The 144,179-nt window shown below is 38.1% G+C and overlaps 5 protein-coding genes and 1 long non-coding RNA gene across 12 annotated transcripts; 2 read left to right on the top strand and 4 right to left on the bottom strand.

The window, feature by feature from the left end:
- Positions 1 to 9,988: 9,988 nt before the first annotated feature.
- Positions 9,989 to 15,916, bottom strand: Or49 (olfactory receptor-like). Of its 3 annotated transcripts, none has more exons than XM_062676695.1 (8): positions 15,584 to 15,916; positions 14,728 to 15,061; positions 14,379 to 14,474; positions 13,253 to 13,445; positions 12,838 to 12,940; positions 11,693 to 11,794; positions 11,125 to 11,277; positions 9,989 to 10,762 (listed from the first exon to the last, which is right to left on the bottom strand). In XM_062676695.1, the coding sequence occupies exons 2-8, from the start codon at positions 15,029 to 15,031 to the stop codon at positions 10,703 to 10,705; spliced, it is 1,011 nt and encodes a 336-aa protein (XP_062532679.1). In that variant the 5' UTR covers positions 15,032 to 15,061; positions 15,584 to 15,916; the 3' UTR covers positions 9,989 to 10,702.
- A 25,845-nt stretch (positions 15,917 to 41,761) lies between these two features.
- LOC105842620 (lysozyme-like) lies at positions 41,762 to 56,952 on the bottom strand. Its single transcript, XM_012696687.3, has 5 exons — positions 56,696 to 56,952; positions 50,698 to 50,786; positions 49,903 to 49,963; positions 48,069 to 48,195; positions 41,762 to 41,978 (listed from the first exon to the last, which is right to left on the bottom strand). Exons 1-5 carry the CDS (start codon positions 56,835 to 56,837, stop codon positions 41,840 to 41,842), a joined length of 558 nt encoding a protein of 185 aa, XP_012552141.1. The 5' UTR covers positions 56,838 to 56,952; the 3' UTR covers positions 41,762 to 41,839.
- Positions 56,953 to 59,727: 2,775 nt separating this feature from the next.
- LOC101737175 (leucine-rich repeat-containing protein 15) lies at positions 59,728 to 140,002 on the bottom strand. The gene is made up of 12 exons (XM_012696686.4): positions 139,607 to 140,002; positions 84,104 to 84,257; positions 79,731 to 79,947; positions 77,769 to 77,887; positions 76,544 to 76,687; positions 75,926 to 76,073; positions 74,711 to 74,839; positions 70,799 to 70,990; positions 66,367 to 66,728; positions 65,051 to 65,253; positions 63,089 to 63,241; positions 59,728 to 62,816 (listed from the first exon to the last, which is right to left on the bottom strand). Exons 2-12 carry the CDS (start codon positions 84,254 to 84,256, stop codon positions 62,276 to 62,278), a joined length of 2,361 nt encoding a protein of 786 aa, XP_012552140.1. The 5' UTR covers position 84,257; positions 139,607 to 140,002; the 3' UTR covers positions 59,728 to 62,275.
- Positions 62,233 to 64,481, top strand: LOC110386481 (uncharacterized). 2 transcript variants are annotated; one of them, XR_005246416.2, is made up of 3 exons: positions 62,233 to 62,375; positions 62,905 to 63,010; positions 64,364 to 64,481. It is a non-coding gene; the product is annotated as an uncharacterized LOC110386481 (long non-coding RNA). The 2 variants fall into 2 exon arrangements; XR_002431658.3 differs by lacking the exon at positions 64,364 to 64,481 and having other exon boundaries at positions 62,905 to 63,535.
- On the top strand, positions 87,128 to 115,853 carry Llp1 (lysozyme-like protein 1). Of its 4 annotated transcripts, XM_062676690.1 has the most exons (6): positions 87,128 to 87,207; positions 88,085 to 88,148; positions 98,235 to 98,379; positions 103,578 to 103,666; positions 115,229 to 115,292; positions 115,621 to 115,853. In XM_062676690.1, the coding sequence occupies exons 2-6, from the start codon at positions 88,110 to 88,112 to the stop codon at positions 115,752 to 115,754; spliced, it is 471 nt and encodes a 156-aa protein (XP_062532674.1). In that variant the 5' UTR covers positions 87,128 to 87,207; positions 88,085 to 88,109; the 3' UTR covers positions 115,755 to 115,853.
- A 1,110-nt stretch (positions 140,003 to 141,112) lies between the features above and the next one.
- LOC134201580 (uncharacterized) lies at positions 141,113 to 141,684 on the bottom strand. The gene is made up of 2 exons (XM_062676717.1): positions 141,370 to 141,684; positions 141,113 to 141,324 (listed from the first exon to the last, which is right to left on the bottom strand). Exons 1-2 carry the CDS (start codon positions 141,647 to 141,649, stop codon positions 141,302 to 141,304), a joined length of 303 nt encoding a protein of 100 aa, XP_062532701.1. The 5' UTR covers positions 141,650 to 141,684; the 3' UTR covers positions 141,113 to 141,301.
- Between the last annotated feature and the right edge of the window lie 2,495 nt (positions 141,685 to 144,179).

The following is a 144,179-nucleotide window of genomic DNA, read 5'->3' as shown; positions in this document are numbered from 1 at the left end:
CTATACTAATATTATAAAGAGGAAAGATTAGTTTGTTTGTTTGTTTCGAATAGGCTCCGAAACTACAGGACCGATTTGAAAAATTATTTTTCCATTAGAAGCCGACATTGTCCCTGATGAACATAGGCTACTTTTTTTTAATTTTTTTTTTTTGTTTCATGTTTGTTTTAATGTTTCCGTAGCGAAGCGAGGGCGGGTCGCTATTATTGATATTATTAAGATCGCATGAACTATTATTATCGATGGTGTCATTATCTGTTCGACATATTGTGATGCACTAACTACAGATGTATCTATGCCATAATAAGTATTCAAATTAATGGAAAATTTAATTAGGAAGTAAGGTAATGATAAAAATATTTAGCAAATTAGTTTTCAAATTTTTATTAGTATTTTTTTATTTATTTATTGCTTAGATGGGTGGACGAGCTCACAGCCCACCTGATGTTAAGTGGTTACTGGAGCCCATAGATATCTACAACGTAGATGCCACCACCTACCTTGAGATGTGAGTTCTAAGATCCTATACCGACCTTTACCGTACTAAGTATTCCAATTAATGGAAAATTTAATAAGTAAGGTAATGATAAAAATATTTATACTCCAATTTAACAAATTATTATAGTTTTTCAAATTTATATTAGTATTTAATTAGCTGAGATTGTCAAGATACACAGACCGCCTAAATTTGGTCGGAGTTCATAGACACCTCAACTTCAATACTGATAGACAGCATCTTAAGATAAAACATTGAATTTTAAATATACCAGTTACATATACTTGATTTCGCTTCCGGGGTCGATCCCACTGCTTATATATAGAATACAAAAATACTCGACGATTAATAATTGTAATAGTAATAGCATGTGATTGCAGTTGCAATTGTAATTGCGTGCAATTAATCTAGGATTTAATAGGATCATGGGATACGCCTGCCTGCTGCTTTTGACATCTTACGATTTACTGGTGGTAGGACCACTTGTGAGTCCACACGGGTAGGTACCACCACCCTGCCTATTTAAGTTGTGAAGCAGTAATGCGTTTCGGTTTGAAGGGTGGGGCAGCCGTTGTAACTATACTGATACCTTAGAACTTATAACTCAAGGTGGGTGGCGCATTTACGTTGTAGTCGTCTATTGGCTCCAGTAACCACTTAACACCGGGTGGGCTGTGAGCTCATTCACCCATCTACGCAATAAATAAATTATAGTAAAATGTATTTAATTAATTTTAGTGTTGTCATTTGTACACTTTCTCCAACGATATCTTTACAATGTATATATATATATATATATATATATATATATATATATATATATATTTTTTTTTTTTTTTAATAAATAAATATTTACTAACAATCACGCCACGTTAACTGGTCCCGTGCTAAGTTCGTAAAGAACTTGTGTTACAGGTACCAGATAACGGAAATAAATGTAAGATTTCTATTATACACATACATATATTTAATATACATCCATAACCCTGGAAAAGACATTTATATTTATCATACAATTATCCTCCCTTGGCAGGATTCGATCGCGCGACCCCCTTGTGTAGTGACCATGTCACCACTTACCACTACACCAGACAGACGGCCGTTAATATTAAATGTATCGTATGCCCTAAATTGTGTGCAATACATAAACGATTATTTAATGTATCTGTTTCCTCAACTTAGCTATGTACAAATTCCAAACGACAGGCATTATTAACACAGTCATACAAAACAAGACTGGCTCAACTCAGACCGCAGTTTTGACAAGTTTTGCCTACATTTTCTTCACAATTCATACGAGAAAGTCGCGAAGGGGAAGGCTTTAGGAAAATATTTGACACGGCGACATTAAATTACTTGCGAACGTTTTGTGTTCTGAGATGTAATTTTCTTTGTTGATTATCTTTGGTACTTATTTGTCATTATTACAATAGTCCGGCGTAATCTGGTTCGATGGTGGGACAACAGTGACATCGTCTTTTCGGATTAAAAGTATACAATTTCCAAAAATCTTTGAAATTGAGTTAATATGCGGAATCGTTTGGTATCACCAGTATTTTTCTCATAAATACTGTCAAAGAGAGTTTAGGTTTAGTTTTTTTTTTAGTTTAGCTATGTTTTGACCACTATTAACAAAATTAATACATAATTTTATCTTACTTTAAAAGACAGATAATGTAACTGATAAAAAAAAGGTTGCAAAGATGATTAATATTAAAAATATCACATGTTAAACCTTTAAAACACTCTCCTGTAAAATTAGTAAGTTTTGAGATTATACAGTTTTAATGCGAGAAGACGACATGTTCTCAAAAAATTGCCAGAAATAAACTATTTTAGTTGGAGCACAACGCACTTGACCCTATTGGATTTCTTTTGGCAAATTATTACACAAAAGTACGGGCACCATTTTATTAGCAGAGCGGAAGTGAAGTGAAGTGACATAGGTACATTAGTAATAACACATTATAGACTAACTAAACTAAATTATAGACTAACATATATAACCATAGAGTAGTGCACAGATTCTAAAATATACTCAACAGACCCAAGATCCCAAATTGTTTCTCTGCTCATATGTGCGAGTAAAATTAATTTTATCGCAAGCGTTTGTTGGGATCAAAGTAATAAAGTTGTAATCTACTTTTGGTGTATTGAAAGAAAGCTGGGCTCCGAATTAAGCTGTGACTTGTATAGTGTAGTAAATTATAATTGTTATATTTTTTATACAAAATAAATTAAAATAATTTTCTAAATTAACACGTTCACTCATCATGCTAATAGTAATATTATTTTATTTATACGCTTTTATTAGCTTCAGACGTATGTATGTTTGTAACGGAATCTTTGAACATGATTTTGACCCCCTTCAAAACGCGGAATTAACTCGAAATTTGGTATACTTATTAAGGACCGATGACTGTTCAATATGAAAAAAAAATTAAAAAATATATACATATATTGAAAAAATTGAAATTCAACTAAAAAATTAAAAATAGATAATAGTTTAAAAAAACTAACAAAATACGTTTTTATAGAAAATTCAACTAAAAAATAGAAAATAAATTTGAATTAAAAATAGTCTAATAAACCCTATTTTTATGTAAATAAGCGTGGGGCGCATGCATTTTTAAACTATTATATATCTCACTCATCAAGTTGCCGTCGCACAGCCAACACCGTTATGATTCTCGATGAGACTCGGGTGATTATCTATATATCTATATATATAAAAATGAATTGCTGTTCGTTAGTCTCGCTAAAACTCGAGAACGGCTGGACCGATTTGGCTAATATGAAAATAGTCAGAATTAAATAAAAATAACAATTTTGTTTTTCCTTTGATGTATCCCCCGTCGGACGGATATCTTTGTTTGTTTTAAGTTTATTTTATACAAAAGCTTAGGTCTTTTATTTATCGATTGAGGCACTACCAAGTCTGCCGGGTCAGCTAGTTTGATATAAAAATAACAATATTATCATCATCAAGCCCACAGACGTCCGCTCCTAAAATAGACCTCCCTTGAGGTTCATAGGTCATCGCTCCACATCGCGGTCTACCCACGCTGCATTTTCCACTTATATATTGTAATTTCATATGTCTTTATGTAGAACAATAATGACGGATCCAAACTTGAAAACAATACAAGTTGCAGTTTGCGGGTTCTCAAGTAGAAGCTTAAGCCGACGTACTCCTCGCTTGGGGGATTTATAGCAAATTCTCCGCTTCATAACAATGTAGAGTACTAAGAGACCATCTATTGTATAACTTAAATAAGTTCTGAGCAGTTTTGCACACAGGAGATCTGTCAACAAATACTGGTACGCTAGATTCAAATCAAATTATGGATGAGGAGAGCTTAAGTTCGAGCTCAGTTGGAAAAGGCCTTTTTTATTGCGTAGATGGGCGGACGAGCTCACAGCCCACCTGGTGTTAAGTGGTTACTGAAGCCATCTACAACGTAAATGCGCCACCCACCTTGAGATATAAGTTGTAAGGTCTCAAATATAGTTACAAACTCTGCTCAACACTTGAAACCGAAACGCATTACTGCTTCACGGCAGAAATAGGCAGGGTGGTATCTACCCGTGCGGCCTCACAAGAAGTCCTACCACCAGGCCTATGTCCATTGGACGACTATGGGCCGATTATGATATCATTATTATATGTTTATCCAAATAGAATGATTGGCATTCGTGTAATGCTTTTGGTTGGATAGCTCACGAACTTTTTCTAGTAGGGGCAAGATCAAAATCTAATCGGAACAATTATAAAAGGCTTGTCGAATGAGAGTGAATTATTAATTAATTGTGACATCATGATCCTCTGCCGATGCTTGAACTACAGTGTGTCTTTAAACTTCAGCGACCAATTGACGTAATCAAAATATGGTAATTGAACGGTGATCACTGAACTGGTTCATGGTAGCCATGGTTTTGGTTTTCTAAACCCATGAACATTATGTGAATTATCATGAAAATACAAGAAAATTAATAAAATGTGATAGCTATTTTTATCATTCTGGTATTTCTTCAAAACTAAACTTTAATGCAAATCTTCATTAAAATAAAACGCAAATCATAGAATCAAAAGTAATGTGAAAAGAAGAAACTGGTGGTAAGACCTCTTGTGAGTCCGCACGGGTAGGTACCACCACCCTGTCTGTTTCTGCCGTGAAGCAGCAATGTAGACACAATGTGTAGAAATAGACACAGTCCACTGAGTTTCTCGCCGGATCTTCTCAGTGGATCGCGATTCCGATCCGTTGGTAGATTCTGCGAAGCACTGCTCTTGCTAAGGCTAGTGTTAGCAAATTCTCTCAGGTTGAGCCCGTGAGCACACCTACTCGTCCGGGCGAAGCTGGAATAGCTAGCAAATAGGTAGGGAAAAAGTATGGTAGTAGAGAAGTCTGTGGCGGGTAGCCATCATACAACGCAAGATATTTGACAGATGCCTGAATCTCGCTTACGACATTTTCAAGGTAAGCTTGCATATATACAAGTTCCGAACAACAACATTTGGACCGTCGGTCTACCGAGCAATATCACCCGCTCGGTCTAAGATCTTCCCTTTGTCGTATATCTACAAGTCAAAGAAGTTTTGACGCCATGCAGGCATCGGTCGTAAAAGTCATGCCTATGCAGCTTGATAATGTGGGGTGTGAGCAAGATGAAGAAGAAGGTCAATATGTGAATGCTGCCTTGAGACACGAGTCTATCTATCTAATCGATCTAAGACTCAGTTGTTTTTTTTATTGCCCTTGTAGGCAGACGAGCATACGGCCCACCGAATGGTGAATAGTTACCATCGCCCATGGACTCCAGCAATCCTAGGGGCAAAGCCAAGCCGCGATCTACAAATAATTGTATTCTGCAACGGTTCTTCCATCGAAACGGAAAGCTCGACTGATTCTCGGCAGAAATAGACCTAATAGACCTAATACTATCTTACTGGTGGTAGGACCTCTTGTGAGTCCACACGGGTAGGTACCACCGCCCCGCCTATTTCTGCCGTGAAGCAGTAATGCGTTTCGGTTTGAAGGGTGGGGCAGCCGTTGTGACTATACTGAGACCTTAGAACTATATATCAAAGTGTGTGGCGCATTTACGTTGTAGATGTCTATGGGCTCCAGTAACCACTTAACACCAGGTGGGCTGTGAGCTCGTCCACACATATAAGCAATAAAAATATATATAAAAAAAAAAAATATACCTATGTCTATATGTCGTACCATCAATGAATACAATGATTTGCAAAGTTATTATTCCTACATGAAATTCGATAAGAAATACGTATTAGATAAATAAGTATTTCCTCAGAATGGCACCTCAGCCGCGATTCGAACATTAGGCGCGTCTGGAAGTCAGGGCGTCTTCTATTAAAAGAAAACTAGATGATGACGCCATCTTGTTGTGTCTTTAACACGGTTAGTTGCCCTCAATTAAGAAAAATAGTAGTATTATTCGCCAATAGATGTCGGGAAGAGTTGATTATTGAAAACACGAATAAAACAACATTCTCTGAAAATAAATCGTAGCTAGATCGATTTATAGCCCCCGAAATCCTCTGTATACTAAATTTTATGAAAATCGTTGGAGCCGTTTCCGAGATTCAGGTCATATAAATATATATTAATATACAAGAATTGCTCGTTTAAAGGTATAAGATAAGATAAGATTAGCAAAAGTGTACGTTTGAACTACTTTACTAACTAAGCACAATTATTTTATTAAAATGATATTTTGGCCTACACAAATCTTTATTATTAATTAATTAATATTATAAAGAGGAAAGATTTGTTTGTTTGTTTGTATTGAATAGACTCCGAAACTATTGAACCGATTTGAAAAATTCTTTCACTTTTAGGATGCTACACTTTTTTCGAGTGACATAGGCTATAATCTTTTATGAAATAGGGTTCCTTACTAAAACTCTAATAACGTAATACCAAGGTGTAAAAAAATTACCTCAAATATTCTTTACATCGCCTGCCCTGCGAAAACTGTTGATGACTGTTTGAACTATTTTGTTAAAGACCCGAGCGGAGCCGGAGCGGGCCGTTAGTCTAATATAAATTGATTCTATCAACGTAAAAATATTACGTACGTAGAAAGTCAAGAATATTTTTCTCTATGGAGATATCACCCCGTATATACGAGTTCATTCCATTAACACAAATGGAAGCATCGACTAAGAAAATAATCCGAATAAAACAAATGATTTTTCCTTTTATTCTTATAGGGGAGATGTTTTCCTTCGTGTACACTATTTCCTCGAGTCGATTCTGGTTCTGTCTGAATAAATATCGAGGTTTATATATATATATTTTGATCGACGTAAACAATTCTGTCCACAATCTGCCTACAAAGAATATTGCGGTATTTTGGTCATGTTGCACGTAGGGATACCAGCAATTTGGAACGCCTTGTGGGGACCGGTAAAATAGAGGGAAAAAGGCCTAGGGGTAGAGGTCCCAAACGATGGTCGGACCAAATAGCGGAGGAACTGGGGATACCTATCAGCGACGCACTCCGTCGGGCTGCAGGGCGGGATCGATGGAGACAGTTGGTTGACGAAATCGGACGGAGTCACGATCCTCAGCAGTGAGGAACCGATCGAAGAGAAACAATAAGATCATTTTGGTTTGTGTTTTGTTTTAATTAGAGCAATGTATCGTGCGAGATTCCAAAAGGATACCGTTTTCTGTTTTATAGTTTGGAAATAAGACATCTCGTTAATGAGTTGATAAGTACGCGTTTGGAATGTTTTATTTTTATTTTTATTGTTTATATTGATGGACGAGCCCACGGCCCATTTGATGTTAAGTGGTTATCGGAGCCCATAGACATCCAAAACGTAAATGCCGCCACCCACCTTGAGATATAGGTTCTAAGGTCTGAAGTATAGTTACAACGGCTGACCCATCCTTCAAACCGAAACGCGTTACTGCTTCACGGCAGAAATAGGCAGGGCGGGGGTACCTACCCGCGCGGACTTACAAGAGGTCCTACCACCAGTAAATAAGTGGTTAAATGGTTACCGGAACCCATAGTTATCTAAAATGTAAATGCCGCCACCTACCTGAGATATGAGTGCTTAGATATCAGTTTTTACAGTTACAACGGCTGCCCCGCCCTTCAAACTGAAACGCATTACTGCTTCACGGCAGAAATAGGCGGGTTGCTGGTACCTACCCGCGCGGACTCACAAGTGGTCCACGCTTTTTTACAATAAAAACATTTTTTTTTACACTATTTTTAATTCAAATTTATTAAAATTATTTTCTATTTTTTAGTTGGATTTTCTGTAAAAGCGTATTTTGTAAATTTTTTTAACTATTATTTTTTACCGTAAACAAGCCGATCTTATTATTGACATTACAATCTAACAAGATATCATTGAAGGTAACTTTGCAAATAAACTTATAAAATACCAATATATAATATGCACGACATTACGAAAATATTCTCCGCTGCACAGCAGAGACGTAAAATCATCATTACCCAATGCGTTGAGGCTGAAAATAAAATCGAGCACGGCTCAGCGAAGACTGGCCTTGTAGTTACGAATTTATGGCAACTTGACTTGAATTTCCGCGAGCAAATGCTTTTCACGTTCTATTTAAATGTGACCCTTCCCTGGTCATACTTTAAAATTAATGTTACATTGTAACCACCGCTCTGTTCATTACTTAACTCACAGCCCTCTTGTAGCTTGCTGAAGGCGGCCAACCTCCTCAGAACATAATATCGTAATCTTAACTATTCTGTAAAACAGCTCACAGCTCTTGAAAAATCCAATACGGAACGCTTCACCCCAGAAAAAGATGGCACCCATCAATTAGGGCTCTAAATGCCCTTCCAGTAAAAATCTCTACGCATAGTTCTTCTCCATTATCTTTTACACATATAACCAGCACATATAACAACTAAAGAATATCCAAAAATTAGGGGGCTTGGAAGAGAAAATAAACAGAATAAATAATTTCATTATTTTTGTGGTCCCATAACTTTAGATTTAAAATGGAACTTGTGCCTCATTTGCAAAAAATCGTAAATCCTAGTATTTTTTATTGGACGCGGCTCCATTGATCATTCACCATAAAATGCTTCATTATATCGTCTACTTAAAGTCTAGAATGACATTTTTATTAAGTGCCATTCAAAAATGAACTCTATTTTCTGCCGCTAAGAACTACAATCAAAAATCATTATTGTTGCAGACGTGCAATATCGCGCTGAATCAATCTTGGATACTATTTACATTTTTCCGATTGAATTCACCACTCTATAGGATGGAGTAGATGAGGTTGTGGCTGCATTTGATATCTAGGATCGTATACTATAAAATAGTAGTGGAACGGTGCTGTCCTGTGAACGTCTGGAAATGTATGTAGAATAGGGATCGCCGCGCATACAATAAAAGTTACACTGTTCCAAAATATTCTGTTATTAAAAATTAATTAACACTTTTATTACGCCTTGATCATTTTTTAACCGTCGTCGCCATCTTACTTTTCTCTGTCATTCTCTTTTCTCTCTTTCTTTCCGTTTTCTCTCACTCACATCTTAACGCTCCGTTCCACACTATTTTCATACGTTCCGTTCTTACCAATCCTACATGTATGCAAAAGAAACATTTCAAAACCAAAACTAAGCCGTCTTTTTTTTCCTACCTATTCTAGTAACCTCGAGGGTTTATTCTAGATTCACCGAACTAGTAGGTGAGCTCACGGAGCTCAAACCGGGAGTGTTGCTAACACTGGCCCTAACAAGATAGGTCATCATGCGTCAATGCTACAATGTGAGCTTTCGCCGAAGTGTCAAAAAAAACTATAAAAAATGTGAGCCGTCACGGGACGCCTCGCAGATGTGAAACATCGACATTATTTTGTAAAAGTAATATGCAGAAAAGAACAGATTGTGATAGGAACTAAATATGTCATAATGATAAAATAAAATATTACGAAAAAATAATTTGGTTTCAAGTAAAACACAGGTTATATTGTGTACTGTAGTTAACAACACTGTATACACTACGGAGTATACACTATAGGTATCCGAGCTCAGTGTAGCGAGAGAGATGGCTTAACGCTGGATCGAGTGGGAGAGAATCGCACAGTCGATTGCGCATGGCGACGCGTCGCCACACCGTACACACTACTGCATATAGACTGTATATATAAACCATCATATAGCCAGAAATCGGTTTTACGTGCGGCTATAGATATTTCACATCAAAAATTTCAATAACAAAAACTGCATAGCAGTCGATACGATTCGTGATAACTAAAGAAAATACGAAAAATTCAACAATAGCATAGGTAATGCGAGCGTGTATATTACGAACATCGGCCACCAATCCCAGATGTCCCGCGTGCCCCCTAGACGTGGGAAAATTGTAGGAGGTTCGGCGCCCGGAATTAAATGAACCCCATCCGGTAGTGGCGACAAGAGTCCATGAAAATCACAACGTAAATGCCAAAAAATAACTTATGACATGTTAGTAAAATTTTAATTGAAATGCATGATACGTGCAGGCTCACAGTTTGCCCTATTAAAAGTAAATATTATCGCACTACAAAAATAGTGCTGGGTGTTTAGTGAGAGTTTCTTAACGTTCTCGATAGCGTAAAAGTTAAGCCAATTTTGTATGCATTTGAAACAGCGCCCCTAGCGGAAAACGTTTCCAGAGATCGCTTTTGCCACGTACCAACCGTCTATGGAATGAGCTCCCCTCCACGGTGTTTCCCGAGCGCTATCTTGTCAGCGCTATCAGCGCTGTCCTTCTTCAAACGAGGCTTATGGAGAGTATTAAGCGGTAGGCAACGGCTTGGCTCTGCCCCTGGCATTGCTGAAGTCCATGGACCAAGGTAACCACTCACCATCAGGTGGGCCGTATGCTCGTCTGCCTACAAAGGCAATAGAAAGAGAAAAAAAAACTTACGCAAACGATCCCATTCCATACAAATATGAGCTAACTTTTACGCTATCGAAAACGTTAAAAAACTCGCACTAAGCACACTGCTACCTACTCTCCGATGAGTAAATTTCGAATACAAATAATTAGTACTCAAAACGAAAACTTTTACTACAAAAATCCACTCTTCACGTGCATTATATTTGTGATAATTTTTTATATTTAAACTATATTAATTTTCCAACGTGATTCTTCTGTGTTCTTAACGGTTTCAGTGTCTTTGAGATTTATTGTTCTTCTAAAACGGACATTACCAAAGTGAAGAAAGACATCCCAGTTTTGATGAACTGCAACATATTAATTATTATTATTATTTCATTCAAAATAATTACACTCTCTTTAATGGCTTATGACCACATTTTTATACATTTGATAAGTTCCCTATATCTCGCCATGATCACGAGTATACTGAAAACTGCTGGTAGGAGAGTACAGTAGTTACAGTAGGCAGCGGCATGACTATATCATTGGCATTGCTGATGTCCATGAGCGACGGTAACCACTCACCATCAGGTGGATCGTATGCCTGTAGGGCAATAAAAAAGGATGTTAGGAGCAAAGAAATTTCTCTACCCTCTTCATAGTTCATTTTTGAGTGTTGAAAATGAAAAATCTTTCCTGCTTCCGACATAAACAACTACCATCTTACCCAAGTAAATGTTGGCAGTGATAGGGTAATAGTACCGAAGATGTAAATAGGCATTCTTTGACTGAGCGCCATTTTGAATATTCGCACATTCTGCTTGTGAGCGCGATTGAAAATATACCATTTCTCGGTGACGGCAAGCTCTAGGGATGCACACTGGAATAAAAAAACAATTTTGCGTATTATGATTTCTACAATGAATACGTAAATTTATAGCCAACCCTATATATTCCAGTAGTTATTGGAAAGATTCACTGGATAATGCGAATGTGCGTGCTGGACACCAACTGCAATTTGCTAATGGTATGTCTATATCGAAAATCTTCCCGGGTTGCTAACACTCCTTACTTTGTCTCTGACAGGGGACACATCAAAGGGAAAACAAATTTGTTTGTTTTTATATAATTCCGAGCATTTTCATATTTACTCACCTTTTAAACCTTTTCTGGACTTCCACGAATAATTCAAAACCAAAATTAGCCAAAATCGGTCCAGCCGTTCTGAGTTTTAGCGCGACTAACGAACAGCAATTCATTTTTATATTATAGAGGTAGATAGATTTAACACTCACTTCGTCATCGACTTGCTGTCCCAATAAACAAAACATTAACACGACGAAGATAAAACAGATTTCGTGCACATAATACTTTATCGTATCCGGACTCAGCTTATCCTGAAAGAAAGTGGCGCTTCCAGTTTTTATACTTGCAATTAAGAAGTTTTAACTCCGGTCTTGCACGGTTCGATCCTCGACGAGAACTAAATGTAATTAAATAAGTTAATGACCCCGACACTCTGGAGGTAGTAATTAAGTAAGTAGTAAGTTAGTAATTAGTAAAAGTCGATTGCAGAATTCAATAAATAACTAAAAATCCTGTCGAAGTATTTCAATTCAATTAAAATATGTCTTGTACCAATTTTATATGAGTATGTTAATACTGGTGGTAGGACCTCTTGTGAGTCCGCACAGGTAGGTATTGAGTATTTTAAAGTGTTTTAAGTGTTCTAAGTATTGAATACAGTTTTAGTTGTACTTTGGTGGAACATTTATTTATCCCGAACCCCAGCGCGTAACTACTATATTGTACAATGGCTTTTCCACACTTCGAACCAAATTTTTCTCCTCCGCCGGCAGAAACAGATAAGATGATGCCAGTTACTGGTGGTAGGACCTCTTGTAAGTCTGCGCGGGTAGTTATCACCACCCCGCCTATTTCTGCCGTGAAGCAGTAATGCGTTTCGGTTTGAAGGGTGGGGCAGCCGTTGTAACTATACTTGAGACCTTAGAACTTGTATCTCAAGGTGGGTGGCGCATTTACGTTGTGGATGTCTATGGGCTCCAGTAACCACTTAACACCAGGTGGGCTGTGAGCTCGTCCACCCATCTAAGCAATAAAAAAAAATAAAAATAAAAAAATTGATTTCATCAGAAAGTTCAATTAAAAATTAATTTGACAGCATTACATAACTTAACTTATACCGTTGCTAAGCTTGAAAGCGCTCTGGTTGAAGCTTAGATTTGTCGCTAACCAGTTATATTGAGTGATCGATTCTACATTTAAAAATGGGAAGCGGTTAGCGGGTATCTTTATTTAGTTTTTATTTTAGATGAATTTAATTCATAGACGTCAGATAATTTATAGAAGCCAATTAAATAATAATATTGCAAAAATAAGTACTAATTGATATAAAGAAAATGTTGCATCATATACGTACAGAAATAGCAATCTTCACCGAACACATGCAAACAAGGATAATGGCCACAAGAATCAACGCCAAATAGAAAGGGCGGCATATTACATTTAGGCGATTGCTGAATCTAAAACATAATTAAAAGTTTATTAAGTTATACTTAAGTTTTACTGGTGGTATGACCTCTTGTGAGTCCGCACGGGTAGGTACCACCGCCCCGCCTATTTCTGCCGTGAAGCAGCAATGCGTTTCGGTTAGAAGGGTGGGGCAGCCGTTGTAACTTACTTGATACCTAAGAACTTATGGTACAAGGTGGGTGGCGCATTTACGTTGTGGATGTCTATGGGCTCCAGTAACCACTTAACACCAGGTGGGCTGTGAGCCGGTCCACCCATCTAAGCAATAAAAAAAATTATATCCCTAAGCAATACTTATTTACCTTTTAATTTTTACGTAATGCTCAACACACTGAGACAGGACCGTAGTACAAGATTTTTGCCATTTTTCATCTTTCCGTTGGTTAACTTCTAGCACCAGCTCGTTTAAGTGTTGCAGAATGAAATTTAATATCCTCAATTGACGAATAATTTGACCGACCAGTAGTATTATCGTTGATTGAAGACCGGGGTAAGCTAAAAACGTATCTTAACTAGTCAAAGAATCGACTAATCGATTATCGATTTAAAAGAATCGAGTTTTTCCTCTTTATTGCGTAGAAAAGGGAGCTTCCATCGTGAAACATCACGCCAAAATCTGTATTGTATATTAAGACGGCTCTTCCATCCTTCATACATCACTGCTTCGCTGCAGAAATAGGCATAATGGGATTGATCGTATGAGCTCTTAAAATACACCCTATTAAAAGTGAGATTGTTGTATATACTATACTGTAGGTACTGATATATAGTAAAAACTGAGACTTTAGAACTCAAGTCTCAAGGTGAGTGGCGGCATTTACGTTGTAGATGTATATGGGCTCCCGTAACCACTTAACACCAGGTGGGCTGTGAGATCGTTCACCCATTTAAGCAATAATAATAAAAAGATTTAACAAATTTCGGTCTTCGTTTTTATTGGACGATGCTAACGGATGTACATTGTAAAATTTTGTGAACATATTATGTGATGTACGTATTTTCTTTAAAATGGTCATACCTGCGTATTTGAGCCATGTGTATTTGAGAATCGACCATAGTCGCATTGGATACGAGAACACCGGCCATCTTATCATTTAGACCACGACAACTTTAAAAGTTTGACAACGTTATCTATATTTCCTTCGGTCAAATGCTCTTCTTTAAGGAATATTAATAAAATGTGACAGTCTTTAAATATGAGATGCTTTATATTTTATCCTTACTTTGACATAATTCGTCCATTTACCTTTGAGTAGGGCTAATTTCTATCTATCCCAATGATGTCTAATATAATTCCTCCAACCTCGAATATTTGAAGACCCATCACAATCCATCATCATATGCAATTTAAGAAAATAATTCAGCCGATACTATTCGTGGCCTTAAAAACAAGATGATTTGAAGAGACACTCACGACATTAAACTTACCTACGCAACATAAGTAACCAGCATACGCGTGGAATATAAATGACAAGGTGTACACTTTTATATCCGCCAAACTCCAGGGAAACCACATGTCGAATGCTGAAAAAAAAATTACATACACCGATAGCTTCATCACAATACAAGGAATTACAAAACTTTTAGTTTTCGCCTTTCAAATATAAATTTGTTTTAAATTTCAAACCCAAATTTTTGAACCCACGACCCTCGGCGCAACAGTCAGAGCGCTGACCACTGCACCACTGAATCAGTCATACATCTAAATAAACATTAATAATAGTTGCTATTATTATTTTTAATAGAATTAAAAATGTACTCAAAGTGATCTACTTACCTAGCAGCCTCAAAGATTTGTCTTCACTAACAAGCATACTGTAAATTGGACTGCAGAGATACAATGTGGCACAAAGCCACACTCCCGTTACATATATCTTCAACAGTAAGCTAGTATAATTAAACAAATCTTTCTGCGACTCTACAACCAATTTCTTAAGCTGCATCATCTTCTTGCCATTATTCACTTTAAAAATGTAATCAACGATAGGTATATCCAATGCTGCATCTCTAAAAGCCATCTCGGTTAGAAAATCTCGGAATTGGATGCGAAAAACTAAGCATATTCCAAGTGTTATTGTCATAATGACACCGGTGGTCCAAATACAAGCGCCCTGAATGAAAAGAAGAAGGTCAGAGGAACTGCTAATTACGAAACCAGAGGTGAAGAGGAAACAAAGCAGCCCAATGATAAAGTTGAATATTTGGACGGTGAACCAGAATTTTGAGTTCCAATTGGTTTCTTTAAAGATTGATATTCCTGCAAAGGATAGAACTCGGTGAAAAGCAGAGAACGTGTCCGCCATGATGGAGTAAAAGTGATTCGATTTCGGTCGTATGAACGATTTTTTTATTTGGATATAAAAGTGGATACAGTCATCAACAAATGCCGGTTTTTATTTATTTTGGAATTTTAAATATATATTTTTTATTGCTCTTGTAGGCAAACGAGCATACGGCCCACCTGATGGTGAGTGGTTACCGTCGTCCATGGACTTCAGCAATACCAGGGGCAGAGCCGAGCCGCTGTCTACCGCAAAATAGGCCTTTAGATACCCTTAGAGCACATTTAGCATCAAACAATTACCATACTCTCGGCATGTAATTTTAGCAAAATTTTAAATAGCTTTTCTTACATTTTCAGTACATTTTAGATAAAAGCCTCTAAAGTTTCTGCAAACATTAAAAGTTTAAAGCTAGGCCTTCACCCAGAGTGGTATAATATAACTTCTTTACATATTCACTTAACTCTTCAATAGAAATCATCTCAGAAAGTTAATAAAACCAATCTTCATCTTCCATTTGACAAAAACACTCCAATTCCGGCCAACCAAACAAGAGTATATTTATCAACGCATTTTTTCTCTCACGATGACACAAATCAACTGTCAAATACATAAAATTACATTCCTGCACATGACTGTACCCGTCACAGTAATCATCTTCGCAAAGTTGTACTTAAAAAACGATAGAATACCCAGGGAAACAACAGGTGCTTCCACTATTAATATAATAATATGTATAGCATTCAAGTGACAAGTCTTTGATATTTTGACATCTGAGAAGAGAAATATTCTCTTTTGATACATACATACTTGAATACAATTCTGATTTGACATTTCTATTTTTTTTACGTATCCTATGATTTTCTTTCATTTCTTCGCTGGCTTCGCTGTAAGTACCTATATTCTTCAGAGTCTAATTATAGCATTATGCTGTTTTAGTAATTATTATGCTCATCATTCGTCTATTAGTTATTTTCTGTTTTTTGGACAATTGGGTGGAAGTTGGCTCTGGTAACAGATGAACGGTGAACCTTGAGCAAGTCCAGAACTGATCTAAGCAATGCAAAAGTCAGTTTAGGGGACGTGGTTTTTTGCCTCTGAATTGACTCGTGCGACTTTAGACTGTAATCACTTAACTTAAGGCTTAAGATTGAAGTCTCAATTGTGTTGTCTAATCTGTGTTCCCTGTGTGTTCACAAAACCTATGCGCTACCAATAAAAATGCTTAACAATAGGCAAATACAAAACTCAAATTTCATACAGCTCTCCTTGACGATTTAATTAAGTGACAATGCTTAAACCGCAGCTGAAGTTACTGGACTATTTTTGGACTTTTATTAAGTTGTCAAACATTCTAATTAAGTGACAATGCTTAAATCGCAGCTGAAGCTACTGGACTATTTTTGGACTTTTACTAAGTTGTCAAACATTCTAATTAAGTGACAATGCTTAAATCGCAGCTGAAGCTACTGGACTATTTTTGGACTTTTATTAAGTTGTCAAACCTTCTTGGAACAACAACTATTTATATTTTAAGAGAGCGTTTGGACGCAAAAACGTGACATTATTTCTGAGTATTAATTTCATTAATAGAACGGCCTTTCTGCGTAGTGTTTCACGGTCCGGAAAATTGAAGTATTCGAAGCGTTAGATATTGTGGAACATAAAAGAATTATTATAAAGATTAACCCAAAAAGTAGTTTCAATCATATCATATACACATGTTACGCTTTCTTAGAATGTTATTCAAAAATACACACATAAAGACCAAAATGATAAACGATTTCAACATAAAATACCACAAAATAAACATATAAATTCTTTGAACTGAAAAATACAGATACAAAATACAGACGCATTAAAATTTACTACAATCAACAACATTAAAATACCTTCAAGATACATTACACAATACACGATTTTAATGCTTAAAAGAAAACGAGAAAATGAAATTATTCAAGTAAAAATATAATTGGGCCCTTAAGGCGAATTTCGGATAATAATTACCAAGATATCTTACAACGTAGGCAAAAAGATCTTTTATCTTTTTGTTTCTTTAATGGACAAAGAAATCTTTATTGAGTCATAATTGGAATTCTCCTATGGGTTCCTTCCATTAAAACTGTGTAAATTAATTAAAAATATTTACTTGCGAACGGTAGGGCCGAATTTTCGAAGTACTGTTTTTTTTATACCTAAAAAAATTCTCTGACATTTTCGCAGCCAACCCGCACTTAGAATAGAATAGAATTCGCTTAAGCGTATAGTCTGGTTATCTATATATTAATACGTGAAGCTAAAACTTTGTATCCCTTTTTATGAAAATTGCGCGGACGGAGGAGTATCAAATTTTCCACACTTATAGAGAATATAGAGAAGAAGTGCACAATGCTAATTTTTTTTTTAAATGCTTAAGTGATATTTTAAATCAATAAAGAAAACATTACACACACTACATACCATGTACTTGACGCACACACGCATGCATACTATTTATTGTCAAACTTTTGTTCTTGACGTCTGTTGTCAAATTGAGAATAGATTAAATATTGTTTGTCTTTGTTAATATTTTTTATAGTGTAGTCTTGGCGAAATTTGTGATTATAGAAGTATAGAATACAATCATAATAGTGTACAAACTTACAATTCCAATTAATTATAGTCCTGTTTCGACTACTGCGGGACCACTAGTATAACTAAAACTTTGGTAAAATGGTTTTCCCGTCCACCAAAATAAAACGCGAGATTACTTTAGGGCCAAAACAATGGTCAGCATTAATTTTGTGACGCATACAAGTAACTATATTAATTTCAGTAGGTTTTAAATTAGAACAAAATTTAAGTCACCGTCCTCCGACTCTCTTTCCAACAAATTTATTTTAAAATGATCATCAAGAATAAGGCTAATTTCTGCTAAATTCCCGTTAAATTTAAAATCGATTTCTTTTATTCTTTTTTTTTATAACTTAGATGGATGAACGAGCCCATAGCCCATCTGGTTTTAAGTGGTTACTGGAGCCCATAGACATTTGAAGTCGTCGTGGCCTTAAGGATAAGACGTCCGGTGCATTCGTATCGAGCGATGCACCGGTGTTCGAATCCCGCAGGCGGGTACCAATTTTTCTAACGAAATACGTACTCAGCAAATGTTCACGATTGACTTCCACGGCGAAGGAATAACATCGTGCAATAAAAATGAAACCCGCAAAATTATAATTTGCGTAATTACTGGCGGTAGGACCTCTTGTGAGTCCGCACAGATAGGTACCACCGCCCCGCCTATTTCTGCCGTGAAGCAGTAATGCGTTTCGGTTTGAAGGGTGGGGCAACCGTTATACTGAGACCTTAGAACTATATCTCAAGGTGTGTGGCGCATTTACGTTGTAGATGTCTATGGGCTCCAGTAACCACTTAGCACCAGGTGGGCTGTGAGCTCGTCCACACATCTAAGCAATAAAAAAAAAACACTTTGAGATATACGTTATACCATATACTCGAAGCGAAACATCGAACGGATCACCTGAAGCGAAGCGGAACAAGCGAATTGAGAGTTTTAAAGTGTTTTCTAAGAATTTTCTAGAAGTGTTCTAAGTATTGAATACAGATTTTAAGTTGTACTTTGGTGAAATTTTATGTATCCCAAGCCACAGCGTAACACACAATAACATAATAGTTGAATAAATCAAGTCGGTACATGATCGTGGCGAAAGTGAAAAATAGTTGTTACACGAAAATGATTTATGATGTTTGGTGTTTGAGTGACGAATGTACCAGAGCAGGACTGTGCCAGATAAGCCGTATTCCATATTGAGTATCAATAATTTTTTTGTTAAGAGTAATTCGGTGTCGCGTGTACTCTATACGAGAGTATTCTTCTGTTTCCTCTCTGGAAAATGACACTTTTTTTTATTGCTTAGATGGGTGGACGAGTTCACGGCCCACCTGGTGTTAAGTGGTTACTGGAGCCCATAGACATCTACAACGTAAATGCGCCACCCACCTTGAGATATAAGTTCTATGGTCTCAGTATAGTTACAACGGCTACCCTACCCTTCAAATCGAAACGCATTACTGCTTCACGGCAGAAATAGGCAGGGTGGTGGAACCTACCCGTGCGGACTCACAAGAGGTCCTACCGCCAGTAATCACGCAAATTATAATTTTGCGGGTTTGATTTTTATTACACGATGTTATTCCTTCACCGTGGAAGTCAATCGTGAACATTTGTTGAGTACGTATTTCATTAGAAAAATTGGTACCCGCCTGGGATTCGAACACCGGTGCATCGCGCAACACGAATGCACCGGACGTCTTATCCTTTAGGCCACGACAACGATGAAATATTAAAAAAGCAAATTACAGAGATAGTAGATGCAATTTTGTCTGCGACCTGCGAAATCTTAGATATTACTATAATGAACAATGACACAGCTATTACAATTATGTGTATAAATTGATACCGGAATTTAAGTCTAGTAGGATCTTTAAAAAAAAAAAACTTCGCATTGCACTAAAAGATTACATTTCACCCTACAAATACGGCTCGTAGGCACCACGCATCACATTTGGCGCCGACCCAAAGAGGACATGCGAACAAGCTAGATTCGTAATACGAATTAACATCTAAAACATGGGGAAATGTCGAATGCTTACCATTTATTCCACGGTTTGATCATTCACTACGAAGCCCAATGAACATACAATTAGATATTTCTTTTAAAAGAAACTAACTGATCTTCGATAACCTAAAATGATTCCTTTCAAGGTTAACACAGCATTCCTGCGGATATGAGCTGATGTAGGTTGCAAAGTATTGAAAAAAAATTATAGCCTTTTTAGGCAGATGAGCTTACAGCCCATATCATCATAGTGAGTGATTACCACCAATCATGGACGTGAGCAATACTAGGGGCAGAGCAATACTAAGCCACTGCGTACCGACTTATCATCCTAATAGATAATGAAAATACAATATTCTTCAAAAATTTACATTTTAAATTTCACCTACCGAACGGGAAATAAAATATTATGCTCTTTTAAGCTTTTTTAAATTTTATTCCTGTAGTGACAATAGAAAGGTCAACTGCTGCACCGCATATATGAGTAAGGAAAGAGGACTTGTACGGACTCACAATTCCCAATCACCAATAAACAATGTGTTAAAAAAACTAGGCATAAGAATCTACTTCAGTTTGAAATAAATCAATAATATTTATTTTATTTCCTACTATATTGCCGTAATCCTTTTTTAGTGTCGTTTATGCATGCAAAGATTTTTCACACTGTCCCTTAGTAGATTAAAATTAAAACATTGTGATTTTTCGTGGTTTATCGATCGATAGATCTACAAACGAAATACACTCAATATTCTTAAATTTAATAGCTACAACTACAAATATATTATTCTTGCGAAACAATCTATTTTATCTATCTCGGAGCTGTTGGAAAAGCAATTGTATTTTGGCACTGGCGGAATAAATTTAATAAAACAAGCAATTCTAGCAAGATACTGTTTGAATCGCCCGTTCCTTGAGATCGTGTCGTAGTCTCAGACATAGATAGACGTAGCTTACACGTACTAACCATTGTATGTTTTGTAGCTTTTGGTTTTATGTCGAAACTAAAGAATATGAAAATCCTTGGACTGAAAACCGTTTTTATACCGGTTAGACATGGTTGTTGATGAAACCCTGATTCATAGTTTTTATTTTATTGCGCTAAATAGGTGAATGCACTCACTGAACATTGGGACATTGGAATAATATCGTGTAATAAAAATGAAACCCCCAAAATTATAATTTGCGTAACTACTGCTAGTAGGACCTCATGTGAGTCCGCGCGGGTGGGTACCACCACCCTGCCTATTTCTGCCGTGGAGCAGTAATGGGTTTCCGTTTGAAGGGTGGGGCAGCCATTGTAACTATACTTGAGACCTTAGAACTTGTATCTCAAGGTGGGTGGCGCATTTACGTTATGGATGTCTATGGTCTCCAGTAACCACTTAACACCAGGTGGGCTGTGAGCTCGTCCAACCACCGAAGCAATAAAAAAAAGGTGTTAAATATTTATCCGAACCTATAGGCTATAGACTAGGCATTCTAGTCACTAGAGACTAGATACTCCAAGTATTCGGTGATTTGTAGATCTAATAAACATTTTACATTTAGTAGAGGTGGAATTTTTATTTAGAATTTACATAGAAGTAGAATTAAACTGGATTTGAATTAAGGACTGGTCTTGGACAAAGGTTTCTTGATTAAAATTCGACAATCTAGATCTGGACTGTTTTAGTCTTAAAGTCTGTTTTAGTTTTAAATATCTTTGTCTAAGGTAATGTTTTGTGAGTAGTGGTGATATCTGTGCCTTTCGTGCAATTTCTTTTATATTAACAAAGGAATTCAGATACAACTTGTGCCGCTGAGACATCCCTTAGAAACGAAGTTAGTGACTTTAAAAAAGGTAACCTTTAAATTATTTTTTCGTCATGTTATTTTATTTTTTATATTCAAAGGAGAAAAAAGGAGGTCAGATAATGGAGGCATAGCGTTATCTCATTACGTTTTGATTTCTATAAGTCAATTTCTAGAGAGAGCCAAGGCTCAATATACTTTATTCAATGAAATTTAAAGATGTGTGGTTTCTGGACATCTAATCTATTCTATCTACCTATACCTAAAACAAAGTTATTTTTCGAGGCGTATTCACCTTTCCGGCACTCGAGTCCCAACCAATAGACTTAAATACTAAAAATAATTTCATTACGGAATCTGTGCGTGCATGTTCTTTCCTTGTAAATGTGTCAGACGCATAATGCATAACGCGAAAGAGCACAAAACAGGTTAAGTTTCTCAGATCGCTTTGAATTCAGGAACTTTAACTACTATCGTAGGCTTTTAAATATCTGCATCTGAATATTAAAACATAATTCTTATAATTATCTTGTACATGTCTACTGGAATTCCAATTATTCCATAAACTTCACTTTACAAGTAATTATAAGGAGGTAAGGAGGTAAACGGTAGGCAGCGGCTTGGCTCTGCCCATTGCTGAAGTCCATGGGCGACGGTAACCACTCACCATCAGGTGGGCCGTATGCTCGTCTGCCTACAAGGGCAATAAAAAAAAGCTCTACATTCGCCTTAGATAGATAAAATTTCAAACTAAGTCCACAAAAATCTGCAGCCTTGACAAAACAACTCAGATATATTGGAAACACGTCAATTTATTACTATACATACTTTTACATGATATTTCATAGTGAATATTCATGGTGAGATTCCGTACATAAAGTTAAGGTTTCCGACCACGCGTATCGGCCGTCATTAATATTCAACAAACGCGAAAATGATTTAAGCAACACTCTGCTATACGAAAAACCGCTTCTATGTTCCGGAATGAAATATTAATTTGTTTTTAGATACGACGTCAGAGTTACACGAGAGAAAAGGAAACTGGTATTGATAGAAGCAAATACGAAAAAATAACTGGCACGGATGTGTTGTTAATTAGTAATCGCCAATTTTTTGACAATTGAGACAATATATTAATATATCTAATATTAAATTAAAATTAAATACTAAATTAAAAATATTAAAGTAATATTAATAATATTAAATAATAAATATTAAAAATAATAATTTAATAACTAAAATATATTATTAAAAGGAGTCCCTTTAGGCAAGGTTCCGAAGATACTGGCAGCGTTCCCCCTTTGAATAGCTTCTTAGCTAAATTCTTTGTCCAAGGTAGCTGCCAGCTCTTCGGTCTTCTGTGGTGTCGACTAACCTTTTCGCTATTTCGTTAAAAAGCCTTATGCCGCTAGGACTCCACGGACCAAGGGTCTCGACACCAAATGGGATAAAAACATATTCCGAGCCTAGACCTGCCCTGTATTTGCATGCTTTGGCTTTTTCAGCCGCTTCACAAGCCGCACCATCTCTATTGTTGGTTCCATGTAGATAGGAAGGGGCCAGCGTGTCTGAACAAGTTGCATCCCATACCAGCACCCGGCCCATCTTCTATGGAATCAAACTCATACCATCCGGTCTCTTGCCGTCGTCTCTTGCAATACCAGTAATTCTAAAAAGGCAGTGAAACATGGAAAAAATAAATAAATAAATTGGGTAAAATAGAGCTTTGAAGTTTCTCCGTCTTAACCTTATCTCAAGAGTACCTTTTTTATTATTATTGCTTAGATGGGTGAATGAGCTCACAGCCCACCTGGTGTTAAGTGGTTACTGGAGCCCCTAGACATCTACGACGTAAATGCGCCACCCACCTTGAGATATAAGTTCTAAGGTCTCAGTATAGTTACAACGGCTGCTCCACCATTCAAACCGAAACGCATTACTGCCTCACGGCAGAGATAGTCAAGGCGGTGGTACCTACCCGTGCGGACTCACAAGAGGTCCTACGACCAGCAAAAGTGGTAATTCCACCAGTAATTCTGCCTTCAGTGGAATTAGACAAGGTCGGTCTCACACCCAAAATGGATTTATAATCACCAATTAAATCGATAATAAAACTTTCTTTTTCAATTTTACGCAAATACAAACAGCAAACTAAACGGATTTGGGAATATTCAGAATCTAAAAACTATTTTATCTTATATACATACTTAACTATATTAGAATTTTTTATCTGGCACATGCGATTCTCTTATCGCGAAAATTAAAATTTGAAAAAAACTGCCCGACTGCAAAACGTCTTTAATGTGCAAATTTATTAGTCTTCTGCGATCGAGAAAACTGTATTCCATTCATCGGAAATTGTACCGTGAAATTACATGAAGTGCGAATAAACGATAAACGGTTTGATTGCGAGTCGCAAACTCTCAAAATAAATAAAAACTACCATATACCATGAAACTTCCCAAACAAACGACTTTAACAATGATAAAAACCAGATCATTTCTCCAAAGACCTAATTGCACCAAACCCTATTCAATCTTCAATAGATTATCGTTTCAATAGAACCGTTCTAATTCTCCGCCAATGTTTGCAGACTTGGACAAACATTGACATAGGGTATTGAATGTCCTCGAGGACACGCTTTTAAAGTTCCCGTCTTTGAAACAATGTTATTATTTGTATTTGCGTTTTATCGATTATATGATTACTAAGAAGATTAAAAGCTGGTAACTGAGATCAGAATAACAGAGTACTTTAATAAATTTAGATCGTTTGGTGTAAGTAGAACTCACTGATGTCACACTCGTTTTAAGGTCAAATTCCAGTCCCATAATTCAAATCAGTCTGTTTGGTCTGAGTTTGAGTCTCTTGATCTGATTGCAATGAAGCAAAAGCAAGCTGGACGTTGGTGTCAAACTGCGGGGAGAAAAGTTAAGAGTAATATCATCATAACTCATCGTAGGATCTTTAGCTTCGCCTAGTGCCACCGCAAAGCATTTTGATTTGAAGGCTGATATTGCCGTTAGAGTACATTACCTCAAGATTCAAGGTCAGTGGCCGTATTTATGTTTTAATGTCTGGGTTTCAATAACCGCTGAGCAGCGGGTGTGCTGTTCCTGTATCTATCTAGTGCAATAAAGAAGTAAATTGAAAGGTAGGAGTTGCAGGAACATGGCGTTTGAAGTCGTCGCGGCCTAAGGGATAAGACGTCCGGTGCATTCGTATCGAGCGATGCATCGGTGTTCAAATCCCACCGGTGGGTACAAATTTTTCTAATGAAATACATACTTAACTATATTAGAAATTTTTGACGATTGACGATTGACTTCCACAGTGAAGGAATAATATCGTGTACCTAATAAAAATCAAACCCGCAATATTATAATTTGTGTAATTACTGGTGGTAGGACGTCTTGTGAGTCCGCGCGGGTAGGTACCACCACCCTTCCTATTTCTGCCGTGAAGCAGTAATGCGTTTCGGTTTAAAGGGCGGGGCAGCCGTTGTTTTTTTTTTTTTTTTTTCCTACCTATGCTGATAGCCTTGAGAGGCTATTTCAGCGTACCCTAGCTTGTGTAGGTGAGCTCGCGGGGCTCAAACCGGAGAATTGCTAACACCGCCCTAGCAAGAAGAGCAGTGCTTCGCAGAATCTACCACCGGATCGGAAGCGCGACCCACTGAGAAGATCCGGCGAGAAACTCAGTGGGCTGTGTCTGTGGGTTAATTCGCTCGTCGAGCCCTTCGTCGCAAGCGACGGGTTCGGCGAGGACGGTGACCGGTGCTTGTATTGCCTAAAAGCACCGTTAATGGATCAGGAGGATCCGTGATGACGTGCTTTGGGCGACGTCGACGGTTTACCAAACGGTCTACAGGATCGGGTATGTAGTTTCCGGCGGCCACGACAAGAGGGTTCTCATGTCGTGCCGCCTTCTCAAAGTGGCGCAGCGATGCCGACTGTAGATACTTACTGACGGGGTCGAGCTCCAGGTCATCGTGGAGGTCCACGTTCCTCTGGAACCATGGTGCTCCGACGGCTATCCTGCAGAATCGGGATTGTATAACCTGAAGGGGTTTCAAGTTGGTGCGGGCCGCGTGAGCGAACACTACGCTTGCATACGTCATGACGGGGCGTATGCAAGTTTTGTAGAGGGTTACCTTGTTACGGAGGGACAGTTTGCTTCGTCTACAAAGCATTGGGTAGAGTCGTCCTAGTATAAACGCGGCGCGATCGCGTACCGTTTTTACGTGGGGACGGAATGTCATCCCTCTGTCGAGGGTGACGCCTAGGTATTTGACCTTCGGGGCCCACGGTATGGGCTGGTCAAAGAGAGTGATGGGGCTAACGGCGGAGGTGTTTACGCGCCTATTGGGGAGTGGGGTGCTCGAAGTGGTATTCGGAGGGCGACCCCTTTTGAATAGCACCGCTGTGCTTTTCGTGGGGTTAATGTCTATTCGCCACTTCCGGAACCACTGTCCCATGGTGGTTACTGCGGTCTGGAGTCGCCGATGAAGCAACGACATCTTCCTACACGAGTAGTAGATAGCCGTGTCATCGGCGAAGAGCGCTAGATGGGTCTCCGGAGACCGGGGTATATCGTTGATATACAAACTAAATAGTAACGGGGAGAGTGCGGAGCCTTGCGGGACTCCGGCAGTCAGATGACGGGGACGAGAACGAGTTCCCTCTACTCGATATCGAAACGAACGGTTCGACAAGAAGTCTCGTATGATGAGCACGAGTCTGTCTGGCACTCCCATGTTGTACAGTTTGTAGATCAAACCGTTGTGCCAGACTTTGTCGAACGCCTTCGCTACATCGAAGAAGAGGGCGCCGGTCGGGATTTGTTTACGCCTATTTAGCCCTATTAAGATGTGCTCCGTGAGGCGGCGCACTTGTTGTACGCACGAGTGTTTGGCGCGGAATCCAAACTGCTCGTCTATTAGAATTTTATTCGCGGTAACGAAGTCCCAGCGGCGTTTCCGAAGGAGCCGTTCGTAAATTTTGCCTATCGCTGGGAGGAGACTAATCGGTCGGTTACTCAGCCGTTGTACTGTTACAAGTGAGACCTTAGAACTTATGTCTCAAGGTGGGTAGCGGCATTTACGTTGTAGATGTCTATGGGCTCCGATAACCACTCAACACCAGGTGGATTGTGACCTCGTCCACCCATCTAAGCAATAAAAAAGCAATAATAATAATAATAAAGGCACTTTTTAATTTAAAGATTTGTTATTTCTGGGCAAACAAGTAAAATCCGTTCTATACTATGATAGACGACCGACAAATAACGCAAATCTCACGAAAACACGTCTTTACATACTCCTGACAATGCATAACAATGCTCAAAGAAAAACTTTTGTGATTATAAGCAAGAAAAGAAAGTTTCCCTAGTAAAATTTTACCTGACAGGTTCAAAAAGAATTCTCGTCAATAAGAATTTAGTGACTACCAATAGGAGCCTTATTATACGGTAGAGAAATCGTACAAACGCATAAGATTAAAATGATATTGACATTGTCAATGATATTGACATTATGAATACAGTCGACGAAATTGAAACGGAATTGCTTGGCGATGGAAATAAATAAGATGGGACTCGAATTGATACGAGCTACTTCGCATCAACAGTAACATCTCAAAATAACATTATGTGATTAGAGGAGATTATTAAATCACTTCATTAAAATATAGTTTAAAAAAAAATCATTTGTAGATGATTTTTTGGAACGAAGTTCCTTACGGCAGGCTTGGAGGGGATAGGGATTTTGCTGCGCGACCGAACTGAAAAAAATGTGATAGTAAAACCGTAAAAAAAAATCCGTGGAAAAAAGTGCGTGGAATAAAACCGTTAAATGAGACGTGCGCAGGCGCGACAGTCGCATACAGAAGCGAGTAGTGTATAATACCTTTCTCTTTCTCCTTCTTTCTTTTCGTTCTCTAATCCCTTCTCTCTCTATTTAGTAATTATTTCTATTTCTATGTAATTTTATGTTGTCAACCAAAAATAAAGAGATATATTTTGTTATTTTAATTGATAATTTGAATTACTATTTTTTTTATTTTACGTAATTTATTCTAGTCGTATCCAGAAGCAAACACAACCATTATAAATGAAACGAGAAGCCCACATTCACTTAATTGTCTTTCTTATTTTATTGCTCACATGAGTGAACGAGCTCACAGCCCACCTGGTGTTAAGTGGATGCTGGAGCCCATAGACATCCACAACGTAAATGCGCCACCCACCTTGAGATATAAGTTCTAAGGTCTCAGTATAGTTACAACGGCTGCTCCACCCTTCAAACCGAAGCGCATTACTGCTTCACGGCAGAAATAGGCAGGGCGGTGGTACCTACCCGTGCGGACCCACAAGAGGTCCTACCACCAGTAATTACGCAAATTATAATTTTCCGAGTTTGATTTTTATTACACGATGTTATTCCTTCACCGTGGAAGTTATTCGTGAACATTTGTTAAGTATATATATTATTTCATTAGAAAAATTGGTACCCGCCTGCTGGATTCGAACACCGGTGCATCACTAGATACGAATGCACCGGACGTATTATCCTTTGGGCCACGACGACTTCAACCACCTTCCACATCCACCTTCGGCGATGGCTTAACCTATGGTACAAGGTGTTAGGGGGCCCTACCTTGGCATTTTCAATGACCCTGCTACATTTATACTTATTCCATTATGACCACTCGCTTTGGTCGATATAGTACTTATTGCACACGAGTGCTACATGGCCTAAAAATGCCTTTCTCCGCCTTTCTCGCCATGTTGAACTTCTTTAAGTCTGTTGATAATTTATCTGTTTAATATCTCTTGCAGGCGTTTCCTCGCGAACTTTATCCGTAAGGATTCGCTGAAGATGCTTGGATATTTTTTGCTTATATGTATCGATAATTTAATTTTATCCGTGAGGATTCGCTGAAGATGCCTGGATATTTTTTTATATTTTTTATATTATATTTACTTATATCTATAATTTGGAATATCAAAGACAAAATTAATGTTAGACGCGCCAGTTGCATTTATCTTCAAACGTTCAGCGGTTCTAGATGAAAAAATATATTAAAATACATCAATAGACGACAAATTCAACAGTAATCATCGTAATGGGTATAATTAAAGTTAACAAAGTTACTTAAGACGAGTTAACGGCGACCTTAAGGGACCCCCGTCGCCTCAACTTTCAATAAGTTCGTTCGTAATGAATTTCAAAAGTTTCGGAAATTCGTGCAAATTCTTCCAGCACGAAAATTATTCAACGATATTTTATGAATCGATGAAAGATTTTGTTTTATAATTCAGAGTTTTCAAATTGTCGCCTGATGACAACGACCGGCTTAGTAAGCTTACAAATCATGTTTGTGATGCATTTTCGAGATATATTTTTCGTTTTTACTTGTATTCTACTTCTTGGATGTCGTAAAGGTGAATAAGAGATTCACAGGTGAATTGGTAACAACTTTATATTAGTATTTTACCAGAATACCGCGATCCCCAAACGGCGTTTACTTAGTAAAGAATATTGGCTGCGGTCAAATGTTCTGCCTACTTCTACCGCCCCTTCTAAGGGTAGGGTAACTGTTGTGAAATTTAATTGGGACAGCGAGGCTATTTCTGGATTCCTAGTGTGGCAGTATTGGCGGTGTTGCTATATTACCATATTGCACACTTCAACTTATATTTCTAAACTAATAAAAAGCCTAATTGTTACTTGTACAACTTCTTATTACCTGATCCAAAAAAAAATTACCCATGTACATTAATACGGCTGGTTAACCTTGTTAAGTCTTTAGGTTCCAGTAATCACTTAACACCAGGTGAGCTGTGAGATCGTCCACCCATCTAAGACATAAAAAAAACCGTGGGTCAATAATTCTGCTGTCTAATCTAACCCTCGTGTCTGAAGGTTTATGGCGGCATTCACATTGGGATGTCCATTAATTTCACTAATAATTAACATGTAGTGGTCTAAAAGGTAGTCCACAAGCCCACACAAAAAAGTCCTCCGAAAATTAGAAGCCAATAGTAGTAGACCAAGTCAAAACGATACAAGTAATTTCGTGGGAAATTCTAAGTAAAACATAATAGTAATTCTAAGTAAAGCCCGAGACAGAACAGAAAACATAACTTTATTAAAGAATATGTATGTTATAGTTCCATAAAAGTTAAATGCTAGTATTTGCTTAAGTACAGGATATTTTCGAGACCAGTTCGTTCAGACCTCTGAAATCCGATGAACGCGACGAAAGCCAGAATTTCCAAACGGAAAATCGAAGGAGAAGGTTCATTTTAATTTGGACTCTTGATACTGAAGCGACGCCGTTCGACTCTTAGAATAAAAGCTGTCTACAATATGGAAACTTGTAGCACCTTGTAGCGGAAGATATAACAGTCAAAATTGCTTGGCTAAATCTCTGACCTTAGAATGTTGGGTGACAGAACGGCTAAAAATATATAGAATGGAGTTCATTCTAAATAATATTAAACTTTTCAATTAGTTGGCGGTTGCATTATTGTGGAGTTAATCATTATTGTGGAATTTTATCTTTTTTTGTGTTTCATCATCCCCTGACAATTTAGCCTACAGCCACATCAAGCAAAGGAAAGTTTTCATACTACCATATATTTTATTGGTGGCGTCTCTTAAGACTGCAGAAATAAGTATCACTATCCTGCCTTCTTCTTGAGACAAAGATATTCACGTTGTGTAATTTCTATGAACTCAGTTGGGCGGTGAGCTTGTTTACCGATCTGAGCATTAAAAATACATAATCTATTAATATAATATAGCTTTATTCTATAGCATTATAGTACTGGTTAGAATATTAGAGCGAATTTCCAAGTTAATCAGACATTTTTAAGTCGGCGAAGATGAGGTTCAAAATTGGCGTTACATATTAAGCTAATTCTTGTTTGTCGTATCACTCTTGTCAAAGTGGTCATAGTCGTCATTCAGTATCATTACTGTGGCCAGATGCTATGTGCCTCACGAGTTAGACAAGGACGAGGAATTAGTGACCGAGATGTGGCGGTATAACCCCTGACACCTGGCTGGGAAGCCTGCCAGAAGAGGCTTCAGTAGCCTGGAGATCTAAATGATCTCCAAAAGGACTGGTGCAGGTGGCAAGGGGAAACCACTGCAACTAATCTTCCTAAGAAAATCGTTATGAAAGTCTCTTCTTCCCCTGTCCCACTAGCTGGGGTCGGCACAGCTAGTTTTTGGAACGAAGTTCCTTATGGGACGATGCGGAGGGGTACCTTAACCGGGAAAAAACATCCGTAACGTAAGATTTTTATTTGTAATGCACACAGTGTACGACTTAACTTTGTATAACGTACAAAAAATAACATATTTTTTATCATTCATTGACCACGATGTCAGAGCGTTCGTTTGCGCAATACACTAACTCTTATGCAAACAACCGTGAATGAAGTGTACCACAATAAGTTCGCACGCTACCGAATGACCATGGGTTGTTGCGAAACCTCCAGTTTTATTTTCTTTATACCTCGAATAGAACTTAAAATTCATATTTTTATAATAAGGAACTTCGTTCCTATCCGGTGTCCCATGACACCACACATATTTTTCTCTTCCATTCTCTTCCATCAGCCGTTAGCTCAACACTGACTCCTCTTTCTCTCATATTGTTATTCACACACTCCATCCATGTCTTCTTCAGTCGACCTCTCCCCCCTCTATGAAAGTACCAAGCTTATAAAAGCGTTTTAAAAAATTAATGATGTTTTATTTATTTAATACATTTCTGCTCCACGCCATTCTGTCTGTGATTCCGTTAGTTCGACAGTCGGCGCCACACTTACGTTCGCTGCAACATCTGAAATATGAAAATTGAAACTTGTTATACGTGGCTCTTGGTTTTGTTCGATACGACGATATCGCTGGATATTCCGTATTTTAGCAAAATATATCTCGACATCCGAGTATCAATACATATCTATGTGAACTAGTGGCCCCGCAGTAGTCGAAATTCGACTATAATTGGAATTGTAAAATGATTGTATTTTATACTTCTATAATCACAAATTTCGCCAAGGCTACACTATAAAAAAATATTAATAAAGACAAACAATATTTAATCTATTCTCAATTTGACCACAGACGTCAAGAACAAAAGTTTGACAAAAATAGTATGCATGCGTGCGTACGTCAAATACATGGTATGTAGTGTAGTGTGTGTAATGTTTTCTTTATTGATTTAATGTATTACTATCTTTTATGCATTATTTAAAAAAATATTAGCATTGTGCACTTCTTCTATATACTCTCTATAAGTGTGGAAAATTTCATACTCCTCCGTCCGCGCAATTTTCGTAAAAAGGGTTACAAAGTTTTTTCTTCACGTATTAATTATATAGATTTTGCGAGCTTTTGCTGAATTGTTCTAATGGAATATTATTATCATTGCGACTATCTGAGGATAAGATTCCTCAAAATAACGAGTCTAAAAAAATAGTTTAGAAATCGAATCTACCTATGAAAGACGAGAAAACTATTATGAATACGTATTCTATGATATTCAGTAAAGCGATTAAGTTATCTTGGTTTTGCATTCATGTATATAACCACTAATTAGTTATCACCTAAATATCTTCAAAAATACAGGAAATAAGTGGTCTGGGTCGTTGTGGTTACGAAACATGCTACATCTTTTTTTTCTCACCTTTTCTGGTGATCTAGGGGATTATGCCAGCGTAGCCGGATGAGTAGGTGAGCTCATGGGGCTCTTACCTGACGAATTTACTAACACTAGCCAGAGCAGTGCTTCGTAGAATCTACCACCGGGTCGTAAATGCGACTGATTGAGAAGATCCGGCGAGAAACTCAGTGGGCTCATTTTTATTATGTGAGGGTTTTCATTATCAAAATCAGTGAAAATTCAAATACATTTAATTACAAACAGTGTAAACGCGACAGAATAATTTAAACCCCGCAAACATAGATGTCACCACTGGTTCGCTTCTGCCAAAACATATTATGTAATTTATCTCGCAGAATTAAAGTGATCGTATTGTAATTAGTCAGCGGGCATGCCCGCTTAATTACGTTTTAATTAACGAGTTCCGAGTTAAAATTGATTCGTTTCGGTTAATGTTACGCAATTTGGGGACCGCATGCAATGTGTTAGCGGACACAGGGCTGTAGCGTTTGACGAACGAATTGCAAATATTTGCAACTGCAACTGCGATGAGATGTGTTAAGCGTGATAGCGATAGAGACGCGCCATGTTGGTTTCTGTGGTACCAGTTTAGTAGACAAACTCGCCCGTCCCCGGATTTTAACTGACTGTCGAAGTCCGTAGACATCGTGGATTCCGCTCCCACCGAAAGACATGAGGTCGAAATTTCATATTTATTATACTAGATGATGAGTTAGTTAGTGGTTAGTTGTAGTATTATTATTCGCCAATAGATGTCGGGAAGAATCGTTGATTATTGAAAGCACGAATAAAACAACATTTTCTGAAAACAAATCGTAGCTAGATCGATTTATCGGCCCCGAAATCCCCTGTATACTAAGTTTTATGAAAATCGTTGGAGCCGTTTCCGAGATTCAGATTGTATATATATTAATATACAAGAATTGCTCGTTTAAAGGTATAAGAAAGATAGCATATAGATGTTATGGGATAGCTCACCCATCAAACCGAAATGCGTAAAGGAATAGACAGGATTGTCGTATCTACCCGTGCGGGCTTACAATACGCCCTATCGCTAATAATACCAATAGTATTAAGAGTACACTGCCGTTCATTGTCTTAGTAGACTTGTGCAACTCTCATCGGAAAAAACAGAAGATGTAACGTTGAATTTATACGAAAAAATCAATACCAGCGAATTAAATCAATGAAAATATATAGGAGCTTTTCGTTGGGACGCGAGGAGTGAAGTTTCGTTAGTTGTTTTATTTTGTTCATTTAGTTTAGCATCTGTGAAAGTTTCTTAGTAGAGTTCTTCGAAAATTTCACTGAAAAATTCTCAGTGAAATAATTATCATTTTCACTCACATTAAATTTCATTCCATAATAATACTTTTCATTTAATTTCATCTGAATTGATTAAAGTCCCAAATCAAGCAACTCCATCTTCTTCGCATTTTTCATATAACAGAATATAAGTAGTAATAAAACATGGCTTAAAGGCCTCTCGCTACCAAGCCATAAAATCTTTAAAAAAAAATAATGAAAATACAGAATTTTTAGAAAAGTAAATTTTTTGCGCTAAACAATGTTCAATCAATCACATTTCATAAGACCGTCATTTTTAATGCGCAGTATAAATTTACCTACATGCTTTCGCTCAATTTCAAACTTCGCAACCTCCATCACTATTACTGTTAACCTTTATCATTTTATAGCTCTATACTTTGATTTAATTTAATTGGGATCATGTGCTATCGAAATATTTCCGTTAGTAATTGTTTTTTTTTTTAATTGCTAAGAATTGTGGACGAGCTCACAGCCCACCTGGTGTTAATTGGTTACTGGAGCCCATAGACATCTACAACGTAAATGGGCCACACACCTTGAGATACAGTTCTAAGGTCTCAGTATAGTCACAACGGCTACCCCACCCTTCAAACCGAAACGCATTACTGCTTCACGACAGAAATAGGCGGGGCTGTGGTACCTACCCGTGCAAACTCACAAGAGGTTCTACCACCAGTAGATGTCGCCCAGTTGCCCAGTTGTTTCAAACAATAGCGGCTATATCTATACTAGATACATTAATTAACAACACTGATTTGACGGGGCTCTTACCACAATTTCACTATTATAGTTTTCCAGATAATTTGGCGTTGTTGAAAGTGCAATGATCGCGGCTAGACTAATCCAAAGCGAAAATCGTGGTAAGAACTCCGTTATAAATGAATGAATGATGAATGATTTATTTTATTTCAGACAACAACAACAAGTCCATATGTGTACATATTATCATTGAAACATACTTAAAATCAACAAAACCAATCAAATAAAAAAGATACATTTATTAAAAACTAGCTGACCAGGCAGACTTCGTAGTGCCTCAATCGATAAACAAAAGACCTAAACTTTTGTATAAAATAAACTTAAAACAAACAAAAAAAGGACGGGGGACACATCAAAGGAAAAACAAAATTGTTATTTTTATTTAATTCCGAGCATTTTCATATTTATCTACCTTTTAAACCATCCCTGGACTTCCACAAATTATTCAAGACCAAAATTAGCCAAATCGGTCCAGCCGTTCTCGAGTTTTAGCGAGACTAACGAACATCAATTCATTTTTATCTATTCCATTCAACTGATATTTACTTCGAACCAGTGTGACAGTTCCTATAATACGCGGGTAAATGTGTGACGTTAGGTCAGCAGCGGCTTATCTCTGACCCTGGCATTGCTGATGTCCATGGGCGACGGTAACCATACAGCATCAGATGATCCGTTTTCTCGTCTTCCTACATGAAATAAAAAAAAGATGTGTGGTGTCGTGGGACACCGGATAGGAACGAAGTTCCTTATTATGAAAATATTAATTTTAAATTCTATTCAAGGTATAAATAAAATAACTATTCGGGTATACATTTTTTATAATGATTTTTTTATTGATAAAAAAAAAACTACTTTACAAAGTTATCAACTTTATTCACAATGATAATAATAATAACCGTCATCACGTAGACTATACATTAGACACTGTATATCCATCATACTAAGACTATACATAAATAGTAAAAATCTTACGTTACGGACGTTTTTTTTCTCGATTACGGTACCCCTCCACATCGTCCCATAAGGAGCTTCGTTCCAAAAACTTCCGAATCGGTTTTAATTTGATTTAGAATTTTAATAGACAAACTTGCTCACCGTTCTTGTTGCTCGTATAACACCTAACATAATAACAGCTAATTGCCGATGTTAGCAAATTAACATTCGAACGGCGCGCGCCAACGGGCCTTTTTCATTGTCTTGTTTCTTATGCTAATTACTATGTTCTAATTGACGACAGCTAATTGTTAGGTATCGTTGCCTATCAACGATTCTGTGTTGTCATTTATATTTCCATACGATTTATTGCGCGCACTCGCCGATATTGCGAGTCTAAATATAGTTTTATTTATTGATTACTAAACTTTATATACCAAAGTACAGTAGCAGTTTTAATATACAAAACACACACAGTATAGAAACATTTTATTATATATATATTTTTCTCACGGCCCACGTGGTGTTCAGTGGTTACCGGATCCCATAGAGACCTACGACGTAAATGCCGCTACCCACCTCGAGACACGAATTCTTTGGTCTCAGTTTTTACAGTACAACGGCTGCCCCGCCTTTCAAACCGAAACGCGTTACTGCTTCACGGCAGAAATAGGCAGAGTGGTGTATAATAAGCCTATCTATCGGCCCACAGACATCCACTGCTGGACATAGGCCTCCCGCAAGCCTCGTCACAACGACCGATCCTGCGCTGATTGCTTCCAGAATATTCCCGTAAACCTCAATAGTTCGTGGGTCCACCTTGTAGGAGGCTTACTTACGCTACGACTTCCGGTACGCAGTGGCCAGTCGAGTTTTTTTACTGGTGGTAGGACCTCTTGTGAGTCCGCGCGGGTAGATACCACCACCCTGCCTATTTCTGCCGTGAAGCAGTGATGCGTTTCGGTTTGAAGGGTAGGGCAGCCGTTATAACTATACTTGAGACCTTAGAACTTATATCTCAAGGTGGGTGGCGCATTTACGTTGTAGATGTCTATGGGCTCCGGTAACCACTTAACACCAGGTGGGCTGTGAGCTCGTCCACACATCTAAGCAAAAAAAAAGAAGCTAATTAAAAATTTTAAAGTTTTCTAAGTACTAATACAGTTTTAATTTAACTCTTTAACTTTGGTGGTGCCAACTTAACCTAATAGGTGTATGGCTCTAATAAAGAAACAAAAAAAAACTTTGGTGGAACTTTTTATTTATCCCGAACCCCAGCGCGTAACAATACTAATCACAATCATAGTAGATGTTGTTACAAGTTGTTACATTCCCGAAATCAAGTTCTCAATGTACCTTCGATCGATCTGCGGCCTTGACCTGTGGCTGTGTACTCTTCTACCTTCCTAAGGTAATAAGGACATAAGATACACAGTAAATCTAGACAAATGGGCCGTTCCCGTCAAATGTCAGTTCATCGAATTAAAACATGGCTCACGGTGCTACTGAAGGGATACAAATCGAAATTTCAATTAAGTTAAAAAGAATTTAGTAGCTATAAGCTTACGAGCTTCGGTAACATCATAAAGTAGAAAAGTTTCACCGGATTATGATTGAAATTCATATTGTGAGCCCGCGCAGATAGATACTATCGTCCTCTCTATTTCTGCTTCGAGTCATTTTGTGTTCCGCCACAGCCATTAACGATATGGTTGATATTCTAACCTCTTGCCTCAGGAGGTGGTGGTGTACCAATCGAAAGCTCGGGAAACTGCGTAGAACCATCTAATCTCAAATACCGCTGTGTGTCAAAACGAAATTCTTTGACCAGTATGCTTTTAGTGATGGTATACGACAGCGATCAGATCCAATAAGCCCTGCATTAGACACCTTTAGCTCTAACACTAGGTGAGAGAGAGACGACGAGAGAAAAGAAAAGAAAAACCTAACCTTTGCATTAGACGCTTTCAGTTCGAACCCTAAGAGCAGGCTTAGGGAGCCCGGTAACCGTACTCGTCGAATTCGATAAAGAGTTCGACGTGCAACCTAACATCAGCCCGCTGAGTTTTTCGCCCGATCTTCTCAGCGGGTTGCGATTCCGATCCGGTAGTAGATTCATTCGCGAAGCCACCAGTAATCACTCAAAATTTAAAAAAAAAACGAGAGTAAAACGTGGTCGCTCAGAATGGCTCAGTCATCCAAACAGCACTATGCTCAAAATTTCGCTGCCAAATCTAACCAGGAATGAAGAGATTCGTTGGATAACCGATATAGCTTAAAGGATTGCGACGCTAAAGTGGTAGCAGGTATGGTATGTCACTCATAGATCAGATTGTTGTTGGAGCCAAAAAGTTCTTAGATGTCGACAGTGTACTCGATGACATCACGTGGGTAGTCTTCTAGCAAAAAAGACCTATCGAAGGTGAAAGGAATCTGCTGAATACAAGCAGCGTAGGTCTATGTACAGCACTGGATGTATGTAGTTTTATAGATAGATAAACACAAAGGGTTTTACTTTTTATTTATTTTTATTTAAGGAGATCATTCACCTAGTGATTATGCCACTCCATTGCGCTACAACAGAGAGTAACAAAACAATTATATAAAAAAATAAAGGAGACTGTTATCGTCTCTGAACGCTCACCAAAACTATTTTATAAAGTGACTTAGCCATTTCGGAATCCGGAAAGGCTAATGTGGGATTCGTGGGAATGTGGGAATTGTGGGGTCCGAAAAGACTGTCGAAGCTGGGCTAGGTCATGTTTATCATGCCAACGCGCGAAGGTTAGTCGACACGTGTCTGCACCATTGGGCACTTTCGACGCACCAACTGCACGCTTCAGGTATGTCCACATAGACCTAATAGGCCCACTCCCAGTATCACAGGGATACAGGTATTGTCTCACGGCTATAGACCGGTTCACTCGATGGCCGGAAGTCATGCCAATACCTGATATTACCGCAAAAACGGTGGCTAAGGCACTGATTTCAGGCTGGATATCCCGATTCGGTTGCCCGACAGATATTGTTACAGACCGCGGCCGTCAATTCGAGTCCGCGCTGTTTCAGTATCTGGCAAAAACCACTGGATTCCAGCATAAACGCACAACTGCCTACCATCCCGCTTGTAACGGTCTTGTGGAACGCTTCCACAGGCAGCTAAAAGCTTCCATCGTATGCCACGCTAACGACAATTGGTCAGAAGTCCTACCTTTTGTACTACTCGGTATCCGTAGCGCGTTCAAGGAGGACTTACAGACTTCGTCCGCTGAGTTGCTTTACGGCGAGCCGTTAAGACTTCCCGGCGAATTTTTCGAGCCGAGCACAGCCTGTACTACTGATCTATCAGATTTTACGGCTCGTCTACGCTCATTCACCGAGAAATTAAAACCGGTTCCCGCCTCTCGCCATAACAAAGAAAAGATTTTTATCTTTAAAGAGCTCAAGAACGCAGAGTATGTCTTCTTACGTGAAGATGCTTCGCGCCCTCCTCTTACGCCAGCATATACAGGCTCTCATAAAGTACTAGAACGACGTGACAAGACGTTCAAACTTTTAATTAAAGGTAACTCTGTCACCGTCTCCATAGACCGTTTAAAACCTGCGTATTACCTTACTGTTCATGAAGGCCTGTTAGATAATACATTTTCACCTGTCATATCTGAACCCGATGTTTCGGTAGCTCCACCACCTGACAGAACTGCACCTACAACTACACGATCCGGTCGACATGTCAGATTCCCGGATTTTTATCGCCCCTAACCAGGTCTCTGGGGGGGAGTGATGTGGGCTTATCCCACATTTCATGCACACACATTTACTCTTCACAATATAATACTTATATAATATATTTATTTAATATAATTATTAATACACACAGAGTATACATTCACACATATAACATATCTATTAATATATTATTACTACATTACATATAAAACAGACATACACACACGACAATTTATCGTGCCGCGTCAATCAGCTGGTCGCCCGTTCGTTCGCGCTGTGGACACGCGCGCTTAGACGGAATGTCGCGGGTAGATCGAAAAGCACTCCTGCGCAGCTGATCGCGGCTAGCCACGCCCCGAGTCGAAACTTACCTCGTACTGAACGCACGTCGCTATCGCTTATTGTATACTGTTTATTGTTTTCGAAGCTTTTGCCTCTATTGAGAAAAAAAACGCGCTTTCTTTGTGTTTATCGTAAATAGTATTGTCGTGTAAAGTGTCTTCTGTGTACTGTTTATAAACTGAATATCTGTCTGTGCTGGTAACCTTCAATTCTTCATAATTATAATAATATAGACTGTGTTGTATTTTCGTGTGGACTCAGTGTTAGTTGAATAAACATTTAATTAGTGTGCAAGGTGTTATATTTGATTTATTAACCGAACACCGTCGGCGCCTACTCAGGTACCTTTTCTCCATAACACACGTACCGCCGAAGACCCATACAAGCCACATCTATACGGGAGACCCACAATCCTATCTATACTAATACCTAATTTATACCTCCAACTTGTCGAAAATCTGTATATTTTGCAAAGAATTCTTGTCTCAAATCATCTTTCCGCGCACACTCCATCATAATGTGAAAAGCATCTTCCACTACATCAAGACTTTTACTTGAAAGTCAAAGATTACTTGCAATCCTTTTGAGATGCTTGTAAAAATATCCTATTATTATCTGTGTTCCAGATATAATCACTTTTGATTGAAGAATAGAAATAACTAAATCCCTAAAGAAACTGTGACACGTAAAATAGTTTGATTATTTAGAACAAATTTTGAGGAGCTTAATCTCAATAGAAAATTATTCTTGAAACACGACTAGAATTATTAACTAGAAAATAATATAATCAAATCTTAATTACATAATTTAATTTGATCCATCCCACATCCTCTTAATTAACAGAATACGGCACGTACTTATTGAATAATTTAAAACAAACATCCCAACCTCACTGGATTAGTCTGAATAAATAACGTCGTGCCATGAACTGCGGTATGCTTAGAAAAGTTTCCATAATAATCCTTGAGTATAATCTGTACGTTCTAGTTAAGGAAGGGTACCGGCTAATCTGTTGTAAATCACGGATTCCAGACCTTTCTAAATAAAATACGTTTTAACTATTTCATAAGCTAAATCAATTTACTTAAGCCAATAACAAACATATACAGTATTTAATGATGATTCAAACTTCGAAAACACATAAACTTTACGAACACAAAATCTATATAATAATACGTGAAGCAAAAACTTTGTATCCCTTTTTACGAAAATTGCGCGGACGGAGGAGTATGAAATTTTCCACACTTATAGAGAATATAGAGAAGAAGTGCACAATGCTAATATTTTTTTTAATAATACATAAAATATACATTAAATCAATAAAGAAAACATTACACACACTACATACCATGTATTTGACGCACACACGCATGCATAGGTACTATTTATTGTCAAACTTTTGTTCTTGACGTCTGTTGTCAAATTGAGAATACATTAAATATTGTTTGTCTTTGTTAATATTTTTATAGTGTAGTTTTGGCGAAACTTGTGATAATAAAAGTATAAAATAAAATCATAATAGTGTAGAAACTTACAATTCCAATTAATTATAGTCGAATTTCGACTACTGCGAGACTACTAGTATACCTAAAACCGAAATACTTCAATTCGTCTCTTGCAAGAACTTCAAAATTTCAAATCACAGGGGGTTAAAGTATGAAATTGCCGTTCTACGAATTGACATAGAACCTTCATGGTTTGAGATTTTTTGGAGAGAAAGAAAAAAAAAACGAATTTCAATTTTTCAATACAAATCGGCAATTTTTTTATTTATTGCGTTGATGAGTGGGCGAGCTCACAGCCCACCTGGTGTTAAGTGGCTACTGGAGCCCATTAACATCTACGACGTAAATGTGCCACCCACCTTGAGATATTAGCTCTAAGGTCTCAAGTATATTTACAACGGCTGTCCCACCCTTCAAACTGAAACGCATTACTGTTTCACGGCAGAAATAGGCAGGGTGGTGGTACCTACCCGCGCGGACTCACAAGAGGTCCTACCACCAGTAAAAAACTTCATACTTTAACTTTAATATATTTCAATAACTTTGTTTTGCTTTGGATGTATTCGTTATTTTGTGTATATAAAAAGCGGTCAGATAATAATGTGAATTAATTCTGAACAACATATCCAAACCGAATCTCGTGGTATCGATCCGACTTTAGAGGCATGTGTCCTCAGAAATTTGAATACTTTTTTTGTATCGAAGGAATGCTTTTTGCCCTAATGCCTTACTGCTTCACGTAAAGTAAACATGTATCTTCAATAAGGATACATACGTACATCAATTGAAATATTTGATGGCATAAATAAAACACATAAAAAAGAGAGTACATATATTAGCTTATTAGTACATATATTAACAATAAAAAAGTCCAAACGAAAAACGTAACAAGTCCCGCTATTGTAAATAGATCTTATTTCTAATAGAGCTTAAGTTCCTGCGTCCTCTGAATAGTTTGTAGCTGTTGTCCGATTTTAGGTAGCGCTTGTCACGCGGCGGACTGGCGCGGCTCGGTGGTAGCTGCCAGTCTGGACACCTGTAAAATAAATGTAGAATTGGATGCACATAATTTTTTTTTTGCTTAGTTTGGTGGAAGATCTCACAGCCCACCTGGTGTTAAGTGGTTACTGGAGCCCATTGACATCTACAACGTAAATGCGCCACCCACCTTGAGATATAAGTTCTAAGGTCTCAGTATACTCGTAGTTACAACGGCTGCCCCGCCCTTCAAACCGAAACGCATTACTGCTTCATGGCAGAAATAAAAAAATAGATAATAAAATATAATTTAAATGAAAATAAAATTTCATTAAAATAATGAAAAAAAAATATTCAAACTATCTTTATAATATTCTTTTTTTAGTAACCTGACGCAAATAGAAGGGTTGATGTGTATTATAATTTTTTAATTTGAATTTTTTTTAAATACCCGAGCGAAGCCGGAGCGTTCCGCTAGTTTAAAATAAACAAAGGAACTGTTGGTTATGATCAATATTTTAATAACGCTTAGAGCGCGTACTGTCAATAGATCGACTCTCTAATAATGCGTCTGAAGTGCGGAGCGTCGGAATACCGACTATTGCGCTTTTTTTTTGTTGACAAATAAACACAATTATAATATGACGACGCTTGCAGCTGAAAGTAAGTATTGTACTTTTTGACGAAGCATGTTGCTGATAACTTTGTCGTAAACTTTGTGGGTAAAATTGTGGTAGGCGGCGGCTTGGCTCTGCCCCTGGCATTGCTGAAGTCCATGGGCGACGGTAACCACTCACCATCAGGTGGGCCGTATGCTCGTCTGTCTACAAGGGCAATAAAAATAAAATAAAATAAAAACTTTATTTCTGTAATCTGACGAAGCATGTTGCGGATAATAACATGTACTTTTAGGTTAGGAATATTGTGTTCTTTTTTTTTATAATAAATAAATTATCTTTATAAAAAAAAAAATTTATAATAAATTAAAAAAAGAAAAATTATAATAAGTTTCATTTGATTAGATTGATATGTATCTTACAAATAACCGAAATTACGAAGATCCATCTATATTTGAGGAAAATAATTAAAATTCTGTGCGACTTAATTAATAAGGTACTTTTTTTTCAAAAATCCTTTAGCCATTTCTGCAAAATACTTGACAATAAGCTCAGCATTTAAAAGGATCAAATTATACTTTACGCAAATGCTATCAACCTAAAATTGACACCGTACAGTTATTTTAATAATATGTTTAGAATAAATGATCTTCAGATTCCATCTCGAACACGTAATAGAATAGGACGTGATCGATTTTGTAAATGAATTTCCTCGACAAATCCAAAATGGGAATCCCGAAGCAGCAAATTTAAAACTAAAAGACTCATTCCTAACGGGTACATTTTAATTAATAATTAAATAGACTGCTTCACTGGCGTCAAGTGTTAGCCTCATAAATATCAACGATATCCTCGAATCGAGATCTTCATGAAGTGTTAGCTTAAAGTGTGCACACAGAAATTAAAGCATTTTTGATGTGAAACATCTATAGCCGCACGTAAAACCGATTTCTGGCGTGGCGACGCATGCCGTGGCGACGCGTCGCCATGCGCAATCGACTGTGCGATTCTCTCCCACTCTATCCGGCGTTAAGCCATCTCTCTCGCTACACTAAGCTCGGATACCTATAGTGTATACTCCGTAGTGTATACAGCGTTGTTTACTACAGAACACATAACCTGTGTTTTACTTGAAAACAAATTATTTTTTCGTAATATTTTATTTTCTCATTATGACATATTTAGTTCCTATCACAATCTGTTATTTTCTGCATATTACTTTTACAAAATAATGTCGATGTTTCACATCTGCCAGGCGCACAGTGGGTCGATACTGTGAGTTTAGTGACTTAGGGACCAACTTTGTTTTTTTATAAATTTTTTTATGTAGATAGATAGAGCTCGTTAATCTCAATAATAATTGCTTTGGGCAAAAATTACAAAAACTTTATAGTTTGGTCAGAAAAATGTGTTTTGTGATTTTTTTGTATGGAGCGGGTCACATTAAATTAAATTCCTGCTAAGTACCGCGAGGTCCCGCTTTGAAACTTTATTTTCCTTATACCTTGTCTAGTCTACTATCATTTGATGCTATGAACATGTGCATAAAGTTGCAACTCTGCCAAATAAATGGATCGAAAAAAATTAATAAATACATAGAATAAAAACCTTTATATTTTTTTTCGTAAGTGCTTTTAAGTTAAATTTGATATGGATTAGTAAGTAAAAGCACGTAATGATACCCATAATTACATAATACCTAACAACAATACATTTAGTAGGTCTCTAATTAAGCAATCTCTCTAATTATTAAGATAGTTAACATTATTTAAGGATAATTAGTTAAGTAGCCATTACTGGGTAGTAGAAAATATAGTAAACATTTGTTTGTCTCTGGAAGTATAAAGTGACCATGTTTATTATATACTAACTAGTGTTCGTTTATTCGTACTACTACTAACATCTCGTGATTGTCGTTGTGATCTTGCTGTTTCCGTTATAATTGAAAATTTTGTTAACAATTTAGGATTATTTATGATTTTAAGAGAGCAACTACAGTCGCTGTCTCATAATAAAAAACTCTTTCAATTCCTACAAAATCAAATAAACGTGACCGAAGAGAAAAATGTTAAACTCCAAAAATTCAGTACGCAATTTTGTTCAAATATAAGTGCAATATGGAAACGAAGTAGTCGCATGTTAGCACAGTTTATAAGAAAAAAATGTGATTGGTTAGAATGTGCAATAAACTGGCCCGAAGGAATGATACCTGAAGCTATCAACACTGCACATGAAAGGCTCGAGATTTCTAATACTGAAGATGTTGAAAATGTACCACCCTCAAATGTACTACAGAAGCCTCGACATCTATTTTTGCACCTCGAAAACCTTTTGAAGAATTGGGATCCAGGCAAAAACGAAGACGCACTGAACAAATTTACCAATCGCTTTCGTTATCCCCGGATGAAATGAAAGCTACTACAATTACTAGTTTGAGAAACACTAGAAATGAAGATGTAGGAGAAATAATGAACCACTTGTCAAATCACCCCGAAGATCTAGAAAAAGTTAATGAGTATTTAATTACAAGTAAAGTGAAAAGTAGTACATATTCTCCCGATAAGGCAATATTAGTTTCACTTAAATTAAGTGGCAGTATATACACCTAAGAGAAGCAGCAAGTGAAAATGGGTCTGATTTATACCCTTCTTAATATAAAATTAAGCAAGAAAAGACCAAATGTTATCCAGGGAAAGACGAGGTAATTATTACTGAAGAAGGAGCTGCTATTAAAATGCAAGCATTACTAAACTTGGCGCTATATAGGCTTTTAGATGTGATTACTTCGGATTTGGACTCTGCAAGAGAGCTACTGCTTATAAGCAAATAGGCTTTGATAGAGCCCCAGGTCAAAGTAATTATAAACAAAAAACTGAAACAGAGTTTGATGATTCATCTATTTTCATGGTCAATCTAGTTCCTATAAGGCTTCAGAAATTTGATGGAACAATTGTTTGGGAAAACGACCTCATCAACTTTTTATTGCCGTCCAATAATGTTTAAATTTACAAAAGAAACGCAGTCAACAGTGACAATTATAAAAGTTAGCATAACAGAAGAAATAGAAAGACTTCAGCCATCAAAAATCAAACAAGTTGAAGTTAAGCATCAATTGCACATGATGATGATAGACGGCAAAATAACCTCATATTTTTCAGAAACATTTTCTGCTGTCTGTGATATTTGCAAAGCAAAACCGTCAGAGTTTTTTGGAGTGACTTGCTTATCAAAGAGAAAATAATGAAGAAATATTCCAGTATGGAATGCCATCTTTACATGCCTGGATAAGATGCATGGAGTGCTTACTTCATATCGGTAAATATAATTTTATTACTTCACAATTTTTTCATCGTATGTAGTTTCCTGTGAGATTATTTTTTATATGACACTTTTTTGTTTGCGTCTTATCGTTTGGACTTCAAGAAATGAGGTTGCAAGGGGGGATGACAAAGAAAAAATATCAATCAGAAAGAGCGCTATACAGCAAGCGTTTAAAAAGGAATGCGGTTTACTTATAGATGTTGTCAAGCAAGGAGTAGGAACAACCAATGATGGCAATACTGCCAGAAGATTTTTCAGGGATGCAGAAGAAACAGCCCGCATAACAGGAATATGTAAAGATTTAATAGAGAGGCTTCACGTGATTCTTCACTCTGTTGCATCTGGAGAGCGCGTTTCCAATTTTTCGGAATTTTTTAGATATACTGCAGAATTGTATGTTAATGTATATCCCTGGTATTATATATGCCTTCCAGTATCCATAAATTGTTGGCACATGGCAGTGATATATAATAATGAAGAACTTTGGTGCCATTCGTATAGGTAAACTCTCGGAAGAGGCAGCGGAAGCTCGCAATAAAGATTTTCGGAAATATACAGAGAGATGTTATTCAAGAATGAGAAGTAGAACGTCGACTAATGAGGATATTTTACACAATCTTCTTTCGTCTTCTGACCCAAAGATCGAAAGGTGAAACAAAATATATAATATTTAGAGAGATTGCATAATTAGAGACCTACTAAATGTATTGTTGTTAGGTATTATATAATTATGGGTATCATTACGTGCTTTTACTTACTAATCCATATCAAATTTAACTTAAAAGCACTTACGAAAAAAAATATAAAGGTTTTTATTCTATGTATTTATTAATTTTTTTCGATCCATTTATTTGGCAGAGTTGCAACTTTATGCACATGTTCATAGCATCAAATGATAGTAGACTAGACAAGGTATAAGGAAAATAAAGTTTCAAAGCGGGACCTCGCGGTACTTAGCAGGAATTTAATTTAATGTGACCCGCTCCATACAAAAAAATCACAAAACACATTTTTCTGACCAAACTATAAAGTTTTTGTAATTTTTGCCCAAAACAATTATTATTGAGATTAACGAGCTCTATCTATCTACATAAAAAAAAATATAAAAAAACAAAGTTGGTCCCTAAGTCACTAAAATCATAGAATCGACCCACTGTGAGGCGTCCCGTGACGGCTCACTTTATTTTTATTTTTTTTTATTGCTTAGATGGGTGGACGACCTCACAGCCCACCTGGTGTTAAGTGGTTACTGGAGCCCATAGACATCCACAACGTAAATGCGCCACCCACCTTGAGATATAAGTTCTAACGTCTCAAGTATAGTTACAACGGCTGCCCCACCCTTCTAACCAAAACGCATTACTGCTTCACGGCAGAAATAGGCCGGGTAGTGGTACCTACCCGTGTGGACTCACAAGAGGTCCTACCACCAGTAGCCATAGAATGATCTTGTCTGCTTTTGTATTGAACGTTATTATTAACACTCTTTCTAATTACCTTAAACTGATTTTTTTTATACGTAATTTTCACCAAATTAAAGACATTTGATTTATTTGAACATTTTTTCATCATTTTTTTTATTAATTATCTAGGTATGCTGCAAAGACGTTATGCGTTCTAATTTAAAGAATGTGTTGAGAGCCACATTAACGATAACCACAAGAACCGTGAACTAGTTCACTCATCAACGCAAAAAACTAAACTACACCATACTGGTATACAATAGGTTGGGGAAAAAGTCTGCGAATTATAGTATGAATGAACTTGTAATAAAATCTCTTTGGATATATTATTTGTATCTGGCTGGTTTTGGTATCATTAAATTTTAAAGAAGATAATTCCAAATTCAAATTAGGAAAATGTGTGATTTTTATTTATTTTTCGTTCTGTCAAGATCGAGTGAATCTAATGAAGAAATTCGATACATTTTAAAATTTTACTACAAAAAAGGTAAAAAGGCAACGGCTGCCCTACACTTCAAACCGAAACGCATTACTGCGTCACGGCAGAAATAGGTAGGGCGATGGTAACTACCCGTGCGGACTCAAGAGGTCCTACCACCAGTAATATATAATATATGATTTAAGATGTTTCAAATACTTTACAGTTTTCGCGACCACGGGCGAATTAAATTGTTATTACATTGATTAAACCTCAAAAATAGTTTTAAGTGCGACTAAAACCCGCGAAAATCAAAGGCAATACTTTACTTTTCAATGTCGGGCAGAGTTTGGCCTTTGCACCTGACCTCCCATTTAGGCCAATACTTGAAGCCTTCCTGTTCGAATATCTTGATTGCACACACCCCATCATCTTTTATGTCTTCGTCGAGTAACGCTGAAAATGATGAGCTAGTTAATTCAAATGGCGTCGTATTTATCTTTAAAGTAGTTAGTCTAACATCTCGGTCCTACAACACCTTAAAATGGAGAACGCTCAGCGCCTGTCTAACACCTGTCTGCAACGCATAATGCGCTACTTTGGCCACGTTGCCCGCAGAGGTGTAGACAGCTTGGAACGTCTGATGGTCACTGGAAAAGTAGAAGGAAAACGCCCTAGAGGCAGGAGCCCCAAACGTTGGTCCGACCAGATCTCCGAGCAAACCAGCGGACCACTTAGCGCTGCACTACACCAGGCAACTGACCGGAACCGATGGAGGCTGGCAGTCGACAAGCTGAAACGGAGTCACGATCCTCAGCAATGAGGGAGTGACGGAGAAGAAGAAGAAGAAGAACATATATTTGTTTGTGCTGCTCTTAAAATCACGGATTCGCGTATGAGAAAACTGACCAAATTTATTTGTATTTAGATTTAGTATTTTTTTTTCCCCTCTAACCACCTGTCATTTTTGTAAATACTTTGATATTGGCAAAATCAATGCCAAAGGTGTTGGAGCCAAATTCTTTATAAAAAAAAAATGGCGTCGTAAACAAATGGTAGGGGTTTTAAGAAGGAAGAATATTTGCGTGGACTAAGTAAAGCTTATTAAAAATTTTGCGCCACAAATGACACGGGCTCTTATCTAGTAGAGTGTTATGAAGTTACATGCGACATCGCTTTTATTAGCTTCGAAGAATTCACAGATTAAATGGGTCAATCCTTTCGCGGGATGATAAACAGCTGCTGTATTCCGAGATCGTAATTGTTTTTTATGTAACGTAGATAATAAGCAATATCCCACCTTTAGAATTGAAGTAAGTGGCTTAATCCAAAATTCTTGTTTTTTTTTATTGCTTAGATTGTTGGACGAGCTCACAACCCAGCTGGTGTTAAGTGGTTACTGGGGCCCATAGAGATCTCCAAAGTAAATGTCGCCACCCACCTTGAGATATGAGTTCTAAGGTCTCAGTATAGTTGCAACGGCTGCCTCACCCTTCAAACTGAAATGCACTACTGCTTCACGGCAGAGATAGGCGGGGTGGTGGTACCTACCCGCGCGGACTCTCAAGAGGTCCTACCACCTTTAGAATTGAAGTGGCCTAACTTAAAATGAAAATGAGTTTTATACTCTGAACGACTTATAAGCATGTATGTATTCTTTCAGTTTATGGCAGCCGTTGTAACCATACCTGAGACCTTAGAACTTATGTCTCAAGGTGGGTGGCACATTTACGTTGTAGATGTCTATAGGCTCCAGTAACCACTTAACACCAGGTGGGCTGTGAGCTCGTCCACCTATCTAAGAAAGCGATATATGTATACAGGCCGGAACACTTGCTTACTTCACGACACATAAATGTAAGATGGTTATGTGGGTGTGCAATGCACTGTACGAGATTTAGAGAATCAATGAAGATGCCGCTACTATGGACTGTGCAACTATGGCGCAACAAGAAACAGCACTGATTAATATGGGTTTTATTATTTCCTGTCTCATTTTAAGTATAAATATTATATAGGCAAGCTCTGAGTCTACCTAAAAGACGATAATAAGAAGGTTGTCGCCCACATTAAGATGCTCGTATGGGACTGGATCAAAATAAAAGGTGTTCACATTTTGAAACCGGTTTTAAGACAATTCTGCTATTTGGATACATCGCTTACCTTCGCAAGGAATGTCGCATTTACCACCCTTGCGACCTTCTTTGCACCATTCACTTCCTATCTGTAACGAAATTATTTATTTTAATTATCGCTGAGTAAGGCGCCAAATTCCGAAGAAAATTTGGGCAGCTGTAAGCAACTAATATTTTATTTATTGTTAAGATGGATTGACGAGCTCACAGCTCACCTGATGTTAAGTGATTACTGGAGCCCATAGACATCTACAACGTAAATGCGCCCCCCACCTTGAGATATAAGTTCTAAGGTCTCAGTATAGTTATAACGGCTACCCCACTCTTCAAACCGAAACGCATTACTGCTTCACGCCAGAAATAGGCAGGGTGGTGGTACCTACCCGCGCGGACTCACAAGAGGTCCTACCACCAGTAATATGGAAAGGTACTGAAGATTTCTACTAATAAACAACTGGTAACAGAGAATGTTTGACCTTGTTAGGCCTGTAGAGCATGACAGATGAGCGGGTTCGGTCTGTATTGTCTATCTTCCTCGTGACTTCTGTGGGATTTCAGAATATTCCGCCAAACTACACCACGACACGTCGATCTGTTCTCTGCGACGTGCACAACCTCACTTGTGGTGGTGTTTAGTGCGGTGCTGGTTTGGTCTGACCAACGCAAAGAGGACCTGTCTTTCGGTCTTTTCCCTTCCACCTTCCCAGTCAACAACAATTTTTCTATGCTGTCGCCACTCTAACGTGGTAAGAAATCGAAGACCCTTCTGAGTATTGTCTATAAGCTATGTCTTGCAAAAATGAAAATGGAACCATAGACTCACTTGAAACAACCCGTAGAACTTCCTCCGTGGCGATTTGACGACTAAAGCCGATGTGTTTCTATCGCTGCCCTGCTCGATTAAACACACCCCTATAATTTAAATAAAAGATATTATTATTAGTAGAGCAGTAGTACCAGAAATTGTTGGCGTTGATGGTAAATCTGATCGATAATTAATGTTTAGTGGTGTATACTACATGTAGTATTCAAATACTAATACACGACTAAACGCAGCTCCAGATGTCATTTCAGCTGAAGTTTTATTAACAGCCAATATTATTGTCAATTAGTTTTGTTTCCAGCCAGTATTAACTTCAATCAGTTTTGTATATAAGTGCGTGTTGCATTTTATTTATTTTTATTTATTTATTTAGACACGCCAACAGCAATACACACAAAACATTCAAGCTTAAAATTAGCAAGTATAAAATTAAGTACTGGTATGTAAGCCAGTTTCAGGCGTGTACAGCAATCTCTTATAACACACTATGACATGTTACATCAATTTTACAAACGACAAAAAATAGGTTAAATTTAATAAGGTTAAGGTTAAAAAAATAGGTTAAATTAAAAAAATTGGTTAGGTAGGCAGCGGCTTGGCTCTGCCCTTGGCATTGCTGAAGTCCATGGGCGCCGGTAACCACTCACCATCAGGTGGACCGTATGCTCGTCTGCGTAGAAAGGCAATAAAAAAAATAAAAAAAAATGTTAACAGTACGCCATAAAAAAAAAAAATTTAAAAAGAACATGAAAACAAGAGATAATTCATACGGTGTGCTTCGTGAATTCGATGAGACAACACAAGAAATAAAAAACTGCGCTATTGTTCTTCTTCCGTTCAAACTGCAAGTGACTGAAGTCTAATCTCAGCCACTTCAGTGCTAGTTGCTACTTATTTGCTACCAAGTTATTTACTAACTTATTTACTACTAAGTTGCTACTTATTTTATATTTACTAGCATATTTTTAGTATTTATTTGCATTTAATCGTATGTAAGTCTATCTTATATTGTATTTATTTTTCACATGTGTATATAACTATATATTTTTATGTGAGTTTATTTAAGATATAGCACCGTCCAGTTTGCTTATTCCTCTCCCTGCAAGGTTACCTGGAAGAGATCGCTTTCAGCGATAAGGCCGCCAATTTATGTCACCGACTTTGTTTTATATGCTTACTCTGTACATGTGGTGTTAAATAAAGAGTTATATTATTATTATTATTCAGTGGTCCCAATTAGTGTTTCTGCAAAAGAGTTGTACATTTTGGACTAGAAGGCGATAGAGTTTGGTTACTCTATAAACAATACAATAGTCAACCTAATGTCATTAAATACGAGATAGGCCACTAGCTACCTACCTATCGAAAGCAGTAAATTCGGTCACAAGAGTCCATTGCTAAACGGCGCCATCAACATTTTACGACTCCAAACCCAATTCCGAAGTAATAAAGTACTTAATTGAAAGAAAAACATTCCTACATTATCTATAATAGTTTCCCAAACAATCCGCTCGGTTTCATTTGCTTTTCCTATCTCGTCAATGCAAATAATGTTAATTAATTAATAAGATTAAAACTTAAAGAGGACATATCTGTAGATAACGTTAGTTCATTGATCAAATAATTCATAGACTATGCCCTGTGCTGGGAATCGAGATATTTATCCCAAATATTTCAGTCTCCAAAGTTTTAAATCTTACTAATTATTAGTATTACTAACGATAACAATAACATATTTCCGGATATACAAATATACTGTAATACTACAATCAATTAAGATTTTGGTGGTGCTAGTGTTTCTTGTTGAGCCGTGCCTATTTCTAATGCCTATCTCTGCCGTGAAGCAGTAATGCATTTTGGTGTGAAGGGTAGTGAGCAGCCGTTGTACTGTAACAACTAAGACTTAGGAACTTATGTCTCAAGATGGGTGTCAGCATTTACGTTATTGATGTCCATGGGCTCGGGTAACCAATAAACACCAGGAGGTTCGTGAGCTCGTCCACCAATTTAGGCAATAAAGGAATACTTTTACTGGTGGTAGGACCTCTTGTGAGTCCGCACGGGTAGGTACCACCACCCCGCTTATTTCTGCCGTGAAGCAGTAATGCGTTTCGGTTTGAAGGGTGGGGTAGCCGTTGTAACTATACTGAGACCTTAGAACTTATATCTCAAGGTGGGTGGCGCATTTACGTTGTAGATGTCTATGGGCTCCAGTAACCACTTAATACCAGGTGGGCTGTGAGCTCGTCCCCCATCTAAGCAATAAAAAAAAAAAAAAAAAAAAAAACTTAATATAATAGAAAATATCATTATACAGATGGCGTATGTGGATAGTATAATACAATTGAAGCAATCAGAATTTAAAATTACGGCGCAAGGTTGAGATCGTGGCTACCCGACCTTAATGAACAGAATTATTTTAAAATGTGCATGACCAATAACAATTAATAGTCGAGAAGCATTTTTTTTTGTTTATTTGGGAATTGTATTTCTCATTTGTAGGTATCTATCTACTACGAGCTTTACTATGTTAGAAAGCTCTGGTTTAAGATTCGAATACTGTCCTACATTAAATAGTTTATTCACGACATTAGATTCTAAAGACCAATTTACTTTATTGATCAAAACGATACCTCCAATGAAGACTACTCTAACTCAAAATTTTGAAATTTTCGTTTTTCACACAAATCGCTTCACTATTTTAAAAGTATTACAAATTCATTATTGATGGGCTTCGAAGCGAGAGTAAATCAGCTATTTACACAAGAAAAAACCATAAATATATCTGCAATAATAAAGGTTTTATCAACTTTTTTTCGTTTAAACTCTCCTCCTGTAAACCTACGAATTTGGAGTTAGAGTAGTGTTCATTGGAGGCATCGAAAAGTGAAAATTTTGTCTCCTCTTTTCCGGCACAAACATCAGAGCCATATTTTTGTAAACCCCCCTTCGATTGACTAATCTCCGAAATTTGTTTGTCACATCTTTTATCAAGCAAGATTGAGTTTTTAAAAGTTCTGATAACAAGGATATCATTGATAAAATACTAAAGACATTCCTAAAATACTAGATTAATAAATAAGAGGAATGACAACAACTATATTATATTATATATATTTTTACACAAACCTAGATGATGATGGAATAGTTTTAGTGAGCTGCACAATGTTGTTGTTACTGAACTAAGCAGATATATCTGGCAAAGCCTTAATTTTGATGTAAAACATCTATAGCCGCACGTAAAAACGATTTCCACGGCATGCGTCGCCACGCCAGAAATCGTTTTTGATGTGATCTATATTTAGTTGATCTATATGATGGTATATATACAGACTATATGCAGTAGTGTGTACGGTGTGGCGACGCGTCGCCATGCGCAATCGACTGTGCGATTCTCTCCCACTCGATCCGGCGTTAAGCCATCTCTCTCGCTAGACTGAGCTCGGATACCTATAGTGTATACTCCGTAGTGTATACAGTGTTGTTTACTACACTACACATAGCCTGTGTTTTACTTGAAAACAAATTATTTTTTCGTAATATTTTATTTTATCATTATGACATATTTAGTTCCTATCACAATCTGTTATTTTCTGCATATTACTTTTACAAAATAATGTCGATGTTTCACATCTGCCAGGCGTCCCGTGACAGCTCACATATTTTTTTATTTGAGCTTCGAAAATGAACTTTGATCAAACTCACAACTATTTTTATTTAAATCTATTAATTTCATTATATAATTGATTTCGAATTTCAGTCAATAACATAAGTTTCAAATCTAAAAATACGTATTATCTTGTTTGGAATTAATTTTCAACGCCCCCAATTAGTGTGTTCAATTGACGATAAATGCTATCAAATCGCAAATAATATATATGATTTTTGCGCCCATCGCCAAAACAAAAAACATCTATTAGTTTGGTTTAATATTAAAGTTCTGTTTTCTATCTGCTTTCTATCTGTTTTTAAGTCTTCAAGACAAGTTTCTGGAATCGACTATACATATTTTTTATTTCTTCGCGGTAACTAGACTTAAAACGTAAATATATGTATTTTCTTTTTCGTTCTCTTAAATTTAGAAGTATTTTTGAAGTCGTCGTGGCCTAAAGGATAAGACGTCTGGTGCGTTCGTATCTAGCGATGCACCGGTGTTCGAATCCCGCAGGCGGGTACAAATTTTACAAACATTGACTGATCGCCGCGATATGTTAGGCTTATGTTTTTTATATCAAGTTATGAGTGGTACTGTCGACTCCCACTCCATCCTCAATAAATTCTCTTTGAAGGTGCCATCCAGGTTACCTCGTTGCCCCGTTGCTCTTTTCAGCACCCGCTTTAGCAGAACCAATCTAGGCAAGCACTCACCTACTCCTCGTCTAACTAACCATTAGAGTTGCAGTTATCAATTGCTCTATACATGTCAATGTTATTTTATGTCTTACTGTAAACCCTGTCGGTAATCCTTAAATAAATAAATAAATAAATTAATTTTTCTATTAAAAAACGTACCAAATGTTCACGGTTGACTTCCACGCTGAAGGAATAACATCGTGTAATAAAAATCCTCAAAATTATAATTTGCGTAATTACTGGTGGTAGGACCTCTTGTGAGTCCGCACTACCACCCTGCCTATTTCTGCCGTGAAGCAGTAATGCGTTTTGGTTTAAAGGGTGAAGCAGCCGTTGTAACTATACTTGAGACTTTAGAACTTATATCTCAAGGTAGGTGGCAGCATAGCAGCATGCATATCCATGCAGAATAGTTACAACGGCTGCCCCACCCTTCAAACCGAAACGCATTGCTGCTTCACGACAGAAATATTATTATTCCTTCACCGTGGAAGTCAGTCGAGAACATTTTTGTTGAGTACGTATTTCATTAGAAAAATCGGTACCCGCCTGGGATTCGACCACTGGTGCATCGCTCAACACGAATGCACCGGACGTCTTAACCTCACGACGACTTCAATTATTCATATAATATCATGTGTTCAATTATTTGAGCCGATTTAATGTATGATATATCTGGCATCATGATGGAATAAGTTAAAAGGTGGTGTCAGAGGAATCTACAATGATCTACCAGGTTATTCAAGAGATACACGAGGTCGCGACTCCGGCTTCCTCTCTAAGCAGTTTTAGAAGTCGTCTTGGCCTAAAAGGACCAAGTGGGCTGTGAGCTCGCCCACCCATCTAGCAATAAAAAAAAACTTGGTGTTTAGTGGTTACTAGAGCCCATAGACATCTACAACGTAAATGCGCCACCCATCTTGAGACATAAGTTCTAAGGTCTCAGTATGTTAGTTGAATGATGTTCATTAGTAAGTACTTTAACTTAATTAAGCTCTTTTCGATCCACAAATCAGTTGATAATTCGTAGCTCTTGTATCTAAACGTCACACGAACGTGCGGCGTAAATCTATATATTAATACGTGAAGCAAAAACTTTGTATCCCTTTTTACGAAAATTGCGCGGACGGAGGAGTATGAAATTTTCCACACTTATAGAGAATATAGAGAAGAAGTGCACAATGCTAATATTTTTTTTAAATAATGCATAAAGGATACATTAAATCAATAAAGAAAACATTACACACACTACATACCATGTATTTGACACACACACGCATGCATACTATTTACATATTGTCAAACTTTCGTTCTTGACGTCTGTTGTCAAATTGAGAATAGATTAAATATTGTTTGTCTTTGTTAATATTTTTTATAGTGCAGTCTTAGCGAAATTTGTGATTATAGAAGTATAAAATACAATCATAATAGTGTACAAACTTACAATTCCGATTAATTATAGTTGAATTTCGACTACTGCGGGACCTCTAGTAAATAAAAAAAGACGATCACGACTATGTAACGCTATGACAAGGTAAAAACATTTCGTTTACATCAACGGGAAACCCACACATTCATTGTGAAGGACATGATACAAAAAACTAAGAATAATTAAAGTATGCAATAATAAAATAGAACAACTCACAATTACTGATGAACGTCCTTGGGAAGTTGTTTTTTAATAAGTCTCTCGTCAATTTACATCTAGTGTATACCTTGCATTGTGTGTTCGCGAGATATAACGATAATACTATTAATGTAAACAAAAATGCGCGTCCGCTCGCCATTGCTGCACGATTGTTACTGATATTGTCATCATTACGATTGCGCGATTACTATTCTGTCACGTAATTATGCGCTCGGTCACCTTTTGACATTACGTCTTATCGGGGAACTGAATTTTGAGTGTTAACGTGAGTTTTGCTTCTGTATCGTTCGTTTTTTTTTTTATTGCTTAGATGGGTGGACGAGCTCACAGCTTACCTGGTGTTAAGTGGATACTGGAGCCCACAGACGTAAATGCACCACCCACCTTGAGATATCAGTTCTAAGGTCTCAAGTATAGTTACAACGGCTGCCCCGCCCTTCAAACCGAAACGCATTATTGCTACACGGCAGAAATAGGCCGGGTGGTGGTGCCTACCCGCGCGCACTTAGAAGAGGTCCTACCACCAGTAATTGGAATTCGTCGTTGGAATCGTATTGGAACAAACGACTTATTCGGTTTCTACTTGAAACATTTCTTTGATTTTTTGAAGTTATACTTCTTTAAGCGCGTAATAAAAAATTGATGAGAGTGAAATTTTACGATGCGCGCGCACCGTGACACAAAATTAAAAGAATGAAGTTGCCTACTAAATCGCTCATTACAATACGACCGACGTAACTTGGCGAGTCTGAATATAGCCGCAGGTGAACTTTCCGAACCGTACCGAGAATTACCGAATTTATACGATGTCAAGAAAAGGGATGTCCAATATGCGTGTTTGAGGATGCTGTTTAATCGATTTTTTTCAAATTGATTAAAATTTAAATAAAATAAAGAAGAATTTAATTTAATAAAAATAAAGTATAACTTCTTACGCGCGTACATAGTACACGCACCCTTTTTTTAATTTGCCAACCAGGTGGACGGATATTATCAAGGAGGCCACAAACACCGGCGTCCCGGGCGCCATTAAGCAGGCCGAATGCAGGCAGCATTGGAGGAAGCTGGTGCAAAAACTGGACCAAGGTGGTCACGACCCTCAGTAATGAGGAAACGACAAAGAAGAAGAAGAAGAAGAAGAACGATATCTTAGTACATAGTATTTAATGTATTCGGCCTGTGGTTGTTAACAGTTCTTGTCCAAAGTTAAAATTTCTGAAATGATGCACGTAAAAGATATTTTTGTCAACGGATTCCACTTCACAATCTTTTTTTTTCCTACCTATGCTGATAGCCTAGAGAGGCTATTTCAGCTTCGCCCTAACATGAAGGTGAACTCACGGGGCTTAAACCGGAGTGTTGCTGACACTGGCCTTAGCAAGAGCAGTGCTTCGCAGAGTCTACCACCGGATCGAAAACGCGACCCACTGAGAAGATCCGGCGAGAAACTCAGTGGGCTGCGTCTGTGGGTTACGACGAGGACGATGACCGGTGCTTGTGGTACCTAAAAGCACCTAACAATCAATGATGATCGCTTTAATACTTAGCGAACCTGTCTATTGCCCACGAGTTCTATGTTCAATTCGTGGTCTTTTTTTTTTTATTGCTTAGATGGGTGGACGTGCTCACAGCCCACCTGATGTTAAGTGGTTACTGGAGCCCATAGACATCTACAACGTAAATGCGCCATCCACCTTGAGATATAAGTTCTAAGGTCTCAGTATAGTTCTCAGTATAGTCTCAGTTCACGACTGACTTCCACGGTGAAGGAATAACATCGTGTAATAAAAATCAAACCCGCAAAATTATAATTTGCGTAATTACTGGTGGTAGGACCTCTTATGAGTCCGCACGGGTAGGTACCACTACCCTACCTATCTCTGCCGTGAAGCAGTAATGCGTTTCGGTTTGAAGGGTGGGGCAGCCGTTGTAAATATACTTGAGACCTTAGAACTTATATCTCAAGACGGATGGCGCATTTACGTTGTAGATGTCTATGGTCTCCAGTAATCACTTAACACCAGGTGGGCTGTGAGCTCATCCACCCATCTAAGCAATAAAAAAATTAATAATAAATAAAATTGACATTTCGACCTCCATTCACGGTGTGATGTCTACTTTAATACCAGGTGGAACGGAGATCGTACGCCCATTAGCCCAAAACAATGACACCCATGTCACAAGAGATGGTTCTAAATTAGGGCTCGACGTATTAATATCCCAGTTCAAATAGTATAACTCTACATATTTACATATTGTGAACCCTATACGCGTTTGTTTGGGAACTTGCGTCTTTACTAATATCAAGGCTTACCACAAGTATCACTCTGCATATTTCTACCGCCAAATACCTTAACGAGAGCCTTCGTTGGTGGAGACATTCATATTGTGGTATATATTCTCGTATATATGTATATAATATGCTCGTGAGGCGCATAACATCTGCCCACAGCAATGATACTGAATGACGATCACGACCGCTTTTTCGAGAGTGATACGACAAAGGAAATTAGGCTCTATATGCAAAAGCACAGAGCTTATTGAACAGATGGCTGGTGGGGCCAAACAGTTAAATTTTACTGGTAGTGGTACTCTTGTGAGTCCGCACGGGTAGGTACCACCACCTCGCCTATTTCTGCCGTGAATCAGTAATGCGTTTCGGTTTGAAGGGCAGGGCAGACGTTGTAACTGTACCTGAGACCTTAGAACTTATATCTCAAGGTGGGTGGCGCATTTACGTTGTAGATGTCTATGGGCTCCAGTAACCACTTAACACCAGGTGGGTTGTGAGCTCGTCCACACACCTGGGCAATAAAAAAAAACAGTTCTCGATTGGTGACCACATCACACGAGGTGAAGCAATGACCTGCTGAAGGTCACAGGAATCCGATGGATGTGGGTAGCATAGGACAACCCATTATGGCAAGCCTAGGCGGAAGCCTATATCCAGCTCCTGATGTCCGGGGTCTGATCACGATACACTCCAGTGAATTTTTTGCGATTGAAAAAAAAAAGAACAAACACAATCATTAATTTGTTAATAACTTTAATAATAAACGAGTAAAGAACATAAATTAATTATTTACATGTGAAACTAACTAATTTTAGCCGAATCATACATTTTTAACAAACAATTTACACCGATTTCATTCGATAACGGTTCGAACGCAACTTATTACAAAGCGAATAAAGCTTAGTTACCGAAAAAGCTACATTAAGTTAATCTATGTATTAATACGTGAAGGGAAAACTTTGTATCCCTTTTGATGAAAATTGCGCGGACAGTGGGAGTATGAAATTTCCCACACTTATAGAGAATGTAGAGAAGGAATGCGGAATGTTAATATTTTTTCTTTAATGATGCCTAAAAAATACATTAAATCAATAAAAAAATTATTACACACACCACATACCATGTATTTGACGCACACACGCATGCATACTATTTATTTACTGTCATACTTTTGTTCTTGACGTCTGTGGTCAAATTGAGAATAGAATAAATATTGTTTGTCTTTATTATTATTTTTCTATAGTGTAGTCTTGGCGAAATTTGTGATTATAGAAGTCGAATTTCAACAACCAGGCGACTACTAGTAATAATAATAATGTTTATTTATTAAAATATGATACTAAAACAGAACACAACGTCTGTAGAAGCTGAGATGTGGCAGCGATGGTTTTTTTTAATGTACAGCAATTTAAGACCGGGCAAAGTGGAGTTTAGCCCTTTGACTCCCGTGTAGGTCACCGGTGTCCTACGCAACGCACTGAAGTAATTATATCGATTTCTGTCACTAACATAGACGCTATAAATAAAACGATACGACATTAATCTTGAAACAGTCACAACAAAAGCCAACTCGAAGTCATAAAAAACAATTATTATTTTACAAAGATAACAAATAAAACTCTGTTTATTAATAACAAGCCAAAAGCCACTAAATTAATGTACAATATTATTAATTTAATTAAATATAAACTATTTACATATTAACTTACTAATTTTATATACAAACACGCCAATTATGAGGTCAGTCAGTATAATAATGTCTTAAAATAGAACATCAGTTCCGACGTAACTCAAAGATATTCTTTTGCTCCGCGAATATCACTTCTATTTACATTAAATTAGTAATACAGTAAGCTAGTATTGGTAGACTATTTGTATTTTCTATAGATGCAACTTACGCCAACAGTTTACCAAAGCTGACAATGTTGAGAAAACATTTGATACCTATACAAATCTATATATTAATACGTGAAGCAAAAACTTTGTATCCCTTTTTACGAAAATTGCGCGGACGGAGGAGTATGCAATTTTCCACACTTATAGAGAGTGTAAAGAAAGAGTGCACAATGCTAATATTTTTTTTTAAATAATGCATAAAAGATACATTAAATCAATAAAGAAAACATTACACACACTATATACCATGTATTTGACGCACACACGCATGCACACTATTTATTTAATGTCAAACTTTTGTTCTTTACGTCTGTGGTCAAATTGAGAATAGATTAAAATTAAATATTATTTTTGTCTTTATAAATTTTTTTTATAGAGTAGCCTTGGCGAAATTTGTGTTTATAGAAGTATAAAATACAATCATAATAGTGTACAAACTTACAATTCCAATTAATTATAGTCGAATTTCGACTACTGCGGGACCACTAGTTAATTAAATTTCATCTGATTAAATTTCTCATACAAATTAATTACAAGGAGTAAGTACAATTAAGTAAAGCTTCGCTATTATGCATGTCATAATCAATATTGAACTAACCCGTAGTAAGGACTTCTAAATCTAAATTGAACAAGACTATTTTGTTCTTTACTAATGAAAACCGGTCACACTCCGTTGTGGCCTTGCTGAGTACATGAAAAACCCTGCAACATAAGTTGTAGGATAATGGCACTATGTTAATAAGCTTCGTGCGTGTTCAAGCAATAAATTAACAATATTTAATCGCAATCGTACGAACAATATACAAGCGTACAAAATATAAAAAAACAAACATTGATTCCTGTATCTTTATATATATAAAAGAAAGTCGTGTTAGTTACACTATTTATAACTCAAGAATGGCTGATTTGGCTGAAAATTGGTGAGGAGGTAGCTTAGAACCAGGAGAAGGACATAGGATATTTATCACATTCCCGTGGGACGTGTCATAAAACGTGGTGTAACAAAACGCAACTGATATGGAATAACAAAACGCAACTGACAGCTAAACGTAATATACTCTATGGTTAATTATAGTAGAATTTTGAAGTTGACGTGTTTAAAACAAACAGTGTGGCGGAACAAAGTTCGCCGGGTCCGCTAGTACTAGATAAATTATATTTACAAAATTTTATCTCACGAAAGGTTCGGTGTTAAATTCTCAAACAAATTCCCCTTTTCGATAACGTAAAACTTTCGTGATTACAATTAAGAGTAATGAACAGTTTCTTATAATAATTAACATTGTTACAACTTCTCGCACAAAGTCAGCAAATTTTTCTAATAAAAATATTCCTGCCACCCTCGTTAAATAAACCAAAGACTAACAAAAAAGACTAGTACAATAAGCTCATAATTTAGAAGTAGCTGTCAGCATCACGTAATTCGCTCTAGGACTGTCCGGTTCTTGCACCGGATCAGGCCTAAAGCATCTGTGACCTTCAAAATCGGTATGTTTCTTCAGCATTTTCCTCACGAAGCATATTAAAGCCACAACCACGATCATCAGGCATAAAGCGATCCCTATCAATGCTGTATTAAGGCCCCTAAAGCTCGCCTTGATTTGAGAACCGAATGGCTCTAACAGTTGAGGCACCACGCAGATTGGATGAGCATCTTCTCTCTTGAATTTGGATAAGGTGGCACACACTTCATAAGGTCCTCTTATTAGGCCTTCCATGGTGACCTCCAGGTTGGACTGACAACGGGTGTCCTTTTGGGCCACCAAAGAACCCTCAGAGAGAACTGCTAAAACCACAAAACAGTTAAACGGGTATTTCATGTCGGTATGCTGCGATCTGAGATTCTGTAAGCGCTGTGGTAAACCCATTATCGAGATGAGTACTGTCAGTACACCGTCACTGGTCACGTTGGATCGTACTTCGGAGACCCTGAGGAATTATCAAATGTTTAGGCTCATTATGAAGAAGAAGTTTAAAAAACATGAATTGATCCAAATACATTTTCCATAATTTTCAGAGAGACCCTTTTTCCTTGTTAGAGGCTGAACGCAAACCAATATACTTTGGAACTATCAATTTCGTCTTTTGGAAGAAACAATAGGTAGCATTACCGCGAAAAATATGTTAGTTTATTTTGAAGACACAAAGGTGATAAATTAAATAAACAGTTCAGCTCTAAGCTCTTCACCCGGGTCACTCACCTGTAACTTTCGATTCCCGGTGAAGCGGTAACAACGACTGGCACAGCCGTAGCAAACGGTGCGCGTTTCCTCACAACCTGAGGCGGACCACAGCCTAACACCAGAGACAGAGGAACATCCATGTCGTCCATTTCTTCTAACGCCAGACAGAAGCTGTCAGAAAAAAAAACACAGTTAACTTATTATAAACTTCAAGAAATCAGCTTGTTATTTAATAATTAATAATTTAATAATTTAATTCAAAATATTGTTACCGGGAATCTGTTATCTTTACTTTGTTTATTGCTATTGTTGTGCCCAGAGAAGCGTATCAGAAAAAAAAACAGTTTAAATGGTATATATAATAACAATGTTGATAATACTATTAATAACTCACACGTGGATTCTCTTCTACTTAATCTATACACATAAATAAAATTGGAGTGTCTGTTTGTAATATTGAAATAACCGCTTTTTACTACATGCATATGAATATGTATACGGTACATCGGTACATCGGTACGGTACACACGGTTTATCTGTCTGTCTGTTTGTTCCAGCTAATCTCTGGAACGGCTGGACTGATTTTGACGGGACTTTGACTGATAGATAGCTGATGATATAAGAAGTAAATTAGGCTACTTTTTTTAGACTAGCTTCGCCGACGGCGTCACCCGCGGTACGACATTAACCGCGGATAACATCGCGAGACTCAGCTAGTCAAAAATAAATACAAACCCTCTTGTAAATGATGATGATGAAGTATATTGTGTTCGATTTTCGTGAATCATAGACACAATTTAGTCTAAGGCATGGTCGTCCGTGACCATGAAAACTGTGTAGTATTCAAAACGTCGAAAAGAATATAATGACACAGTAAAAAAAAACAAGATTAAACCGTAAAAGTTGTCTTCACCTAATTATTATTATGTACTTATTATTCACAAGTACGACCAACGGTATGACCTCGATCTCGACCTACTGTTGACATCGGCTCGCATTTCGGAGAATCATCGCCTTTATTGTTTCCGACTTTTCAAATATTTTACAGTTTTCATGGTCACAGTCGACCAAGTTGTCTATTCTGTTTTTTTATTGCTTAGATGGGTGGACGAGCTCGCGGCCCACCTGATATTAAGTGGTTACCGGAGCCCATAGACATCTGCAACGTAAATGCCGCCACCCACCTTAAGACATAATTTGTACAGTCTCATTTTTAACAGTACGTCAACATTTGAATATTGTAAAAACTACAGTCATATTTAAAAAAAAAAAAATATTTTTCTTTTCACACAGAATGCTGTCTTCTTGTCCAAACGTCCTAACTCCGTCAGGGACTGAACTTTGAAGACTTAAAACAGGCAATGGCGATCAATACTGCAATGTACATACCTCCAACCCAAATGCCCTTATAAAAGCAAGTATTTTACTTAAAACAGATAGTGATATCGCTAAAATAAAACGAATTGGCATTTTGTATAAAGTAGCGTCAGATAATAAAGTTGGAATTTCCAGACTGAACTATTATAACGAATCTTCGTAGGTTTTTTATAGATAACCTCGCATCAATATTATTATATAATTACACAAATTGTTTAAAGTCATTAGACAATAGAACTACATTAAAAATGATGGAAATTGATTGAAAATCAGCCAACGAGCAGGTTTTTTAGAACAGATAAATTAATGGTTGCCCGAATGCCTTTCCAGTTTCACCAGGACAGATGGGAAAGCAAAAGCTCTGCCAGGAGAGATGAGATTTGCTAACAGCTGCCTGAGCGCCTACAAAGGAGACCTAACAACTCAAGAGCAGCTGTTTCGCGAATGTATCTTCTACCAGATTGGAATCTGGACCCGCTAAGAAGATACGGCGAGAAACACAGCGGGCTGATGTATGGGTTAGGTTGCATTACCTGAAGAAACAAGTCTCTGAACTTGATAAAAAGTATTTTATTACTTTAAAATAGTCCTCATGCTACTTACGTATACTGATCGAGAGGGTCTATCTTTAGTCCCCTTAACAGAATATTGGCTGGTGAAGCCCGGTGACAAGCCACGTGTTTCGCTATTCCACCACCCCTGGACACGGTCACTCCCGTGCACCGGTAATGTCTCGTCGAAGGTGGGTCTACCACCCACGACAGATGGACCTCTTCATCTTCATACCAGGCATCCAGAAGACGGACCTTAAAGACAGGTGATAAATGAAGAGTTTAAAGTTTGCGTGTATCCTGATCTACACCAGTTAATATTATGATAACATCAATAATACTTTAGCTATACACGATTATATAGGAATTCTTTTATTTTGAATTGCTTAGATGTGTGAACGAGCTCACGGCTTTCGTGGTAATTTTTTTTTATTGCTTAGTTGTGTGGACGATCTCACAGCCCACCTGGTGTTAAATGGTTACTGGAGCCCATAGACAACTACGACGTAAATGCGCCACCCACCTTGAGATATAAGTTCTAAGGTCTCAGTATAGTTACAACGGCTGCCCCATCCTTCAAACCGAAACGCATTACTGCTTCACGACAGAAATAGGCGAGGTGGTGGTGCCTACCCGCGCTGACTCACATGAGGTACTACCATTAAGGGGTAACAGCATCCCTTAGACGTCAACGTCAATGCCAGTCACCGTGACACAGTTATTTTAATTTCTCAGTTTTATAATACAACAGCTGCCCCTTCTAATCGAAACACTGCTGATTCACAGCAGAAATAGATAGGGTGGTGATCATTTCCCGTGCGGGCTCACAAGTTGCTCAACCACCAGTAAATACATATTAAACTATACTGCATATGTCTATGAACGGTAATAACCACTTACTAACTTAATACGTCCAATTTTATTGTGACTTTTTTGAAAATCTGAAGCATAACGATGGTACAGCGTATTGCAAGCGCGGTCATATAGGTATCACCATCTTCATAATTTTGCTGCAAAGCAATCTACATTTCGGTTTTAAGGACAATATATATGCAAATAAATATAGAGTTAAAAACCAAAATGGACACCTTCACAAAGCAATGTTTTTTTTATTATTTCTTAGATGGGACGAGCTCACAGCCTATCTGGTGTTAAGTGGATATGGAGCCCATAGACATCTACAACGTTAATGCGCCATCCACCTTGAGATATAAGTTCTAAGGTCTCAGTATAGTTACAACGGCTGCCCCACCCGTCAAACCGAATCACATTACTGATTTGAGTTCATTGGCCGTTGAGCATCATAGCCTTACCACCAAACACAGATGCCGGTAACAAAATAAACACAATAACACTCATGAAACTTACCTTAGATTTGGAGATCGGCAAATCTTCTTCCGAAGGAACCTCTAATTCTTCGTCGTACACGTCATCATCTAATCCATCTATTTTATCCAAATATGAATCATCGTCTAAACTGCTTCCTTCTCCATCTTTTTCATTAAAAGATATCGTATTTTCTTTATTAAAGTCATAATTTTCTTTTAGCTTCGCTTCAACGTGGTCGTTGTCATCGCATAATTTGTTTTTCGATAATCTGGATATAAGGCCCCCTTCTAAATGAGGGGGCGTCGTGCAAACAGCTGCCGATTTATCCGCTTGAGATAAATGCGCCTCGCGAAGCCACCTAGCGAAGCTAGCCATTAAACAGTCACAGTTCAATGGATTATCTGAAAATGTATTTTTCTTTCTTTCATTTATATGTATTTATACATATATATATTTTTTATTGCCCTTGTAGGCAGACGAGCATACAGCTCACCTGATGGTGAGTGGTTACCGTCGCCCATGGACTTCAGCAATGCTAGGGGCAGAGCCAAGCCGCTGCCTACTGCTTAATACTCTCTACAAGCCATGTCATAGCGCTCGGGAAACACCGTGGAGGAGTATATATGTAACCTCTGTACGATTTATCTTAAAAGAGGTTAATATGTTATGAAGATGACATATAAGGAATTTTGAATATTAAAACCTTAGAAGAAGGAACATTAGAAATATAAAAGCATTTTTGGAACATTGAAATATAAAAAAAAGTGGTGAAGCAATAGCTTTAAATGTTGTTAATATTTATAGAGCAACTCAATTTGTGCTATAATTTCACGAGGCTAAACTGTATTTTAATATAAATAAAATAATACATTATATATATTTATTGGAATCGACCGACGAGTAATTTGGTTTTAATAACTTAAATAGTACAACCAATTTGCTCGTTGGTCGATACACTGCTCTTGCAAGGGCTAGTGCTGGAAATTTTCAACGCGTATTTGGAATAGCCCCGTAGACTACCAAAGATAAGGTAGGGGACAACATACAACAACAAAAAACAACAACTTTGCATAAAAAGCTTGCATACAAAATTACGACTAAGGTAGTTGAAATCTCAATAGTATTGTAAAGCGGGTCTCTAAACCACATTGCGTGAAGCGATAAGCCATAAGATAAAAGTTTCCATGCCTGTACATCTGTATTCCACATACAAGAAGCAGTTAAAAGTCATAGGATACACTCGGTATTCGACCTTAATCTTCGTAAACAAATTATTTTTTTAAGATGCAACGACCAGTATTGTAAATGATTTGCGATTTGTGATTACCATTTGTATAAAACAGTCGATAAAGATTCAATTTTTCCACTACCAATCATTCATATACCAGAAAGTGACAGAACTCGAAAAGTGTGACGTAGTGGATTTCGTCTTTGCTTTTCCATTTGCTATTTCGCTTTATGAGATGTTGTGCTAGTTATATATCTAACTGTACAATCCGAAGCCCACCGAATATATTGCTTAATATATCACCAATATGCTCTAAGTAATTTAAATAAAAAATAGCCAAGTTTGATTATCAATGATTACCCTCGACATAATTTATCAAATAACGCAAAAAGGTGGTAGAAAGGCAAAAAATAATAATCGTTTTTTTTTTAACACGAAAAGCTTTTTATGATAATATACGATATACATTATAAACGATATATTAATAACACGTAAAAATCAGACGAGGTCAAATTTTATTACCGCGTAACATAAATCAGATTTCGTTTATGGAAATCGTGAGCTATCGAGCCCACAAATATACACAATGGATCGAAACGTGAATGATAATAATAGGTGTCAGAAGCCAATGCTATGGATGTTTCTAACCAAAAAAAAAATCCCATAAAATATCAGTAACAAAGGGAAGGATAGTTAAAAGTCATGCAACAATAAGTCGGCGTTGCTCAGGGCGCCACAATAGGGCTAGGGCGTCACCTCACTGAAAACGTCGAGCCTCGACAAATATCCTTTGGTTCATCACGGATTTGCGGAAAAGACAACAAAAAACGTAAAAGATCTAAAGCATTGGATTTTTTGTATTTTTTTTTTTTCGTAAACCGATACCCTGTTGAGTTTTGGCGTTTAACGGCGAATGGTTTTGTGTTTTACCCATATCTAGTGTAAAAAAAGAAATAATTAGAAAATTATTACTCAATAAGATACCTCCAAAATCCTTCTTTTGAGGACTCAAAGGACATCGGTTTGATGTTTTGTTTGTATAAAGGTTGAATTATCTAGTGATGAAGCAATTGTGTTCCCGTGTGGATCGATAAAATTTTTTATTTATTGCACAGCTGACCAACTAGTTCACGGCCCAAATGTGGTAAGTGGTTACCGGAGCCTATAAAAACTACAAAGTGATTTCCGCCACCCACCTTACGAGCAATATCTGAGGTCTGTTATCTCAATTGTAATAGTAGCTACGAAAATGACATTTTTGTTGTTATTTTTGTTAAACAATGACGTGTGATGCGTGTGAAGATGCGTGTTACTAGAGGTGTATGGAAATGGTAGTGCAAGGTAGAGGGGGAAGAGGTCGACCGAATAAGACATAGATGGAGTGTGTGAATGACGATATGAGAGAGAGAGGAGTGAGTGTTGATATGACGGCTGATAGAGGAGAACGGAATAGAAAAATTCGCTGTGCCGACCTCACCTAGTGGGATAAGGTGAAGAAAAAGAAGATGATTTTCGTTAAAAATTCATCCAGGTAATCATTCGTGAAAAAATATCAAGTAAATATTTCGTCAAAAAATTTGATAACTGCCTGCGAGATTCGAACATCGGCATAGTCGCATCGCTTGATAAGAGTATACCGGGCGTCTTATGCTTCAGGCCACGACGGCTTCAAACTCTTGATTAATCTACCAGAGAAATAATATTGAAATTCAAAGGTGCGGCTTAGTAGGGGCAGCTGATAGTGCGTTGACATTTCATGTCGTTCGTCCAAAAGATCCATTCCAAGAATTATCGTTGTGTGATTTCAACCGTATTAGAAATCTTGTCTGAACCTAATTACATTTCTAACCGAACGTGTATAGAACAGGTCGATTACCCTTCGTACTCATTGTCTTCATTGTTATTAGATTCGGTTCGTAAAGTCCTAATTGATAATTCAGTTCGGGTCTCAAACGAACTAATTACTTCGGGGAACATTTATCTAATATTAAAAAAAAGAGAAATAGATAAACAGTATACTTACCTTGTTACGTCGTAACAAAGTTCGAAAAATATAATATTAATAAAAAAATATTTGTGTGTGTGTGCAAGTCACACACGGTAGAAGTGAAAATCATCTTTTATAGTATGAGGTAGCGCCCTCTGTGAATTGATATTTTAACTTCATGCATAATGTGTTCTATCTCATTCTCTCGCCGACTGAATCTTATACAGTTATGTGTTTGTGTCTCTATGGACTTATTTTTTCGTTTCATTTCGTTTCATCGAGTTTGAAATCACAACGATTCTAAAGAAGTTTCACATCAAAAAATCATTACACACAAACAAACAAATTAACTAGTTGTTACAATGAATAGTAATGTAATTAAATAGCAATGTAATTAACATATTATAAAAAAAGTTAAAGCGCGCGGTTTTCATTCATTGTAACAACTAGTTATTTTGTTTGTTTGTGTGTAATGATTTTTTTGTATTCATTTTATATTTTTAGAACTTTGTTACGACGTGACAACCTCCACGACAAAACATAATTAACCATGATATTCAGTAATAAGCAGATATAATATGTACAACAGGTGGCATGATCGTTTCTAAGCAAAAAAAATTCATAAAAGGCAAATCCTGTAAAGATACGACCGGCTTGACGCGGTATACCAAGTCTAAAAATACTCAGAGAGATCTAAAGAGTTTTTTTTTGTTGTCGGATATAATTTTCCACATTACATGCGAATGTTGCGATGGATGTGCGGAGTAACGAGAATGGATAGAATTCGAAATTAATATGTTAGAGGAAGTCTAAAAATGGCACCTGTGACAGAGAAGTTGACAAGTGCGCGTTTGGGATGGTATCGACATGTGATGAGACGGAATGAAAATGAGGTTGGTAAGAGAGTGTTAACTATGAATGTGGAAGGATATAGAGGAAGAGGTAGACCTAAGAAGGAAAGAATGGATGCGTGAAAGACGATATGTGTAAGAGCGGAGTGAGCAAAGAAATGGTATATGATTGAGGAGTATGGAAGGAGAAAACATGTGGCGCCGACCCCAGGTGATTGAGAGAAGGGCAGGACAATGATGACAATTTTCCACATTACCTTGAAACTTAGTAAGCGTGAACATACCTGTTTCATAGATCGGCAGCCCAAATATAAACCAAAATCTACGTAATGCTATCCCAACAAGCGCTTCAACCCGCACAGCAGTATGTCACATGAAAATCGCACGTCATTCTGAAATCATTACCTTCAATAGTGAAGCGACCGAGGCCCCTGTGCTGAGCCAAAGCGCCGTCATCTATCATAGACACATCGTTATCATGAAGATACAACTCTGTCAGGCTCTGCAGTGACTTCAGCGGCTCCGCGGAGAGCGAACGGAGGAAATTGTGGGATAAATCGAGACGGCGTAAGTTGAATAGTTGAGCTAGAGATGCACCTGTGGAACAATAAATAGTTTTAGTCCTATCAACAGTCTATTCATGCAGAACAAAGTAAACTTATAGTTTAACTAGCGACCCGCCCTCGCTTCGCTTCAGAAACATTAAAACACACATGAAACAAACAAAAAATTAAAAATAAATTAAAAAAAAGTAGCCTATGTTCATCAGGGACAATGTCGGCTTCTAATGGAAAAAGAATTTTTCAAATCGGTCCAGTAGTTTCGGAGCCTATTCGAAACAAACAAACAAACAAATCTTTCCTCTTTATAATATTAGTATAGATATAGACTAGCCGTTCTCTAATTTTGGCCATTCGACTCCAATGTGGGCCAAATACTCTTTATTTCATCTTCCCAACGTTTTGGTCTGATGAATTTACCAAAGCCCAGAGGCATGTCTTGAAGCATGTGGTTCAAGTCTCAGTGTCTTATTGTAGCGGTCTAGTCCACGACTGGTTCCAAAGCAATCTGTCATTTTGCCACAATATTGTTAACAGTTGTTGCGAGATTCCGTGTACCAGATGATATTATCGTGTATTACATATATTAAATACTACCCGTACTCGCCCGCTTCGCTGGGCATTTAAAATTAACATTATTATTTATTATCATTATTATTAGGGAGTCCAACACTCATATAAATATTAGCCTATCCATTAAGTACGTGTATTTTCTACATGGATACCAAGTTTCAAGTCAATCGGATGGTCAATGGTTCAGTAGTTATAACGGAGCATCCGTAAAAACCACTGTAGATTTATATATCAGTATAGATAACACGTACTTTATAAATTTTTATTGGCACAAATTTAAGGTGAACTGTAAAACTTGCTTGTACTATAATGTATTAAGAATCCAAATGAATAATAAACCACCAACCTGTTTATATATTATTATGTAGTGAAGCAGTTCTTCATATTGATTTTTAAACTTTTAATGGCGAACCGTCGATAGATCGATTCTCTATTAATACGTATAAAATACCGAACGTCAGAATATCGACTATTTGCACAGTTTGAATATAGATATTAAGTATCGACCTGTACGTGTATTAGCGCACTTAAGTATGTTTAACGTTTTTAATATAACAACAATATTTAGAAATAACCATTCTATGTTATTTTTCTGTGAATTTAGCTTCGATTTTTCTATATATTTTTTTAATGTTAAAGCTTTTGATTAAGTTCGTTTATTCACAAATCCTTTAGCAATTTATGCAAAATATTCGAAAATAAGCTCAACACTAAAACGACTAAAAGAAAAGCTTTACACAATATTAGACTTCTACTAAGGTCAAGTCTCAGTGTTGGCGGTGGTATTCAGCAAACTCATTGAAATCAACACGCATCGGTCTTACTTACGGTCGACTTAACATCCAATGGTATACGAGCCTTTTTTTTATGATTGAGGTTTTACTGGTGGCACGAAGGCCTTTCCAGTTTCACAAGGACAGGTGGGCGATTAAGGGCTCATCCAGAAGAGGCGAGAACTACCAACAACTACCCGAGCCAAGGGTGACCTAACAACTCAATGGTACATCGACCAACATCTTAGCAAACAAATCAATTAAAAAATAAATAAATTATAAAGCCATTTAATCCATTTCTCACTCTCGATTTATAACACAATGATTGTTAGTAAGATGTAGTTTAAAATTAAAAGGTTACATACTTATAATTAATTAATTATTTAATATTAGTACTATTTATGAGATTTGGACCGCTATTTGGGTAAAGGTACAGACAAAAGATGGATCATTGCAGCCACACGATTGAAAGGACCAATGGGGAAAAGGAATGTTGGTCGACAATTAAGACGATGGGCTGATGACATAACACACGTCGCAGGAAACGACTGGATAAAATCAGGCAAAGACATGGAAAAGGATGGAGGAGGCCTTTACAAAAAAATTATGAAATAGGTCAAATACTGTAAAAAAATTCCGAATTAAATAATTCCGAAATGCGTAATTCTGTATAAAACTGTATACGGTTCGTGGGGCTGTACGTTTTATTTCCTTTCTACAATGAAATTGTTTTAATCCGGAAATTAAAAAAAAAGAAAAACAAGAATCCTGCGTTCCTTATTGGACGTCTGATTCACAGTGACGCTGTGGAAACGTGACACGGGAAAAAGAAAAAAAACACTAACTTGATTTCTTTCGTAAATAATTAAAAGATTCTGGAATACAAAAAAAAAATGACGGAGATCTAAATGAACTAGATATGTCGTAATGTGTTTGATTTTTGTTTAAAAAGTCCCTACGTTTCAGTCTTGTTGACGTCATTTGATATCTCATTGTTTTTTTTTAACTTTAGTTCTGTGCCGGTCTTAATCTTTTTTTTTTTGCTTAGATGTGTGGACGATCTCACAGCCCACCTGGTGTTAAGTGGTTACTGGAGCTCATAGACATCTACGACGTAAATGCGCCACACACCTTGAGATATAAGTTCTAAGGTCTCAGTATAGTCACAACGGCTGCTCCATCCTTCAAATCGAAACGCATTGCTGCTTCATGGCAGAAATAGGCGGGGCCGTGGTACCTACCCGTACGGACAGGTCCTACCACCAGTAAAAATCTGGCATACTAATCAGAAGATATTGTGTTACTAACTCGAACCATCAATCTTTTAACGGTACTTATAACTGTTCGACATGTGTGTTTCGTTTTGAATGAATTGTAAAGAACATTATTTTTAAAGAAACTTGTGAGTGTGTATGGTCACGTTATACATATAAACTAATCTCTATCATAGAAAGAGAAGAAAGAAGAAGAAAGAAATCATTTATTCGCCAAGCATAGTGAAAATTAGTTATTACATTAATTAAAATCAGCGTGTATGCTTTGTCATTATTTGACATGCGAATTTTAGTTAATTTAACGAACTATTCTTACTAATCCTAATTTCTGATTTGACATTTAGTATTTTTATATTATTATCTTCTATGTCTCGTAAATTGTAAACTCAAAACCAAAGCTGAATTAAAAAAAAAAGCAATCTACAACATTTAAAATGTTTGTTCACTTTTCGAGATTGGTCCGTGACCACGACCGAATTGTGAAGAATTCTAAACTTAGGAAATAGTACAGTGATCATAATAAATACTAGATCATACCGCTTAAAATATTTTTATTATATCTACGAAAATACATTGCCTTCTATTTAATTCAGGCGCTTAAAAAAAACTACCAACACGTGTATATTTCACAATCCAATCACCATCACCATCACGCATAGATTGATTAGATAGGTGCTCGCGAAAGATTGATTTTTGATATTACAAGTCTTTCATTTTTCAAGCGCAATTTGCATTTTGTCGAATCCCATACATACGCTCTTTAACTAACACTCTCATAATTACGATCAAACTTCACTCTTCCCAACGATATCCGAGTGTCAAAATAAGGCGGCAGTACACGAAACTAATAAGTAAAACCTAATAGGAGTAGGAAAAAATACGAAATATTTCTTTATTGCTTAGATGGTTGGACGAACCACCTGGTGTTCAGTGGTTACCTGAGCCCATAGGCATCTACGACGTAAATGCCGCCACTCACCTTGAAACATGACTTCTAAGGTCTCAGTTTTTACAGTACAACGGCTGCCCCATCCGTCAAACCAAAACGCATTACTGCATACCTTACTGGTGGTACCTACCCGTGCGGAATCGCCAGTGTTCTTATAACCACCTTTAATAGATACCTATATTACTCACTTGAAACTGCAACTATCTCATTATGAGATAAATCCAGATCCGTCAAATTAGTCAAATGCTTGAAAGCGTAATCTTCTAAGACGTCAATCTGATTGTTATGTAGATTCAGACTTGTTAAATTCGACAGACCTGTAACAACATACCGTTATAGTATGAGTAACGCCATCTATCGCCGAATAGTCGACCTAGAACGGTCGAGAGTTACAACGCCATCTATTGTCAGATAAGAGAACTACTACTAGATATGTGTCGAATATTCTCGATAAATCTAGGGATGAGGTATTTATTGGCTATAATAGCGTTGTAGAGATGGCACGCAGTCAGTCATTAATCGGAGCTAATCGAAGCGAAACAGCGAACGGATTGGATGAAGCGAAGCGGAACAAGCGAATTGAGAGTTTTAAAGTGTTTGTTGAGTGTTTTAAGTGTTAATACAGTTTTTAGTTGTACTTTGGTGGAACATTTATTTATCCCGAACCCTCAGCGCGTAACAGTATAATGGGAATGTCAAGAAAATCTAGACCTATACGGGATAGATTCGAAACTGAAGACATTAATTTCCATTCTCCAGAAATCTATTGTATTGTGTTATGTACGTGGAACTACGCGAACGAAAATTAATTCTAGTAGAACTTCTTACGTCACAGACAGACGGAAAAATGGGAATACCGCGAATAATCATTTCTCTTATTCCATTTAGGTGCTTGATATTGCAGCCCGGTGCAGTGTTCTATGCATTGGAGAAGTTCCGCACTTTTTTGTCCTGCCTAAGGCTTGAGAGGCTATTTCAGCGTAACCTTAAATAGTAGGTGAGCTCACGGGGCTCAAACCAGAGTAATGCTAACACTGGCCCTAGCATGAACAGTGCTTCGCAGAATCTACCACCGAATCGGAAACTCGATCCACTAACATGATCCAGCGAGAAACTCAGTGAGCTGTGTCTATGGGTTAATTCGCATTTACATAACTTCATCACAAGCAATAATAGCCTTTAAGCCCGGAATTTCAAGGTCAAATATGATTTATAGGCACATAACACCTTCATTCAATGTAAGAACTCAAATATTTTAAAAATGGTACTAAGCCCCTTCATCCACTCGTGTTGAATTATCTAGCTCCACAATTATCTAGCCAACGTTCGTAAAATTTGAAAAAAAATCTCTATAGGTTTCGTTAGTACACAATGAAATTTTCAAAATGAAATCAGTAGCTCACCAGCTAACGCGCCCCGTCGGATGCTGGCAAAGGTATTGTCAGATAGCTGTAAGGTTTCTAAACGACTCAAAGCCGGTACTGTATTCGAGCACAAAGGGCCTTCTAGGGCATTACTTGATAGATCCAATTCCTTCAACATGTGTGCTTCCTGAAAAAAAAAAAACCTGGCCGTTTTATCGTCATCGATAATCTAAGAAGTCGGGCTCTAGCGTTTTACCAGATTTTGTAGCCAAAATATACGATGATACACGTCCTGAATTGACTTTTGCTTCGAGAATAGCAATTACAATATCATATTGCTCTCTGATAACTCAACCTATGCCGATAACCGAAAACTAAACGACTATTTCTGTCTCAATAAATTAAAATTACTTTGGCTGTTGGGTCATATAAGTGACTTATCAAAAAAGCGTGGTATTTATTGCTTTAGGAAATGGTTTAACGGTAGGCAGTGGCTTGGCTCTATCCCTGGCATTGCTGACATCCATGATGGGCGAAGGTAACCACTCGCCATCAGGTGGACCATGCTTGTATAAAAAAATATAGCAAAAATTTCCGGTATGCCGGTATATAGCCTGGATCGATAGAATACATCAAAAAGATTTTCAAAAGCCTTACCTTAAGCGATCCCAAAGCGGATACTTTAAGTAGATTCCCGCGAAGCCTTAGAACTGTCAACTTCACCAGTGGCTTGAATGCGTCAGGAGAAATATCTGTCAATTGGTTGTCACTTATGTCTAAGTAAGTAAGGTTCTTTATACCCTGCAAAGAAATTCGCTTTAAAATTTAAAAGTACGCTGCATTCCCGGTGGCTGCTGTATTGAAGCTTTCATGAAAATTGCTTTTGATCTAAATAACATTTTTATGACATAAATATAGGATTGATTGGTTTATAGGTCGAAAAGCATATGGCCAACGTGATACTATCAAGCTGTTACCGTTGCTCATGGACATCAGCAAAACCTGAGGAGTAGCTAAGGCTCTGCCGAGTACTCTCCGGAAGGGTTATTTGAAAAGGCCATGTTACAGCATTCGGGAAATACCATGGAGCTTATTCCAGAACCTGATGATGCTTAGCATAAAAGGTCTCTGGAAACGCACTGTAGATGAACGTAGTGTTTCCAGATCATAAGGATTAAGGCTACTCCAGTGGCAGGAGACGCAATCGTGAAAAGATATGAAGAGATTCACTTGAAAAATTCTACAGAGCGCTCCCTATGGAAGATACGGTCCAAAGAGCAGAGAGAACTGTGGTCTCTCCATAGACCTCGAAAATAATATCTCTATGTATAAAAATGAATTGCTGTTCATTAGTCTCGCTAAAACTCGAGAACGGCTGGACCGATTCGGCTAATTTTGGTCTTGAATTATTTTTAGAAGTCCAGAGAAGGTTTAAAAGGTAAATAAATATGAAAATGCTCGGAATAAAAAAAAATGTTTTTCCTTTGATGGTCCCCCGTCAGACGGATTCCCTTTATTTTATACAAAAGCTTAGATCTTTTATTTATCGATTGAGGCACTACGAATTTTGCCGGGTCAGCTAGTAACATATAAAGATGAAGCTATTGCACTGAATAAATAAGCCCTTCGTCTCATAACTGTGATAACTATTGTTTGCATCCTAGGAAATGTATGCTTCGAAGCATAGCGTAGATGATAGTTAAACGGAAATCCTAAGAAATTTAACTGTCCAAATAAAATGAACTTACGCCTTTATAAAGAAACGAATTTAAACAATACATCGCAATGGAAAAACCTTGATAAGAGTATTACGTAAATAGACTCTGAGATGCATACGTGACCGGTCTCCATTAACGTGACATCAAAACAAACTCGTCCTTACCTTAAAGGAATTAGATTCCAAATTGTGTATCTTGTTATTAGACAAATCCAATCTGTCTAGACTCCACAAACGCAATAAAGATTCTGTTGGCACTGAAGGCATTTGGTTGTTGGGTAAACCTGAAAAATATTTATTTCAATTCAAATGATTTTAACCGAGTTCAAAAAAAGAGGCGTTTCTTAATCCGACAATATTTTTTAAGTTCTTTTTTCTTCGTCCAACGGTTTTGAAGATTCTTCTGGTGCTTCCCATATGGTCCTATTTATGAAGATCTAATCACTAGTTTTTGAGCTATCTTTAATAAGTTGACTTCAACTACATTGATAACATAATCATTATCAACACACTCAAAAAGTTTTCCTTTTTGTTAAGAATTATTTAGAATGGAGAATTATTTAGAAGAATTAGAAATTTACAAAAAGAATTTAGAATGAAATTTTAGTGAATCAGTTGTCATTTTTATTCAGGTTTACGTGATGGTACACAATGGCATTTAATGTTGGTAATATTATGAGAAAGGTATATCTAAACCCAACGCGTTGAATGATCCAGAGAGTCAAGATCCTGACTAAAAACAGAGAGAGGTTTGAACGCCCATTTAAGCGTCGATGATCTTAAGAACGATCATTTGACTATTCATTAGAAGATACAGCTATACGTCCCGGGTCTTCTCAATCATCTCCTATTACTTCTGTATAATCATTCCCTGAGCAACTCAAAATCTATTCATATGTTTTTATTCGATTTGAATTCAACCTTTGCACACACTATCAAAACTTCGTGATTATTTCCAATATATACACGTGCATCGCTATACACGATTACTACTATTTTTAAATTAGCATTTAAAGTAAGACGGACTAGAACTAGATCAGGTCAGAAATAATCAGCGATGACCAAAAATCAATTCAGTGCTGTTGATATGTGGAGCACGATTTTAAAGGCACGCAGTAGTATTGACATTATTATAAAAATACAGAAAACAAAATATGATTGTTTTTGTATAAATGTTTTTAATGATAAAATCCAAATCATACAATCGAAAACAGAAGTAAAAGAAACACCAAAATAAGAAACAAGAAAAGTCTCTCTCCTGTAGCATGTTGCAATTGATATATGGAGGTGTTATCCAAGGTGATTTGAAGTCTGGTCGTTAAACCTATGGCAAATTCCTTTGTAACATGGTAAGAAGACATGCTGTGCCGACTCTGCATAATGGGGAAAGAAGAAGAATAAACAGTAGTATTGGTAATATCTTAATCTGCATTTCTAATCATAGTACCTAACCTTGAGGGGTTAGGAAGGATAGATGTGGATATGAATATGGACGACTTAGATATTCAGAAATTGGAGAACCCTTTCACGATAGAATTGAGCATAAACAAAGAAAAATCACATTTGACCTCCCAATCAAATTGTTTGATGATTAATGTCTCAGGCGTTTTAAGGAATGACCTTCGACAAGCTGTTTCTGTTTATGAAGGTCAAAACGGCATTTGAAATTTTTATGAAATGAATTTTAATAAAATCAAATCTAAAACATTGGAGATTCATTTAGTCTAAGTTGAATGCATTATTTCGACGTTGGCTTAAGGGCTATCCCAATAAATTTAACAAGTGTCTGTGTATGAACATTTAAATGACAGATATGTAAATAGCATGTAGTAGATACTACACAATAACACAATAGATATAAAAAACTTGTTTTGTATTGATAACTACTCTAATTTTACTCTTGTTTATAACAATTTTCTAGTTTTAAGAATTGAGATAACCCTTAAAACCAGAAAAGTCTTCGGATTCGTCGTTCCCAGAGTCTACTAGATATTCCGGCCTTTTAGTACCACAAATCGATATAATTACTCCAGGGCCCTACGTAGGGCAACGGTGACCTATATTGTACTCTAAGGCTTACATTTCAATAAGTACAACAAATGTTCCTATCTACTTTTACTAACTCACCCAAAGCCATTAGTGTAGACGAAAGACTAACAAACGCTCCTTGCTGCACCCGTCTAATGTCTCCTGATGAAATCACCAGCCCGTGCAGTCCAACACCAGCCAACTCTTGCACTGACGCCGAAGTGAGTACAGTAACTCCACGCAAAGCGCAGTCCAATAATGATATGGCGGTGTTCTTATTTCTCGCCCTCTGCTCTCGAAGATGACGTCCGATTATCTAAATGCACAAAACGTTATAACGAATATGTCTGATAAAACAAAACTGTGCAAGAATAGGGCTACCAATTGGAATAATTGTAATAGCAATGTCGGAGGAAAAACGTAAATACGTTAGCCCAATCCACCTTAAGACCTCATGTCGAAGTCGAATGTTCGAAGTCTCAGTTCTATAATATCTACAAGGGCTGCCTCACCCTTATAACTGGGATGGATTGCTCCTTCGCAGCAGAAATAGGCAAATTGCACCAACGTGTGCAGACTCACAAGACATCATACCACCGGTAATTATGTGAATTAGAATTTGGGCGGTTTTTTTTACGATTTCAAGTTTCTCGTCACAGTATTCTCGTCACATTTTAAAGACATAAATAAAAAAAATTGTTTGTTCTATTTATTCTGAAGCACCTTAAGATTCCAGTAATGTATAAAGAGTATTATCCTAACAGGTTATAAGGAGTCTAATATATTTTTATACGAGCTGTTGTTACCCGCGGTTTGGTCGTCATAATCAAAGTTGCTTATGTCAATTTCCTAACCTAAAACTAACACTTTTGTTAAAATTACGTCAATTTGTAGCTTCGTTTCGACTTGAAAGAAAGACAAACAAAGATCACATACTTTTACATTCGTTATATTAATAATTTATATGGCGTATGGATACATATAAATCAATCGCACTGTATGAATAATATCAGAGCAAATAATTTGCTACAACGTATTGACATCAAAATACATTTGTAACGATAAAGAATTCGATACGTTTAAACATATTGTATTACATGTTACAAAAACATTCATTACAACAACATGGTTTCTTTTGAAGGTCGAGTTACTGGTGGTCCGAAAACCAGTTCCATCCAGTTCAATCCAAACCAGCTCTGTCAGGACAGGCGCACTGGCTTAGTCAGGAGGAGTGTCATTTGCTAACACTGACCCTAGCAAGAGCAGTGCTTCGCAGAATCTACCACCGGATCGGAAACGCGACCCACTGAGAAGATCCGGCGAAAAACTCGGTAGGCTATGTCGGTGGGTTAATTCGCTAGTCGAGCCCTTCGTCGCAAGCGACGGGTTCGACGAGGACGGTGACCGGACGGAGACCTATGAGCTCAAAAGCAACTGTTTTGCGAATGAATCTACTATCTAAGGAAATTCGCCGAGTAACTCTGCGGGCTGAAGTATGAGTTAGGTTTCACGTCGAACTCTTTAACGACCTCTATGAATACTGTTATGAGGATGAATATAAAGAAATAAAATAACCCAAAATACAGTTTATTAACACTTAAAAGAGAAGTATTGATATGGAATAACCTGCAGCACACAATATAGGATATCAAATGGCCCAAAAGCCTCTCCATTATCGGCAGTATTTGTATTGTGCCGACAAACGTCGACGCCGAAACAATACCTTTTCTTGGGCCCCTACTTTCGGTTCTCGTTTCGGATCCATCAATTTAAAAGGATACCGATTTTTTTTTTCCTTGAGAGGCTATTTTAGCGTAACCTTAGCTAGTAGGTGAGCACACGTCGCTCACACCAGAGTGATGCTAACACTGACCCTGGCAAGAGCAATGCTTCGCAGAATCTACCACCAACGCAAGAAACGCGACTCACTGAGAAGATCCGCCGAAAAACACAGTGGGCTGTGTCTGTGGGTTTGGTAAAGGATGTTCGAACGTCTTCAGAAAACGAATACACATGGTGATTAGTACCTTGAGAGCGAAACGATGGACTAAGATCTCCCTTGCGGTGGCCTAAGAAAAACGTAGACTTCCCTGTCGCGCGGAGACCGTAACATCAATTTAATTTAGTGTAAGAAAGAGATGAGTATATATCTAAAATGCCCTATTCAAACAGGACGCCCGCTGTGAATGCGTTAACATGATAACAACAGAAAGTCACATTTGATTTGTATTTTATTGATATTATTCGCGTTTAAAATGTAACAGAATAAAAAAAAAGTAACGGAATACTAGTACCTATTATCATTAGTTAATGACATGTGACTTGTTTATTTACATTACATTTCTGGTTAATGAAACACGTACATGCGAAAAGACGTGTACTTGGATGTTCTGTAACTCAATTATGCACTCATATCTGAATGAATTTGAATAAAATTTCGCACAAATATAGTTTATAATCATTGGACAGTGGCTCGTTATTTTTACCGGCTGAACTAAAAATCGTGTAATAAAAATGAAACCCGCAATATTATAATTTGCGTAATTACTGGTGGTAGGAGCTCTAGTGAGTCCGCGCGGGTAGGTACCACCGCCCTGTCTATTTATGCCGTGAAGCAGTAATGCGTTTCGGTTTGAAGGGTAGCCGTTGTATCTAACCATACTAACTATACTAAGTTATATCTCAAGGCGGCTGGCGCATTTACGTAGATGTCAATGGGCTCCAATAACCAACTTAAAAAAACAACTTATGAGCTATCAAGAACTTTATGAGCAAGTCTTTTAACGTCCGCTTGAAACAGAGATGCACCACACTTTTTATGTATATAGATAAATCTATACTAATATTATAAACAGGAAAGATTTGTTTGTTTGTTTGTTTCGAATAGGCTCCGAAACTACTGGACCGATTTGAAAAATTCTTTTTCCATTAGAAGCCGACATTGTCCCTGATGAACATAGGCTACTTTTTTATTATTTTTTTTTTTTTTTTGTTTCATGTGTGTTTTAATGTTTCCGAAGCGAAGCGAGGGCGGGTCGCTAGTCAGGTATAAAAATCAATATTTCTTTTTAACTTTCTTGATGGCGTAAAAGTTAACTCAAATTTGTATGGAGTTGGAACGTTTGCCTACGTTTGCCGCTAGGGGCGCTGTTCCAACTGCATACAAACTTAAGTTAACTTTTACGCTATCGAGAACGTTAAAAAACTCGCACTGAGCACACAGTTCGTTTGATAGCATTCTAAAACAAATAGTTAGGTCCTTTCCGTCACAATTCAGCAGACGCTACGTACACAAAGCCGAGTCGATTGGCACCTGTACAAACCCCGACTTTGAGCCGGGTGAGATCACGCCCCACTAAATACTATCCACTGATTGAACAATTAATCTTGATCTTAAATGCTAAGAATATTCAAAGATATCGAACGCCAAACGCTTAGCGCTTTGATGTATTACGTATTTCGGAGAAATCTTACCGCAAATTGTTTATCTATCGCAATATATCCACGTTTATTTCAGGGAGTGTCACTAATGCGTTTGATTAAATTAATCAATTAACTCCACGTTCCAAAGTTCCAAACGCAAACGTTCCAACTCCATACAAATTTGAGTTAACTTTTACGCTATCGAGAACGTTACAAACTCACACTAAGCACACAGATGTTTCAGTTCGTATGAGTCATCGTGGCCTAAAGGATATAAAACGCCCGGCACATTCGTGTCGAGCGAAGCATCGGTGTTCGAATCCCGCAGGCGGGTACTAATATTTCTAATGAAATATGCGTAATTAGCAATTGTTCACGATTGATTTCCACGGTGAAGGAATAACAACGTGTAATAAAAATCAAACCCGCAAAATTATAATTTGCGTAATCACTGGCGGTAGGATGTCTTGTGTGTCCGCACGGGTATGTATCACCTCCCCGCCTATTTCTGCCGTGAAGCAATAATGCGTTTGAAGGGTGGGGCGGCCGTTAAAACTGAGATCTTACGCCTCATGTCCCGAGGTAGGTGGCGGCATTTACGTTGTAGATGTCTATGGGCTATTAGCACTTAACAGAAGGTTAGCCGTGAGCTCGTTCTCCCATCTAAAAGCCACTCACCATCAGGTAGGCCGTACGCTCGTCTGCCTACAGGGGCAATAAAAAAAAATCTAAGCTATATAAAAAAGGATTGTGTGCTTTTATGAAACCAAAGTAAAAGTTAAACTTTTTTTCACATTAGCTCTGCCATTTAACTCTGACAAACAACATTTACATTAAGCACTGAAAAAACAAAAACAAAATAGCGTGGAGCACTGGCACAAATGAGTAATAGTCTATGCACTACACGGTCAGCTGCTGCAAACTATAGGCACCGCCATATTGGCCTTGGCTGCTCTGACGAGCGCATTTCACTTTATCACTACTCCGCGGTCGACCGTCACGCGACATGCAACACACAGCCGAAAAAGTTTGAGACGATGTAAACGTACTTGTAACGCCGTGTGGTCACCGGTACACCTCAACGTGTGAGGCAGGTCGCAGGAGCACTCGGCCGCCGGTCTGCTGCTTAACGATGGACACCTCCACTGACCCTCTGATAGTTTTAACGCGAGGAGCAATCCCACTATACCGCTCAACCTCATTCTGGAACAACGAATTAATAATTCAAGGGTTAACGTTCGTTCTGCAATCGAATAACTATTATTCGAATTAGATAATAATTGTAACTTATACTATGACACTTTTTTTTAATGCTTAGATAGATTGACGAGCTCACAGCCCCCCTGGTGTAAGTGGTTACTGGAGCCCATGGACATCTACAACGTAAATGCGCCACCCACCTTGAGATATAAGTTCTAAGATCTCAGTATAGTTACAACGGCTGCTCCACCCTTCAAAATAAAAAAGTAAAGTAAAAAAATGTTTGCGTTAAGACCGCCTATATCGTACGCATGTATCTGCTTTTTGACTGTTTTTAATGTAAATTGGGTTTTGGTGTGCAATAAAGTGTATTCTCTCTATCTCTCTATCTCTATCTCTATCTCTATCTCTATCTCTATCTCTATCTCTATCTCTATCTCTATCTCTATCTCTATCTCGATCTCTATCTCTATCTCTATCTCTCTCTCTCTCTCTCTAAAAACAATACATTTAAACATCAAAAAACATCAACGTAATTATCGACTTATTCGAACGAAACAACTCCGGTGGTATCAAACAGCATAACATACGTACGAAGGATATTTCGTAAGTAACAATAAACTTCAAGAACTGTAACGTTCAAGGGGCAATTCCGGTCGCTCAGCACCACTTGCGTAAGAGCAGCGACTTCAGTGCGTTTGGTTGCGACATAATCGCACATTTCCAGTGAGTGACGGCCGGACGATCGTGGGGCCGGAGCGGTCTAAGTTGTAAGCGAGAACGGAGACTACATAATTAAAAATTTACACGACGCTACTAACATTTTCGTTAGCAATCTTACGGTAAGCATCTTATTATCTTACTAGCTTTTGCCCGTGACTCCATCCGCGTGGAATATTTACTTTGGCATAACGCTAAATGTTACCCCCACTTCATTTACGTAGAAAGTGAGGATATTTTTGAATTATATAATGTTAAGGAGCTATTTAAACCCCTATTTTTAAACATTCTTTATTGGTGCTCCAATTGTATTGATCTTACCGTGATGTTATATAGCCTATAGCCTTCTTCAATAAATGGGCTATCTAATACTGAAAGAATTTTTCAAATCGGTCCAGTGGTTCTTGAAATTGGCGCGTTCAAACAAACAAACTCTTCAGCTTTATAATAATAATAAGTATAGATGGTATTTGCGTAATTACTGGTGGTAGGAAGTATTGTGAGTCCGCAAGAGTAGGTACCACCGCCCTGCCTATTTCTGCCGTGAAGCAGTAATGCGTTTCGGTTTGAAGGGCGGGGCAGCCGTTCTACTGTTAAAAGTGAGATCTTACAACTCAGGTCTCAAGGTGGGTTTCCATTGTAGATGTATATAGGCTCCATTAACCACTTAACATCAGATGGGCTGTGAGCTTGTCCACCCATCTCATCATAGATATCTACAGCGAGTTTTCAGGTCTCAGTATAGTTACAACGACTGCTCCACCCTTCAAATCGAAACGCATTACTGCTTCGCGGCAGAAATAGGCGGGGCGGTGGTACCTACTCGTGCGGACCCACAAGAGGTTCTACCACCAGTAATTACGCAAATTATAATTTTGCGGGTTTGATTTTTATTACACGAGGTTATTCCTTCACCGTGGAAGTCGATCGTGAACATTTGCTAAGTACGTATTTCAGTAGAAAAATTCGTACCCGCCTGCGGGTTTCAAACACCGGTGCATCGCTAGATACGAATGCACCGGACGTCTTATCCTTTAAGCCACAATGATTTTTAAAGTCATTTATTATTATTTATAGACTCTGCATAAGTTTACTCAAAAATTTTCATGGCCTACTAACTAAGGTATGATTTTCTGTAAATCGAACACTACTTAACCCTAGTTCACAGCTGACTTTCACGATGAAGGACAAACGCGAAATCATACTTTGGCCAAAATTCACAAATCTACGTACGCACATTTTACTATCTCCTAACAGCTTGGTAACAGCTTACAACAAATGTTAGACGATTGAGACTTTGTCGAACGGACTCCGATATCAAATTACGTCGTAAAACTACGTAATATATACCAAAGCGAGGATCGTAAAATTACGATGTAAATCGCTTTCGCTCGTGCCCTGTACAGCCGGGCGATCGTAGGAAACGTCAGTGAATTACCCGTTTATTGATAGAAGCCGGTGACGAACGTATAACGACCTACTTGCTACGATTTTACAGTAGCCAGTATTGTTTCTAAGGAATCTTATTCAACAGAAAGGTTTACTTAAACTTTAGTTTTAAGTTTTCATCTAATGCTCGTTAGTATCTTACAGCTCTGTTAGATGAGTAACGGAATGAGTAAAAGATTAAAGAAATATTTAATGATAATATAAGTGGTTTTTTTTATTTCATCGTTGGTTATACTAGTTTCCGCTCTATTTCTCGTCCATCATTCGTAAAAGGTTGGCATGACTGTCTTAGAAAATTCGGAATAAATAGCCAGGATGGTGATAGCTACTAGTAAGAAGCTACCAGTATAGCCATAAGAAGCTACCACGAATAAATGGTGATTGGCGATCACAGGGCGCTGGCATAATATTTTGAAAGAGCTGCTTCTCTTTTTTTCCCTCAGGCCCAGCCCACTGAGTTTCTCGCCGGATCTTCTCAGTGGGTCGCGTTTCCGATCCGGTAGTATATTCTGTGAAGCACTGCTCTTGCTAGGACTAATGTTAGCAAACGTCACCAAGTTAGAGCCCCTAGCTCACCTACTCATTCGGTGAATCTAGTAGAACCCCTTGAGGTTACTAGAATAGGTAAGAAAAAAAACGGTTGTCTGTAAAGTCAGTTAGTTTACTGACGATAGTTGAACGTGACAACGTCATAAAAAAATACTGATGGAATGGTTTCATTTTTCAAAAGAAAATTTTAATTTTATTTGTTTGATAGATATTTTGTATGGATATAGAGAAGGAGGTAAATGGAAACACTATTGAATTGATCAAGTTACATTTATTTGTACGCATAAATACAATTATGTCAATATATTTTTTACAATGTACATAGTTATTTTACAAGTGTGAATGGGCTTTGAATTTTATTATTGTATAGCAGCTGTCCACGCGGATGCATCGCTCACTCAAGTAGGAGAGAGACAGATGTCGAACGCTGCCGAACGCGGAGGCCGATTGTGCCTCTTTGTCGCTCGTTGCGCGCTCTCGCTTGCACTTCAAGCTTTAAATGGAACGCCTCAGAGCGAGGTCACGCCGCATGAGTCATATTTTTTCGTGCGTGCAGCCTGCTCCATCGAAATATAAGACGTTGTCACGTCAAAAAAGCACTCCTGTGAATCCCAAAGTGACCTTTTTGAAACAGTCGTATTATTGGTACTATTGTAGAACACTATACAGCTAGTATGAGATTGAATTTCGTTCAATCAAAGGTACATAAGATTACTCCTTATAACACCAGTCGATTTATACTTATCACGCGGGTCCAGCCTTTTCAGAGTATCTCCGGAGGAAACTAACGAACAAATTAAAAACTTGTTTCTCATTGTAACTACTCGTACACTGTATTTCAAGTGTTTTCTTCGGTTTTCTTGGGACATAATTAAAACAGATTTTACGGTTTGGTCTCGTATTTTAATTTGTCATTATATTCTTTGAAATACTAGAGGTCCCGCAGTAGTCGAAATTAAATTCGACTAGGTATAATTAATTGGAATTTTAAGTTTGTACACTATTATGATTGTATTTTATACTTCTATAATCACAAATTTCGCCAAGGCTACTCTATAAAAAAATATTAATAAAGACAAACAATATTTAATCTATTCTCAATTTGTCCACAGACGTCAAGAACAAAAGTTTGACAATATGTATATAGTATGCATGCGTGTGTGCGTCAAATACATGGTATGTAGTGTGTGTAATGTTTTCTTTATTGATTTAATGTACCTTTTATGCATTATTTAAAAAAAAAAATTAGCATTGTGCACTTCTTCTCTATATTATCTATAAGTGTGGGAAATTTCATACTTCACCGTCCACGCAATTTTCGTAAAAAGGGATACAAAGTTTTTGCTTCACGTATTAGTTCTTTGAAACATTTCGAATGTTTTACAGTTTTAGCGGAAAATCGTCGGCTGAATCTTAAACTGAAATAGCCTCTCAAGGCAATAGCCAAAGCCTCTCAAGCATAGGTAGCAAAAAATAAATTGAATGTTCTGGAACAATGTAGACATAGACGAAACGAATTAAAAATGTGGTATAGACGATAAACACAGTGCTATCACTCAAAGCGAAGCGAGAAACGGATCACCTCAAGAAAGGGAAGAAGTGGATTTTGGTAGGGAACTTTACCTATACCTGAGTAACTATACCTGAGACCTCAGAACTTATGTCTCAATGTGGGTGGCGCATTTACGTTGTAGATGTCTATGGGCTCCAGTAACCACTTAACACCAGGTGGGCTGTGAGCTCGTCCACACATTTAAGCAATAAAAAAAAAACCTTAACGGTATTCCGGTTAAGAGTTCTTATTAATCCTGAGCCCAAGTTCGTAACACTATTAATGAAGATTCACATTACGCCTTACCACCGAAATATTTGTAGACTTTCACGACTGTGTTCTTTAGATTCGTGCGGCGTTTATCCAATTCTTTTTTTACAATCTGTACTTCTTCTGTCGATCATGCATGGTGCATGTTAGGCATAGTACCGTCAATGCATGCTATGATGGGCAATGCAAATCATTTTAACTCGCCAATTACGACAAGGATTCATGAGTAGAACACAAAACTCTCACGACAGTTAAAGATTGTTAAACAAACGTTATGAAGAATAGAATAGAATTAATTCAAGTACCCGTAAGGTCGGTCATACATCTATGAATAAATTATTTTGAGGTTTAAGTTACTGTAGCTCGATATAACATATTTACTGGTGGTAGGACCTCTTGTGAGTCCGCGCGGGTAGGTACCATCACCCTGCCTATTTCTGCCGTGAAGCAGTAATGCGTTTCGGTTTGAAGGTTGGGGCAGCCGTTGTAATCATACTGAGACCTTAGAACTTATATCTCAAGGTGGGTGGCGCATTTACCAGGCTCCAGTATCCACTTAAAACCAGGTGGGCTGTGAGCTCGTCCATACATCTAAGCAATAAAAAAATGTAGCCGTCTCGGACTCAATTCCATTAAATTTTATTGTAGTCATATACATAAATCTACTGAGTTTATCGCCGGATGTTCTTGGTGGGTCGCGATTCCGATCTGATGATACATTGTGCCAAGCACTGCTCTTGCTAGGGCTAGTGTTAGCAAGTCTCCAGACTGAGCCATTGAGTTCGCCTCACGTTCAGTTTAGCTAACCCATAACCCTTCGAGGTTACTAGCTATAGGTAGGCAAAAAAGTAGACAGACAAGACTATAGTCGCTCAGGGAATTTAACAATGCGGCACAGCTGAGCCTATCACTAAAGATCCCTTAGCCAAGATTTTTGCAAATCGTAAGCCTGACATACTTGTGCTGGGTCCACGATAATGGTATACGATATATCGGATAATATAATTTTTATTTTTTATTGCTTAGATGGGTGGGCGAGCTCACAGCCCAACTGGTGTTAAGTGGTTACTGGAGCCCATAGACATCTACAACGCAAATGCGCCACCCACCTTGAGATATAAGTTCTAAGGTCTCAAGTATAGTTACAACGCACGGCAGAAATAGGCAGGGTGGTAGTACCCACCCGCGCGGACTCACAAGAGGTCCTACCACCAGTAAAAGGTCCTACCACCAGTAAGTAGTTACTTAGTATAGTTATAGATAGCACCATAAAATAAATTTTAATAACATTTACTTCTAGTTAACAATATTTTTTACTGGTGATAGGATGTTTTGAGTCCGCACGGGAAGACACCACAGTCCCGTCTATTTCTGCCGTGAAGCAGTAATGCTATGTCTATGGGCTCGGGTAACCACTTAACACCAGGGTGTCCGTGAGCTCGTCCCCCATCTGAGCATTAAAAAAAAGATTAACATCATTACAATGCAACTGCGATTCGGACCTCATGCCTCAAGGTTTATGACCTCACATTGAACTGAGTCTGTGCAATTTCACACCAAATTATAAGCAATCTTACTCATCCTATCTTCAACGTTCTAACGGTAACACCAGTTCACTATGACCTTCAAATTGCGTTCAACAATTAACAAAATCGCCCAGCGTTGCAGCTCTAATTAATATGGCTTGCCTATACCATATATCACAACAGGGTTAGTGGCCATGACAAGGGACTGCTGAAATACATAATTTCGGTCTAACACAGGACCGTTAATTTGCATTGAGTTTTTTTTATTAATTCAACCAAACCTTTTTTTAAACTGTTATTCTTTTTTTTTGAAAGAGATTTCTGCGGGATTGTTTGTGGTCTAATTCACGATTTTTGTTGTTGTGTTTTTTTTTAAAGTTCTTTTTAAAGTTCTATCTTTTTTTTTCTACCTACCTAAGCTGATTGCCTTGAGAGGCTATTTCAGCGTAACCTTAAGTAGTAGGTGACGGCTGGACCGATTTGACTAATTTCGGTTCTGAATTATTTGTGGAAGTCCAGAGAAGATTTAAAAAGTGAATAAATATGAAAATGCTCGGAATTAAATAAAAATAACAATTTGTTTTTCTCTTTGATGTGTCCCCCGTCGGACGGTTTTTTTTTTTTTTTGTTTTAAGTTTATTTTATACAGAAGTTTAGATTTTTTATTTATCGATTGAGGCACTACGAAGTCTGCCGGGTCGGCTAGTACTAGCTAAATACTAATTTACACATAATAAAGAAATGTTGCTAGTTTTATTAAATAGCTCGCTAGTGTGTGGTCCGCTTTAAAAATTGTGCAACAGTTCTCCCCACAAAGTGAATAATTGAGTTTTATTGGGTCAAGCTGGCAAAGGGTTTGTGACTTGCATCCATACCACAGGTTCTGTTCGCTCTGCTCTCCAATATAAAAAGAGGTTAGTTGAATTTAATATTTTTTTAAATCAAAATGAGGCTTACGATTCGAATGAGTGTGAGCTTTTTAATATTCGAGGAAATCACTGAAAATATATATTGTAGAACGAGCTACGTATAGTTAAGCTTTTGCAGTAACAAATAGAACTAAATAATACATTCGAAGGATTATTTCAGACTTGTAAGATACTTCTAGAAATAGTCAAACGATACATTAGACCAGCTATACACAAATCATGCATCAAATTAAATCCTTACAAAATACTCCATTTATTGTTGCTCATTCAAAGAAAACTTTTTTTTATTGCTTAGATGAGTAGACGAGCTCACAGCCCACCTGGTGTTAAGAGGTAACTGGAGCCCATAGACATCTACAATGTAAATGCGCCACCCACCTTGTGATATAAGTTAAGGTCTCAAGTATAGTTACGACGGCTGCCCCACCCTTCAAACCGAAACCCTTTTTTTTCCTACCTAGGCTGATAGCCTTAAGAGGCTATATCGGCGTAACCGTAACTAGTAGGTGAGCTCACGGGGCTCAAACCTGATGACGTTGCTAACACGAGCCCTAGCAAGAGCAGCGCTTCGCAGAATCTACCACCGGATCGGAAACGCGACCCACTGAGAAGATCCGGCGAGAAACTCAGTGGGCTGTGTCTGAAGGTTAATTTACTCGTCGAGCCCTTCGTCGCAAGCGACGGGTTCGACGAGAACGATGACCGGGCTCCACCCTTCAAACCGAAACGCATTACTGCTTCCCGGAGAAATAGGGAAGGTGATGGTACCTACCCGTGCGGACTCACAACAGGTCCTACCACCAGTAATTGATTATTTGGGCAACTATATTAAGCTTAGTAGATATATAAGTATAGGCGAACTCACAGAGAGTGACTCACTCACATTATTTCTCTTGCTTAATCCATTTTCAGTACTATGATCTGCATGTTATTGTTATTTTTATAAACATTTACGTTAAAGTTTAAATAGGAATAATATTTGTTCCTTGTTTTCGTGGCAATTTTAAGTACAGCACTGAAATATATTAGCTTTTTCAGTTTCAAAATAACCAAGTGAAAATAGCATATAGTATTTTATTGATAACACCAAAAATAGAATACTATCAGAAAGAAACGAAAAAGAAAAGAAACAGAAAGGACTATAATTGTCCTTGACTCTTTTAATATTTCATATTTACATATAAATTTAACTTCCGTTCGCTGGAAACAATGAAATGAAACAATTGTAAATAACGAATGAATATTTCAACACCAATTATGAATTCCTTTATTGAATCAGTAGCGTAGTTTTTTTTTTCACTCAATTACTGTACTGTTCATCTTTTTGATATCCAAAATTTTTGTATACGCCAAAACTGATTTAGAAACCCGTAGGCAAGTTGAAGCTTTCTAAGGAATAATATCGTGTCCACATTCGACATTCGCAGTGAAAGAATAAAAATCGCGCGATTATGGTATAGGCTGCGGCTTGGTTTTGCCCCTGGCATTGCTGACGCCCATGGGCGACGGTAACCGCTGACCTTCAGGTGGGCCGTTCGTATATAAAACAAAAACAAAAAAAACCAAACCCCTAAAAATGTATATGCATCATTATGAGCGTATTGTTCGCCCGTCACATCATTACGGATCCTTCCGATTAACAGTGCTTTTAGGTACCTCAAGTACCGGTCACCGTCCTCGCCAAACCCGTCACTTGCGACGAAGGGCTCAACGAGTAAATTAACCCATAGACACAGGCCACTGAGTTTCTCGCCGGATTTTCTCAGTGGGTCGCGTTTCCGATCCGGTGGTAGATTCTGCGAAGCACTGCTCTTGCTAGGGCCAGTGTTAGCAACACTCCCGGTTTGAGCTCCGTGAGCTCACCTACACGTCACGGCGAAGCTGAAATAGCCTCTCAAGGCAATCAGCATAGGTAGAAAAAAAAGGAAAAAAAAGGTGCTTATGGATAAAATGGCTGAGCAATTGCGTACCGCTTAGGAATATTTTGCATCCACATTAATACGAGGATGTTCAGAGCGCTCGGGAAACACGTTTGAGGGTAGTAATTCATTCCATAATCAAATTATATGTACTTGCCAAAAATGTTTCTTATGAGTAAACTTTGTTCCGTTCATTGCAAAGATAAAATACAGATGATCGATTCATCTCAAACGAATTCCCCTGAAAATTCCCAGTACCGAAATAAAATACACTACGAAATTCGGCAGCTTCAAACGACACACTCCTGTACGACTAATTTTTCATAACACAGGAATCAGTAGCAGCCAACAGGAATGATAGGAAAAGTAGCTTTAAACTCCATCCATAAGGTTGAATATCGCGCGTCCACAACTCGTTGCATTTAGATTAGGCTGTGAACACACTGTACCATTTTTTACAAGCGACTTCATTGCCTTTGACCTGTCTCTATCTACGTAACGGAATCTTTCGGATCGAAGTTTTTTTCTTTTTTAAATACTTAGATGGGTCTACAAGCTCACGAGTCGGTGATTAGTCGTTACCGTAGTCCATAGACATCAACAATGTAAATTCCGCCATTCACATTGAACCATGACTTCTAAGTCTGAAGTTTTATAGTACAACGACTGCCCCACCGTTGAAGCTGAAACGCATTACTGCTTCACGGTGCAAACAGGGCAAGCAGGGTGGGGATCCTGGCTGAGCCCTTGCTCGTCTACCTATCCTGCTGAAACCTGCCTCAGGACCCACCAGTAATCCTTCAAAGATAAAAAAAGAAAAGAAAAAAGAAGAAAAAAGGGTGTTGCTATGCACCCCACCACAAGTAAAAGTCCACATTATAAGCTGCGTTACAGCTTCGCGCCTGACTTTAATAATCAAGAGAGAGAAGGAGAGTATAGAGAGAAAGAGAGTTTTAGCTTTAGCAAGAGAGCTTTATTGTACACAAAAAATGTAAGACATTAAATACAAAAAAGTACAATTGGCTAATAAATAATTATTAAATAATAATTTAATTATTCTACTTTTTTTTATTGCCCTTGTAGGCAGACGACCATACGGCCTACCTGATAGTGAGTGGTTACCGTCGCCCATGGATTTCAGCAATGCCAGGAGCAGAGCCAAGCCGCTGCCTATCGCATAATACTCTCCACAAGCCTCGTCTGAATAAGGACATGTCATAGCGCTCGGGAAACACCGTGGAGAGGAGCTCATTCCATAGCCGGATGGTGCGTGGTAAAAAATACCTCTAGAAACGCACTGTCGATGAACGCAGCGGTTCCAGATAATATGGATGAACTCTGCTCCGATGGCGGGAAGTGCGATGATGAAAAGGAGATGAGGGGATCATCTCAAGCAATTCCTCAGAGCACTACCATATATTTACATACATACTATACACAACTGTACTGTACACAAAAGTACTGGAGTGGAGACCTCGTACTGGAAGTCTAACGGGGGCAGACAGCCAACGAAGCGGACCGATCAAAGTAGTTGGTAGAGACTGGATGAGAAAGGCATGAGACCGAAGAGAATGGGGTGCATTCGAAAAGACCTACACTCAGCATTGGGTGGACACGGGTTGAAGAAGAGAAAGAGATATACAAATAGATTTATATAAATATGAACAATGTAATAATAATTATTATTATAATAATTATTATTATTAATTTGTTTAATAATTATTATTTATTTGTAATACTTATTAATTTGTTTAATTATAATTATTTATTTGTAATACTTATTAATTTGTTTAATAATTATTATTTATTTGTAATACTTATTAATTTGTTTAATAATTATTATTTATTTGTAATAATTATTAATTTGTTTAATAATTATTATTTATTTGTAATATTATTTATTTGTAATATTATTAATATATTTTAAAATACAAATCTAGACCGTGCCTTTACGAAAACGTGAAACTTCGTGTTTCGACGGACTAGAGCGAGTTATGAAACGGAAGTCGGCCGCGGGCATCCACGGTAGTTCTAGAAGGTTATATGCACACAAATTGTTCTCGCTACAGTCTCCAAACAATACAGCGCTCATTATTATTGTTGTTGTTGTTGTTGTTGTTTATTTTGAAGTTGTCCAATTTTGAATTTTACATAGCATTGCATTCATAATTAATAAAATCGCAATGTTCATTAAATTTTGTTTCGCTTTCAACCTTTAATCCAATTGCATATCACAATGGCGCTAAATAAGTTTTCACTTCAGATGCAATTCCTTGAGATCGATTGCGACCGTGCAATGATTTCCTCGTCTGCTTCCAGAACGCCGTGACACATCGTTCTTCGAACTTCAAAATGAGGTTTGAAGATAGTCTTCGTTATGCCCCTGGTATTCCTCATATGCATAGGCGACGTAGACCTATATGTCGTATGATTGATGGATTACTGGTGGCCCAGAGGCATTTCCAGTTTCACCAGGACAGGTGGGCGAGCAAAGGCTCAGCCAGAAGGGATGGGATTTGCTAACAGCTGCCCGAGCGCTTCCAAAGGAGACCTAATAACTCAAGAGCAACTGCTTCGCGAATTAATCTACCACCGGATCGAAATCGCGACCCGCTGAGAAGATCCGGCGAGAAACTCAGCGGGCTGATGCATGGGTTAGGTTGCACGTCGACCTCTTTGTCGAGTTCGATTTCCCTAGCTATTCATCTCACATGATGATGGGGTCAGCTTTCCTTATTTGTCTCCTCGATTTCGCTCTGTCTTCGACATCCTCGTCAGCGACATCGCATTCCGTCTTGTCCTCCAGCACTTCAGGTCTTCCTCTAGGTTTCCAAGAATTATTGTGATTGAAAAGAAAATTAAACAATAAATAAAATTTGATATACTTACTATATAACTCTTAAGACGATAGATGCGAAATTGACTGACACGGCCGATATTACAATTTTTTTATTGCTAGATGCGTGGACGAGCTCACAGCCCACCTACGCCCACCCATGGTGGTGGGCCCACAGCCCACCATTTACGGCAGAAATAGGCAGGGTGGTGGTACCCACCCGCGCGGACTCACAGGGAGTCCTACCGCCAGTAATTACGCAAATTATAATTTTGCAGGTTTCATTTTTATTACAATGTGCTATTGCTTTGCAATCGTTAAAGCTACAACTTCCACAATTTCGGCGGGATTCCCATTATTTACGCCGAACGTTATACTTTAGTAACAATAGCTTCAATAAATAATAAGTAAGGCAATTCCGGTAGTATTTTGTCAGTGGGAAACCGTAAAGTAGCCGCAGTTAAGATGTTTTATTTGAACGTTGTTCGCGTACGTGTTCTTTCCGTCGCTATCTGTTCGTTTCCATTATACTAAGATTCGCGTAGAAATATTCTTTAGGTTTACGCATCGGTTGTAACTATACTTGAGACCTTACAACTTATATCTCAAGGTGGGTGGCGGATTTACGTTGTAGATGTCTATGGGCTCCAGTAACCACTTAATACCAGGTAGGCTGTGAGCTCGTTCACCCATCTAAGCAATAAAAAAAAATCGGCTTCAATAGTATTTTGGAAGGTGGAGAAAATAAACAGTCAAAATTTATCATATCCAAGTGAAGTTCGGATTGGGTCTGCTATTGGGCTGACTATTGCTTAAGTAACAAAAGATCAATCAGTCAAATTAGTATAGAGGTATCTAGCGATGCTCCGTCATACTTCTGACAATCTATTTAAACATACTAGTGAAATCCGGTCATGTTTCGCCTTTTTTTAATACGCTTTTATTAGCTTCAGACGTATGTATGTATGTTTGTAACGGAATCTTTGAACATGATTTTGACCGCCTTCAAAACGTCGGATTAACTTGAAATTTGGTATACTTATTAAGGACCGATGACAATTCAATATTTAAAAAAAAAATAGTTTAAAAAACTAACAAAATACGCTTTTATAGAAAATCCAACTAAAAAACAGAAAATAAATTTTAATAAATTTGAATTAAAAATAGTGTAATAAAAAATTATTTTATTGTAAAGAAGCGTCATTTTATTATACTACGAATGAACTCTATTTCTTAAAACCGCTTGCCACTTAAACCGTATCGTAGCGAACATTGGAAACGCACTGTCGACGCTTCCCACATATTAATTAGTCAAGTGGAAGCCGTGAGTGCATCGGTAATGCAAATGATTCCTCTGCAGATTCCGGTTCATACGAGTATCTTTGAACTCGAATATTATACGAAATTAAAACAGCGCCAAACTATATAACGGTGACGTGGAGAACAGTTAAGCTCGATAATATATGTCTGAAGAAAACCACATTTATTAACACCATCGTCAGACATCATAGGGACGAATAGGGTGATCGAGCTTAGCAGACGAAACATATGACAGTTCTTAGGACGGAGGCACCGCTCTTCAAGAAGGCTGGTTGGTGAGTGTGATAGCGTCTACGCGCCTCCATCGGCTAGGCTCTGTTTTAGCAGGAAGTTAGCCGAGTTCTGACGATACCGCAATCGTGCTGCCATCTCTCGAGAATCGTGCTGCGTTTCGTTTAGCTACCAAACTAATGACCGTCTCCGACATATATATTTTTGACGTGACAACGTCTTATAACTCGATGGAGCCGGCTGCACGCAAGAAAAAACATAACTCATTGAGGCGTTCCATTTAAGGCTTGAAGTGCAAGCGAGAGCGCGCAACGAGCGACAAAGAGGCACAATCGGCCTCCGCGTTCGGCAGCGTTCGACATCTGTCTCTCTCCTACTTGAGTGAGCGATGCATCCGCGTGCACAGCTGCTATACAATAATACATTTACATGTTTTCGTCAAGTATGAAGTTCAATGAAAAGTGAATGTAGTGTCAATTGTCCATACAAAATATCTATCAAACAAGTAAAATTAAAATTTTCTTTTGAAAAATGAAACCATTCCATCAGTATTTTCTTATGACGTTGTCACGTTCAACTATGGTCAGTAAACCGATTTTACAGACAACCGATTTTTTCTTTGTTTAATGACGCAAGTAAATAATAAAAATTCCCTAATACCATATTTTTCGTTCCACAGATGGTCCAATCACCACATCTCGGTCTACTGTTTCTGGCCGTGACCCTAGTCCACAGCTCCGAAGGGCACGCGAAGGTCTTCACGAGATGCCAACTATCCAGAGAGCTTTTAAGATACAACTTTCCAAGAGCTTTGATCCCGACTTGTAAGTTTCATTATTTATGTACAGATATTTTTTTAAGATTTCGTTTAGAAACAGAGCTTTTATTTTTAAATTCATCTGCTGTAACTCCACTAGGAGCTTTATTTAAGAAAGTTAATACAGTAAATATATACATAATTCATTGCTTACTTATATTAATATTTTTATGATGAAAATCCTAAGCTAATAAACTATGTCATTTAAACTCCAGATTGGCACAGTAGCTTAGCATAGCATTAGTAGCTTGCGCTATCTTTGTTTAACACATCACAAAAGCTTCTCGGAAGTGAGGCAGTTCTGCATTATTAGCTTCGAGTACGTGCTTTAAAGGCAGATACTCAGAATTCCCTAAAGATTCCACAGCAGCGTGTGTTGTATGATATAGCTGCTTCGCTAACCGATTCTATAATTAAATATACTCGGAACAGAGATTTAGATGTGTGAGTTGATTTTAAATGAACCCTCTAATGATGTTAGGTTAATTAAATAAAAGAATTATAAACAATTTTTAGTCATTAACTCTAAGCGAATCGTGAGATAGTCTGATGAACTATGAGTGTGTCAAATAGTCACTCATTGAGATGAGTGTCGACAAGTCGATTATTAGTAAAGAGATTTCCTTAGATACATTCAAACTAATTAATGTCTGCAGACATCTTGATGGTTAAAATTAATTTGATCTACAAGCTCAAGTAACAGATACATCATCAAATTTTTCAGAATAAAACACCATTTACCAATTGGATACTAAGGAATGATTCCTTTACTATCCAATTGATTTAGCTCTAGCTTTAGCAGATTATATGGTGCAGTATTGAATATGTGACACATGAAATAAAATCACTAAGTTGAAACAAATGCAAATCGTAAACTTAATACTTATAAACCAGATTTTGAATTCAATGACGGTGTTCACTTAAACTTGAGAATAACTTGACGCTTAAACCCTCGCTCGGGCCATCCATTATTTGTGGCGAAACGTCCCCTTTTGATTTAAGTCGTCCGCAAACGTATTAATTTGAATTAATTGCGAAAGGTGCCACCGTTTTCTGTGTTCCATGAACTTTGGAGATAGGAAATGAACAGTAAGGTAATTGATTGTAATGATTCAATACGTTGACTGCAGTATGCGGCTCAAAAAGCCCCATGCTCGACTGTCCTCTGGAAGTTACAACCACGTTCTTTCGCTCGATGCGGGAGGCGACTATACCTACATCTCTATGGGTGTGGGTATATTCAGAAACGAAATTTTGTTCTTCGAAGTGTTGCTAACTCTGGCCCTAGCGAGCCCTTCGTCGCAAGCGACGGGCTCGGCGAAGACAGTGACCGGTGCTTGAGGTACCTAAAAGCACCGCTAAAGGATCGAGAGGATCCGTAATGAAAAATAGGATGAGTGTGATGTTGGCCAATCTCCAATAACACTTCCGAAAACCGACAACTGCTTTACTATACACTACACATACCTCGAACGTAGTACAATAACAATTAGAGCGATTCTCTAACAAATTTTAAACTTAAATGAAAGAGGTTTTAGGGCTGTTTTGTCAACTGAATGATGTTCCCTTTTTATGCAAATTAGAAATCGCAAGGCTTTCTCGCAACGCGTGTTTAGCCCGAAGCCGGGGCAATTCGTTTAGAATTAACCGCGTAAACTATTTATTTATATTTTTCTACTTTAAAAAAAACTTATGCATTTCTCGAAGCAGATAAATGAATCAAATATAACGACAGTTGATTTTTTTTCTTTCTCTTACCTATGCTGATAGCCTTGAGAGGCTATCTCAGCTTTTCCTTGACGTATAGGTGAGCTCACGGGGCTCAAACCGGGAGTGTTTCTAACACTTGCCCTAGCAAGAGCAGTGCTTCACCGAATCGCTTCATGTATAACACGACACTTTGGGATAGACTTCAAAAAAATTATTATAAATAGTCAAATACTTATGTGCTATTTACTAACATATATTATAAGTAATACTAACAAAATGAATGGTTCTTACTGAAATAAAAATTAAAAAAATAACACATTTTTATATATTCAGGTAAACTCCGCTTTTAGATATACTTTCTAGTGTGTTTCTCGATGATCGAAATTCAACCATAACTACTTAAGATTTAGATTCATTTTGTGATTTTTTTCTTACTGACATTCGAAAAAGGTTTATACCTAGAATAAGTAAGTGTATACTTAGGGAATACCTATATTATAATTATATAATATTATTCATTAATAAGAAAACAAATCATAAAATGAATCTAAAGGATAAAATATATAGGCAAAGATAACACAATACCTTTATGTGTTACTGTTGTATACAATATTAATACATTTGCCTATATAGATATAGCTTTCAAAAAATGACTACTAAAATGGGCAGTACGGTGATACCCATTCAGACCATCTAGGACATCATCATTTCAGCCTATCGCCGTCCACTGCTGAACATAGGCCTCTCCAATAGATTTCCAGTGCGACCGGTCCATTGCCACCTGCATCCAACGAGACCCAGCGCTTTTTACTAGGTCGTCGATCCATCTAGTAGGTGGCCGTCCCACACTGCGCTTGCCAGTACGTGGTCGCCACTCCAGGAGCTTTCTGCCCCATCGACCGTCCTCTCTTCGTGCTATGTGGCCGGCCCATTGCCACTTCAGTTCACTAATTCTACGGGCTATGTCAGCAACCTTCGTTCTTCTACGGATCTCCTCATTTCGGATTCGATCACGTAGAGAAATGCCGAGCATAGCCCTATCCAACTCGGCTGGGCAGCGTTCGGTAAACTGCACAACGTCTTCTCGTCCAAAATACCTCAGTGCCTTAAGACAAAGGCGTACAACCAATGTGTGTTACCAGTGATGACTTACTGCTCGGAGACGTGGTGCTTCACTAGGGATCTTTTTAGAAGGCTCAAAGTCGCGCAGCGAGCTATGGAGAGGGCTATGCTCGGCATATAGGACATATTATATCTAAACAATTCGCTGAATAAATTTCAAGCGGAACGAAATCCAATTGAAAATCTCATAATTAAATATTCATCCAGTCAAACAATTGGATTTATTTAATTTTACTTTCATAAACTTGAAGGAAATCCTTTCGACTTTGCCGGCTTTATTTAAGGTCAAACCTTGAATTTTAAACAAGGCAGTTTTTCGTCTGGATTACAGATCCGAAGAGGTTTTATTTTCTTTTTTGAAAATTAAGTACATTTCCACGGTTTTCGGGAGGCTTTTCATTTTCCTGAGCCTTTCCGCGAACTCCGACTCCAGATTTCAAATTGAATTTTCATCGTATCGTTACCATTTTAATTAACATTAAAAAAATTACGTTGTTAAAAAAATAATTCTTTTGAGCAAATAAAAATTGCTTGTATTTATTTGTAGCTTAGAAAATAACATTTCTTTATTAATAACTGGCGGCCCGTTCCGGCTCCACTCGGATCTTTAACAAAAAAATTAACGATATTTGAAGTTGTTTTATTTTTTAAAATAAAAGAACACTTATTGCGGCATAACTATAATAGTTAGACATATGCTGCCCCGACGTCTTTTGTTAATAATAATGTGTTCTACAAAGTCGTGGTACTTTATTTTATTCTATCATCAATAGTTTTCGCAGGGCATGCGATGCAAATAATATTTTAGATAATTTTTTTATACCTTGGGTTACATTATTGGAGTTTTAGTAAGGATCCCTAATTTTTTTCAAAAAAGATTATAGCCTATGTCACTCGGGTAGTGTAGTCACACAATAGTGTAGCTTCCAAACAGTAAAAGAATTTTTCAAATCGGTGCAGTAGTTTCGGAGCCTATTCAATACAAACAAACAAACAAATCTTTCCGCTTTATAATATTATTATAGTATAGACCATATTCTTCACAGTCCTATGAAATTTGGACACTTGGGCCATACATATGATAAATCAATAGTCCTCTTCCAATAATAGTATTAGAGAGACAGAAATCAACGCAGTCTTTCGCTCGAGATTCGAGTAGCTAAACAAGGAAGTTAGTGGGTTTTTTTTGGGAGTCTTCAAGAGCTCAGGCGGTGTGGGAATAACGGCTGTGATAGCAACAAATTTCAATCACTTTTTTTTATATTGCTTTGATGGATGGACGAGCTCACAGCCCACCTGGTGTTAAGTGGTTACTGGAGCCCATAGACATCTACAACGTAAATGCGCCACCCACCTTGAGATATAAGTTGTAAGATCTCAGTATAGTTACAACGGCTGCCCTACCCTTCAGACCGAAACGCATTACTGCTTCACGGCAGAAATAGGCAGGGCGGTGGTACCTACCCGTGCGGACTCACAAGAGATCCTACCACCAGTAATCACTTAATGTTATCAATTGAACCAGTGCTAGTGTGCTTTGGGGAGCAATTTGTTTTTAATGGCTCCAGTTGCCCGACAATATCTTACGATATCTTAAATGAATGGTTATCCTAAAGACGGAGCGTGTAGTTTGGAGGTTTGTTTTGTGAATCTCAGAAACACGTGTTTTAATATATACTAATGGTCCCCCGGTAGTCGAAATTCGAGTATAATTAATTGAAATTATATGTTTGTAGACTATTATGATTCTATTGTCAAAGACTATTATCTTATCTTATACCTTTAAACGAGCAATTCTTGTAAAATTTAGTATACAGGGGATTTCGGGGGCGATAAATCGATCTAGCTACGATTTGTTTACAGAAAATGTTGTTTTATTCGTGTTTTCAACAATCAACTCTTCCCGACATCTATTGGCGAATAATAATACTATTTTTCTTAATTGAGGGCAACTAACCGCTTTAAAGACACAACAAGATGACGTTATCAAAAAAAAGAACCGGTCATCATCTAGTACTTCTATAATCACAGATTTCACCAAGACTACACTATAGACAAATATCAACAAAGACAAACAATATTTAATCTATTCTCAATTTGACCACCGACTATAAGCAATATGAAAAGTTTGACATAAACAAATAGTATGCATGCGTGTGTGTGTCAAGTACATGGTAGTGTATATAATGTTTTTACTTATTGATTTAATGTATTTTTTATGCACAATTAATAAATAAAAATTCTGCACTCCTTCTCTATATTCTCTTTAAGTGTGGGAAATTTTATACTCCTCCGTTCGCGAAATTTTCGTAAAAAGGAGTACAAAGTTTTTGCTTCACGTATTAATATATAGATATTTTTTTTGTCTATCAGGGGTATGCCTCATAGAGCATATGAGCAGCAGAACAACCGAGAAGATTACGAACCACAACAACTCCTACTCTAGCTACGGATTGTTCCAGGTAATTATTTGAATTCATCGGCTACCATAGAACAGCAACTACTCAGAATCAACCTCTGAATTTCCTATAGAATTATTTTATGGTGCATAGATGCATAGGATATGATGCATATGGTGCACTAGGTCTTACTAATGAATCTAATAGCCGAAGGTGGAGCTAAAATTATAATTTGCGTAATTACTGGTGGTAGGACCACTTGTGAGTCCGCGCGGATAGGTACCACCGCCCTGCTTATTTCTGCCGTGAAGCAGTAATGCGTTTCGGTTTGAAGGGTGGGGCAGCCGTTGTAACTATACTGAGACTTTAGAACTTGTATCTCAAGGTGGGTGGCGCGTCTACGTTGTAGATGTCTATGGGCTCCAGTAACCACTTAACATCAGGTGGGCTGTGAGCTCGTCCACCCATCTAAGCAATAAAAAAAAAAAAAAAAAAAAATCGACAATTTGTTGAACTTAACCAACCGTTAAGTTTACTACTACTACTCTACTACTAATTATGCAGATTACGGCAGATTCTTATGAGCAAAACAATAAGCTATTATAACAAATAGTTTCAGACTCGCTTACGGATCAACGCGACCACAAATCCTTTCGTACTAAAAGAAAAAACACGACAAAATCGATAATCTCCATATCCGATATTCGATTAAACCGGTTAATTAACGTAGTAACATTAATTATGATTATGATGTGAACCGACCCGATAATATTTTAATTACTATGCAAGGCTTACACCATATTACCGAGTCTATGGTTATAAACGTTAATATGGATGAAGCGTTGTTTATTATACCGTTAAGTATCGTATTAACCGATAATTAAGTTTTGTTTTTTTTGTTATGATTTCAAGCATATTTTTTTTGCAACGGAAAATGGGTCAACTTTTTCCTTCCTGATAATTTACTTAAAAATAAACATCCCGTCTATTTATTTTGCCGCAAAGTACAGTGTGTATAGAGCGAGTTTTTTAACGTTCTCGATAGCGTAAAAGTTAACTGAAATTTGTATGGAGTTGGAACGTTTACCTACGTTTGCCGCTAGGGGCGCTGTACCAACTGCATACAAATTTGAGTTAACTTTAACGCTATCGGGAACGTTAAAAAAAACGCACTAAGCACACAGCTTTGAAGTGGGGTCGAAGACAGAATTCGGATAACGGAGTAAATTCGATAATTCGATCTCATGTCTCGTGGTGAGTGGAGGCATTTACGTCTAGAGGTCATAAGCCCGTTCACAGAGCAACGCAAAAAAAACACGAAAGCTTCGTTGCCGTCTCCACCGTTTTTTGAAGTGAAAACTTCTTTAGAATCGTTGTGATTTCAAACCGGATGCAACGGAAAAAACGACAGGTAAGAGACACAAATACAAAAATGTGTAGGATGAAGCCAGCAAAGAATGAGACAGAAATATACATACTATTTAATACAGCGCCATCTGTGAGATTTTTTAATACTAAAGTGTGTATGAAAGCTCTTGTAGTGAATTTAAATTTAGGATTATACGTGAAATTAAAATATCAATTCACAGAGGGCGCTACCTTACAATTATTTACTAATGACAAAATTTTACATATACTTAAGACGTTTAGGATAATTGTATTTTAATTTTGGAAGGTTTCACTTCTACCACGTGTGAATTGCACACATTTTGGTTTTTTTTTTATTGCTTAGATGGGCGGACGAGCTCACAGCCCAACTGGTGTTTAGTGGTTACTGGAGCCCATAGATATCTACAACGTAAATGCGCCACCCATCTTGATATATAAGCTCTAAAGTCTCGCATTACTGCTTCACGACAGAAATAGGCAGAGCGGTAGTACCTACCCGCGCGGATTCACAAGAGGTCCTACCAATCCAACTAACGCAGCTGTTGAGTTAAACAGACTAAAAACAAATGCAGTAGCATGTGCGGATTTATGTTCTATTGAAACATTAAAAGAAACAATAATATTATTATTATTATTTTTTTTTTATTGCCCTTGTAGGCAGACGAGCATACGGCCCACCTGATGGTGAGTGGTTACCGTCGCCCATGGACTTCAGCAATGCCAGGGGCAGAGCCAAGCCGCTGCCTATCGCTTAATACTCTCCACAAGCCTCTTTTAAAGAAGGACATGTCATAGCGCTCGGGAAACACCGTGGAGGGGAGCATAACAAAGCAGCTTTTATGCTATGAACAAAGCAGAACATCCACAGGAGAATGTCGTTTTGGCGTCAATCAACGGTATCAATCGCGATCTCAGTACCATAATGCCCTAAATCCCGAATCTGCATCACAATGAATTTTCATACGTATTTGCATGATTGCAGGCGCCGTTCAATCACGGCTTAATTTACCTAGCAATAAATATTTATCGATGAATCTCGTTGTGCTAACGCGGACTGCATTCGACCTTGGCTACTCCAAACGCGAATGATGTGTTACTGGTGGTAGGACCTCTACAGTCCGCACGGGTAGGTACGACCGCCCTGCCTATTTCTGCCGTGAAACAGTAATGCGTTTCGGTTTGAAAGGCGGGGCAGCCCTTGTAACTATACTGAGACCTTAGAACTCATATCTCAAGGTGGGTGGCGCATATACGCTGTAGATGTCTATGGGCTCCAGTAACCACTTAACAGCAGATGGGCCGTGAGCTCGTCCACCCATCTAAGCAATAAAAAAAAAAAATATATATATTTGGATTTTCTGTAAAAGCGTGTTTTTTACTTTAGATTTAAACTATGATCTATTTTTCATTTTTTAATTTAAGTAGCATTTAAGTATGTTATATTATTCATCAACGTACTTTCAGGCAAATACAAGAGTTCCCTATTTGCTAAGTGAAAAAAAGAAGGCGCTCAAATGTGTTGTTTTGACTGCCGAAAGTAAATAACGGGTCTAGAGCTGTTTTTAAATATTGAATTGTCATCGGTCCTTGATAAGTTTACCAAATTTCGAGTTAATCTGACGTTTTGAAGGGGGTGAAAATCATGTTCAAATATTCCATCATCATCATCATCATCATCATCAGCCTTTATCTGCCCACTACATACTAATATAGAAACTATGTATGTATGTAATTTTTTTCCTACCTATTCTGATAGCCTTGAGAAGCTATTTCAGCTTCAACCTAACATTTGTAGGTGAGCTCACGGGGCTCAAACCGGAGTGGTGCTAACACTGGCCCTAGCAAGAGCAGTGCTTCGCAGAATCTACCACCGGATCATAAACGCGACCCACTGAGAAGATCCGGCGAGAAACTCAGTGGGCTGTGTCTGTGGATTAATTCGCTCGTCGAGCCCTTCGTCGCAAGCGACGTTCGGGTTCGACGAGGACGGTGTCCGGTGCTTGTGGTACTTAAAAGCACCGTTAATGGATCAGAAGGATCCGTAATGACGTGTTTTGGGCGACGTCGACTGTTTACCATTCGGTCTACAGGATCGGGTATGACTTATGTATGAAGCTAATAAAAGCGTATTAAAAATAGACTATGACATAGACTAGCAGCAGGTTAACAATGTGCTCGTCTGCTTATGGCGAGATTGATACCATTGAATATGATTTAACATTTCGATTGAATGCGTAACAAAGTTACTGAATCATAGCGATGACAAACAATAGATGCATTACAATTTGGCGTTTCGATAATTAGTCGGGAACGTTTGATCGGAATTATTAGCGGATGTGATCATGCAAATTGCGATTTAGATTTATTAGTTAGTTAACTTAATATGAGCTTTGGAATACGGCAGGGACACACAAAATCCCATTACAGTTTTAAACATAAAAGATAAATAAAAAGACATGCAAAAACAGCAGCAAACTGAACGAATAATTAACTTTGTCTTCTTTTTTTAATGATATACAACAAGTATTGGATTGGTCACACTTTGAGAAAGCCCGATACCCACCTATCAAAGAGAGCACTGACCTGGAAAATGTCTGGCAAAAGGCAGAGAGGCCGCCCCAGAACAACTAGGCGTCGCTTGGTGGAGCAGGAGCTAGGGGTCTTGGGCATGACGTGGGAGGAGCTAGAACAGACTGCCCAAGACCGATATAAATGGAAAAAATTGATTCGAGCCCTACACCCCAGCAGGGGGTAATAGGAAAGAATGATGATGATGATGATGATGACAACAAGTATACCAAATTTCGAGTTAATCCGACGTTTTGAAGGGGGTCAAAATCGTGTTCAAAGATTCCGTTACAAACATACATACGAACATACATACGTCTGAAGCTAATAAAAGCGTATTAAAAAGGCTGTCATTTAAACTAGACCGCTCAAACTTCTCGTAGTAGATATTGACAGAATTGTATTTACGATAATTGAACAAGGAAGTCAACATGCAAACGTCATACATTCCACGGCCTTGAGCCAGTATTAATCTCCAATTTCATAAATGTCGTAAACAAATAAGAAAAACAACGAACAAATAAAAGGGAAACAAACACGCCCGGTCTCCGAATATATTGAATATCTTTCACTGAAATATTGACTCCGACATGCCGTATAGTATCTTGGATCGTTTATAAGCAACTCTTTTAGGGAGCTGGGAGTACAACTTTTCAACAAGATCCCACAAAACGTTCAATTACTACCTGTTCAAAGATTTAAGAAAACTGTCAAGGAACGTTTGTGCAACAAGGCATATTATAAAGTTGAGGATTATTTAATAGATGGCACTACGTGAGAATGAGGCTTTCGCTCCTGGCCTTTCATTCATTCATTTCATTTTTCATTATTATAATTTTTTTAATTGTATTTTTTTACTTGTTTTTTCGTTTATTGTAATTATCTTTACTTACTTTTAAAAAAAAATTTGAGAAAAAAACAACAAAAAAACCGCTGAGTTTGTTTCACCGGTTCTTCTCAGACTGTGGCTCTTTTTGGAACCGGTGGTAGAGTTAACATTTTTATTTATATTTTAACATTCAACAAGTGTGTTATGCTGACATCTAAGTTGAATTAAATGATTTTGAATTTGGAATTTGAATTTGAATTTTCAATTCTTCGGGAGAGATCTTGGTGAATGGTGAACACTGACTCACCAGGGTCCACAGAGTAATCCGGATGCCCGCGCGTATGTTCCAAACGCTTTATACTTTAGAGATTCAGTGGTGTACTTCTATTTAAATCAACATCGTCCAATACACATTTATGTGTACCGAAAGACTTGAAAAGACATAACGAGGGGTGAAAGACCTAAGCGATATTTTTGCAACTTTACAGGCGAGTCATTTTACAGTTTAAAATTTGGAAAAAAGTATCATAACAAAAAAAAACACGTGTGGCACTCGGGGACTGCCGCGTTAAAGCTTTTGCATAGCATTTTTTATCAACTTATGCAATTATAATTAGACAATAATAACTTAATAATATAACCATAATAAAATTAGACCACGTTATATTTATAAACATTAACAAAAGCAAAACATTAACTGTCCCCTTCACACTCATAAGCTAGACCGCGCGAGAGAGAGATGGGCAGACTTTTCATGATGCGTATACAGTGCGACGACACGCCGCACGCTTATATACAAACACTACATAAGAACAACATATGAATGTGTTGAACGCAAGCTACATGGTAGGCGGAGTGGATGGTGTTAGGTTTTGTTTTCGTTACGGAATTTCTTGATTCGGTCGCCGCGCTCAAAGCCCGCGATAAAAGCTATGCAATAACTTAAAACTTCTTCAGCTATTTGAATGGAGTAAACTTAATTATATGTAGTTCAATTAAAAACATCGAACGGTTAATGTTGGCGCTGTTAACCAAATATAACACGTGCTTAATTACAAAACTAAATGTCGCGTATTAAGCGAAATTTCGCTTCAATCAAATAGCCGTTGTAACTATACGGAGATATAAGAACTTATATCTCAAGCTGGGTGGCGCATTTACGTTGTAGATGTCCATGGGCTCTAGTAACCACTTAACACCAGGTGGGCTGTGAGCTCGTCTACCCATCTAAGCAATAAAAAAAAAGCCTTTCGACCCACGATATAATAAATCAGGCATCGTAGGTATATCAAAATTGAATCTAAAGTGTGTTTTAAAAGCATCTAGAATAGCACTGCTCCATCTGTGGAAGCTATAAATGGTGACTAAGAATTTCGCCGGAGATAGGGCAATAGCGTTCTCTAATTGTTATACCAGCGTATTGTGATCGTCGACTGGCAATTAGCGGTGGTGGGGCGTATTGTAAGTTTTAACGGGTCAGCACCACCATTGCAGTCATGCGTTCCTCTTTGAAGAGTGGGGCATCTGCTATTTGATTGAATGCAATGTAGAACTTCATGCCTGTCGGTAAATGGTCCAACAATAGAAGCAAATAGAAAACTCAAATCTAGAGCTTTTTGAGCAAGGGAAATAGCACTAGTAGCTTTCGCAAGAAAAAGCAACAAACACCCATCCATCGTTGGAAACTTTCATATCTATAATATTATTGTATACTAGCTAACCTGGCAGTCTTCGTAGTGCCTCAATCGATAAATAAAAGACCTAAATTTTTGCATAAAATAAACTTAAAACAAACAAAAAGAATCCGTCCGACGGGGGACACATCAAAGGAAAAACAGAATTGTTATTTTTATTTAATTCTACCTTTTAAACCTTCTCTGGACTTCCACAAATAATTCAAAATTTTTTTTTTTTCGCCGGACTTCCGCCCTCCACTGGGGATGGAGGGCGGGGCATGTCAGAGTCGAACTGACTAAAACCTCCTGTCGCTCAACAACCAACGTCCAAACCTCGCATGAGACAGAACTCATGAAGAGGCAGAGGGGGGAAAGTGAAGCGTTTAGTGCGGAGCACATCTCTCCTATCACCCTCCCCCTCGGGACGCCGGACCGACGGTCGTCGGCGCCACGACCACCAGCCCTCTCGGTCGGCAGGCTATCCGAAGCCCGCCTAGATGGCGCCGGTTAGAGTGAGCTATCCTACGGAATACCCCGCTGGACCAGAACCAGCGTGAGTCGAGGATAGCCGGCCTTCCATCACCCGGATGCTCTTGCGTAAAACGCGTGCAGAGCAGCTTGCACGTCGTCTTCTTAGGCCCCCCTCGCCCGTCCCCAGACCGACATGTGAGGGGGACCCGAAACACTTAGAGAGCCAGGGCTTGGGCGAGATCCGCCTCCCTGGCCCTCGCTCGACGGCGGCGGGATTGTGCGTCTCTCACGCGCCCCGCCGCCTCCTTCTGCGAGATGGTGCACTCGCAGAAGTCGAGCATCGCCTTCCACGACTCGTCGTCGCCGAGCATCGATGCCACGACACTCAGCAACGACAAGTCGTTTCCTGTTTTTGCGACGAGGACACGGCGCCACCCTTCCCATGCGGGGCAGGCAACGAGCGTGTGCTCCGCCGTGTCCAAGTCGCAACCACAATGGTGGCACTCTGCCGTCGGCTCGGCTCCGATCCGGTGCAGGAACTCACCGAAGCAACCATGCCCAGTGAGCACCTGCGTGAGCCGGAAAGTGAGGCGTCCTCTGTCACGATTCACCCAATCCACAAGGACCGGGCGAATCGCCTCGACGGTCCTACGACCGGCCGAAGGATCAGCCAGCCGTCTGGACCATGACTCCAGCACGGACCGCCGAGATTGGGCCCTCCGCGCTCTGACCACACTGGGGCTGGGACGCGCCACGCCCCGGGCACGAAGGTCAGCCCGCCACTGATAGTCAGCAGCGAGCGCCTCCGCTTCCAGAATCCAAGGCGGCGTCGCAGCCAGTACACACGCCGCCTCAAAGGAGATGGTGCGATAACCACGGATGACCCTGACCGCGATGGTGCGTTGCGGCCGTTGCAGCAGCTTCGCCACCCCCGCGGCCAGGGACTGGCCCCACACAGGTGGCAGGTATAGGGCCATTGATCGCACCACCCCCGTATAGAGACGGCGCCTCACCTGGTCAGGCCCCCCGACGTTGGGCAGAAGCCGGCTTAACGCGCCGGCCACCCCCAACAAACGAGGGACCAGGTTCTGAAAGTGAGCACGGAAGGTCCAACGACTGTCCAGGATGAGGCCGAGGTACTTCAACTGCACCCCGACCCCGATACGGACGCCTCCAACCACGATATGGGCATCGACAGGTGGCACTCTCCGGGGCCTGTGGAACCACATGGCCTCGGATTTACTGAGCGCCACGTCGAGGCCCAATCTCCTGATTTTGCCGACGACATGCGCCACCCCAGCGGTAGCCAGACGGGCAGACTCAGCAAAACTCCCCCCCGGGCCACAACTAACTTGTCGTCTGCGTAACAGATTACGCTCAGGCCCGGGAGGAGGGCACCCCTTAGCACCCAGTCATACCCGATATTCCACAAAAGAGGGCCGAGCACCGACCCCTGTGGAACACCGCGCACGACCGGGAAGTAGGATTAACATGCAATAACATAATAGATACTAATACACTAGTATCGTTCCTTATGGTTAATTAAATACAGTATAACAGCACCTTTGATATTGACAAATGCCCATACATTTTTTTTGTGTGTGGACCGTCTTTAATCTGACGATGGGAAGTTTGAGTATTAATTGCATTGCCCTAAAGGTGATACTGTCGTTTGAAATAGAATGCACGATTGCAGAGAAAGTGTGCAGCAGAAAGGAATCCGGCATAGTATCCAATAGTAAATGGGTGATTCGCGAAGTGGAATTTGCATTGTCGCAATGAGTTCTCGTTACAGAAGCGATGCGGGACCGGGAACAGATCAATTCGCTTCGTCCGCAAGAGTTTAGAGATAAGAATCTCAGTATCGATAAAATATGTACTTATCCTACTAATATTGTAAAGAAGAAGAAAAAGAACGTATAAAGATAATTAAAGATAATTTATTGCTGGTTAGTTAATATACTTACTTCTTAAATACGAAAAACCTAGGCTGCCGTTTAAATTACTATATATCTATATATTAATACGTCAAGGAAAAACTTTGTATCCCTTTGTACGAAAATTGCGCAGACGGAGGAGTATGAAATTTTCCACACTTATAGAAAATGTAGAGAAGAAGTGCACAATGCTAATATTTTTTAAAAATAATGTATAAAAGGTACATTAAATCAATAAACAAAACATTATACACACTACCATGTATTTGACACACACACATATAATCTTTGTTTATTGTCAAACTTTTGTTATTGCTTAAAGTCTGTAGTAAAATTGAGAATAGGTTAGTATTTTTTATCTTTAATATTACGAGTATTTGTCTATAGTGTAGTCTTGGCGAAATCTGTAACAATAGGACCATAATAATGTTGAAACTTATAATTTCAATTAATTATAGTCGAATTTCGACTACTGCGGAACCACTAGTAGATATTAATCCTACTAATATTAACTATACCTATATAAATGTGAAAGTTTGTAAGCTTGTATGGATGTATGTTTGTTACTGTTTCACGCAAAAACTACTGCGAAGCGCGAACTGGTCGCTAGTAATTTTCTGGTAACCGTCCTCGTCGAACCCGTCGCTTGGGACAAAATGCTCGACGAGTAAATTAACCCATAGACGCAGCCCACTGAGTTTCTCGCCGGATCTTCTCAGTGGGTCGCCGTTTCCGATCCGATGGTAGATTCTGCGAAGCACTGCCCTTGCTAGGGCCAGTGTTAGCGGCACTCCGGTTTGAGCCCCATGAGCTCACTTCACGTCAAGGAGAAGCTGAAATAAGCTCTCAAGCCTATCAGTATAGGCAGGAAACAAAAAAAAGTAGATTTTAAAATTTTATGTTAAATTTAATTAAACTAGCGACCCGCCCGCGCTTCGCTATTTTTTTTGTATTGCTTAGATGTGTGGACGAGCTCACAGCCCACCTGGTGTTAAGTGGTTACTGGAGCCCATAGACATCCACAACGCAAATGCGCCAACCACCTTAAGATATAAGTTCTAAGGTATCCGTATAGTTACAACGGCTGCTGGTAGAAATAGACAGGGCGGTGGTACCTACCCGCGCGGACTCACAAGAGGTCCTACCATCAGCAATTCTTCAGCTATTACAATGGAGTTAACTTAACTGAAGGTCAAATTGAATTGTTGATACTAATTCCAAATAAAACGGACCTCTAATTACAAAAATATATGATGCGTATTAAACGATATGTCACTTAAACCACATTCCCTTTCATATTTCATATTCACAGCCGTTCACTTTACCAATTTACTTTTTTTTTTTTTTCTATTTACCAAACTTCAGTAATACCTAACGCCTATCAAAGATCGACATAGAAGTGAAACATCACTATTCAAAACGTTTTCCAAATCGAAACGCCGGATTGGAATCAGCCGGTGTGTAAATAACGTGTCTTGAGCTAATACTCTCATTCGTATTGCTAATCTTGCGGAGCGTCTCATCACTGTTTGTGTACACGCTGACTAAAAGAAAAATATCAGCTGAATCGGTATTGAGTTTGAAGTCCTCGGTACAGTTCTTAGGGTGTAAACAAAACTTTCATAAGATCGTACGTAAGACGATAATAGAGAGAGAGAGAGAGAGAAAGAGAAAGAGAGAGAGAGAGAGAGAGAGTATTCTTTATTGTACACAAAAAAAAAGCAATGCGATACATACATTAAATATAAAAAAAGTACAATTGCGGTCTTATCGCTAAGAGCGATCTCTTCCAGACGACCATCAGGTGGACAAGAATCTTGGAAAAGAATACGTAATTCTGTTTCCTTCTTCTTCATACACTTCTGGATGAGTGGTCGTGGGTTTTGGTTTGTTGAGGCTTTTGGGAGACGTCTCCAGCTTTCTCTATTTGTGGCGGTGCCTATACATTCAATAAGGGAACACTTCGTTAGATGATTTAATCCATCTTGTGGGTGATCAACAGTGAGAACCTTAACTTTGTACTCTATTATTTATTTATGGCTTAGATGGGTGGACGAGCTCACAGCCCACCTGGTGTTTAATGGTTATTGGAACCCATAGGCATCTGCAAAGTAAATGCCGCCACCTACCTTGAGATATGAATTCTAAGGTCTCAGTTTTTACAATACCAGGGCCGCTCTTCCCTTCAAATCAAAACGTATTACTGCTTCACGGCAGAAATAAGCAGGGTGGCGAGCCTACTCATGTGGACTCACAATACGTCCTACCCTCAATAAAATCTTCTTTGACCCTTGACACTCTCCGCCTTGAGACTCTTCCTTGACCCATCTTTTACTCGTCTGTATAATATGTTTGCGTTAAGACCTGCCGTTATTTATAAATAGATTAAATTTCTGAATTAACAAATTGATTATTTTTATTTATTGCTATTTTATTTATTGGGTCCCAATATGTTACACTTCAGCACAGAACATTACTAGTGACATATACCTTGATTTCAAACTAAATTAATAATTAAACACGATAAATCAAGGTGTTTGGACCTTTTAAGGTCCTCTAAGATTTGTCTAGAGTTCCGAAGGCAAATTTTAGCAACAGCAATCCGATATTTCTTAGCAATAGTGCTAAGACTCATATACGCGGGCCAGCTAATGCTTGTTTGGAATTTGGAACATATAGAATGACCCAGTCTCATTACTAAACTAATGAATAGCTATCAAAAGATTTCAATGCTGAGTTATTGTTTTTTAAACAGATTAACAACAAAGATTGGTGCAAGAAAGGCAGGAAGGGCGGAAATTGCAACATGAAATGTGAAGGTATTATAATATTTATTTTATTATTATATTTAGTATTCTTATTGGTAGTAGGACCTCATGTGAGTCCGCACGGGTAGGTACCACCACCCTGCCTATTTCTGCCGTGAAGCAGTATTGCGTTTCGGTTTGAAGGGTGGGGCAGCCGTTGTAACTATACTGAGACATTAGATCTTATATCTCAAGGTGGGTGGCGCATTTACGTTGACAATGTCTATGGGTTCCAAATGGGCAGTCAGATCGTCCAGCCATAAGAAAGAAGAAAATGAATAAACAATTAAAGTACAGTCCTGTTAATCCACTTCACTGATAACTGAATGCTTTTCTTCAGATCTCCTGAACGAAGACCTGGCGGATGACGTTAGATGCGCAAAACGGGTATACGATAGAATCGGATTCAAGGCCTGGCCGTCTTCTTACTCCTACTGCAAACAGAAGAACCTACCAGACATCTCCAGATGCTGAACGCCTCTACCAAAGATACCATCCAATTAATTGTGTTCTCTTTTTTTATATATACGTCGCACGCTGTAGTTGTTCGGTAATAAATGTTTTTTCTCAATATTATGGCTTTTCAGACATAGCAATGTGTAATGTGCCTGTAATGTGTTCATAGCGGCATATGCATACGTTCGAACTCCATACATATTTGAGTTAACTTTGACGTTATCGAGAACGTTAAAAAACTCGCACTAAGCAATCGCAAGAACACGTTTACCCCCACAGTTATCGGCTGTCCAGCTAATATGGCTGGCCCATTGCCACTTCAACGTATCCATTTTGCTATGTCGATAACGTTGGTTTTCTGTCGGATCACCTCGTTCCGGATTCAATCCTACAGATAAACTCCAAACATAGTATAGTAAAAGAATTTTCTTCAAGGTCAATTGGCGCGCTAATGCTCCTAAATAAGGGAACACACAAAATAATACTAAATACTTAAAATTAATATAAGCTAACAAAAGTGCTCGATTTAAATGGCCTTTTTTTGAACAGCAAAGACAAAATACTGAAAATTGTCTAAGGACTTTGTCAGATATAAGCGATGCATCCATAAGTAGTAAACATAAAGTTTCATTTAGCTATTCACGGAAGTATTATATAAATATGGTAGGTCCACTGGTGGTAGGACCTCTTGTGAGTCCGCGCGGGTAGGTACCACCAACCTGCCTATTTCTGCCGTGAAGCAGTAATGCGTTTTGGTTTGAAGGGCTGGGCAGCCGTTGTAACTATACTGAGATTTTAGAACTTATATCTCAAGGTGGGTGGCGCATTTACATTGTAGATGTCTATGGACTCCAGTAACCACTTAACACCAGCTGGGCTGTGAGCTCGTCCACCCATCTAGGCAATAAAAAAAAATGTCGAAAACCTCAGAAGAATTGAGTTTTTTTTGTCTCAGCTAAATTCTAACCAAATTTGAATAGCACCGTGTTGTGTTAGCTGAATGACGTAAGTATCAGCTATGTTTAGTTCCCGTAGTATATTCTGATTTCAACCCTTAACTGCCTCTATACACCCCGTATTTGGTTCGCTATCCATAATTCCACGGAACCACCACACTGAAATCTGTGGTCATATTTTCAATCTGGCTAAGCCTTGTAATACCCCTATGCGATATCGCGTAGGGTTGACTTCTGAAAGTATATTGTAGGTGAAAAAAACTTGTGTGTACTATATCGCTTCAAGTGCTAACAAAATCAACACCCGTCTGGTGATAAATGGCCAAATATCAAGCTTAAAAAAAAGTATAAACTACTTTAGTTATTAGGTAAAAAAATCTTAATAATTCCGAACTATAGACGATAGGAAAATGCCGTAGAAGCTATTGACATATTTAATTTTAATCAATAAATATTTAGGACGGCCAACCCTAATAGCGACTGCATTTTCAGTTTAGAACTCTGCCAGGAGATTTTCAAAGACCCGGATATTACTAGATAGCGAGTTTTTTTTTCAAACGTTTAATCCATGTTTTAAAACGAGTTAACATGGATATGTGCTCATATAAATTGATGATTTTCGTAATGTGGTCATTAAGCCGCTTTAAGCGTTATGCCGACAAAACACGTACTAATGGTAGGACTTCTTGTGAGTCCGCGCGGGTGGGTACCACCACCCTGCCTATTTCTGCCGTGAAGCAGTAATGCGTTTCGGTTTGAAGAGTGGGGCAGCCGTTGTAATTATACTGGAGACCTTAGAACTTATATCTCAAGATGGGTGACGCATTTGCATTGTGGATGTCTATTGGCTCCAGTAACCACTTAACACCAGGTGGGCTGTGAGTTCGTCCACACATCTAAGCAATAAAAAAATAAAATAAAAAAACACGTTTTATGATTAAGCGTTTCACCCATGTTGCTGCATCCAGTGTAATTTTTTTTGGAACGAAGTTCCTTATGGGGCGATGCGGAGGGGTACCCTAACCGGGAAAAAACGTCCATAACGTAAGATTTTTATTAGTAATGCACACAGTGTACGACTTAACTTTGTAAAAACGTACAAAAAATAACATATTATTTATCATTCATTGACCACGATCTCAGAGCGTTCGTTTGCGCAATACACTAACTCTTAAGCAAACAACCGTGAATGAAGTGTACCACAATAAGTTCGCACGTTACCGAATGACCGTGAGTTATTGCGAAACCTCCAGTTTTATTTTCTTTATACCTCGAATTGGACTTAAAATTAATATTTTTATAATAAGGAACTTCGTTCCTATCCGGTGTTCCACGACACCACACATCTTTCTTTTATATCTAGATAAGCGCGAACTCATCGCCAATCTGACATTAAGTGCTGATCGCCGTAGTTCGTCCAGGAACATGAAGTGAAAAGTCTCAATTTTATTGAAATTAATTCACCTTTCAGACTGGGAAAGGCGAAGTCTTGTTAAAGAAATAGAGGGGTAAGTCTTAAGCCACTGGGGTCGGAGGAATATTTTTTTTCCTTACATTTTCGCCGATAGCGCAAGGGTCTAATCCAGTTTCACCCGAACTGGTAGATGAGATCACAGGCTCAACCTGAGAGAGTTTGCTAACATCAGCCCTAGTAAGAGCAGTACTTCGCAGAATCTACCACCACTGAGATGATACCTATGGAAAAAGTAATTAAGGTGAGGATAGTGCTACGGATGATCAATGATGAATTATCACAGCTAATATTGCTCAATATTAGATACCAGAATATCATGACCCTTACATTATTATCAGTATATCACCTGGTGGGCTTTATTTACTACCGTGAATGTAAATTTAAAACACAAGTATCAGCCAATCGATACCAAACAAATCATGATTACTCTTAACCACGTTTCCTCCCACTTCGAACTTAAGTTGCCCCGATTCACACCCATTGACTTAAAAATAAACAACTTTCCCAAAATAAAACGCTCGTAAAACAAACGAAACAAGAATTTATTCACAAAATTCGGCCCACTACGTCTCCATATACGTTGGCTGGAAAAATAAATGATACAAAATGCATTAGTCTTTCAGTCAACGTCCATTTTTGTTGGACACTCGCGTGCATCTGACCCGTAGGCACGCCGATTGGCTTGGGCAATAGTTTCTGACGCATTCGGATATAAAATTTTTGTTTATTGTATTATTCCGTGTTATTAATGCCAATGCTCCAAGCGATAATGGGAACTCGACATCACACTTCATATAAATCGTATAATATAAACTATTATTAATAATAATATTACTAGCTAGACCTATTTTCCCGATAGACCGACTCACTTATATTTAGAACATACTCTGGGCCATTAGAACTTTCTCAAACCAATTGAAACACTGAGGAAATCTTCTAGAACATTCAAGAAATGCTTCCAGAACATTCAAGTGCTATTCCCGTTGTTCCGATATTCGTATTAACTATTTGTCAACAGATGGCGTTACTCACTTGCGGACTAAATAATAATAATAATAATGGTTGGTTCAAAGTAAGTATCAGTTGAATAGAATATTTGAAATGTATTCAACTAATAATTACTTTTAATAATTGTATCTTTTTTATTTGATTGGTTTTGTTAATTTTGAGTATGTTTCAATGATACTATGTACACATAATATGGACTTATTGTTGTCGGAAATAAAATAAATCATTCATTCATTCATTCATTCATATAACAATAATTTTTATGTTTATTATTTGCAATTAAGTCAAAATATAAAATAGTGTTTACAAAAATGATATATACGTTTGAACACCGAGATGCGACTCTATTTTACACTTTAAGTGCGATTCTCATTACAAATTCATTGATCAAATGATTAAAGTAAAGGCATTTTTCATTACTGGTGGTTACCTCTTGTGAGTCCGCGCGGGTAGGTACCACCAACCTGCCTATTTCTGCCGTGAAGCAGTAATGCGTTTCGGTTTGAAGGGTGGGGCAGCCGTCGTAACTATACTGAGACCCTTAAACTTATATCTCGAGGTGGGTGGCGCATTTACGTTGTAGATGTCTATGGGCTCCAGTAATCACTTAACACCAGGTGGGCTGTGAGCTCGTCCACCCATCTAAGCAATAAAAAAAAATCTAAAAATCCACAAAGTATATGTACTCTATTATTTGCATTTATTCGATTATTTTAGGGATAGGAAAAATACATAAGCTGCCGCCATCTATCGTCGAATACTAGTATTACGAAAAGCTATTAATTTTTTATAGTTTTCCGTTATATTATTTCTAACCTATTATTGTTACATTAAAATTCAAATTTATCATCAACTTAGTTATTTAGTTAATTAACTCTATTATATCTGTGCCAAATTTAATTAGTAGCTCAGAGATTTTACTAAGCTTGACACTGATGCGACTATGAATGCAAATAAAAATTATGTTTAAGTGTTATGTGATAAGTCTCGGATTCTAATGACAAACTTGATAAATTTTAGGACCGATCCAGTTTAATTCCAAACAAACTGTCGTGCCGGGGTCTTTGACTAAAAATTTAATTAGTGAGAACAAATTTAATTCCAATCAGAACTTGTATAACTATAGTTCTATATTAACATTATGATTATAAAAGTTTGTATGTTGAAAACCCATTTTTTAACTCATCACACAAAAACAGGTGAAGGATGTGTGATCTGAAAAGGAATTACCGTAGTAACCCCGATAAAGTCGGTTATCTATCCTACAGTAAAAACGATATTACTAGTTCATAATTTTACGAAAAACAGATCTAAATATAGACTGACTATTATGAACCAAAGTGTGACAAAGGAAAATCTTTATCCCACCAAAATGAAACGTGTCTGATTCTTTCTAAATATAAATGTAACGCATGTGAAGCCGCCTACGTAAGTCTGGTTGACAAATTGATAACCATTTTTACTGTTGGTAGGACCTCTTGTGAGTCCGCGCGGGTAGTTACCACCAGCCTACCTATTTCTGCCGTGAAGCAGTAATGCGTTTCGGTTTGAAGGGTGGGGCAACCGTTGTAGCTATACTGAGACCTTAGAACTCATATCTCAAGGTGGGTGGCGGCATTTACGTTGTAGATGTCTATAGGCTCCGGTAACCACTTAACACCAGCTGTGAGCTCGTCCACACATCTAGGCAATAAAAAAAAACAACTAATAAGATGCCAGGCTGATTGATTTAATTAAAAAAAAAATGAAAACATTCGACGAATTATCGAAATCTAAACCTAAAGACAAAAAGACGTAACTCCGTATCGGATTCCCACGTAAGGTCGTTGACGTCAGGCCGAGTGGAGGTTTTTGTTGCCTTCGATCGGTAGCGGACGGAATTCTTGCACTAACGAGACTAAGAGTGCAGGTACGATATGTCTGCACAGCGACATCTTGGAGCACGCCTGGGATTCTTCATGAATTTCAGAAATACAAGCTTTAGATATTTCAGTAATTCCAATCAATCTGAAACGCAAGAATGCTTCGTGGCAGAAATAAGACGATCGGTTGCAGCGTGTGGTCATGCAACGAGAATTAGCGCTTCTGCATTTAAGTGGTAAAGCTATTAAATCATTATAAGAGTTCTACTTTGAAATATATCTTTTTTTTTCTTTATTGCTTACATGGGTGGAAGAGCTCACAGTCGACCTGGTGTTAACTGTTACTGGAACCCATAGACATCTAAAACGTAAATGCGCCACCCACCTTGAGATAAAGTTCTAAGGTCTCAAGTATAGTTACAACGGCTGCCCTACCCTTCAAACCGAAACGCATTACTGCTTCACGGCGAAATAGGCGAGATGGTGGTACCTACCCACGCGGACTCACAAGAGATCCTACCACCAGTAATTACGCAAATTATAATTTTGCGGGTTTTATTTTTGTTACACGATGTTATTCCTTCATCGTGGAAGTCACTCGTGAACATTTGTGGAGTACGTATTTCATTAGAAAAATAGATACCCACCTGGGATTCGAACACCGGTGCATCGCTCAACACGAATGCGACGTCTTATCCTTTAGGCCACAACGACTATCATTGAGAAATGACCAATTCCCAGCATACCCGATGAAGTTGCTACAGGGTATTATGTGTGAACATCGTAGCTCATCTCGCGATATACGGCTTACGGACTGATGAGCTATTACCGTCGCTAACGAACTTCAGCGATATCAGCAGCTCATCCAAGATTCTGCCACTGGGAATTTAAACCATGCGACGTTTATAGAAAGGCGTGATAATTACCAAGAAACGCCATCAAGGAAAGATCATACTTGTGCGGTGAAATCTCTATATATAAAAATGAATTGCTGATCGTTAGTTTCGCTAAAACTCGAGAACGGCTGGACCGATTTGGCTAATTTTGGTCTTGAATTATTCGTGAAAGTCCAAGGTGGTTTAAAAGGTAGATAAATATGAAAATGCTCGGAATTAAATACAGATAACAATTTTGTTTTTCCTTTAATGTGTCCCCCGTCGGACGGATTCCTTTTGTTCGTTTAAAGTTTATTTTATACAAAAGTATAGGTATTTTATTTATCGATTGAGGCACTACGAAGTCTGCCGGGTCAGCTAGTTCATGATAAAAATGAAGTATGGAAATGGACTGCAGACAAATACAGCAGTTCCAATTAATACAAATGTTTTACGTCCTAAGGCGACGAGTTGTGCGATTGGATTGAAATTAACCAACTTGGTACGGGAAAATTTTTTTGTACTAAACTGATGGGCTATCTCTAATTCAATAATAATAAAATAACAGACCAAATAATCTCGTAATTGATTTTTGTAATTCAAAGTATACAGGCGTATATGGCGAATATATTTCACACTGTCTGTTACCGTCAACCTAATTGCTGACGGCGAAGATGATAAAACTGGCAGAGATGCAAATGAAATTACAGAACTTTAAATCGAAATAGTTTGTTCAATATACCTATTTCATAAAATTTAAATTGTCCTTCCTTTCGTCGTTGTCAAATCAAAATGTGCACTTTTTGAGATTTTTACTTTTTGACCTCTTCGTATGTCTGTAAAGTCAGTTTACTGACGATAGTTGAACGTGACAACGTCATAGGAAAATACTGATGGAATGGTTTCATTTTTCAATTATCGCAATTATCGTTGCTATAAACAATTGACACCACATTCACTTTTCACTGAACTTCATACTTGACGAAAACATGTAAATGTATTATTGTATAGCAGCTGTCCACGTGGATGCATCGCTCACTCAAGTAGGAGAGAGACAGATGACGAACGCTGCCGAACGCGGAGGCCGACTGTGCCTCTTTGTTGCTCGTTGCGCGCTCTCGCTTGCACTTCAAGCCTTAAATGGAACGCCTCATGAGCCATATTTATTTGGGCGTGCAGCCGGCTCCATCGAATTATAAGACGTTGTCACGTCAAAAACTGTTATGTGGTTATAGCTTTAATATTTATCTATAGCTTTCATTTGATATAGTTCTTAAAAATTCACCTTCATATAAAAAATTATACGAAAATGTTTTTATTCGTTAATTCAAAATAGAGCTTTTGCAAATAGCAGATTTTGGTTTGACAGCGACGATATCGATTTAAAAACTGAACGAAGAAAAAAAGGAACTATTTTAGTTTTACAATGAGTAATTTCAAAACATAGATAAATCAAATAAATTTAATGAACAAAACCGCTTCGCATCTTCCGTCAGTTTCCACATCAGTCGTCGCTAGACCTTTGACCCAACGAGAGCGTTCGTTTTTAATAGTTTCGCATATTGTACACAAACTTTATAAAGCTTCGCATATAATGGAATTTATTTTAGTCTTCGTAATTCAATTGTATCGCTTTTGTATTCACTCAGTTCACGATTTACTTCATTGATAACTTTTATCGATTCAAAAATCACCTAGACAGATACAATTTTGGTCACAATGTACTTGTTATTTTTATTGCCCTTGTAGGCAGACGAGCATACGGCCCACCTGATGGTGAGTGGTTACCGTCGCCCATGGACTTCAGCAAAGCCAGGGACAGAGCCTACTTATTGACTTGAACTTATTGAAATTTTAGCTGCGATGTCTAGAATATCAATACCTTACTTTTTGGGTGCGCGTCGGAAAACGCAGCCGAGTAAGAGACTCATTCGAGTATGGTCAGCAGAGTTCTCTGAGTACGAATACTGGTGTGCGATAGAGCTTATTGAGTTCGCACGTAAGGTACCACGATAAAAGTTCCGCGTTGAAAGCTGTGACAACTGTTATGCAATACAAATGAGACTAAGTAAAAGCTGTTAAAAATTATAATTTATTCAATACAATCTCATTTTTATTTTAAAAAAAACGACAGAAACGATATGATGTCAACATTTATCATTTAAATAATTCATTAATATACAGTTAGTGTTTAATATTATGTCTTTGACCTGAACTTCGACTTAAATGTAAATTTGTTTAATTTTTCGAATTTTGCTACCATACTAAAATAATATTTCTCATGTGGTCGATTTTTGGATGTATGTTTCAGCATTCTCCAAAATATCTCGGCCTTCAACAAAAATATTTCCGAATTGCTAATTCCAACGGCTGATTCTCTTAGTTCGCTTATCTTGCTATCGTTATCTTCAATGATCTCTATATGGAGGAGACAGATATCAATTGTCTGAAGCGAGCGATGTCCTTAATCGGAAGAATGTGGTTCTTCAAACGATCCTGCATCCTTGAGTCGTTTCATGTTTTTTTGTACGGTTTTGCGCTTTTTACATTCAATTGAATGTGTCTTCGTCTGAATTTAAAAATGCTAAGAATTACACCAATTCGTTCTTTAAATTTTGCTGTAGACGGAAGCTGATCTAAAACGATAAACATCCTATTTTAAACAAAAACAATTATCCCTTAAACCGGAAATTATAAATCGCGCCAAAAATAAGCAAGATGGCGGCTGTACGCCTCAAAATTATTTTCATAAACTAAGAACCACATCTCTAATAATAAAAACTATATACAGTTAAACTTGACTGTAACAACGTACCCAAAAACTCAACTTATTCATTTAGCGTCACGATAATGGGACATTCAAACATATATTAGCACATAATTTGGAATAATATTAGCGATAAGTCGAGTACACTTACGCCTACATCGTAACATGTCATATAACCTCAAATGATTGTTGACGAACGACAAACAAAAAATCATTCATACTACGATTTCCTAGACGATTTATTCATTGGAGATCGTAGACTGTGAACGTGGCTATATTATTACCTTTTCCTAACAGCCATACTACGCGAACGTACTAGTGATGTACCGAATCGATCATTTTTGCTAACCGATTTTGATTATCGTTACCCAAAAAACATACTAAATTTTAATAAAAAATAAAATCGACTTCAACGAAGCAAAATAAAATGAGAATATCGTCAATGTTGTTTAAGTAAATTAAAAACTCGTTATAATTAATGCTAACTCAAAAAGTACTTGTCTTGATAATTGGGTTCACATAAGAAGCACTAATTTTCAAATGGATAATGAATAATCAAATTCGGCTGACTATGCTTTTTTGTCCTTGTAGGCAGACCATAGGACCTCTTATAATAGGACTGGTACTGGTACTTGTAGTAGGACGGTAAAACTGGTGGTAGGACCTCTTGTGAGTCCACACGGGTAGGTACCATCACCCTGCCTATTTCTGGCGTGAAACAGTAATGCGTTTCGGTTTGAAGGTTGGGGCAGTCGTTGTAACTATACTTAGACCTTAGAACTTATATCTCAAGGTTGGCGGCGGCATTTACGTTGTAGATGTCTATGGACTCCAGTAACCACTTAACACCAGGTTAGCTGTGAGCTCGTCTATCTAAGTTACAAAAAAAAAACAAAAAAAAAACTGACATGCGGCCCACCTGATGGGTTACCGTCGCCTATGGACTTCGGCAATACCATGGGCAGAGCCAAGCCGCTGCCTACCGTTAAGTACTTTCCACAAGCCTCGTTTGAAGAAGGACATGTCATAGCGTAATCCTCTCGAGACGCTACTAGATTTCTGTGTATTTATCCGTCACATCCACAAACCCATCAATCCTGGCAGCGTAACTCAAAAATTTCCAACGAAAACAAACAAAAAAACCTAAAAACTTTATTAATTCAAACACCTAAAAATAATTTTAATACATTAATGAAATTATCGTTTTTATTAATCGCGTCTCTGTGGGTGTGAACGGAGCTTACATTCATGACATCTAAAATTGGAAAGTAAGGTACTTGGTGCCGCCCACGACGTGCGTGGGAGGCACCCGTGTGTCATAATCCCGTGGGTATTCCAGTTACAGACACAGCGTTCCGATCCACATGTTTTACTATAAGCTCGACGTTCAGTGTGCGAGTTTTTTAACGTGCTCGATAGCGTAAAAGTTAACTCGGATTTGTACGGAGTTGGAACGTTTGCCTGCGTTTGCCGCTAGGGGCGCTGTTGTATTTGAATTAACTTTTACGCTAGCGCGAACGTTAAAAAACTCGCATAAAGTTTCACAAGGTTTGATTGCGAGAAACTTCTTTTTTTATGTTTGAGAGATTACTGGTGGCCCTTTTCAGTTTTACCAGGGCAGGTGGACGAGCAAGGGCTCAAGCCAGGAGGGGTGGGATTTGCTAACAGCTACCCGAGCGCCTCCAAAGGAGACCTAACAACTCAAGAGTAGCTGCTTCGCGAATGAATCTACTACCGGATCGGAATCGCGACTCCCTGAGAAGATCCGGCGAGAAACTCGATAAATTGTGTAAAATCCTGTATACCTTTCTCCTCGATACCCTAATTAAATACGAATATTTGTCGTTTGATTTTAAGACTTATCTTACTAATTTTTTACGTCTAAAATACCAGTGAATAGGACACACCTCGATCAAATTTAAACACGGATCACCACAAGCCGTTAACATTAGGTTTACAGGGTTTCCGCTTAGAGACTCTCTAAAAATGCGTTGACAGTATCTATATATTAATACGTGAAGCAAAAACTTTGTATCATTTTTACGAAAATTGCGCGGACAGAGGAGTATGAAATTTTCCACACTTATAGAGAATATAGAGAAGAAGTGCACAATGCTAATATTTTTTTTAAATAATGCATAAACCTCCAAAATGATTGCAAATCTATTGGAGAGGCCTATGTTCAGCAGTGGACGGCGATAGGCTGAAATGATGATGATGATGAATGATAAAAGATACATTAAATCAATACAGAAAACATTACACACACTACCATATATTTGACACACACACATATACTCTTTGCTTGTAATCAAACTTTTGTTATTGCTTAAAGTCTGTAGTCAAATTGAGAATAGGTTAGTATTATTTATCTTTAATATTACAAGTATTTGTCTATAGTCTGTAGTCTTGACGAAATCTGTAACAATAAGACGATAATAATGTTGGAACTTATAATGTCAATTAATTAAAGTCGAATTTCGACTACTGCGGGACCACTAGTTAGTAAGAAATTAAGAAGGTATTTGGTTGATACCAAAAATACTTGATTAATCTGTGTGACACACAAACCTCTGAGAAGGGACTGTAGGTTTTAGATATACCTGTAGCTCGTCTTATAAGGCCATATGTATTGTGAAATTTATGCGAATATTTCATAATTATTTTTTTTTGCTTAGATGGGTGGACGAGCTCACAGCCCACCTGATGTTAAGTGGTTACTGGAGCCCATAGACATCTACAACGTAAATGCGCCACCCACCCCGAGATATAAGTAGTAAGGTCTCAGTATAGTTACAACGGCTGCCCCACCATTCAAACCGAAACGCATTACTGCTTCATGGCAGAAATAGGCAGGGCGGTGGTAGTTACCCGCGCGGACTCACAACAGGTCCTACCACCAGTAAATGTAATATGAATGTATATATACTATTGATATATTAGGACGCTTATATAAAAGCGGCTCTAAATAAAATATAATAACAAAATGTTTATTTTTTTATATATAAAAATGTACAATCTGTTTTCTTATGGCGGGGATCATGGCCTCCCTGAATTTTTTAGCCGCGCATGCGCGTGACGGATCCAGAGGTTTCGCCACAATATATTCGTCAAAAATGTTTCGGGAATTGATGATTTGTTTATAGTTCCAAACTCTTTTTTTATTGTTTTTAGATTAGCACAACTGTTTTCCATTTCGACGCGGAGCCTGAGTTCAATCTAAGACCATTCATAATGAGTTATTGAAGCCTTATAGGCACGTTATAAGAAAAAAATTAACAAGTCTTATTAATAAAAATAAGAAAACAATTGAATTATTCTATCAATACAGTTTCGTAATACATAACATAAATTAATACTAAAATATAAATAATATTTTAACGAACTTCTTACAACAAGCTTAAAACGCTAGTATAATTAAATTGTAAATAGAATCTCATAGTATTTTTAAGTGATTCCAAAAGGCACCATTAAAAAATCAGAAACGCTTTACATTATTATTTTCCGAAATAGAACTCGTAATACAGACAGACGCTTCAAGACATGTCCTTAATTTAAGAGGTAATCCTTTGAATCTGGATTTTTGTTTTCAAAAATACTAGCTAATACATCGTGCTTATGCCCGGGCGCAAATTAATAACGTCTAGTCCACTGAGTTTCTCGCCGGAACTTCTCCGTGGGTTGCGATTCCTATCCGATGATAGATTCAGCGAATTGCTGCCCTTGCCAGGGCTAGTGTTGGAAAATTCGCCGTGCTAAGCCCCGTGAGTTTACCTATACGTTCAGGAGAGCCAGTAAAACCCCTCGAGGTTACTATCATAAGTAGGAAAGAAAAAAACGCCAATGGCATGTTTTTTTTTTTTATTGCACTTGTAGGCAGACGAGCATACGGCCCACCTGATGGTGAGTGGTTACCGTCGCCCATGGACTTCAGCAATACCAGGGGCAGAGCCAAGCCGCTGCCTAAAGAGATCCGTTCAAATTACAGGCTTGTGTGCCTAAATTGACAAATAAAGAAACGTTAATCTCAATTAAATCGCCTACGTTTCCGCTTCAGCTCATAACTATGGTCTTCAATATAAATCATTGTAATAAAGAATTCGCCGTGTTTTTATTTGAATTTACAATGAGCCTCGATACGAAGCCTCGGTTTCCCTATTTGGTGTTATCGTATAAAATGTATTCGGCATGAACTTCTTACTATTACAAACCGGTTTTATTTTCCTATAGAAACGTAATATCAAAACTACATTCACCGAAATTACAAAGGGATATGTAGATTCGTCGAGCATTATTTTGCGTTATCAAAACGATTTAATAATAGCAGCTTAACCTAACCTGATCTATCTTAAGACGGAGGGAGCCTGGAGATCAGTAATACAGGTCTTTGAACCTTCAGCTCTTTCTAAGATTCCAAGATTTGAACACCGACACAGATGCATCGTTGCTAATAATCTTCATGATGACCTGGAGCTTGACTCAATCAGTAAGTATCTACAGTCGACATCATTGCGCCACTTTGAGAAGACGGCACGACATGAGAACCCTCTTGTCGTGGCCGCGGGAAATTACATACCCGATCCTGTAGACCGAATGGTAAATAGTCGACGTCACCCAAAACACGTCATTATGGATCCTCCCGATCCAATAACGGTGCTTTTAGGTACCTCAAGTACCGGTCATAGTTCTCGTCGCACCCGTCGCTTGCGACGAAGGGCTCGGCGAGCGAATTAACTCACAGACACAGCCCATTGAGTTTCTCGCCGGATCTTCTCAGTGGGTCGCGTTTCCGATCCGGTGATAGATTCTGCGAAGCACTGCTCTTGCTAGGGCCAGTGTTAAACAACACTCCGGTTTGAGCCCCGTGAGCTCACCTACATGTTAGGGCGAAGCTGAAATAGCCTCTCAAGGCTATCAGCACAGGTAGAAAAAAAAAGTTGCCGATACAATCAGGTCAGTTAATATTTAATACACAACGTAGTCGTAAAACATGAAATAGTTATGTTTTTCTAATCCGAAACACGCGTAGGAATCACTGAGACGGCATAACAAAAATTTCACCATCCAAATCCGGATCACAACTGGATTACACAAAACTTTATGTTTATTCGTTAGATATTCATTGAATGCCCCGATACTCGTGGGCTTATTCACACCGTATCGTATCGAAATTTTAAATTTAAATATTTTTAATCTTGACTTGCAATACATAGAACCAAAAACAGACGTAAAAGAAACATTAAAAGAAGAAACAGAAAAAGTCCCTACATATGACACCGTTATTAAAGAAATAAATCGATAATTAAACTAAGTTATGATGATGGCTGAACTAATTCATGGCCACCATGGTTTTGATTTTTAAACCAATGAACAATACGTGAATTATTATGAAAATACAACAAAACAAATAAAATGTGATTGATTTTTTTTAAATTCTAGTATTTGAAAATCTAAATTTTAATCTTTATTTTTATTTTTTTTATTTTTTTTTGCTTAGATGAGTGGACGAGCTCACAGCCCACCTGGTGTTAAGTGGTTACTGGAGCTCCTAGGCATCTACGACGTAAATGCGCCACCCACCTTGAGATATCATAGATATCAGTTCTAAGGTCTCAGTATAGTTACAACGGCTGCCCCGCCCTTCAAGCCGAAACGCATTACTGCTTTACGGCAGAAATAGGCAGGGTGGTGGTATCTATCCGCGCGGACTCACTAGAGGTCCTACCACCAGTAATCTGTATAACATTAAAATGCAATTATAGTACCAAAAGCAAAGGTAGTAAAAGAAATGGCAACCTCCCTACAGCAGGTTATGGCTACCATAGGGCTGACGTCAAACAGGGTAGCGATCGCAAATAACATGTCCATTCCCTATGCAACGTGAATACAGGATATGCTGCACCGACTTCACATAATATAGGACAAGGGCAAGAAGATTCACACCGTATCGTAATTGTCTTTAAATATTTCATTTACTGTATGAAGTTTATTCAACAGCAGCTCAATAGCAGGTTTCTTAAATACCATACCAAACAGAGATATGATTCTCAGCAACGCTAACTTTACAACCGTAATCCTCCGGGCCATTTATCTGTAATGGTACCATATACCCACTATTTTATCTATGTTGTCGATGCTTTTCAAATTTGACCAGAGGAAAGCTATAGGTTCATATTTTTTATTGCGCAGTGCTAGTCAAGGGTAGGACGGTGTATTTTTCTAGCTTCCTATTGAAAAATTTATTACTAAGAAACTTTTTTTTAGTCGAAATAATAAGCAATGAAACAGATTTATAATATTATATATATATGAGATTTGGCCTTAATTCTCCTACATCTTACAATTTTTCGATTTTAGTTCTCTAATATTTTGAGATATCGTTTATTTTGTGTGCACAACGGTGTGTATAACGGAATTTGGTCCCATTCACAAAGCGTGGGTAAAGACGCCCGCGGCACATTGTCTGTCAATGAGTAGGCGGCCTTATGAACGTGTTTATAATTACATGTTGACATATGAATTAAAGATTTAACATGGAACACTGTTAATTGAACGTTGGGACTGTCAGTTTGTCGTTCAGGGCCCAAAAAGTCAAATAACACACTCCGTTAACCCATATTCTATTTAGCCACATCGTTCCTGACATCCGACTTCCACTTAAGTGGTATTGGTTGGCATACCAAATAAGAATGAAGGAATAACATCGTGTAATAAAAATCAAACTCGCAAAATTATATTTTGCGTAATTACTGGTGGTAGGGTCTCTAGTGAGTCCGCGCGGGTAGGTACCACCACCCTTCCTATTTCTGCCGAGAAACAGTAATACGTTTCGGTTTGAAGGGTGGGGCAGCCGTTGGTACTATACTTGAGACCTTAGAACTTATATCTCAAGGTGGAGTGGCGCATTTACGTCGTAGATGTCTATGGGCTCCAGAAACCACACACCAGGTGGGCCGTGAGCTCGTCCACCCATCTAAGCTATAAAAAACAAAAACAAAAATCTATTTAGCCACATCGTTCCTGACATCCGACTTCCGTTTAAGTGGTATTAGTAACAGTTAGCATACCAAATAGGTAAGTATTGACATAGAACTTATACTCCCAAAAAAATCCCGATGTTGCCTGTCGTAAAATGTGAATACCTATCACTGGCAGGTTGCATAGAGAGCCCGCGCAGTTAACTATTAAAATCCTGCCAGTTTCCGCCTCGAAACGATTCCTATTGGCTAAAGGAAGAGCCACTACACGATTCATTGGAAACTTCACTTTCGTGTTTCAAAGTAGATGAGGGTATTCGCATTAAGATATCTATTAGCCATTCAGACTTTTGGCGGGAACGCGAGGAGTGAAGTTGTGTGATTTGTTTTATTTTGTCTATTTAGTATTTCGTCAGGTTCAAATGTGTAATAACGGTGGTTTACTAACTGTTTAATATCTGTGAAAGTACACAAATGTAGGGGAATGAAACAAAGCCGCTAGACGTAACTTCTCGGGATCCTCCAAAAAGTCCACTGAAAAAATCTCAGTAAATGACCACCATTTTAGTGAGATCACATTTCATCCCATATCATCTCATCACATTTCATTTAATACAAAAGTTGATTAATGTCTTAAATTAATCATCTTCATTTCATTTCACTCCATATTATTATTTTTCATAAAAATAAGAATATAACTTATAATAAGACATGACTTAAAGGTCTCAGTTACCAGGTCATAAAATGCATGAAAAAAAAATTGCCATTCAAAATCGTGAAAAATAGAATCTCAGTGCGATACTACATGCCCTTATCTTTATTTAATTTCGATTGCAAGCAAAATATACAAACCAATATCTTGTGATAATATCCGGGTGACTTGTAATCTGTGCCTAATTAACATTACTACTAATTGTTTTATTTTTGTTCTTTGATTGGACGAGCCAACGGAACGAAGCCTATACAGCCAGATATTTTTCAACATAAGGCCGAAGCTTAGTTAATTTTTAACGGCAATCCTTTAAGCTCGAGTTAATGAGAGCCACGCAGCAAAATTAAGTAGAAAGGGTGGGGCTACCCGAAAATCGAAAAGAAAAAGTATATGTCACTTAATAAATTCATAATATGTAGTGTGAATTGAACGTGAATGAGATAAATACTGATTTTCGTAAAATAAATTAATAGTCGACCATATGTTTCGTGCGATCTGAATATCATTAGCATAACATTAGATAAGTTTGGTATGCAGCTCAGGGCAGCAGTTAAGTAAACTAAAATGTTTTGATTGTACAAATATTTAGAGGGAACGATTACACCGACATATTTAAAACTAGCGACCCGCCCTCGCTTCGCTTCGGAAACATTAAAACACACATGAAACCAAAAAATAAAATAAAAAAAGTAGCCTATTCTCATCAGGGACAATGTCGGCTTCTAATGGCAATAGAATTTTTCAAATCGGTCCAGTAGTTTTGGAGCCTATTCGAAACAAACAAACAAACAAATCTTTCCTCTTTATAATATTAGTATAGATACATTATTAATTTATAATGAACTTATGTTATTTGCTTATGAAAGTGGACAGTCGAAATCGGTTATGGAAAAAAAGACTTTACATGATCTGTACAAGATCGAAATTGACATGACAAGACGTGGTTATGTGGCTGTTTTTATATTTTCTTTCAAATTAGCTATGGAATATCTTTCGGAACATCAATCAGTTATTTATCTACTCTTCGTTATCAAGTACTAATTATTACAACATAAAAAAAGTAACTGAATTCTTAATAAATTTGGCTCTTATTCGTTTCACGATTCGAACCACGTCTCTAGATGAGGGCGGTATTTAAATTCAGATGACTATGAGCTCCCGCTAACATCAGGTAAGCAGTAATCTCATTAATCAATAATTAAAAATATTACGTTGCTAAAACGGTGGGTATATTGAGCCCTTCCATCCTAATAACAATAACGTTAATGTTAATTTAAGAGATTTATTGAATAAATTTTCGTGTCCAAATAGGTAGGTCTATAATTTAAGTAATTTCAGAGCTCAAATTATTAGCGTTAGTGCGGTATGTGATGCGTAGAGAGAAGATGCATTTGACTAGAAGATGTATGGAAATGGTAGTGCAAGGTAGACGGGGAAGAGGTCGACCGAAGAAGAAATGGATGGAGTGTGTGAATGACGATATGAGAGAGAGAGAGGAGTGAGTGTTGAGATGACGGCTGATAGAAGATAATGGAAGAGAAAAATTAGCTGTGCCGACCCCACCTAATGGGATAAGTAAGAGAGAAAAAAATCTGCTACAGACACCAAGTTGACGACCATACAAAGTGAAAATCCACGGCGAAGCAGTCTTCTATTATGCATTGTTAGTAAGACACTGCGTAATGGCCGATCTTTGATTTTATTTTGTTCCGACCGCTATCCAGCTTCACAGGATTGAGGAGTGTCATCCTAGGATCACCCATCGACCCCAAAACTTTTTTTTATTGCTTAGATGGGTGGACAAGCTCACAGCCCACCTGTTGCTAAGTGGTTACTGGAGCTCATAGACATCTACAACGTAAATGCGCCACCCACCTTAAGATATGAGTACTAAGGTCTCAGTATAGTTACAACGGCTGCCCCACCCTTCAAACCGAAACGCATTACTGCTTCACGGCAGAAATAGGCAGGGTGGTGGTAGGTTCCTACCCGTGCGGACTCACAAGAGGTCCTACCACCAGTAATTATGCAAATTATAATTTTGCGGGTTTGATTTTTATTACACGAAGCTATTCCTTCACCGTGAAAGTCAATCATAAACATTTGTTGAGTACGTATTTCATTTGAAAAATTGGTACCCGCCTGAGATTCGAACACCGGTGCATCGCTCAACACGAATGCACCGGACGTCTTATCGCTCAGGCCACGACGACTAAAGTAAGTTTGTAAGCTTTTGAAAGCGACTGCAATTAATACCAGATGAGTTACCCTGAGTTAGTCTGTCAATCTGCCAAAAAATCAACTAGATTCGATAATCTTCATTGAATACGGCCCATGCAAGCGTAATATCTCAGATCTCAGTGGGCTATATCCACTCTAATTGTGAACGATCCACACGCGTGGGCAACTAGACGGGCTATTCATCATCATACACGATGATATTGCATGGCGTACCGAATAATTAAAGCCAATGCTACTTCTTAAAAGGCTTATAAAAAAAAACATTTTTTTTCTTCGAAGACTTTTAATAAGGTTTGTTACTACTATCGCATGTAAAGATAACCAAATGGTGGTCTTCCTAGCGATTCCTGAAGTATATTTAAAAAATATACTGATATTGTGAATCTGCAACCACTTAAAGCTTGTAAATATGAATCTTGACTGGCCAGCTGTGACAATAAAAATAAAGCCCAACAAAAACCTTCAAAAGCTTTTCTGTTTCATGCTCTCGTATGACCGTATAGATATTTATCTCTTTTTAGTGTCGCTCTTTTGTTTCATCGAATTTAAAGTTAGTCAAAATGTCCCAAAAAAAATATTACAATATATTTAAAAACAATACCATACGCTTCTATGCACTATATTGCTTGTCCCTTAGTTACATACTTACAGAAAATAATTATATTTGTAATTTTAAAACTAAAAAAACACGCTAAAATACCAAAAAATGCTAACAAATTAATGTGGCAAAACCTTTGATTCCGCCATGCGCATGCGCGGCAAAAAAAATCCAGGAGGCCATGATTCCCGCCATAAGAAAAAAAGATTGTACATTTATAAAATAAACATTTTATTATTTTATTTAGAGCCGATTTTATTTAAGCGTCCTAAATTAATTTCATTTTTGTTCTGTCCATACTGATCTGGAAATTAGTGCGAGGCTATAAAATGATTGTATGCGTGGGCGAATTCAAATCATAAGGACGCCCTGATGTCGGTGACAATTTTGTTCAAAGATTCCTTTACATACAAACCGTCATACTTAAATACCAAACTAACAAAATCCTTTGGAAAAAGATGGCTGACACTCATACGAAAATTTTTTTCGGCTGCAAACGAAAAATGGTAATATTTTAAGCCGTTCCAAACAGAAACCTAAGAAAATCGCCTACATTGCACGCAAACTATTAAATTAAACCATCTTCCAATAAATATAGGGAAAGAGTTGTTGTGTTCCATGCGCTCACAGCGGTCTCTGGGGATGGATTTATGGGGAAAATATAGCAGCTTAATAACTTTTACATGGAGCTTAGATCGTTCCCTTGGGCTATATATATGTTGTATATTACATTTAGTTGTATTTATAAATCGTTTTCAAACGAAAAATAAGAGAAATTATGTCTATCTATCGTCTATATTCCAGCCCTTCTATAGCCCTCTATTGGACATAGACCTCCCCCAAAAGCTCGCTACAAAGAAATCATATGTATAATAACTAAATTCTTATGTTTTTCGTAATTAAACAGTTAAAAAAAGTAGTACACATCGGTGTTCTAAGTGTTTTAATCATAGATAATACACATAAATTGGTTATAGATAGGCAACACAAGCACTCAACAAAAATGATTACGGGCGTCGGCCACTAGATGGCTTCGCTTCGATTAGTTTCTCGTTCCTCGTGAAGATGACAGTAACATATTAACTATCCTATATTTAATTTTTAATTAAGGATTTTGTAAATTTTCAGAAATCACAATTTGATAAATTTCAATGAATTTTTCTATAACAAAATAAATAAAGACTTGTATGATTTATATTTTTTTTATTTTCTGTGTTTAGTTATACAATAATTAAATGCCTTAACTTTCTTTCATTCTTTCTTTCTCAGCAGCTCATCCCTACGATTCAGAGCCGCTGCGTTCATCGTAGTGCATTTAAAGTCATCATTTTTACCAAGTAGCATCCGACTGTGAAATTAACCTAATATCGCTGTGCTCTCCGAGAGTTATAACGTGATCTTCTTCGAATGAGGCTTAAAGTTCTCAGCAGTTGACTCTGATCAAGCAGTAAGTCGGGCACTACTAATGTCTAATGCACTACTAAAGGTAAGGTCTTAAGTATAGGCTGTATGAATGAAATATAAGCACGATACTTTAAACACCCTTTTTTACCCTTAAAGCTGTTGGAATGTATAAGAAAATACAAATTCTCTAAAATACGGTCCCACCGTAAATTTTCGAGTACCGTTTAACAAAAGCTTCGCCAACATTACACACCTTTGTTATCGCCCTGTTTAGGACAATGCCTGTTCTATGTAGCTCCGCCCGGAGTTTGTATTTTGGCCTATCCACGTTAATGTCGGAACATATTGTAGCATGTCAAAATTTTGCAGGTCTCATTTTTATTACGCAAAGATCTTCGAGAATCTCTTTTTTATATATAAAAATAAATTGCTGTTCGTTAGTCTCGTGAAAACTCGAGAACGGCTGAACCGATTTGGCTAATTTTGGTCTTGAATTATTTGTGGAAGTCCAGAGAAGGTTTAAAAGGTAGATAAATGAATGAAAATGCTCGGAATTAAATAAAAATAGCAATTTTGTTTTTCCTTTGATATGTCCCCAGTCGGACGGATTCCTTTTGTTTGTTTTAAGTTTATTTTATACAAAAATTTAGGTCTTTTATTTATCGATTGAGGCACTACGAAGTCTGCCGCGTCAGCTAGTCTCTTTATAAAAATTGGGATCTGATGCGGAATTTGAACCCCGGCACAGTCGCATACAGACAGACGAGCATAAAGCCCACCTTGGTTACCATCGTCCAGAGACGTCAGCAATACCAGGGGCAAAGCCAAGCCGCTGCCTACCGTTAAGTACTCTCCACAAGCCTCGTTCGAAGAACCGCATCGATAGGAGCACACTTAGCGTCTTATCATTTCATCCGTGACAACTTTCATCAAACTAAAACAAGAAATAGTAAAACCTCTCGATCAGTATTCAATATGTTTCTTACGAAATCCATACGTTTTAACAACATGTGAAAATCGTTAATACATCCGACTTCTCAATTTATATGCTAAGCAGTACAGCCTACACGGAGAAGTTTTGTTCCACAAGATCCATAATGTATTCAATGAAAGCTTCGAACGAAGTTCTTGAAGCTTCAGATTGAAGTTGCACATCGGTTAATTATATCACTTGTGCTGTAGACTTAATGTCTTGCGAGTTGCACGTGCCGTAACTCACACGTGAACTTCTGAAGTTATAGTTCAAAATCACCGATGCAGGTTCTTTGCTTCTTTCGAAAAGGCCTTGGGTGTGCTTAGTGAGAGTTTCTTAACGTTCTCGATAGCGTAAAAGTTAAGTCAAATTTGTATGCAGTTAGCGCCCCTAGCGCAAACGTAGGCAAACGTTCCAACTTCATACAAATCTGAGTTAACTTTTACGCTATCGAGAACGTTAAAAAACTCGCACTGAGCACACAGATATTTCAGTTCCTTACAACTTCTAACCTCTTCTTCTTTACTTGTACACTGGTGGCTGAACTAGGCATCACCACCCAGCCTATATCTGCCGAGAAGGCATTACAAATAAATCTTAGATTTCATGCCTCAACCTGTAAGGCGGCATTTACGTAGCAAATATCTATAGGCTCCAGTAACTCAACTGCGATTTAATCATTGCTTTACAACAAAAGAGGTCGGTGTTGCAAGCTCCGACTGCACACCGACAAGCTTTTAAGCACAATTGATCTTCTCAGTGGGTCGCGATTCCGATTCGGTGGTAGATTCTGCGAAGCACTGCTTTTGCTAGGGCTAGTGTTAGCTAATTCTTTCAAGTTGAGCCCGTGAGCTCACCTACCTATCCGAGCGTAGCCTTTTTTTTTCGGGCCAAGGGCCGAACCTCCTACGAGCTCCTAGGGGGCGCTTGGGGTATGTGGGACTCAACGATCTGCAGGTGTTGAGAGTAGACCGCGGGCGCAAGGAATTTTAGGGCCCACCCACTAAACGACTCCCCTACACTCTTACACCCGACGTCCGATCTCCGTCCGGGTTCAGAGCCCGGTCAGAGTAGGGGGGTTCCCGCGGTCAACACTACAACCAGACACGCGGCGCCACCCATCCGAGCGTAGTCTGGAATAGCCTCTTAGGCTATCAGCAAATAGGTAGGGGAAAGATAAAAAAAGCACAATTTTCATTTTGATCAATAAAAAACTTTGTTAATTAATACATCTATCATTATTATTGCGAACGATTTAAACAACAAAACCTTCGCACAAACTGAGATCAATTCATGATTGCGTAAAGCAATTTACGTCCTTAAAACTATGCAGAATTAAAGTCAATTATCCTTTAAATTGGAATCGCAAACAATTCCCTTCGCTCAGTGTGAAATATCCCAAGTTTTCCACGGTACGTAAACACAACAGCGATGAAAACTCTTAATTTAGGACAATAGCCTTTACCGCTTTCGAATTAAGAATTGTAATCGCTCGTTTTTAGTGTTAGATGTGAATGGAGTTAACATGTATAATGCTTAGGCGAACAATTTCAAAATGTCACTAGAATCGGTCTATTATTTTCACCCACGCATCCATACAAATGAGTTGAATGTATGCAACTAAACTAAAATAAACCAGTTTCGTAGGTACTACGGGAAATGGCTTTTATTTTTCGACCTGTAGCTTTAAATTGTTCGTTCTATTTAAATTTATAATTTTACCGTTTCGTGGTGAGTATTTATTGAACCAACGCCATAAATTATTTTATTACGTAAGTAGGTACGTAAACCGACGTGAATTTGTTTTAGAACTAAACGCCAAATGTTGATATTCAAATAAAATTATTCCTACTGTAGAGATCTCATTATTTCTTTAGTGTCTTCATAATTTTTCTGTCATAATAAATTAGCTGTAGTTAAAAAAAAAAACGTAAACATGACTTGAAAGAAAAAACTGATTAATAGACTTGTCAAAATATTTTCAATGGCTTTACGGATTGAATCGTTAATTCATTACACTCACCTTTCTGCTCTAATGATCGCTCATTGTCAACAAACAGCTCCGAACCGAACTGGCAACACTACGCATGACGTCACTTCCTATTACACTCCATTCATGAAACCAAATCAACCGATTTCCGGGTCATTTGTCACTTTACCGACCAATCACTGTCACGGGTTCGAAAATCGAGCGCGGGTCACTTTATTTTTTATTTTTTTTTTAACGCGAGGCGTGTGTTTCTGGCAGCGTGCGCACACGTTTAGCGCGAAGCCTCCGATCGCCCCCGCGATTTTTGAAGCGTGGGTGCCGTACCGGCTCCGAAAACGAATTTGCGTAATTTACAATGAGCTATAAACTAAAAAAAAAATACGTGCAACAGAAACGACCGCCGGCAACGGGGCAACGTTTCAAAATGGCGATGACAAAAGTAAGTTAGAATTTTAAATGAGTATCGAATAATGCATTCGACGTAAAAAGCTATCGGCTAACAATATTATGTGAGCCGGTGCGTTCAGGGGACCCGGGGCGCCATGTATGGAGAAACAAGTCCGTCCGCAATCCCACACGTTCCGACTTTTTGCCAGACGTTTGCAGGAAAGAGCTGCGTATCGGCAAAATTATTATGACACCCTGCACATTTGATACATGCAAGGCAGCGAGAGGTCTCTGAAGCTTGGACCATTCGTAGTCGCAAGGAGCATTGTGCTGCTTTTCACGTCCGAAGTTCATACATTGGTAATGAAACAGTATTCTGTAATTGGATGTCTCCTGTGGTGCTATGGGACTCTGGTCGTCTGTAAACTGTTTTAAGATGTAAATTTTAACTTGTCGTCGCGGTAATATGAGACTACCCTCTCTATAACATCAAATCGAGACTCGATTCAATACATTGAACTATAATGAAACTGTATTCGTTATTAAATCTGGCCAAGAAAAAACAGCAATATTATATTAAGGCTGTACAGCCTGTGCAGGCTATTCGCCAATGTCCTAATTCGGAAATCATATCGGCCAAGATTCGCGTATTAGGTTTTCGATTTTGGCGGGAATGCGATGAGCGAAATTGTGTGTCTTATTTAGATTCGTCAATTTAAAGTATCTTCAGGTTTAAATGTGTAATAATGTGGTGCTAAACAGTTAAAAATGTTTAGTTTGGCTAGTTATAGTTAAAGCGCCTGGTGGTAGGACCTCTTGTGAGTCCGCACGGGTGGGTACCACCACCCTGCCTATTTCTGCCGTGAAGCAGTAATGCGTTTCGGTTAGAAGGGTGGGGCAGCCGTTGTAACTATACTGAGACCTTAGAACTTATATCTCAAGGTGTGTGGCGCATTTGCGTTGTAGATGTCTATGGGTTCCAGTAACCACTTAACACCAGTTGGGCTGTGAGCTCGTCCACACAACTAGGCAATAAAAATAAATTAAAAAAAAGCGCACAAATGCTAAACAGTACTCACATTTGAGAAAAAGAAACAAAACTGCTTCTCGAGTTCTTCCAAAATGTCTCAGTAAACAACCACCACTTTACTGAGTATTTATTTTATCCCATCATATCTCTTTACATTTAATTTCATCCAAATTGATTTAATGTCAAATTAATTAACTTCATCTGCGTTTCGCTTCAGATCATTTTTCGTGTGCTTAAGTAACAGAATATAAAAAGAAAATATGTCTTAGCTTAAAAATCTTCATCTTCTTCTTCTTCTTGCTTCGGTTTCCTCAATACTGAGGGTCGTGACCACCTCCTCGCAACAAGAGTTTATCACGGACCATTCCACGCCATTTACCTCTATCTGCCGCCGAGTGTAGAGCATCGTGAACTGTGGTGTCGAGGGTAGTGCGGATCTGGTCAGACCAACGTGTCGGGCCTCTACCTCGTGGTCTTCTTCCGTTCACTTTGCCAGTCACCATTAGCTTCTCCAAGCTGCCGTGATCCTTTGTTGCAATGTGGCCAAAGTATTCCAGAACTCTACGTAGGCAGATGGTCTCGTCTTTATCTGGAGTTCTTGGAGGATCGGCACGTTGGTGCGAAGTGCTGTCCAGGGACTTGTCTTCATACCAGGCCATAAAAACTAAAAAACGAATATATGCATTTTACTGGTGGTAGGACCTCTTGTGAGTCCGCGCGGGTGGGTACCACCACCCTGCCTATTTCTGCCGTGAAGCAGTAATGCGTTTCGGTTTGAAGGGTGGGGCAGCCGTTGTAATTAAACTTGAGACCTTATAACTTATATCTCAAGGTGGGTGGCGCATTTACGTTGTGGATGTCTATGGGCTCCAGTAACCACTTAACATCAGGTGGGCTGTGAGCTCGTCCACCCATATAAGCAATAAAAAAAAGGCTCCAAAACTACTGAACCGATTTGAAAAATTATTTCACTGTTTGGAAGCTACACTATTCCCGAGTGACATGGGCTATAATCTTTTTTGAAAAAAATTAGGGACCCTTACTAAAACTCACATATACATTATTTATTTACCCAAGGTGTAAAAAAATACCTAAAAGATTCTTTACGTCGCGATAAAAATTCAATTAAATCTATACTTCTATACTAATATTATAAAGAGGAAAGATTTGTTTATTTGTTTGTATTGAATAGGCTCCGAAACTACTGAACCGATTTGAAAAATTCTTTCACTGTTTGGAAGTAGGTACACTATTCCCGAGTGACATAGGCTATAATCTTATTTGAAAAAAATTAGGGATCTTTACTAAAACTCCAATAATGTAACCCAAGGTGTAAAAAATTACCTAAAAGATTCTTTACATCGCGTGCCCTGCGAAAACTATTGATGATAGAATAAAATAATATACTACGACTTTGTAGAACACATTATTATTTACAAAAAGCGTCGCGACAGCATATGTCTAACTGTTATAGTTATGCCGCAATAAGTGTTCTTTTATTTTATAAAATAAAACAACGTCAAATATCGTTGAAATTTTTGTTAAAGTCCCGAGCGGAGCCGATACGGGCCGCTAGTCTACAATAATATTGCACGGTCTTGTTTAATAAATTCCCTGGTAATCATTACAGCGATTTATGCTTTTTGAAATGACAATGAAGAATACCCCAGAAACATAACAAGCTGACACAAAAGACACGCTAAGTGAAGCGAAGACAAAATAAAAAGGTGGAGGGAACATGAAATAAGGATGTCAGCTGTAACTTACTGGAAACGAGCCGCTTCTGACAGGTGAACTTGAGGCTGTTCGCATCGATAATCACTCTAAACCTTTTAGGTACATATATGTATCTTTACTTATATTAATAGAATAGAATATACTTTTATTAATATATTTTTTTAGGTTAACGTGGTATGGACATGTGATGCGTAGAGAGAAGATGCATGTGACTAGGAGATCTATGGAAATGGTAGTGCAAGGTAGAGGGGGATGAGGTCGACCAAAGAAGACATGGATGGAGTGTGTGAATGACGATATGAGAGAGAGAGATAGAGGATTGAGTGTTGAGATGAAGGCTGATAGAAGAGAATGGAATAGAAAAATTCGCTGTGCTGACCCCACCTAGTGGGATAAGGTGAAGAAAAATAAGAAGAAGAATAGTTTATTTTATTTTATTGCCAGGCTGGCTATATTAGCCGGAGAACCGATAACCGTTGAGGTAAGCGTGTTCTTGAGTGGAGACCGCGAATTCGCAAACGTAGTGCAGACACCTTCAGACCCGGTGGAGTGATGATTTTTTTTTTATAGCTTAGATGGGTGGACGAGCTCACAGCCCACCTGGTGTTAAGTGGTTACTGGAGCACATAGACATGTACAACGTAAATGCGCTACCCACCTTGAGATATAAGTTCTTAGGTCTCAAGTATAGTTACAACGGCTGCCCCAGCCTTCAAACCGAAACGCACTACTGCTTCACGGCAGAAATAGGCGGGGTGGTGGTACCTACCCGTGCGAAATCCCAAGAGGTCCTACCACCAGTAAATATCTGCAGGCTGGCGAGTGCTCTCATCCACCAGAAGCCGAGAATCGTGCTCAGTTGCGTGCAATTGAAGAGGCCTATGTCCAACAGTGGACTGCTATAGGCTGATGATAATGATATTATTGCTGTGACGGACGCACGTGCTTACGACCCACCCGAAGTAGTTACCGAAATTCGTGGAACGCTACGTGAAGGTCTTAACACTTGAGGTCTATGTGTCAATTTTATAATAATTCCTGTAGTTAAATTTTTGCATGTTTGACTTTTATTACACTATGTTATACCTTCAGCGCGGAAGACGTTTCTGAACAAAAGCTAAATACGCATTTCATTACAACGCATTACTGCTTCACGGCAGAAATAGGCAGGGCGGCGGTACCTACCCGTGCGGACTCACAATAGGTCCTACCACCAGTATTGATTGTAGGTACCAGTAGGTGCTTGACCTAAATCAACTGTGAGCCGAGAATAGGGCCGTTCTAAGACGGAGACGCTTAATGATATTGACAATAAATGTATTTGTGATAATTACATTTGCTTATGAGGGTAAACTGCAGTAAGTAAATTAATGGAAATTTTAAGGGCTTTTGCTTGATGTGGGTAGCCGCTGGGCTGTGCCCCTAGCCTTACTGATGTCCATGAGCAGCAGC

Source organism: Bombyx mori, chromosome 28 (genome assembly GCF_030269925.1).
Source record: "Bombyx mori chromosome 28, ASM3026992v2".
NCBI classification, from domain to species: domain Eukaryota; kingdom Metazoa; phylum Arthropoda; class Insecta; order Lepidoptera; family Bombycidae; genus Bombyx; species Bombyx mori.
The sequence above is the reverse complement of the archived record's forward strand: the minus strand, read 5'-3'. Positions and strand labels throughout refer to the sequence as shown.

Excerpts from the sequence above, each read along its gene's own strand:
- Or49 (XM_062676695.1), bottom strand. The coding sequence starts at position 15,031 with ATGACAATAACACTTGGAATATGCTTAGTTTTTCGCATCCAATTCCGA. Across the intron at positions 13,446-14,378 it reads TGGTTACTTATGTTGCGTAG|CTTACCCCGGTCTTCAATCA; the intron begins GTAAGTTTAATG and ends ATACGTTTTTAG. Across the intron at positions 12,941-13,252 it reads CATTACGTAAAAATTAAAAG|ATTCAGCAATCGCCTAAATG; the intron begins GTAAATAAGTAT and ends ATTATGTTTTAG.
- LOC105842620 (XM_012696687.3), bottom strand. The coding sequence starts at position 56,837 with ATGGCGAGCGGACGCGCATTTTTGTTTACATTAATAGTATTATCGTTA. Across the intron at positions 49,964-50,697 it reads AGTTCTACGGGTTGTTTCAA|ATAGGAAGTGAATGGTGCAA; the intron begins GTGAGTCTATGG and ends ATTTCGTTACAG. Across the intron at positions 41,979-48,068 it reads ACTCTGCCCGACATTGAAAA|GTGTCCAGACTGGCAGCTAC; the intron begins GTAAAGTATTGC and ends TTTATTTTACAG.
- LOC101737175 (XM_012696686.4), bottom strand. The coding sequence starts at position 84,256 with ATGAGGTTGAGCGGTATAGTGGGATTGCTCCTCGCGTTAAAACTATCA. Across the intron at positions 76,074-76,543 it reads CCGCTTTGGGATCGCTTAAG|GAAGCACACATGTTGAAGGA; the intron begins GTAAGGCTTTTG and ends TTTTTTTTTCAG. Across the intron at positions 70,991-74,710 it reads TGAGATAGTTGCAGTTTCAA|GTGCATCTCTAGCTCAACTA; the intron begins GTGAGTAATATA and ends ATTGTTCCACAG.
- Llp1 (XM_062676690.1), top strand. The coding sequence starts at position 88,110 with ATGTATATAGTATGCATGCGTGTGTGCGTCAAATACATG. Across the intron at positions 98,380-103,577 it reads AAGAGCTTTGATCCCGACTT|GGGTATGCCTCATAGAGCAT; the intron begins GTAAGTTTCATT and ends TTTGTCTATCAG. Across the intron at positions 115,293-115,620 it reads TTGCAACATGAAATGTGAAG|ATCTCCTGAACGAAGACCTG; the intron begins GTATTATAATAT and ends GCTTTTCTTCAG.
- LOC134201580 (XM_062676717.1), bottom strand. The coding sequence starts at position 141,649 with ATGGCCTGGTATGAAGACAAGTCCCTGGACAGCACTTCGCACCAACGT. Across the intron at positions 141,325-141,369 it reads ACACTCGGCGGCAGATAGAG|GTGGTCACGACCCTCAGTAT; the intron begins GTAAATGGCGTG and ends TGTTGCGAGGAG.